The following is a 120,639-nucleotide window of genomic DNA, read 5'->3' on the forward strand; positions in this document are numbered from 1 at the left end:
TATCTAAAACCAAACACCAAAACACATAGGCCCGAATCAGGATTTCACTGACTATATTTCCTAGTCAAAGCAAGGATGTTCCAATTACTGATATTAGATATAATCCCTTCCCATCAACCATTATGTAGTGTGTTTCTGAGTTAATTGTCCGTTATGTTTGATCAGGTCAAATGGTTGTCACCTGTTCACTCGTCTGACAAGCGTGGTCTTAAATTGTAAAGAATACTTCATGATAACGTGTTGACGATCGATTTAGGGTGTGTTTTTTCGGATTCTAGAATCATGTTACCATTATAATCAAAGACAATATTCCTTCGTCTACATTGTTGTAATTTTTAGGATGCATACTAGGTATTTTGATTCGCACGTAAAGTAATATTCCTCCAATCGTCTAATACGGACATTATCAAATGTTCTAACGTGTTTCGAAATTCGTGATATATCATGGGATGGACGTCAATTCACGATCTGTCATTTCTCAGCGGTCTCGCGAGCGCAAAAATCAGACAATAGAGACTGATGCTGACTATTTTGCACATCAAATATCGTTTTCTTGAACACAATCTGTATCGAATTCGATAACTATAAATCGAAATATTGTGTGTACCGCTCTAATATTTTTATTTGTGAGGTTTGTGCCCATGATTCCTGTTATTATCCTGCTTTTTTGAGGCAAGTGGAGATTATCAAAAATATAATTCTACTTTTCCTATAACGTCCATGGTTTTGCATTGATACGATAAATTTCACTCCAATCAAGCACATGTGTTGTTCTATCACCTGCCGCTGCTGTCAGAAATGTACAGTTTCCATTTGATGAAATAAAATCTCGTCTGAACGTCACCTGTAACTCACAACAATTCCTGTAAGTTTTGGAAAATGTCCTACATACTGATTTGAACAAAAATATCTCTCTTACTAAATTTACATTTTCTTTTTATTCATTTTACATTGTTCATGTTTCTAACATCGAGATGTAGATGTCACCAGCAAACTGTGCCATTATTTAGTTATGTTATTCATCAAATGTATCTATTATTATCATGATACACCCCGAATCCCTAGACATACATTTTATGAAATACACGGAAATATATGTGTTGTGGTTAAAGCGTTTGTTTTACTTCTCGCAAACTCAGTTCAAGGAAGGTTGTAATTCAGGCCATGTTATGATGAAATGAATACAATGAACACCAGTTAATGAGTCAAACAACGCTTAAGGTTCGAAAACACCATGTGAAGTGTTTCCTGAAAGCACGCTGACATTATCACCGGAAAGTGTGTTAAGTTGTTTGGTTTTGCATTCAAGCCATTCTACGATATTATCACCATTAATTCACTCAACAAAGCGACCAGTGAAGTTGATACAATATAAATGTATTGACACAGCTAATCAGGGGGATACCTGACACCTCTTGTACGCATCACAAGGGTCTCCTCACAAGCATCCCCGTGGGCTCTGTAATAGTGTTTCCCTATTTACTGCCCAATCGGTGCGTGGTTTACATGGTAACAAATGACCCACTGGGCTGTTATGTCCTTGTGTGTTTTCTTGATGACTAAGAATACTAATGTTGTGTCAAAGATAATATTGATCTACGGTCATTGTCGTGTGTCGTGGCTAATATTAAGTTGTAATAAACACATATTAGATTATATGTCAAAGTTGTTTGTCTCAACCATTTTGTGAAGGAAAGTGTTTGTGATGACAATATATCAGGAGTGGTGGGGTAGCCTTGTGGTTAAAGTGTTTTCCTTCCCGAGTTCGATTCCCTAGTCGTGATATTGATGGACTGTAGTTAAAATCAGCTTAAAACCATTCTCACTCTTTAACAAGGAAACATTGAGCTTGCATCAGAGCCTCACAATCCTGGGGTGGTAGGGCGTAGAGTTGACTGGGGTTGGGAGAAACAGAGTGAGTGGTTTGAATATGGGTCCTACATGGTGCAGCTTTAGGAATACAAGTTATCTCTGTGCATAATCTAACTGATTACGTAACTTCTCTTTTCAAGGCAGAAATCGCGACAGCAGATTTGATGCAAACCCATGGCTGCCCAGCCTATAACCCAGGGCTGTCCAGCCTATAAAAAGCCTGCTAGTACTTAAACCTCACCGTTTGATATCAAGTAGAAACATGAACTCGATGGTCTTTAAAATCTGTACGCCATCAACATCGATTCCACATTTTTGTTTCAATTACTCGTTCGGGTTTGTGTGACATAAAGGGACTTCTAACATGAAATTTAGCAGAGCCAAGGTGGCGCCTTAAATGACGTAAACTGTTTAGAGGTAAACCATTTGTGCCCGGTAGAAAGTGCAAAGTAAACCTTCGAGGTAAACGGTAATGTCATGATCTCATTTTAAATTAAATTCTTGTCCCATTTGACTCTTAACCGCAGTGATGTTGAGATTAAATTGCTCTAAATATCAAGGCATAAATTCATTATTATTCTTTTAAATACTACTCTAGTTTAAACGCACAATTGAGGAACATGATCTCTTTGATATACATGTAATGGAAATGTTCAACTTTGTCTTAAAGAGATAAACATTTTGAAAGCACTGGTCTGTTCATCTATACTCCAATCGGAATCAAAATTTTAGATGTGGGAAAATGTGTAGTAGTATTCATAGTAGGAGAGTCCTGAATACGTTAAGAAACATCTGATCTAATATTCTGCATGTATGTGATATTTTGAAAGAGCAGAGAACAAGTTTTGTTCTACCTTTAGCAACCGTATTAAAGCAATATCACAGCTTGCAACATTAGAAACGGGCCTCATAGTGCAGTCATGCATGGAATCGAATTTGTGCCTTTGGTCCAAACTTTATCCAGTGGCCCACCCCTCTCCTTTAGTGAAAGGCATAAGCTTTAATTTCCATAGACTGCGAATTGTTCGAACATCTTAGTTATTCCTCCATGAGCGTATAACTACTAGTATATTAATCCACGATCATTGTATGTACTATTTGGTGACCACAAGCTGCTTATCTGATAACTTGGTTTATGTATCGAATCACTTTGGGTTGTTACAAAGTGGGTCCCTATACACTTCCTGATAACTATTTGGTCAGATTCCAGAATATTCCGACATCCTGTTTCTACGTAGAAGGTGGTGAGAAATAAAACCGTAACAGCTGAGCGCAGGCAGCTCTATACCCGGAAGTCATAAGGGACACCAAAGAAGTAAAACTGTACAAATGTAATTAATTTTGGTCTTACCTCACATAAATGACTGCTCGTATCTTAATAATGGACAGTGTGTGACAATATGCCTGTTTGTACTGAGTGGCTTTTGGGAAATCATATTCGGTTTTGGGAGTTGGGTTTTGTTTTTGTTCAGCTGCAGTAAGTACTATAGCAACTGTATCACGGATTTCTTTAAATATAACAGGATATCCAGTGGTTAATATTATGAACACTATTCTACGCCACAGGGGCACGATAACAACATCCCACGAGTCTGATACGCTATCGCATGAAATGAAATATAATTCTTTTCCTGGGTCAACTTTCGTAAGCTTTCTGAAATAATTCTTTTCTCATATCGTGCAGTTTTTCCCTAGGAAAATTACAATAAGTCCAGCGAATACTCGATTGTGTAAAACGGACAGATCTCAACAGATTCATCATTTGTTTGTTGCAATTCCCACATTCCGTTTGTTTCGAACATCCGATAACTTGATTTTCTTTCAAGGGCCACGTACAAACATGGGCATTTAGCTATAGTGCTGAACAGTGCTGTTTAGCGGCTGTCACAACTGATAGATACCATCGCTGCAAGTCATTTACACCAATGTCAAATGCTACCAGTTTGCATCAAACATAATGCGTCAATGTAAATCTTTTATGAACTATCAAACTGATGAACCGGATGAAGACAATTTCATATACAGATATGCGCCATAGTTGGTAGTTATTGAGTGTATGTGTATTTATGTCACTTTGTTAATATTCCAGTAACTCCACGGCAAGAAACACACTAACTTGCTGCACTTTTTGGTAAATCGAACCCAGGGCTACCTAGTTACAAAGGTAGAAAAAAACGCCCGGAAGCAACCAATGAAATACCATAAATACGATATGTCTTCGAGATGTGCCATGAGAAATCATCCAAAACATTACAGTGATTGACTGCTTACTTAAGTACAAGCTCTGTGAGGTCAGCATCTTGATTAATTTTGTTAATATGCTTACAGTTCCGGTGGTCTACTCGATGTCAGTTCTAAACCGTGACGGGAGCAGAGATTCCAGGATGCTTGTCATTAATGATTAAGTTACACAGGAAGGGTCCAACCTCAATCAAGGCCATTAATTGACACACTCTATCAATATTCTCTCCGAATAACCGGAAGTAGCAATCATTAAGCAATCAAAAACCAGAAAAAAATACCCTGGGTCAATACATGCTGATAATTTCCGAACGTTCTGATTAGGAAAACATATTTACCTTGCAAAGGAGAATATTTCTGTTTCCAGGATATGAGAGCTGATTCGTATTGATCCTGGTATTGCATCGGGCTGGTAGAAGAAGGGGAGAGACACGATGACCCTGTCATAATTATTGATACCAGGTGACGGGACGTGACAGATGATGCCCTCGGTTGCCTGATAGAAATCGGTATCAGTTTCCATCAGTTTTTAGGTCAAAGTGAAAGGACCTATCAGTGCACAGGCAACTGGGAGACATGGTCATGAAAGATGTATAAATATGTATGCGTGATAGAATGGACATTTAGTTTTGGTACGACTTTTTGTCTAAATTTCACAATAAGACAGTGCCGCAAGAAGTGTTCATAAGACAAGTGATATTAAAATCGTCCTTACCGTTTTCCTTAATTTTCAAATGCACATTCATTACAATAATCTAAATATGACAAGACAAGGAACTAAACTACTTCAACCTTGGCGACTGTCAAAATAATCACAACATCCTTTGGGTGACGGCTGGAGGCCTTGCCGTCTTGGCCGAGCAGCTGTTTTTAACCAGCTATGTCCTCTAGTGTGCCATGATGTTGGGTTCATATCCGAGATTCTCCACAAAACATGGAATTTGGATTGGTATCACGTGACGAAATCTGTATTTTTCTTCCTTCTATCAAGAGCGGACCCGTGAAGGTCTCGAGGTTGAATAGGCCTTCAGCAACCCACGCTTGCCTTAAGAGGCGACTAACGGGATCGAGTGGTCGGGCTCGCTGACTTGGTTGACGCCTGTAATCGGTTCCCAACTGCGCAGATCGATGCTCATGTTGTTGGTCACTGGATTGTCAGGTCCAGACTCGATTATTTACAGACCGCCGCCATATACCTGAAATATTGCTGAGTGCGGCGTAAAACTAAACTCACTCACTCTATCAAGAGCGTAAATTCTATTCTGGAAATCGTAAGAGGTCATACACGAAGAGATATTAAGAACACCCTACATCGCGTTCACTTTCAAAGCTGCCTAAAATGCCATAATAATGGCGCACAATAAGCTAGATAGGATGACACATTCTAGACGTGTTTAGTTAGGAAATTATTAATGTCTTGTCACAGGGCAAGCCACTTGCATGATCTGATTTAGGCTATAGAAGTTGCAGAGCAAACCGCGGATGTGAAAGGTCGTGGTAGAGGTATAACATCGACAGGTTGTGAAGATCGTCAGATAATAATGAAAACACTAGGGTGTGCCTTCAGATCATCGGGGACATTCCTCACAAGCGGTAACTTTCTCCACCTGTACGGAGTTGAATGAAGTAGTCCCACAAATGTAAACTGAAGGAGTGGGCGATGTCCCGTCTGTGAAAGAATTCCACCTTTACTGGGTTTATCTCATATCCGTTTGGGAAGTTTTGTAGGAGATAAACGTTGTCTGTATGTCTGGTTGTAATGGTTATATGATGTCCGGAAATTTTACTGTGAAACTGGGTGTGCTAGCTGGAGTTCAAATGTTTAAATCACACACACACACACACACACACACACACACACACACACACACACACATGCTCAAGTGATGATCTAGAATCGTATGAAGCTCTTGGAAATCTTGGAAAAGACCATACTCGATTATACCTCCACGAGGAAGGCGTACGTTTTCAGACTGCTGTACTCCGTCAAAGGTAATTATCGGGGGAGCCCATGCATTACAGTGTAGACTGATTTCTTCTATTCCAATGTGCATCTCTAACGTCGAGATAACAGTGCATGTTCCGTGTCAACTACAAGAAATTACATAACACCAAGAAGATATACATTTAGTTTAGGACATGTATATCCGCACTAAGGACCAGAGACTATAGATTTGTTTCCGTTTTCTTGTCAGTAAATCATTGACTCATCTGTCTGTCGTAACCTGTACTAGAAGAAGTTGAAAAACCAAACCTGTCTACATTTCGATTGCACACCTGTACAAAAACGGGGATATTTAGTGCATGTGGTAACGCAGATAGTGAAGCCCGGAACTGTGCTCTTTGCAGAGATAATGCTGTCTTTCAGTGTGTGTACTGTGTAAGTGTAAGGAATGTCTTGTTTCCACTTGTTTGTGAAACACTATGCTGTGCTCTGTTTTATGTCATGCAATTTTGCAATGAATGTCTGTATTTTCTCCAGATTTCAATCCGAAGAACATTTACATATATACATAAAATATTTATAACAATATACTAACAAGGCGGGTACAGGAACGCTCCAAGTAATATAGGTCTCTATTTGCCCCAATACCAGAGTAGTAAGATGACAAATATTGAAACACTCGGGATCGGGTGGTCACACTCGCTGACTTGGTTGACACCCGATGGTGTAGATCGATGCTCATCAGGCTGATCACTGGATTGTCTAGTCTCGACTTTTTACAGACTGCTGTCATATAGCTGGAATATCACTGCGTGCGCCGTTAGAACAAATAACATAATCGCGATCACCGCTCTCCGACCGGGATTCGAACCCGGTTATTTCTGGAGTCTCCTTAGACGTCGCTCTCCGTACATATGTTGTGGCCCTCACTAATAGTTGAAACTATCAAGACGTATCTTTTTGTCAAAATGTAATATGCGAACCTTTCATAATCATACAAAGTATTAGCTTCAAATATAATATTAAAATAAATATGGACTTTGCAGCTGAAGGTGTGAGAGCCCAAGTAATACCTCTCAGTGCATGACATTAAAATAGCAATCGCACGGATGATAGATCAATGATGTAACCTTTGGAAATTCATAAACGTGTAGAACAATATAGCAAATATCCACAATTCTGAAATGAGAAAAACATGTAATGGTCGCAGCGTCTGTCTGGAGAATAAATCGGCGCCTGGTTTCTTAGTCAACTAAAAGATGGCAGATTATCTGACACCATCAGCGGTCTTATGATACCAAGTTTCAGAACACAAGGAGTGTCTATGAATTTCCGTATTGCCTCCATTCGTGGACGTCACAAAATGCTGAACATCCTTATCCAGTGGCGCGCCATCCGTCAATTGTTCGACTTCTAGAAATATAGGAGCACTTATTTGATGCACATACTACCGGCATTACCATATCTATATTCCATCCTCCTCACCACCCAGATCTAATCGAGTTAGTTGTTTATTGAATATAGTCAGGAAGGATTATATACCAGCCCTCTGAGGTTGTCTCTGACCGTATAATTGAGACGTTATTACCGCCAAACCTTGTGGTGACCACTCTGACACTGAGCACCTAATTTCAAGGTCAAGTTTGAGAGACTGACCTTGCCATCGCACAGAATATAAGGTCTTGTTACACTGCATTCAAAAACTTGTATTGGTTTAAGGTAGCTATGCTAATGAGATCAACGGTATTCAAACAGTCATTATAATTTAACCTAAACCTGCACATAAAGGTTACAAATGTGATTTACATGGTCGTTGGGGTGGCGGGTTATAAAGGTTACAAATGTGATTTACATGGTCGTTGGGGCGGCTGGTTACCTTAGTGATTAAAACGTTCGCTCAACACGCCTAAGATCCAGGTTTTCACATATGGGTACAATGTTTGAAGCAAATTTCTGGTGTCCATCTGTGTGATCTTGTTGGAATATTGTTCATAACGGCGTCAAACCATACCGGCTCACATCGCGTCAAATAGCAGAACGCAGTGTCAAATAACAAACGAATTAAACGGTTTAAAGGAATTCATGGGTCGTTAACAAGTATAATTTTGAGATAATTGTCGGAAATGTATTATAAGCAAGATAAAATTGGTAACACCTTTCAACCGTCTGGCTATGGTGGTCTTAAACTGTATGAAAAATAACGTATTACCTTATCTAAACGGCATCATGAGACACTACGTACATCGTTGTACCCTTCACAAGGGATCCCTTATAAATATCCCAATGGACTCCAGTAACTCTTTTCCCTGTTTAGGTTTACTGATTTGGATTCTATATTCATAGGGTTTTTTATGAATTCATGGTTTTATAGTAATTTCAATTGATATTTTTCGTCAGTCACCCACTCAAACAATCAAAGACCATTTGTTGTCAACATTGTTGTAATATATAGAACGCATAGGTATTTTGACTTAAAATAACATTCCTCGACCATCGGATACAGAGTCCATCACATGTTCAAACATGTTTCAAAATGTACAAACTTCCAGACATACAATGGGATGCTGTTCATGTTGATTCATTTCTCGGCAGCCTCTCAATTTTGTGAGTGTGGATGTCGTCACTAAGAGCAGAATTCAAACAATACAGACCAATGCTGACATTAAATATTGTGGGCATCTAATATCGTTTTCTTGAACACAGTAAGAATCATCAGCTGCTATGAAGGGACATATTGTGTTTAGCCGCTCTAATTTGTGTATTTGTGAAGTTTGTGTCTATAATTGCTGTTATTATCTGCTGCGTTTTTAGGCAAGTTTTGATTATCAAAAAAAATGTATATATATATAAAACTTATAATTATACTTTTCCGATAATGAGCATGATATGACAATTTTCACTCCTCTCCAGCGCTCGTGTATCATCTGCCGCTGCTGTCAGAAATGTACATTTCAGTCAGTTGTTTGCCCAATTCTTTCTTATGGTTGTGAGGTTTGGGATTTTTTGGAAGCAGGTGCTGTTGAAAGGGTACACTGAAAATTTATGAAACGCACTCTGTATGTGAAAATGTCAACTCCGTCAGCGTTTCTATATGACGAACTGGGTACATATCCTCTGAAAGTGGATATGTACGTATTACCAAATATTGGATTAAGAATTTGAGAAGTAACCCAAATACATATATTGTTCTGAGATACAAATCATTATTGGATAGTTTGAATGTAAATTCTAGTGCTGAAAACTGGGCAAGTTTGTTGACAGATACCCTATTTAGATTCGGTTTTAGTTATGTGTGGGTTGCTCAATGACTATTTACACAGAGGGCTAGAGATAAATATTCCCAAATGTGGAAGCGTAAGTTGTCAACTTTAAGTGAAACTAGAGTATAACTTTATATTAAGGAAACTCATTTCGTTTCAAGAAATATTTATCGAATATTGACATTAAAAGTACAGAATTGCCATGACGCTTCCGCCTCAGTTCCTACATATTTATGATTGAGAAAGGAAGATGGAGTGTACCGAAAATACCATTTATAGACAGGAAATACCCCCTTTGTCCACATGACATTGAATACGAGTATCATGTATCATGTATTTATCCTATGTATCAGGAAATACGCCGACGTTATTTATCTTCCACGCTCCTCAAAAAAATGCAATAAGGCTTAAATTTGTGAGAATGCTCAAAAGTGAAAATGACGAAGTTACCTTAATGTTGCCAAATGTATTTATGATGTTATTACTGAAAGAAATATGCGTGACTACTTATAAGTGTATATTATGAATACGCTTGCGCTCAGACAGTGTCATTATTATTGTATGTTAATAATAATGTTCCATGTGCCGAAGATCGCTATATATGTCAATGCCGTGTTGGTGATTGAGAAAGGTTCACGGAGCATATTGAAAGAAAATGGAAATGTACTTTTGTCCACATGACATGGAAGATGAGTGTCATGTGTTGATTATTTGTCTTAAATATCATGATATACGTTATTATTTACCTTTTACTTTCCTCCAGAATGCAAATAGGTTTAAATTTGTCAGAATACTAAAAAAAAAACCCAAATGATAAAGTTACGTTTAATGTTGTCAAATGTATGTTATGAATGTAAGAAATAAGCATGGATACTTATAAGCTTATACTTATATACCATGTGCTCAAAGAACTACATTTCTCTATTAGTTTGATATTGTTTATTCTAATGTCCACTAGCAAATTGTGTCATTATTTACTTATGTTATTAATCAGATGTATCTATAATTATCATATAATATCTATAATTATAATATATCCCCGAATCCTTAGACATACATTTTGTGAAACAGACGGGTCATGATAATATGTATTGTGGTTAAAACGTTTATTTCTCGCACATGTGACGCAGACTCAGTTCAGGAAGGTTGTAAGTCGGGCCATGTCATGATGAAATGAACACCATATGTCCAGTTAATGAATCTAACAACGCTTAAGGTTCGAAAACACCATGTGAAGTGTTTCCTGCAAGCCCACTGAGAATATCACCCGAAAGTGTGTTAAGTTGTTTGGTTTTGCATTCAAGTCATTCTACGATATGATCACCATTAATTCACTCAACACAGCGACCAGTGAAGTTGATACAATATAAATGTATTGACACAGCTAATCAGATGGATACCAGACACCTCTTGTACGCATCACAAGGGTCTCCTCACAAGCGTCCCCGTGGGCTCTGTAATACTGTTTCCCTATTTACTGCCCAATCGGTGCGTGGTTTACATGGTAACAAATGACCCACTGGGCTGTTATGTCCTTGTGTGTTTTCTTGATGACTAAGAATACTAATGTTGTGTCAAAGATAATATTGATCTACGGTCATTGTCGTGTGTCGTGGCTAATATTAAGTTAGAAAGGACACATATTAGATTATATGTCAAAGTTGTTTGTCTAAACATTTTGTGAAGGAAATTGCTTGTGATGATAATATAAGCCTACGATGGCAATGAGGAATCAGTGGTTATTCGGGTTAATACTTTTCATTCATGATGATACCATAAAGGCGTTTCAGTATTTCTAAAAGAAATCTCCTTGCTGAATTTAATTGTTTAGTAAAGGTAATTTAATGTGCCCTCTTATGAATACAGGTAGCTTGCTATGGTGCAAAGATGTATTATGTTTGCGGATTGAATTACTTTGTTTTCATTTTTGTTTCGCACTTAACATTTGACGTAACGTGTACATAACAGGGGTGTCGGGGTAGCTTTGTAGTTAAAGTGTTGGCTTTTCCGGGTTATATTGGCGTAATATTGGTGGAATGTTGGAATGTTGCTAAGTCCGCGTAAAAACATCGAGTTTGGATCCTTTGTGTGGATCTGCGCAAAGGAAACAAAATGCATCAGCCAAAGTTTCGAGACTCATTTCTAACCTACTATCTTCACCAGAGTTGGGGGTTTGGGATCTGCTGGGGATTGGGAGATAAGTAGTAAGTGATTTGATTATAGTTCTTACTAAATGCAGCTGCAGGGAAACACATTTCCATGAATAATCAAACGAAATATGTAACGTCTCTTGTCTCAGCAGATTTGATGCAAACCCAGGACTGCCTAGCGTGTACATTGAACTTAAATTCCCCACTTTTGATATCAAGTAGAAACATGAACTCGATGGTCTTTAAAATCTGTACGCCATCAACATCGATTCCACATTTTTCCCTATTATTCGTTCGGGTTTGTGTGATTTAAATTCGCCAGGACGTCTAACATGAAATTTAGCAGAGCCAAGGTGGCGCCTTAAATGACGTAAATTGTTTAGAGGTAAACCATTTGTGTCCGGTAGAGAGTGCAAGGTAAACCTTCGAGGAAAGCGTTAATGTCATGATCTCATTTTAAATTGTATGCTTGTCCCATTGGACTCTTAACCGCAGTTATGTTGAGATTAAAATGCTCTAAATGTCTTGGCATAAATTCCTTTACATTCTGCTGAATACGTGCCGCAGATTGTTGAGTGCGCAGTGAAATACATTTGTTGGAAGTCAGTCACTTGAACGTTCGCCTTTTCGCAAAAAAGGACAAATACACTGATGGATCATTTCGTGTCGTGGAATGTATGTCCCAGTTGAATGAGGTGTCTGGATACTTGCTGATGGTATTCGATACCTTGAGGGTCAGGTGTAAATATGAAAATGGCTCTTTAAATATATGAACTCTGTAGAAAAAGAGATGCATTGTCTTGCATTCAGCACCAATCAGCAGAATCGCATCTGCATTAATTTATGACCTAATCTGATGCGCCAAGTGAAACTTGAATCATAAAAGACATTGCATGCCGTACTTCTGCGAGGTTTGTTTTACCTACTGACATAAAGTCTCGTTGAGAATGGTTTTCTACTCTAAATCTTTATGCATGTAATTACATCTAATTATGTTGCTCTTGTATTGTTCTCTCGATACCTTCTTTCATTTTGGACACATTGTCCGAAAATCCTGTAACTATATCTATGTTCAACATGTTTACAGACAAATGCACCGTAGATCATTTAGGTTGTCGTGGTGATAGTGACCTAAAACGTTTTAACACTGCCAAAAGTCAGTCCGATCCATTCAGTGGTAGATATTCGACATGACATTTTTTTAAACGAAATTTTTCATAATGTAGATATCATTCAACACATAACTCCTCAGTCGCAAGATACTCGTATAAAAAAACACAGCTCACAGTAATTAAATTGTGAACGCACATCCTCTAATCGTCATTCCATACCCCGTCTAAAACAACATCTTTTCAAGTGCAATCTGTAAAATCTCATTTAAAGTTATTCTGTCAGCCACGTTCCTCCCACACCCTTCCTAAATCCTCCCCCTACCCCTCACCGTATACACCAAGGCCCAAATCACTCCTAAACCAAACCCACAAACCCACACACATCCCAGATTTCAACGTCCGAGCAATCTTTGTGATAACACTTATTCCTTAATCATAATCACATATACGCCTACATGACAGGAACTGATAAAACTGCACGACAGAGTTGCCGCTCATATAGTCACAACTGTGTTAAACCTTTACAAAATAATAACAATTCCCGTAAGGAAAATAAAGCGAAAGTGTAGGCAAACGTTAAAATGTCCGTCTTTCCCGGGAGCTGTCATGACTTAATCACAGACGGGCTTGCAGCAAATGGTCTACTGTTTTCCACAAAGTCACGCATGTGTTCAGTCAATTACTGTGTATGTTTAACACTACTCTTTGAAAACAAACCACAAAGTCACGTGGAATATCAGGGAGTGGGAACCACAGAAAACACTCTAGTTTATGTCCCCTGCCCATGAAATTGATGTAATCCATTACCAGACGGCTCCACCATATCACAACATCGACAAACTGTATTGATGACAACAGCAACAAGCAAACTGTACACACACACACACACACACACACCCGCGCGCGCGCGCGCATAGAGACAGAGAGAGAGTGACGTGCGCGTGCCATAACGCAGCGGAGTAGGACAGGTTACACACAAAAATGCTCATTGAACCTCCTGCATTTTATGATTACTGGTATCCCCCGCGATATTGCTGGAATACTCCTAAAGCGGCGTAAAACCATACTCACTCTCTCACACTCCTACATTTTATACTTATTAATTGATGGACAAAAGAAAGTGGAAACTGGATTTTACAAAAAACATAATTTACTAAAACTTTTGCAAGTTCCAAAGCACAACTGTAATGGCATGAAATACGTCACCGTCCAATATCGGTTTCCCGTTTGTTTAAACAGTGACAGGGTTACAATCACTGGATTGTCCGGTCCAGACTAGACTGTTTACAAATAACATCGTGCAGTTACAATACTACTGGAACACTCACATGGTCACATGGTCACGTGGTCACACATGGCTTTGTCGCTTGTGTTTAATTTTAAGCTACCATCAAACGTGGATGACCAGGTACTTTTGCTTGAGAGACTTTAAGTACCGACACACGCGAAGGATAGTTTGTTAAAAGAATTATTCCAGGTGTAACACAAAAGGCTTATAACATGGTTCTAGGTATTATGCACCTCCATTTGGACATATAATGCATTTACATTATAGTGGAAATCCATGCATGTAATATTTAATGTAAACCTGAATGAATGTATTGTTGTTTGTAACATTTGTAATTGTTCATGGTATTATTATCAGAGAAACTGTCTATCGCTCCTAAACACCGTTGACTGACCGCAATCTGTTTCAACAGATGTACAGTATACATCAACACCTCCAAATCGATTAATATATTTTCTAATCTGCTCAGTTAATCATGCCCTCAAACAAAGTATTGTGACATTGTCAGTATTAATATCCGTTGTTTCATATTGATGTACTACTGACTACTGTAACCATACATGGCACTATAGTGTACTATACCATTCCTACATGAAGTGTTGACAACACTCTCACTATGGTAGAGGACACCCAATGTATTGTACACATGCACTATCAAATCCTTGTGTCTGATACATTATATATAACGAAAAGGTCGTGCACAAATAGAACTGATGGACATTTGTGTGTTTGTAAATGTAGCTGTAAACATCCACGGGCGAAGCATGATCGGTAACACGATATGAAGATATCGATATAATGAGTTACATGTGTATCAGCTGAGTTGACTACTAAAGTGGTTGTTTGGGGTTATTATTTTTTCATTTGAAAAGGGTTTTATAAATGAATGACGAGGTCTAGTGTGCATGGGTTGATAACATCATTACATTAGTCTTGAATTTGATTGTAGTTTATGCTGGATGATTTCCATTAAAGCTTTGTTCCAGTGCCATTCGGTGATTCCTGCAAATACGTTTCAGTTCTATTTTTCTTCAAAGTGGAATCGATTTGGTAACAATTTCTGACTGATTACTCTCCGGCGTTGACATATTGTACGCGGCAGTTAAAATACTGATACAGTGAAATCAGTTTAAGATTTACGCAAAATAATTGAATATTATTACAATTTCTTAATCTACTCATGACTGACACCAGTCTGTGGTTTGACGCAACACGACAGTTCTCATCTGGACACATTGCAATTGGGATCTCAAAGAGTTAACGAGCCTCGTGCCCTAAAGATCATCTTAAATACTTCTGCATCTTAAATATGTCCTATTCAAATCACATGAGCAAACATGGATGCAACCGATTCCTTGGAACTCAACTACACAACGTGTTATTATCATTGTAGTCAATTCATGGGTCACCCGGACTTCATGCATATTTCATGTAGGCAAAAACTGCATGTTTTCCTTGTATTTCATTGAAATATTATATATTACATTCACAGTGTTCTGAACATACAGAGCATAATTTATGCAAGTTTAACGACGTTTCATTTTTCATATTTTACCCTTTTTATTAGAAATTTCATGAAATTGCGTCACTACCGTGATGAAATTTGTAAAGTCATTTTGAAATGAAAAAACAAAATCAGAGATAACATTGATTTAATTTACATGTATATTAGAATACGTAGTTTTAGAATATAACATGGCTAATGAGTTTTAACATTGTATATTAAGTGCTCAAGAGGGGTCCCCAAGCCATAACATTCCTTTTATTTCTGATTTGCAAATGTAAAGTAATCTGTAGAAAAAATGCAAAATGAGAATATGAATTATATTATGTTTACTTGAAACTCTACTATTAACATAATTTCAAATCTAGACATATAAAGAATAATCAGTTTTAATTAAATAAGGAAAATTATTTTGTTACGGCATGGACGTTAGAATTAATTGTTACGGTATTGACGCAACAGCGGTAGTGACATTTTAATAATAGCCGGTTATATATATTTTCCTTAAAGAAAAAAAGAATGAAATTTGTGTGTCAGATATTTCAGAATATTTGAAGGATATGAAAAAGGGCAAATGATGTACTTAGGATTTCTCTGTCATGCAAAACCCAGGTGAAGACATCATGTTACGGTAGTGACATTGTGACGGTATATAATGTCACCACTGAAACAACCCTATCAAGGCCGTTTTCTCCTTTATCACAGCCGTTACCCTACCCTGTCCTTACGAAAATCCATGCGCATATGTTTAATATTGTTCTTTATTCATTTCATGCCAAACATTTATGTCAAATATGAATCAAAACATTAGATATCTTTTAATTTAAAATCTAGACATAAACAACATTAACACTAGAAAAATGTCACTGCCGTCGCAAAATCCGTCCTCACTGCCATTGCTTGCAAACATGAAGTAGAATCAGAAGACAGTACGGGGAGTACTCATTATGGCAATTTTTGATGTTACGGTAGTGACATCAAACCTTGTGATAAAGTTTGACCTTTTTTTCACAAAAATGTTTTTCCTTGTAAAAAAAGCCAAACCACGCCAAGAATGAAGTTGTAGCATCATTGATTATGATATGCTAAAAATTATTTTGGAGAACGTGAAAACGAAAAAACAATCATATTGCACATCGGTCAGTGGAGTTATGACACATGCAAAATGAGTAAAACTTTGTGGTTTGGGGAGTTTAAAATAAAAATAAAAATATTTTTAACTCTAATATTGTTACTGTACCGTGTAAAATAACTGAGATAAATTAATTACCATAAAACACATTATTGATTTTTACTTGAGTTTGTCGGGCAAAACATATTTATGCAACATTAAATATGCACGAATTTTGAGAGTGATTCTTACATAATGTCGAGTTCCAGCTTGGCGGTTCACAGGCTTTATTTGTCCCTAGATCACTTCGTATTATAAATCGCAACTCCCTTGGGAGAATACAACATACACGCACTAGTAGATTTTGAGTATGTGTTTGTTACATGGATCAAGTAGACGTTCAAGTCATTTCCACATTTATACTTTAAGGTCTTGGCGTCGTATCCGTAATGGTTTCATCCTATGTACAAATGACGTTAATTAGAACGTCACATACTCTGACGCACATCACGTAGAGTTGATATGCAAAGTTGATTAGAGAGAGGTGGAAATACGCATACGTGCTGTCTCGCGATCTGAGGGTGATGGACTATTGCCCTGGACACGGTCATTTCATAACCAATTATTCATCAATATCAGAGTGTGATCATATGAATATTTAACCAGGGAATATCAGGAAGAGGGAGCAAACAGCAATCCAAAAAGGAATTCTGTCAGGAAATTGATAGCTTCAGCTAAATCTCCACTTTTACTTGAACATCGCTTTTTAAAATAGGGTCGATCCTAGACTGTTGTTTCCTGGCGTCAGTACCAATATATGGAGCACATAACTGAAGTGCTGTTCTTTTCCTGATAGATACTTCATCCTGCCAGATGTAAAACCTATCTGGCACCATCGCAGAGTGGCAGTCCCTTGCAGTATGGTGAGCTTGCATCTGACAATGGTAAGTTTGTTTATACATGCTGTCTTCTTTCGTTGTACTTCATATTGTTCAACATTCATATTTCAGGCCACTACATGTAGTTTTATGGATGGCAGCCTTTATTGGAATTCAATCAAAGCAACAAAATCATATGGTAGAAACATCGTTACCACAGAGCTATGTTTGTATTTCCACATGTTCCAAACCCAGCTGCTTCATTCGCAATGAGTGAGTGAGGTAAAATCGAACGCCAGCTCAGCAATATTTCAGCCATACAGTGAAGAGAAAGACTGTAATACCCAGTAATTACAAGAAGTTAAATAACCAGTCATTGACGGACTGTAAAGTTACTAGAGTGTCACAGAAAGAGTTAAAACTAGCCAGAATCTTTAAAAGTAGAAAACTATTTTGGACAATACAATGTCAAAATCAGTCATTGATCCCCAACAACTGAAAGGGGATCACCGTATTAGGGACAATGAGGACTTGTGTATCAATACAATGAACAAAATGGGCCATTGATCCCCACCAAGTGAAAGGAGCTCACCATACTAGGGACAATGAAGACTTATGTAAACAATGCCTTTGCTACCTGCACACACCTTGTCTAGATTGACACCATCCCTTAAATTAATAAGACAATAATACTACGAGTAAACATGTAGAAGATTAAGTTTTAGTTCGAATGTTTTGAGAGGTATCCTCTCAGGAGTACAATAATTTTATGATACTTCAGCCGCCTTTGAGGATACCACCATCATTCAGTATGAACCCAAGTGGGACATGGCAATGTCAATGACATTAAAAGTGCTATCAAGAAGCGTCACAGGTGCAATATGATCAAACTGAAATATAACTGTTCAAAACTAGGTTAACCAAAACTCATTTCTCATATGGAGGAGTCGTGAAAGAGGTCCCTTCTTGTATATCATATCCAACGTTAAATATAATATCACATTATTACATAAAATAGAATGAGTGCTTCAGTGTGGTGTACTCCGGTTGGATAGTATTCAAGCAATATCCGAACAGACCGCAAAGCAGTGAGGTCTTATCGCAGAATAACAGGCCTTACTGCTAATGAGACAGAGGTTTTGTCACAAACAGAAATGTGTTATTGCAGACAATATATCATGCAGCAAATGTAGGGTATATTTCAGATCAGGAACGGCAGAAAAGAGAAATCTCATTTGAGAAAAGCGAAGCTATTTTGCAGAAAAAGGATGGCATATTGTACAACCGAGAGTCCTCATTGCAGAAAAGCGACAGCATAGTGCACAAAAGGGAATACATGCTGTAGTACCAAGATATCGTATTGTTGAAAAGAGAGGGCATACTAGAAAACAGTTGGAATCAAAGCATGGGGATATACTCATATTATATTATTCAGAACAAATTGTTTACAATGGTGTTAAAGTGAACCTAAAAATAAGAATAGAACAATATTCATTCAAAGATATATTTCAGTGCCATGATAAGTAAGATATCCATGCTTACAAATGAATCAAAACACTGATGGTCTTTCAAAATGTCCACGGCTTACAAGTATCAGATGGATTATGGGGGAAGGAAAATGGGGTCGAATAGTGTCATAAGCTGGAGTTGGTTTCTCTGGAAATACCAAAGTTGGCGACCAGTAGTTTTTGACGTTGTGCTTGTGTAACATCATAAGCTGTCACAGTTCGATTTGTCACATGGATTCGATTCATTTTAGAGCCACCCACAGAGTCTATCACTATGGGTAAGTGAAGGCGTTCAAATGTTGATGTTAAAATGGTACTGGTACATTTTCACAGAGTTCTTCCCTTTGTTTTATGCTCCTACGCCTAATGTACTTGGGTATATGAGCAGTTTTAAACGCTGTTGCTTTATTTACCTATGTAAACAGTATATTACAGAAAGAGGTAACATTATGACCACTGGAATGCTGATTTAGAGCATTAACGTCGTGCAGCTCATGTTTCAGTTCCGCGATACTCTGACATTTGACTTGCCTGACACAATTACTCTATCTTATATGTATAAGTTCACATATTGCAATAAATATCACATTGTCTGCGTTTTTCAACAACCCGTATCCCCTATCACAGGTAATGTGAATGTCTGTTCTTCACTGCTCCAAACGACATTCGATATTTTCATAATGACTCTTTTTGCTACAGGCCGGGACCGATGAATTATTCCTTAACAGACATTCTAATAATTGCAACAGAACTAAATTTTGCAAGGTCACATGACATGTAAAAAATAGCGAAAGGCGACAACAAAGTAATGATTATTGAAGGACCTTTTATTCTGAGGTCCAATATTATGAGACAAAACATCAGAACTGGTCTGTCGATTTCATGTGACAGTGTAAAATTTAGTCTGAAATGGAATCATACGTACTGTAGTGGATACTGCAACAATGAACATGAATGTTCTTTAACTTTGTTTGAGCAGTATATACTAAATCACCTTGTCTTCCATGTAGTTTGTATATGTTTAACAACACTACTGTTACTATGGACAGAGCTCACGGCAAACACCAGTACTGTTGAGTGCTAATGTAACCCAATGCTATAACATTGAGAACATTCCACAGGGAGGTCAATAACAATACATTTTATCTCTCAGCTTGTTGTCACGTGACAGAAGAGTCCCAAGAAAGTCATTTTGGGATCATCGGTCAATATAGTTTGTGATATTTGAGACACATTTGCTCATTCATGCCTACGACTGGATGCGTCGGAACAAGGACAACTGATATTAGATGGTCACGTATATTCTAAACTGGGATGTTATTGAACAAATTATCTTCTTTGTGAGGACTGATTAGGTATAGAGCACTCAGCTGGATTATGTTATTATAGGTCGTAACGGACATGATGTTTGTTTCCATAAAGGCAATTAAACAAAATTGTTACATGCTACAACGCTCTGCATTTAGAAATGAGTTTGAACCAGGGGTGGTGGTTAAAGCGTCCGCTCGTCACGCTGAAAACCCATGTTCCAATCCCCACATGGCTACAATTTGTGAAACTCATTTCTTGTGTCACCCGCCGTGTTATTGCTCGAATATTGCTGAAAACTGCGTAAAATTAAACTCACTCACTCATTCTGAACCATGACATTTTAAAGTAATGATGTGTGCCGGTGCGCAAATTAATCAGTTTTTTTGTCTCGATGTAGCATAGTAATGTTTTTTGCGTGAACGTTTTCGTAGATGTACACACAGTCTAAACATAAATCGCGAGTTTTGGGAATTGGCTCACTTGGCAAGAGGTATGACTATACCAACCCCCACACAACACAACACCTGAGTGAAACGAACGGGGAGTTTAATACCCGCATTCACAGGCTGATTTGTTACACAATCATTCGATAATAGTATGGGTACAATTATAGTTATCAATCAGCTTTCAAAGAACATAAACATAGTACACTGATTCGTTTTAGACAATATATTAATTAACGACACACATTCAAAACATATACAACGTAATGTCATCATTAAAAACTCTACACATCAAGTCAGAGGGCGTTTTTACAATCTACATAGCACATTGTTGCAAAACAGTATTCACAACGTAATACAATAGATAACATTTACTAGACAGCCACCCCATGATTTGTGACTGTCATCCGAATTATATACCTGTTCCAGCTATCGCAGATAATCACGTTTACAGATAAAACTTACGATAATGCTGTTATTGTGAACCTTTGGTTATGTCATTTAGAAGGACCAAGGCATCGATGGCCAGTCGTGAGTATACCACGAGGGTATACGTGGCACGCACGTGAGTTGACCAGCGTGAACTACAAACAGCCGTACAGACAGATACATGCATTGCACCTTAGTTCTGTTAGCTTTAGGAGATACTGGTCGCGGATTAAGTCTGATGCTTGTTGTCACGGTGACCCTTGACAGGTTTAACATTGAAGAACGTGGTCAGTTGGTCTGTATATTTCCAGTTTTCAGTAACACATACCGTTATAAGATATTGGTAAAACGCTGTCCAATTTTCCCGTTTTAATACATACACATATATCGAATAAATGAATACGAAAAAGTGTTCTCGAAATAGGCATATGATTAAAGCAAAAATTCAGCATGTTTATCATTCTGTCATCAAGCCTCATAAAATATGCATAACTGACAGGTCATCAGTCGCGTCACAGGTGGCACCGTCATCGAAGGTGTTTATTGGGACTCTCCCTCGGGCGTGCTAGAGACCTGTGATCTAGGGGCTCTAATCTTTGTTTGACCTGATTATGTTTCAAGGCTTGTCGACAACGTATAGACCGACGGACGCTTAGTCTCTGAACACACACACACATACACACACAGATACACACACACAGATACATACACACACACACACACAGAGAGACACACACACATATATATAATTTTGATTGTAACAAATAACCAATATAAACTGAAAAGGAGCCCCAGAGCCCCAGGGGGGCCATATATTCAGAAACTAATTATAACATCTGCATTAGGGCTAAACGTGCTGGGGCCATTATCAGTTAGAAGTAACATCATAAAAGTATCAGATAACTGTAAATGTTCCAGACACATTTATTGGTCCTCGTGTTAGCTCATGCTGTCATAGCTTCATGTGTCCCATCTACCAGTGCCTAGTTGTTAAAAACATGCAGCCCACAATGTCACTTGCAGACTTGCAGACTTGCAGACTGGCCAAGGTGCAAGATCTGTCAGGAACACGAATAAACTTACCTAGGAATTTGAGCTTCTCTCTAAATCCAAATGTTTCCTGTTGTGCAATGTGAGAAGAGGATATAGTTAACCCCTATTTTGAACCAAACCTTCAGTGTAACTAACATGATTAGCTTCTGCCTTGTGTTTGAACATGTTCTGGATATTTCTAGACACTAGATATATCCTCACAAGATTTCACCTTTGGCTTCACTGTTGAACAGTTCGACAAAGTGAGACACACACTGGATGACGTAGTGTCACACAATAATTATAAACCAGGAATGAAAGAATATATTGCTTGATTTAATTACAATTAAAACCTTAACCAGGTGGTTAAGTAGGGAAATTAAATGGTTAAGGGAATGTGAGACAAAGCAACGCATTGTCTGAGGTAAGTGTCTGAGGCATGCATCACTTCCTGCATCCGTTCTAGAACCTGATCATGAGTCGCGTTTACGAAGCTGAATACTTGGCGACAAAGCCAAAACACTCACTCACTTCAGCCGCCACATGCACATTACCCAATCCATTCCTGACGCACTCACTCCGTAGATAAGGTGACTTTAGGCCGTATCTCTAACACATGTATAGGGTCATGTTACCCCAACTGCATATAACAGCAACACAGCTTGAACTGGATAACTTCTAGCCTGAGTGCAAACCTAATTTCAACAACGACCTATATGCAGAAGAAAATATTGTGGAACACATATTCTTGACAGAGAGACACGCTACCAACTGCGCCTACAGATAACCATACTGTAAGTGATGAAGAAAGAACGCACCTTCAGCTCACTGATTTGAACTGATATAGCACGAACTTAAGGTAAGAGACGGAAATGGAGTATACGTTACGAGTAGGGGAATTTAATTTGGGGAAGTGTGCATATTTCGTGAATGAGTCAGCTAATGCTTCTTTTATGAATTGCCCATAAGTGGACTTATCATGAAAAACGGAAAATAACTTAATATGTCTACGTATATGGGGGATTTCAGAAAGGATTAAACTTCACCCACTTCGGGTAGATAAACGCCACTTGTCATGGTTATTTCGTAATGGTTTTGTTCAGGCGAGTGAGTGAAGGTTTATTAAATTATCAAATCGACTCAACTTCTTGCGTGTAGAGCACCGCCCTTTTCAAGCGGTCTCTTGTTCCTGAACACATTGCGTTGATGCCACTGCAGGTTAAATGTCGAACAGTCGTTCACTGTCTTACATCTTTAAGTATGTAAGACTGAATGACGCGGTAGTGCGTCAGGTTGATCACGGGTGGACCTGTATTTAGATATACTGAGGGGAAAAAAGTAAGGAATCGCATGAAAGCATAAATGTTCCTTTACTATTTGCAGGTCTATTCACAAGCTATATGATACAAAGCATTTGAAGAAACCTTGGGTAATAAATGAGATCTATGAAGAACCAATAAAAAGCAATAACACACACACAGAGAAAAAAAAGAAAAGAAAGAGAACATGAAACAGAAAACAACAAAAACAAAAGCACTATTAGACCTACACATAGGTGAAGTATTTTTAATACACCACATAAGCATAATAAAACCTTGAAGATATGCGAAAACGAAATCACGTATTTTTTTCCTACCATGGTATCGCTACTTCTAAACAACACGAAAGGATGTCCATTCACTCGAGTAATGACAGAAGTGTATCCCCTACACATTGTGTTGGGGTCAAACAACGCCTCCCGACTCCCCAGATAATTAGCGCTACAAGTATATACTGGTAGAGATAAGCCTTTGAGCCTGATAAACCAACCGATCTATCAAGGTCCCTCTGGTAGGGATGATGGTTCCTATGGGGCTGCTTATTGGCAACACACGAGCTTGTTAGCCCTTAAAGGTAGATATTGTGTAGGCCATTGACGCAGCCTGTTAAAATAAATTGTTCTTGATAACTGTGAATTGTTTCTATAGGAGTCGGCAGCGTGGACATAAATACAATAATTGCAATTTTTCTATAACAATGTGTTGAAGACGGACTGTATATGTTGTAATGCCATCCTATTTCCATATTTTACATGTGATCCCTTCGTAGTGTTAACTGTGTGAGAACGTCCATTTCCAAACGTTTATCGTTAAGCTCACTGACACAGGGAAGTCTCAAGGGTAACTTATTACCCTAGTGTTTTTAATTAAATTCACACTAATTGATTACTGAACGTAAGCCATAAGGATTTTAGAAGTTTTATAGGTGAAGAAAAAACATGTATTAATGGATAGTCAACTTCTTTATTGCAGTGTGTTTATACATTTGTTTTATAAATATAAGCGAGTTTATACATTTGTTTCATAAATATAAGCCATAAGTAACAATTTCCATGACTACAATTTTATATGAAATCTCTTAAAACAGTTCCTTGGTCTATTCCGACCATATATTGGATGTGTTTGTGAATCACTATCAGACCGTCAATACACCCGTTGTTTTTGAAACAGTATTTTGTCCCACCCTCACAAACTCATGCAAAGTAATTGGCAAGTCAGGATTTCACTGAAAAGCACGGGAACGTGTGGTACGTACACACCAGAGGAGTGATATACACATGGGAAAATGATAATTTTCAGTTCTCATTTGCTGAAAACAATGCACTTTAGTTTATCAGCACCACAACGTATCTTGTACCTTAATGTGCTCGCGTTTGATATTTGATTTCACGCCGCTTTGAGCATCGTGTCAGTTTGACGTAAACAGAAATCCTTTTGTAAACCAATAAATAATCTGTCATCAATAGCTCGCTCATGTCTTTCGTTCTGATGTCCGCACTACTCACGACTTGCACTGATGCATTTCCGAATGCATGACATCTAACCTGAACTATGGCAAGCAATAGACCTGCATCTCATGCTGCCAGTGTTGCAGCAGGTTCCTCATATTGATGGATTCCTCGATGGAATAGATTGCTAATGTATGACAATGTTAAGGATGATTTAGCGCTGTGGCCTTGTTCTCAAAACATGTTTACATGTTTGGGCACTTGTACTCTATCCTAAAATACTTGCCATAAAATATATTGGTGTTGTATGTTAATGATGTCGTAAAGAGACTAGATTTCCGTTGTGTGGCTGAATAATGATGTCAGTTGTTCTTTGATCATGCATGTAGACATCAGCGCATATGTGGTGTGCTAAAGAGTCGCGATAGCATTATACTGTGTAGTCTATAGAAGTGTGGCTGTGGTGTGTATAGGCTTTAGACTGAATGTGGGAGGTGAAAATAAACATACAGATAACACCTGTAAACATGGTTCATGTTGGCTATGACGATGGTCAACAACCCATGCTTGCCACAAAAGGCGACTGTTCTTGACGTAAGAGGCGACTAACGAGAGGCGGTGGTCAGATTCGCTGACCTGGTTGACACATGCAATTGGTTCTTAGTTGTGTAGATAGATGCTCATGCTGTTGATCACTGGATTGTCTGGTCCAGACTCGATTATTTAGAGACTTCCGCCATATAGCTGGAATATTGCTGAGTGCGGCGTAAAACTCAGGTCACTGACTCACTCAGATCGGCACTGTCCAAAGTTAGATGTAATCGTAATTTGGCAGTTAAAACTGGAACATACAATAAAGTTAATTACAGTGTAAGATTATGCTCATTTTCTAAACTAAAGGAGAAAAATGTTGCTGTGTATACTGGTTAAGTGTGAACGTTTTTCTGATCTAAGATTAAGATATATTCAGAAATATTTGACTGACTTTGATCCAAGCAACGATCTTTGGATGCAATGTGACATTCTTGTTGGTAAGTGGCGGTTGAGTTACCTCGTGGTAAACACATCATGCCTAAGATCATTTTCTTCCCATAGAGGTTACTCCAGTCATATCTTCCTACGTAACCTCTGTTCTAATACTGCCATATTTCGGTCATCAAGAAATCCCCATGCGGCAAAAAATCGCAACAAGAATTATCTCCCTTGTTACAATCCAATCAGAGCACGCGTTAAATAGACTTAGCTCCAATATGGCGGCACCCATGGAGTTGGTTCAGCAACGTGCGAAGGAAAGATTCGGTATTTCATGTTTAACTGAAAATCAGAAACTGGCAATAGAGAGTGTAGGGATCAAATGCCGGTATGTGTTTGTAGAAACACAAACTGGTAGTGGCAACTTTTCCCGATGCATTCGAAAACTACCGATATCTTGCGAATGATCACTCTTGAAACAATGTCTCTGATTGCACAACTAAGTCTGAATGCCTCCAATCGCGAGTCTTGAACTCTCGCACCATGAAAGGGCCGTATTAGAACAGAGGTTACCTTGGAAGATATGACAGGAGTAACCTCTGTGGGAAGAGAATGGCTTAAGAGATAGCTGAAGAACTATTTCGATTCTCTACGTGTGTAACAATATACGTGTAGTCTCTACGTGTAGCAATATCATTCCTCCTCCCCAAGTCCAGAAAAAATCTGCGGGACATGATCTCTACAGAAGTTTGTATAGTATGCTCTTTAAGTGAAAAAAGCGTGTTTGTATCTCGAAGCAACGACTGAAGTATATTAGTTCTTTTAGGAGGACGGGTTTTTGGGTAGGAACCCCAAAATCCAAACATGTTTAAATTGCGCTACCACCAACGCAACATTCTTCAGTCAAAAGTGAAAGGCAAGTGAATATTACATTAACACTTTTACATAGAAAGAAAGACAATACAGGCGATAAAACCAAGAACGCCAGAAATCTTCAACTGTTATCCAGTTTCATAACACGGTTTACCAGCACGTCGAAAGTAAGTCCTCCCTATTTCCAGAACACACCAAAAGCCAGCACCAAGAGGAGCCCAGGAAAACTGTACCAAATCCCCTACCCTACAAGTTGTATATGTGCATAGAGGTTTGTCCCAATTCCTTCCTTCAGACACCATGCAGGCACACACTGGCGGTCTTAGTGTTGTCAACAATCCTTCACGGAACATTATATAGTTCACATGATCTATTTTATAGAAATGTTGACACTGGACAAGATGCAAGAAGACCTATTGGATTACAGCACCCGAGTTTCAGTATCATTGATGTGTAAGCGACATGTAATCATTATGGAGCACACAGACGTCTTCTGAGTAAAGTGATTGTCAAACCGCCCTTCCGAGCCAGCTTGGTCGTCGATGTATTGCACTGCAGCGACATGTAGACTATTCATATTGAGGAAAAACTGGTGCAAACGTTTGGTGCACAGTAAGTACTGAACACATTATATAATTATAAACATTTAATCGCAAGATTCTAAAAACCTCTAATGAGTGTTATATGTGTTGAGCTGGGTGTGTTCAATGCGCTAGGCTTATTGGTTTGTGGATGTATGTTCATGTCTAATAGGTCTGAAAGCTGTAAATAGGTTGATGTAAGGCACTCCAACATTCTCGTGTTGCGGTGCAGAGTGTGTGTATAGAGCATGTCGACATACTGCCTTTAGCTGAATATATTTACATGCGGATAGTCGGCGACACAAATGTTGTGCTAACTATGCATGTGTATTCTCTTCAGTACAATTCGATGCTTTAAAATGTGGTCTCGCACGTTTACATTTTTTTTTCAATAATCCACCTTTTTAATCTTCTGTGTTGCTAAAACGTTCGTTCGTAACGTCAGAGGCCGGGTTTGATTCCATAATACTGCTAAAAGCTGCGAAAGCGATCCTCACTCATCGTCACATAAACATGTATCTGGTCAAAGAATAACATAATATCGTTGTGATTCCATACAAGTAGAGAGAGATCCCGTGTTTGTCTCTTTCTATGGTGATTCGTGAAATCCTGGGAAACAGCTTCGTAGAACGGGATGATGATAAAGATCGACTGGTTGGTTGCTTGAAACCTGGGACATTCCTGAACATAAATGTGAATGGTCTCCTGTCGACATTTTATTATTTCAAGCCACCGTGGTGATGGTGAAGTCTTGTTGCATTAGAAAGCAAACACAATTACCATTGAAATGTACACGAACCACAGACATCCAGTCGGAATTTTTGTCCCCATGCCTTGCCAGGTTTCTCTCGTGTCATATTCGAACTGTTGGATGGCTTTCACTCACAACATGATTAGAAACCATCCTCACAGTTGAAGGTGATGTTGCTTTTTACCAAGAATGCTTAGAAGCACGTATATGAAGACCCCTCCACACAAAAGCCTTCGGCAGTTCCAGGAGTGACAGAGGGGGTGGTGTTGTGGCAGCAAATCCGGTTACTCTCCCAATGCCAGTCAAGAATTTGTGGGTACCAAATCTGAGAAACCGAGAATTTGGACAAATTGGTACATGGGATGAAAGTGTGACATTTCGCGTAGTCCTCATATTTGTTTTCTTAAACAGTGTCAACCACATTTGTTACTGTAAATACGGAACAAGAAATTATATAATTTATGTAAATGATTTACTAGATTTATTTTACTGGACTAAATGTGTTGTTGACCTCGACACGCCCGGAATTTTACGATCGAATCATCAGAGAAATGCACGGAAATAAAATAAAATCAGGTCAGAAAGATGCAAACCACGTCCTCTTATGGGAATTAGTAAATATGAAAGACCGAGGGAAGAGCGAGCGTGGTGGGATCAGTTGTTGGACATGATTCTTCGTGCGACAGAGGGATTTGTCTTCTTCTACTGCTTGGTAATATCATCTTTTTATCATTTAAAACCAAGGGGCGGTGGGGTAGCCTAGTGGTTAAAGCGTTCGCTCGTCACGCCGAAGACCCGGGTTCGATTCCCCACATGGGTACAATGTGTTAGGCCCATTTTCTGGTGTCCCCCGCCGTGATATTGCTGGAATATTGCTAAAAGCGGCGTAAAACCAAACTCACTCACTCACTCACTCACTCATTTAAAACCAAACCCACTTATTTTCAACATAACGGCTGATAAAGATATTCCGTTACTGGGTGACTAAGCAGTTTCACATACAAGCGTACCTCCACGTTCATGTACATGTGGTCAACAAGCAGCACCACATGATGAAACGAAATCCATTATTAACCCCGGCTGGAAAATATCCCAGAGTCGACATTTGCTCCGTTATTTACTGCGACAAACAACGCTGACTTTGTAAATAGGGTGCAAGAAATATGAGAAAAATTACTTCATTACTAACCCAGAAACGATACGAATTGTTTCAACAAAGTCAGACTAATACTGACGTAAACTATGATCCTGGACATTTTACGACATCCATATGGATGACTTGCTAACATTATTACCAAACGCTGTATAACGGCAAAGTAGGAAACATGGCGGCTCTGTCGGAAACCGTTCTGTGATCTGGGGGTCTTTATGTCAAGCAATGGTTCCGGTATTCAGAGGAAAACCTGATTCCTACATTGTTCAGTGGATAGTTGATTATTTCAATAGAGGAAATCTATGCTGATGGTCCATTCAAGGAATTCTACCTCTCATAGGACTGGATAAACTGATTGATTGATGATCAAAATTATTGTCTACTGGAAAATATTAATGATCTTCTATTAGAAAATTGTTATCGACAATATCATCCCTCGACTACTGTGATAGAAAAAAGTGAATTGTCTCACACATTATAACGATCTAGGATTTGTTTGATTCTAAATTATGTTACAGTCGATGTGCAGTTAATAATACATTCTAACATGTCGATCCCCACCCATCAGTCATGTAAAGAATATTCATCTCTGACAGATGTATTTGATACATGTGCTCAAACTGACGTTTCCGATATCAATGGATAATCGATCGATATTAAGCTAACGATTATCGATCTCTAGTATCAACATTGATACCCAGCAAAACATGTCGGACAATGTGTAAAACATTAGCTGCCGATGTACCAAGCTGTCATATCCTCTGTTATCTTAGACATCAGTAATCTTCGTTGGTTCTGAAACGAATCGTAACATGAGTAAATTATTTAATACACCTGCAGGGGCGGTGGGGTAGCCTTGTGGTTAAAGCGTCCATTGGTCACGCCGAGGCCCCGGGTTCGATTCCCCACATGGATACAATATGTGAAGTCCATGTCTGGTGTCCCCCGCCGTGATATTGCTGCTATATTGCTGAGAGAAACCTAAAAGCATACTCACTCACTTACTCAAATAACTGCGGTTACCGTACATTATTATGTTTCCAAGAATGTGTTGCACAGGTAACCTGCACGATGTAACCCCCCAAACCAGCATAACGTCCAACCACATCAAAATCTCACATTCAACTATCCTTAAGAACTTAAACCTTTATGGGGTCACGGCCTGTTATTGTGAGGCCATATGTTTGCTGAGTCTTTGGTTTTACAACCCCCTTGATGGACGCTGGATTTGATATGTAATCTCTGAAGGGCCGTTTATATATTCGGAACGGTGCTTGAAGGTTCAGGCTACGTTTTGTATGGATCATTCTTGGTTATGGTTGTGCCCGGGAGTTCTTTGTATGTTCTGGAGTAAACACAGAACATTCTTTAAAAGGGAAGACGTGAAATTGCTGGTTTCAGGAATGTCAACTACGCCAGGTACGTTTCATCAGGTGGATGTGTTTTGTTTTATATAATGACAAAGCTATATCTTAGCTAAAGGAGACATATCATAGTAAACTGACCTTTTACTTAACAGAGATACACAGCTATTCGCAGATAGTCTGCATAAAAGTTTTTGACCAACCCATCTCTCTTTGTCGGTCTCAGACATCTTGAGTAACTTTGTTCAGTTTGTTTTGAGCAAATGACATTGGCCAAATCATCCCTAATAACCAATAAATGTTTTTAACGAAGTACATATCCCATATGCAAAATGTTTTTTTCCACGGGAAGGTAGATGTATAGTTGAATGGATATAAAAAATGGGGAAAGAAACCATTGCTGACAACTTGTACAGCCTTGAATTCTAAAGTGATCTCCATGCCCTCGTCATTAGCTGATGATTATAGACTTTAAACGCCTACTCACACAAGACCGTTAGTTTCTAATTACAGAATCATATGTCAAAATCCGTTTGAAGACTTTAAAACGCAGGAGGTGTTTAAGTCAATATTTCTGTGCCCTGAATTACAAAAATCACCTTGTTGAGTGGATGCAGATTTTACATTCAGAAACGTGCGCAGTTGGTGCAGCCGTCTAAATTTCCGCATGGTTTCGTTCAGTTTGACATTTAACCTTGGTAGCGAGGAACTGAGTTGAGTGCAGCTGCTTATATACAGTGTAGTCGCTGCATAGCAGGTAGGTAATGAAATGTATTATTATATTTGAAAGTTACAGTCTTGGGTTAAGGTTCTCTTCATGTTTACGATGTTGTATGATGCAAAGATTGTCACTTCGAACACCAACTGTTATTGTCAGTAAGAGAACCCGTCGATGAAGATGTTTGACTGATTGCTTGAATATTAGCCTGAGATGTTATCTTCGCCACCGCAGAGATGTAAAGTGTTTTCATTTTGAATATGTTGTATACCAGCCATGCACGTCTGCAGTATTACAGCTGAAGTACGAATCCTTATCTTGATCATGATTCTTGGATTGTCAACACCACATTTGTAATCGTTGATGTCGAAAACAGAGGTACAATAGGGAGCTCCTCTTTGAGCTTTCCTTCCACGTGAAAATGCCACGCCATTACTTCGCAATGTTAATGTTTAAAGCAGGGGTAAGCTGCAACTCGCTCAGTGATAGTTTCGAACTCGATTCCGTGTAAGATAAGACTGAGAGTTCCAGCAGAACTCCTTTTGATTTAGAAACACTGCCAGTATCTGATATACATGTGATATCTAGGGATACTAGAGATTACATTACTGTACAGATAGACCTACACTGTAGATAACATAGCATATGTAACATGTGTAGCATGTGTAACATTCATACTCAGCTTTGGTAAGTTACATGCAATTACAAGAGGTTGTTAATAGGGAACAAGCAGCTGTCTTGTTTGAGAAGAATGGTTAATCTATAAAAAGTGTCACTTATTCTTAACGATGTCTTGTCCGCATGTTATACATTTCAGCATACATCACAGGTTATCTAGGTGTTGATTACTAGTACTGCCGGTACTATTTTCGTACTTTTTTGACGTATGACATTGGGTATATGAAACAGTGAATATGGACAAAGCCATCTAGTGATTAGCACCACGAACTCTGACTCACGTAGTTAAAATCCTGTTTCAGATATTTATAGACCTGTTAAACCATCCCATCTGTTTCAGTTTCATATTTATGCCTAAATATTCAGGTGGCAAACTATTTCCACAGGGTGTTATAACAACAGGGACGGGGTGACCTTAGATTCACCTCTATGAAGATCAGTATTCCAACAGCGTCTACATTCGGTACTGTCTTTTCTGCAAAAAACTGAAAAGTGCCATGTGACCATTGACCAGGCTGGCAACTTTTTAAGTCTCAGTAAAGTTGTCACAACCCTTAATGGCAGACATGGGCACATTAATGATATCTCCGAACCTGATGCAACAGTGACTAGGCGGTGTCCGGTGCAGTTCCCTTTTGTACTTGTACCACATGTTCCCGTTTTCCCGTTGACCATTTGACGTGGCCATGCGTGTGGTTGTGACGAGTACCACAGATGAGTCGGGGTAGTCCGACCTAGTATTACTACTATATTATAGCGAAACACATGTAAATGATGCTAATGGAATCGTAAAATAGGGATGTGTACAGCAGAGGTTGTTATGTTTGTGGAAACTGAGTTTATCACTTCTACATGGTGCGATACAACGTCATTGCCATCTAAGGCACAAAGCCTGACCTCCGGTTAAGAGCAGTGGATACGGTTTTATGCCGCTTTTAAGACTATCCCAGTAATGTCACATCGGGCAACACCATAAATGTCCCTCACACAGTTTACTGGTATATGAAAAAGTGTGTAAGGTGACATATCACGAATAGTAATCGGCATATTTCCTGTTCACCTCAATGTAACTCAAACCAAACTCGGTCCGCTGTTTAAACTCATGTTAAATCAAACATTTCAACAAAGTCGTCCCAAGTTGTCCCCGACTAACACACTGGTGTGCGACTAACGTGGAGCATGTCGGATTGACATACCAAATGTGTTGCCACTCCGTATCTTTGAAATATTCTCAGGCAATGGTATTGCCTAAACATTAACTATCATTCTCATATCTTGTAACCTTTTTAGTTCTTTTGAATTGTTGTTTCCACGTTAATTAACTACAGCTGTTTAATAGTGTTCTGGTAACATTGCTGTTATCCCTCTCGTATTGGTACACTCAGAATCGCGCTGCCTGACCTATTTCAGAATTATCTATGTATAACATGTGTCCAACTGCATCACAATCACATAACCGAGCCTAATGCATATTGCATCTTGCTGCTCAACAATTATGTTCGTCCCGTAAAGAGGATGTTATTTCAACAGTTTCCATAATGCCACTGTAGGAATCGTATCTAGAAGCACTTAACCCTTCTCTTCATGCTCCAATACCTCGTGTGCTGATAGACGTGACCGTAAGTACAACTAACACCAACCAATGTTTTCAGACCATGAACTTAGTATACCATAAACCGTGTTACGTGGATTAAGGTGCTAATTATACGTAATAGAGGTGGTTTTAAAATCTAACAAGTCATGCTTAAATTACATAAAACGGTTCATACTGATTGAATAATGCCCATGGGGTGTTTTCAATTACAGCATAAAATTGAAACCAGATATCTGGTATTTGGGAAGTATGGAGTTTCTCCAATCACCGGAACAGCTTTTGTATGTTCAGTGGTAATGTACATGAGTCTAAGGGAGGCCTAAATTATGGAAACACACTATCAAAGCTGTCGTGGTAATAAATCCAACAAGTATCATATAAATGTTTACTGAATGGGTGTGTGGTGTGAGGGAAACCTATAGATTATTTCACTAGAGTACGTGTATTATTAAGTGATTATAATCAGTTCGAGAGCAGATCGAGATGTGTACATTTGTAGAGACGAAAACAAACACGCGCGCGGCGCGCACACACACAAGCAACGGTTTTGAAAATTAAAACCCACACAATTCCAGATCGAAACATATGGTCACTTTCGCGTTTTATTAGTTGGTGGATTTTCATTCACGTACTCAAACATTCAAGCACGCACACACACTGTCTTTTGTCTATCTCTCACACAATGTCTATCTCAGTGATACACACTCTTTTTTCCCTCGCTCCTCTCTCTCTCTCTCTCTCTCTCTATCTCTCTCTCACGCACACACACGCGCACACACACACACACACGCACACACACACAATCCATGGGCCGTGGGTACGAAGACACTTCATATTTCGTCGTGCCCAAATACATTTGACAGTATTTCTAAGATCTACCCATTAAACACGTGTATAAGGTTTACAACTGTCAGCACTTCATGAAGCCCAGAATACATTTGAGAAAAAACCCAACGAAATTGGGCGCGTTGGCTGCAAACAAGTTTTGAAGTAGAGACATTTCTACCGCTGAACCAACGCAACTTGTCTTATTATTGCATGAGAGGTCCAGAATGTTCCAGAGACAGTTCAACCGCTGTATGGTCCCGCTGTATGAGAGAGGCAGCTACTCTCCGAAAAGGAAGACGTTATAACACTCGAAACGATCTCTTACTTTTTTCCCTGTTATTTAATCTCTACATGTCAGGAAGTTCCGAATGGGAAGAATTTGCACACGCCAAAGTTGATCATCGTTTTGTATGTATTTACCAGATAGAGCGTTCTGCCTCGTGATTAGAATATGACTTCTGTATTAAAATATAAGCTCGTAAACAAAGTCAAATGCACAATGTTTTAGCCTAAGCATCAAAGGCATGCTCTCACGGTAGGTCTGTGGGTTATTTAGTTTCAGTATCTGCATTATTGTGTGGTGTGTATACCCCCTGATAGCTATGTACGTCCATCAGTATATATTTGCAGAATCAGCTGGGATGGGGTTCGAATCCAAGAACTGCCACGATTATGCGATATTGTTGTCCTGGTTAACCTCTTTTTGAGAAGTTGGTATGATGAACAACGGGGAGAGTTCTATAGGTATTCAGCTTCTTTATCATTAAAGTAAGCGACCTTTCGCCGGATGTAGTATGCACTACATACTGTATCCACGGTATAGCATCTACGCCGAAACGTCGCTTACATTAATAATAATGAATTTGTATATCCAAAGAACTGTCTCCGTTGTTTTCCTGATGTTCGACAAAATGGAAAACAACTATGAAATGCAAGACCTCTTTGGGCTCTCATATAATACCTTATACGCCGCGATGTTAAAGGAATACATGGGAAAGTTGTGGTTAAACAGTTCTGCTGACATGCATATCTTTATATCTGTATTATACATTTACCTACTGAATGTAAAATGTCAGTGAATGTGTAAACACCGTCATTGACATTACATGTAACTTGATTCTGAACTCACATTTCCATTGTAAATCATGTTTCAGGTTCATAGACATGTTTCTGAACTGCTGCTATGTGTGGCTTTTCAGCCTTGACGAACCATTCAGACTCCAGACAACCAATAGCCAGCTCTTATTTTCCATAAACGTCACGGAACTAACCGATATGTTTATTCTTTTACGGCCTATCATCCAACAAGCCATGTTCTTGTCGTAAGTGATAACAAACACAAACACTAAACAAATAAACCCAACAAAGACCGCATCAAGTTCATGCAACCCACGATGACATGGATACACTCCTTGTCAACCACCAACACGGATTCGCAATCAGGTTAACCATTCGCATGTAATTTCCTGATTTCCTAGAATCGAAACATTTGAAAACAAGAGGTATCGGTTTCAGCATATTCAACTTGTCCCTATAAACACATATCGTGTGATTCTGACATACAACCGTGACACCATATATACAGCGTCGACTCGATCACTTTTGTCCATCAGTCATTGTCGTCCGACACGAGATTGTCTTCTGGTAGTTCTAGCTATTATATGTGATGAATTTGTTGTTATCAGATGGAACCTGATATCTGTTTGGATCAGTTGCTGTTTGAAACTTTTGGCTTGGAATCCCAAATGGGATTAGTTTGCGACCCCAACCAGGGGAGAATTTTAATCAGTGAGGAGATATGGGTCACACGTGAGTAAAGGTTTGTCGCCCCACACGTCCTTTATTATTCAAACCCGGATTATTGTGAATTCGACTTGTTGTCTAAAACTGCGACAATCGGTTTGTAATGCAATCTGGTTTTTCATAACAGTGAAATTCCACTTTAAGTATTAGTTGCAATGTGTGTGTATTGTTTGTACAAATGTAGACCCGGAATCGTGATAATATATGGTCAGTGGATTTGCTGGCAATACTATAGAGTCCAAATTTAAGACTTAAATGTGGCCAGTTTTGTATAATGTTCGTAAGCGTTGTGGTATTATATGTTTTACGTCCCTGTCGCGATTATTGCACGGACATAGTACCTGCATGCTTTATTTTGGAGACTGTGGGTTAGCCAAATAGTTAAAGCTCCCGCTATTCACACCGAGCATCCGGGTTCGATTCATCTCATGGGAACCGAGAGGATGTGAAAACCATCCACTGCCGTGATGTGATATTGCTGGAATATTGCGCCAGAGCTCCTAATCATATTTAAGGTGTCCAGTAACTCGTATTTGCTTGAGACTAAGCAGTGCAAAAGATGGACAAAGCGAGTGTTTGAGGTGAGTTTACACCGTTTAGCTTATCATCCGTATACCCAGAAACTAATGGTACAATCCAGGGTGAAATGGTGATAGAAATAGCAAACCTTCTACCCTCTAATGGGTTAATTGTTAGAGATGTATTCTCCATAGGGAGATCAGAATGCACTTTGCGCCCTTATCCCTTGAGCAAAGTACTAATCGCATCCGCATATTAATTTGTGGCCCTAAGTCTCAATAGTCATACAGTTATATTATACAGATTATGAATTCAATATTGATAACCGTGACGTTTGCCTTAAATTATATGGTTTGAAATATGTACAACCAGGTATGGATTAATTTATTATTCATTAGCAACGTTAAGCCATCCCGTATAAAACGAATGGAAGTTGAATATGTATCTACAGTATATATAATTTTGACAAATTCTTAGAAATTGATGTGGTTAGGTACTGACTGAAGTCTTCTCTTGTCATTATGTTGCCGACAGAAATACATAACGTATCATTCAGGGTCGCCTAACATCATATCTACAAACGTCAGCACGGAACATTATCCAAACCAATGCCATTAACATAAATATTATTTCATGTAATTGCAACATTAATTTATAACAATTCAATCAAGAAGGTAGGGTAAAATAGTTTGTGTTAGCTGAAGAAACAAACAGACCGGCTTAGCCTAAAAGCTGTAGCTCTCAGATTTCGATGACGTGATTGTGTAGACACATGCTCATGGCGTCGATCCCTGGATTGTCTGTTCCAGATTTACTTATTGAGAGACCGCCGTGGTACAGCTGGGATATTACTGTGTATGGCGTTCTTTACGAGGACACATTGATATCAATGACTATAGGAGCTTAGCTATATGATTATTCTGTTCCACACTGTATCGTGAATTGGTAATGGATCATCGGCGTTCTGCAGACAGAAATCTGGCTTCTGTCCCTGACCCGAGATCCTAAAGGTCACTGGGTCATGTTCTGAACACGCCCCCTACCGATGAGCGTTATCATCAGCTATTTGATACTAGTCTCGTGGCTATTAGAACAATTACACAACTATTGGCGAGAATAATCTTATAATAATTCACCACCGTTGAGTCAATATTTGACGTTATCCGGTATCGAGGTCCATGGACCGGAGTCATGACGGAAACTCTCTTGGCTATTCTTTGGCACGTCACGTGGTTGCTGGGTAATTCAATTTGCGGAATTGTCAGGAATCGGAATGATATCATTATCAGTAAACGCAGAAGTTATAAAAGTGTGGTTTGCTGGGTTGTCGGTTTCATTCTTGACACGTTTGTGACACATCTGACACATCTGAGTCCCTCATCAACAGATGTGTCATTGCTGACAGAAGTCCTGATTACTCACAGGTATGTCGATTACTTTCTCTATAGGAGACCAGCCAGCGTGTGTGGGGAGATGGTAGGGGAATAGGGTGAAGTGTCGGGATGGGTAGGTGGAGCTTTTGTCAAAGTTGATGGCTGGGGTTTTGTACGGAGCTTCAAAACCCATATATTTACAACTTTAACTGCAAAACAGTGTTTTATTTAGTACTTCAAACATATTTTAAGCAGCATCTTACTGCATGTTTTGTTGTGAAGCATCCTGTAGGACAGTTCGGTCTCTACAAAAAATCATTCCCCTCACCTCACGTCCTGTTTCATCGAACAGACAAAGATGATGTGCTACCTATCATGGCACACCCATCATCTGTCTACCCTCTTGTGACATTGCTGGATTGTTGCTGAAAATTAAACAAAAACAGATCGTTTAGAATTCGACAACGCGAATGGTATAGGTTAACTGACTGGTTGGTATAGGTTTTCCTAACATTCTGAAAATCTTTCTGGTTTAAAACCATCGTTTTTGTGAAGTGAAGTAATTCGGCATGGAACGGTTTTAATTAGATTATCTAAGAATGTACTTTTAAGCAAATTATCTACATATGTGCTTTTAGCGAATCAGTTTACATGGAACTTAACAGCCGCTTTGGTAATTATGTCTGTGATGACTACCAGCAATTATTGTTCATGTGCTCCCACGAGATCACACCGCGACCTTATCATACAGCCCATTTCACAGGATGCCACAAAAACAGCTCTTTACGCTGTTATCAAAATGCTCGCCCTGATATGTGCGTTGACACATATCCGCCAATATAATGGATACATCACTTACGAACCAGGCACTAACAGAGACATACCTACATTATAGTGTGTGTTGGTAATGGGGCGTTCTCATAATATTATTTTTATACAGAGCGTGTCAAAATGTCAAACGTGCGTGCTGATAAAAGTCAGAATGAAATACATTGTACTTACGATAGTGGAAACGGACCATTGGTCTCGGAGTTTTCACGGTAGGTTGATATACTGCATGTAGTACATGAAGCTTCATTTCAAGGTTCCTGCACTCTGATATCCAGGGTGATAACACAACCCAACTGTGAGAATCAGACTATTTTATCAACTATTTTCCATATGCTTGTTGAACGAAATTGCAAACCGCTAATGTTTCAGGTTTGGTGGACGAAATACTCTACTTTTCATGCATCGTTTTAATGATATTAGATGACCATTATGTAGGGAGAACTATTCTGTCAGCATTTGCATCGACGTTGGACTTAATTTTGATCCTTGATCAATCACAGTGAGTACTGTTTGATATGCTGCATTTAATAAATTAAGTTATGGCACACATACTCAACGCATCACCAGTTCAACTTTGATCAAGTACTGGTTTAAATGAACCTTCATACATTTCGGATCTCATTAAGTGCATTTTTAATTTGGGTACGGTAGGATTAAGTTGATTTTCGGTGATAATCCAACATAAAAGTTTAGACTTAATTTTCGAATAGAAATGTAACATCGTTTTCGTTATTGTTAGAATCAAATGACTGATCAGAGGGATGCTTGGCAACCAGACATGTCACCGAACCCCATCGTCCGATCAATTTATGGCACATCGACGTCACTATTATAGGATAATAAACGAGTAACAAATAATGAACCGCAATAAAATATCAAGTCACCGAGCCTGATCACCACATACATTCCTCCGTCTCTTATCAGTTCATGTTTGGAAGTAGCCTTGCTGCTAGGCTGAACTGAATGCTAAGCGTATGAATGGATACTGTTAGGAATTCTATCCTTTAAAGAGCAAGTCTAGTTTATTTAATAGTCAGAGAGAAAGATACGCCATTGCCATGATATTTTCCGAAAAGCACATTATTTTATGATATTTTAGAAACGTCGAAGTGAAGCTAACGTCAAACACAGCTAGATATAAATGGGGTCGACGGTTTGAGGATTCACGCTATGAAAACGAAGCTCCAAAGTTTCCTGACAAAGTCACCCAGGTAACTGTCCATGACCATCCGATGTCAGTTTAGCATTTACTGCTGTAACCTACTCTACCTAACGGGGCGGTGGGGTAGCCACAGAAGTAAAAGTGTTCGCTGGTCTCGCCGAAGACCCGGGTTCGATTCTACACATGGGTAAAAAGTGTGAAGCCCATTTCTGGTGTCCTCCGCAGTGATATGCATGGTACATCGCTAAGAACGTCGTAAAGCTCTTTCACTCACCCACTACAAAGAACCTACTCGCGGTGTGGAACAATCCCTTGTATCACATGCCACGCGCGGTTATCATAACCCTGTATGGCCATCTCTTCTCAATATGTCGTCGTCAGCATATGTCTATATCACAGCCCGTCATCCTTATCAGTGAGGTTTTCTGAAATAAACAACTCTTATAACGCGACTTAATGAAATCCGCTGTCAAACTCGTAACTAATCTTGTCAATTACGCCTTGGTTATGTAAGGCAGTTTCCCAGGGGTAATACAAAATGATTTACTGTGAATGGCAATTGCGATATTGCAATCCAATAAAGCCACCAGGGTTTGTTTGTCTGGTTGGTTGTTGTTTAACGTGGCACTCAGCAATTTTCCAGCTACATGGCGGCTGTCCGTACAATCAGACAATCCAGTGGTCAACAGCATGAGCATCGACCTATGCATATAGTACACGATGACATGTGAGACAGTGGGGTAGCCCGGTGGTCAAAGTGTTCCCTCGTCACAGTGTAGACCCGGGTTCAGTTCCTCAAATGGGAATAATATGTGTGCCGCCGTGATATTGCTAGAATATTCAAAAACCGCCTCAATACGATACCCATTCATTACACGATTGTGTAAACCATTTTCATAAAGTTTCTCCCTCACCATCCTCGCTCATGTTAAACAAAGCAGCACTATCGCTACCCCATCTCTATCAGTATTCCAGTACAAGGTGCGATCGCTGCATCGCATGCATTGCTCCGTCGCTTCCTATATATAACAGTATGGGTTTAACATCGCGTCGTAAAGCCCTACTGCATACATGAGCAGCACTCGAAGCGGCGTAATTAATATTACATCACCCATATTACAGCGTCTACTGAAGATCCACGTACATGTGCATGACTTTCGCAGGAATCAGAGTCTACACTTTCGAAGCTCTCTTAGCGACAAGATAGTCGTAGGCTAATGTTAATGTATGACACTTACGACTGTCTTATAATGTATGACACTTACGACTGTCTTATAATGTATGACACTTACGACTGTCTTGACGCCGAGAGAGCTTCGAAAATCTAGAACCTGATATGGAAGCTAATTCATTTGGACTGAAGTATTCATAATACCCGAGAACTATGTGGTTGAAAAATGTGGGTGTTGGAAACTGGAGTCTATTCTAAAATATTCGAAAGAGTTTTCTCACTTTCGAGATGATTTTGACGTTCGCAATAAACAATAAATCGTAAACCACAAAAAAACACTCATCTGACTTCTGGCTTCGAATATGAAACAAATCGCTGATTTGGTTGACACATGTAAGCGGTTCCAAATTGTGCAGATCGATGCTCATGCTGTTGATCGCGTGATTGTCTGGTCCAGACTCGATTAGTTACAGACCGCAGCCATATAACTTTAATATTGCGGCGTAAGACTAAACTGTATCACTCCCATGCGATATGAAGCCTTACCACCTAATGTTATACATTTCCAGATATCACCACTCAACGTCATACAGCATAACTTCTGATACTTACCTTCATCTTTATTTAGCATAACAAATGTGGCGGTGAATGCTGGAAGACTCACTGATCCACTCTATCATCATGCACCACCATGAACTGTATGTGTTTCTATTTTCATTGTGTTACTGATGTTTTTTTACGTTGATATCAGCGTTCCAACAACTTACTTATCGTATTAAGTAATATGACAATAGCCAATTTATTACATTTGTGTAAAGAAATCATTGTTTGAAAAATCGATTATTACAGGTAATTACAGGTGATTTCTTGCCTGTCGTGATTTTTTGGTGTGTTTTCCAGTTATCGATACGTCCTATTACCTACTAGAATAATCGATTTTTTTCATGACACGATTTGATACGAAGGAATTGAAAATAACATCCGTCAAGCTGTTCTTCGCATAGGAATGATTTGTATAAACATCTATTAAAATAGTTATACTATAATATATAAAGCATGTGTAATGTTTATGGATAAATATATGAAATATTCGTCCAGTTTGCTTTGTAATCAGCGGACTGACTAATTATAATGAATGGACAAAAACAGTTTAGTTAAAGGTTTATCAATGTACCACTGAAAATCAGTGATGACTCCACGAAATTAGAGCAGTTAGGGATAACTCACAGTTTGAACGCATTCGTTATTTGCCAAACTTACAACTAAAACAGTCAAAGTTTTCCGTTCCAAGTTCTGAGTTTGAAACAGCGAAAGACTAAGATGTTTAATTCAAAACAAAAGAAAGTGATGTTTGTTTTACAACTGATATACATGTAATACATTTAAGACAGCTAGAATATTGCTGAGTGAGGCGTAAGTAGTACATATGTAAACCTAAACTCACTGACAAATACGACTCAGCAATAATGGTAATTGTAAACCAAAAGTTCCTTTGTTCTGTAATCTGATTGGTTGAAAAACATGTCTTTTGATCAAATGGTATTAGATTCCCGGAAACTGCAAGACTATTCACTGCGTATTGACACGTAAACAATTGTTGTGTCATCAACAGTGGTGACGACATTCAAATCATATTGTGACGTAAAGTTAGAATGACGTCACAAATGAGCAACACCAGATGCAACCATGGGAACCAGCTGAAACGGCCAGCTGATGACACTTCACTGCTGTATCCATACTCGATGTAAACGAGTGCAGACAGGAAAACCCATTTGGTTTACTTTTCTGTTTACAATGTCGATAAACGCCGTCGATTCCAAATGAAATAGTCCCGTGCTTCAAATACTCAATAACACCCGGTAATTGGCCAACACAGGATGTCTATCTCCTAAGTAGAACGGCGCAAAGTGACAATTTGCATATGTTCCAGATATACTACCCGTGAAAACCATCATTATGACCACAGGTTGTTAACAATACTGACTGCTCATAAAGTTCACATTATTTGCCTTGTCGTGATCTACCTGTTTATCGATGAACAAAATTCATGCTCGAGTGACTGAACATCTACAGGCCCTAGAACATCCGAACATCATTATTGATTGCCCCTGGCTATTTATTGGGTGCTGCTACATGAATAGAACATAAATAAAGGTGCTTCTTGTTAGTTATTGTCAGAGTTGACATGGTAGCGCGCTGTCGTGGTTTGTCCATGGACCTAGCGGCATGGGTGTAAACGGTAAGTTGTGCTCTACCGTAGCACCTGAACATTTTGTTTATGCTACATTGTTTCTGTCAATGTTGTAAAACGAATATCGTTGATTGATTTCTATATACAATGATAGAGTGATCAAACTTGAAGGTGTAGTTACACTGTGAAGGTTAGCACAGCTATCTGTAGTTAGTACTGCGTGGGGGCTTTGGGATAGCCCGTGGTTAGGGCATTCGCTCGTCACACCGAAGTCCCATCTTCGATTCCACAAATGGATACAATGTGAAGCCAATGTCTGGTGTCCCCGCAGTGATGTTGATGGATATTGCGAAAACCATAATCACTAAGTCACTGCCAGTGATGCATGCTCTCGTATTTCACTGATCGTTGCTTATGTTTAATCACTTGCGACCCCGTGATGATCAGCTTTAGAAATAGACTTGATAACCCATGTCTGCTGAATGAGGATACTGTGCTTGTTGTAAGAGTCTCCTAACGGGATCTGTTGTCCGGCTGGCTAACTTGGCATAATGCATGTCATCGTATGCCTTAAGTCATGAGATCACTTATTCAGTTATTTACAATACAACTGGGATATTACTGAGAGAACCGTTATCCAACTAACAGTCAGTGATAAATATGCAAAGAAGTTACGCGAAATTAGATATTACCCACTTAAAACATGCTGAAATGTATGCTACCAATATTTAGCAAAATATATTTTTCACTATTTAGTTTGCTAGGTCACTTAGAATCTATTGGTATAATTTCCTTTATGCGGAGAACCAATTCTATAAACACTGCATTAATGAAGACCCTGCAAATAGATGGGAGGAAAAGAAAGAAAGGAAAATTTACTCATGGAATTTAGATATAACGAAACACTCATCAGCTATGATCAAATTAGTCCCGACCGAATGACTATGACTTGTTTGGTTTATTTTGGGGCCCAACAGGATATAGGTGCGTATTTTCTTTCACCCGGTATATGAGTATCTAAAAGCACAACTCCTGTGAACATCTGTGTACTATAGAGCCGTCTGCCGCCATTGTTCATTGTATACTGTGCGATGAAATGTAAAGCTTTCCAACAGACACATTACGTTTCCGTCATGCGTAAAAGTAGTATTTCACTGTGTTAAAAATTCCTACTCTCGCTGCCAAACTGACAAAGACGTTGAAAGCTCTTCTCTCCATGGTCCCACTCAGCTACAAGAACCTGTTTCTGACGACTGCAGCAAACACAACTGCTCCAATGCACTGCAATGCTTGTATTGTATCACTACACTTCTGTATCTGAGCACCGGGAACTGGAATGCTAAGCCTCGAGGTCCTGGACTGCCTTCACAGAAAGAACCTGCTTCATGTAACAAGGGATTTAGAGAATAACCACAGTTTCGGTCCTATTAATACGCCGACGTTTGCATGTAAATCCACATTTTCAATTACAAACCACGTTCGGCTAGTTAAGAATGTAATACTGCCTACTAAACTAAGTCTCTACACGCTGGAACTTCCAGATTCCTGCATGAATTGAGGTCAATATTTGCCGAAGACGAATCTCTGTTTATCATAAAACACCCTGGTACACTCCAGTGGTATAACAGTGTGACCTTTTGTTTAGACACAGGGGACCGGCGTGACCTCGCAGTTGTCGGACAGGCAGTTGTTAGACAGTAGGGGATTAATTAATGAAGACAAATTTAACTTGAACCTGACATTCCCGATTAACGGGCTCTACACAAGAAGTAATGCAATCGTAAGTAGCTAGATATAACGTCATTCCTGTTTTCTCCGAGCATAAAGATATCCTTATGACTGTCTGTAGAAACGCCGATTAATAGGCACCAGTGCTGTACATCCTGCTGTTAAATCTGATTAGTTGATTCGCACTCTTCGGTAATCTAATGTCGTTTTGATTACGTTTAGCATCTTCAAAATGTATCTTCCTTGCACCAACTAGGTATTTACTGCTACTAAACGTAATAGCTGTATTCTTACCCAGAATGTGTCTGGCGTTCTCTTAGCTGGCACGCCATCGCCTTTAAGGATCTGTTCCTTGCCATTTGCTCCACAGAAATTTCACATCATATCTAGATTTAGATTAATTAGAAACTTATTTCCCATTTCCATTGCAGTCAGAATTCCTGAATGGATGAAGTGAATTATATTCTGAAATAATATTTATATTCCTAACTGCATAAAAGATGCATTTCATGTCCACCTAAACGTTATTTGTGGTAACGTTACATAAATGTTTCTATTACCCACTTGAGGTGTCAGGCAAAACTTTCGGAGTGGACTCTAGCTCTTATAGGTTTCCAGCAAAACGGGGGATTACCGTCTCATGTCATCGAATACGATGTAAGAGTTGCACCCCTTGGGTATGCCAGACGCCTATGGCCGTATGTTCGAGTCTCGGTGCCTTCTGACGTATGAGGCTTGCATCATTTTGCATTTAAGCGGTCACTCCTTGATAAACCCTAATTAATGCTCAACGACAACTTCATCCAAATTGTACACAATTGCCAGCAACCCGAGACAACCTTCTGAAGGTTATATATAAGGTGTAACTGCAAGACTGTAAAACAAACGTTGCAGCTGTTGAAAACACGACTTGCAGTGTTCACTTGGATGTGGAAGCTGTCAGGGGAATCAGCTGCTCCAACTCGCCAGCAGCTCATCGAGGTGGCCTTGACGAGGACTTCAAGATAAAATATCTTTAAAAGTGTGTACTATGTAAATATGAAGAACTATCAATTCGTCAAGTTAAACGTTTTGATTCAATATGAAGTTATAAACAACTTATCTGTGTGTTTTATATCTAGCATGAAGATTTCCATTATGAAATTTTGAGAAAGATTTTGTTATAAAAAACTACAGTTAGTAAATGTTCCCGTCTCTGTGAATGTTAGACTTTGGATATGTGATTAATGATACATTTCTGTAATTAAAACACTTAAAACCATTTCTTTTGCAATGTATTTGAGGTTGGCCCATTCCAGCCTTACACTCACTGGACTAAATGTGGTGCTAGTGTTATGCTTGGTTGGGAAGTCAGTTTCTGTGCCGGGGGATTTAACTCCATGCATTATTTTCATACACACTTCTTTATCTCTACCACGATACCATTTCACGACCCCCAGTAATGGCATTTTAATACGTTTGCCTCAAACTACCAGAAACTCGATATCCTACTACGAGACAGTGAGGTTCACCGTTACAGTGAAAAACGGTTAAGTTGCAAAGTCTATGTGTTATTTGATTGAATATGCCAAGAACAAGTGCCAGAATTCCATTTTGTTGGATGAGCTCCTTCCTTAGCAACGGTCGCTGTGATTTTCGCACGTGCTTGAAGAAATGTGATGCTGATGGTTGTCATCGATGCGGTTGTTGACGCAATATGGTACTTCAATTTTGAAGTACGTCTTCGATGTTGTCTAATTATTGATGGTTATGAAATACTCGAGATTGAATCGCACGAAACATACACACGCAAAGCTGAATATTTATACTCAACAAAAAATGTTAAGGAGCAGCCCGGTATTCAATATTTAACTAGTATTCAATAGGTCATAATATGAAAAGGTGAAGGTGAAATGGGGGTTAAGCGTTGCGTGGATACACGTCACACTGCAGCTGAGTGTACTCGTCGGGACCATCCACATGCCAGTTGTTTTAGTGCTAGATCACATGGATATCATCCTTACTTATATTTTAAAGATTTTCCAAGATGTTGCAATAATGTCGAGGTAAGTAGATCTTGTCTTGTTACCTTTCTGTCCAACGCAGTCACGCTGTGTTGTAATGGGGCATGCATATAACGTTCCAGACTGTTGGACTTCCTCGATAACATGAACCAATATTTTGAAGTGATTTTGAGTGCTCTTTACATTGTCAGCTTGCGCACGGCTCCCTCTTGACCTTGTCAAGACGGCAGATTCTTGCCTAGTGACCTAATTCGGAAATTCCATTAGAGTTGTCCCCCCTTGCATCAAACACACTATTCGCCCAAGCCCGGTTCACTCCGAGTAAGATCTTAGTTTGTTAGTAGTACATCCCCGCACAATGACCTCACTACTGCTGCGCGTGACCTCTTACTTGCTGGAAATATCAAGTCAAATCCGGAACACTCAATCCTTCGTATGTGGTTCCAAAGTGTTCAAAGTTTCTGCTAGATATTTGCTACATGATCTATTTTTTCTTGGACGTGTTCAAGTAGAGATTTGATGGAAGGTCATATCTTTTCAAACCATTAAGAACGTGGACACAGGATACGAAAACGTCAATATTTGATGTATCGGAGACCCAGGACACGAAAGAGAGAGGACCTATATGCTAATCCACCCTAGCTAAACATTGCTTTTCCTTTAGTCTATCCGGTACTTTGTTCTATTTACACACTCACCGTGGTCGCCACTTGTGCTGAGAATGCAATGTCAACGAGGAGACAATATTTAATGTACTTCCCGAGTATTCCTCGTCCAATTAGAAATCTTTCAACAGAGAAGATCAGCCAAAACACCAGACGTGTACTTTCTTTTGTGAATCATCATCATTATTTTTGACAACGGTTAAGGGCAACGAATTATAGGTGTACACATGTAGCAGAATTGCTTGCACGTTCAATCCGGTGTTGAGTGAATGTTACTTAACACCTATGTCATCTCTAGTTGACCATTACAGTATACTGCAAAACCATCAGTAGCATCGCAACTTGGACCAAATATTTGGCCCTGAGGTCTGGGTTATCTCAGTGTGAAAATGTGCGTCCAGGTTCTGTTGGTTCTTGGTTCGAATGTCAGAATGATTTCTGTTACATCGTTGGCCAATATATCAGTCCTATAGTTCCATCTGTAACTTTCCAGGCACGGTTTATACCCTTATACTTACAGCAACTGTGCGTCACGCTTCGATCCGCTTCGATTCTGCACATTGATACAATGTGTGGAGCTCATGTCTAGTGTTCCTCGTCATGATATTGCTAGAATATTGCTAAAATATGCGTAAAACAATCCTCATTCATTAGCTGCATAACTTCAAATTCAAGTAGTTGAAATAATGAAGACATATCTGCTTACACATATATAGGGATCGGTATTCACAACAAGATGGTCAGTCTGACAGCTGACCTATAGCGCATGATGCCCTATTGCAATTAAAGATCTCCAACAGACGACCACGCCGCTACAAAGCCACTGATTTCTACGTATTTCTCTTCCCAAATCGCATGTTTTATAATAAAGCCTTGTAAATTAAACAATGCCCACACGCAATACCCTTGTCAATACATGGAGTCGTGCTGCCAACTCTGCTATTGACAAGCAGTGCTCGTTAAACGTGAATAAATCTTCATTATCTTAAGCACGTATGGCAGCCTCAGCAATCTGTGGAGTGGTGAAATACACATCGCATTTCGACCTGCCCTTTTCAATCCAATTGCAAGACCACCAGCCACAAACACTTCAATCTGTCATCCCGCATTGCCTTTCATTCCCGATAGAACCCAGGCCTGTAATACACGAGAATGGTGATGTGGTACAATTAGACTCTCTGCCTATTCCCCAGGTGAGTGTCAGTCTATATATTCCCGTCAGTAAATGTTGCCTCGCACGATATTTGATATCACCAGATGTTCTAAGAACTGCAACCTGTTTTCATCGAAAGCAGTACCGCCGGTAGCTTGTAGTCTTTAACCACCTCCACCGAGGGTACCCACACAACCATCCCAGGACCAGTAAGCAAACAAATTACTTCTGTTCCATATGTTGAAAACTGCTGAAACATAACAGCGCCATGTATGTAACGCCCAGTGTTGCTTAATGTCTTGATTCACACATACAAACCGCCATCACGTGACAATAAAATCTTATAATAATAATCTTCCCGACGACTTACGTCAAACGGCTGATTATGTTTCCAAATCGTTCTTCACCTTGGAAATCGTTTTCTGTGATCATAGCAAAAGAAATGTCTATGTCGATTAAGGTCGCCGAAACGCATTAAAACTACTGACGTTACGTCATTTATGTTGGACGTTTAGCGTAACTTGTGTCAGTGACCTCAATCGTCATGTTATGCGTCACACATCTAGCATACCAGTCTCCAGTGCTATGTACACGGCTCATAGGGCCCACGATATGATACACGGATTAGAGGGTACTTAAAGCTAGGGCTCTAAATCATCGATCACTGGTAGGGGAGTGCAGTCGTGGTCCGATCGGCGTTGATCAGGGTGTACGTTAAGTAAGAGTCTGAACCGAATTTTCTGCTCGTTTTCAAATTGGAATTTACAGTATGGGGACATTTCTGGATTTTTCGGTAAGTTTATCTTTTTTATTTGTGTTGTGAACATGAATTATATGACATTTATCAAAACTTCAGATACAAATGGTCGTGGTTATTGTAACTGGCCTTCCTGTTTCGTGTGTTGTATCTTCATGATTAGAGGTTAATACAACTGAACATTGTATTCGTCAGTCCGGTCAGTTTTGTGGGTAACTAAACAGTGTTATTAAAGCACATTCAGTTTACTTGAAGTAATATTGACAACGTAAACGCAGCATAATGATTTCATTCACTGGGAATAAAAAAACGATAATGATGTTCAATAATCAACAGTTTCCCAATATTCCTGTACCTTCACAAATCTTTCATTCAACGGAACTCGAAATTGAGCCAAAGCTATCTATTTGTTTTGTTATTGATTTAGTCAGGCTTTCCGACAGTGTACATCATTATTTTGTGTTATTGTAGTGCTGTATTTCATTGTCTGCAGTTTTGGAGACAATTGCCAGCAAAGAGAGTGGTTTGTGTTGCAGAGAGTCAATTAAAGAGTAACAGTCTTTAAAGCCCAGCTTACCGAACAATAAAATGATGGTATGCTGTTTTCATTATTGTACATATGCGACCTCTATTATTTCCTCTAGAACTCATGGCATTTACGGGCAAATATTTGTTTGGTCACAATGCCTAGTAGTAGCTGGAACCGACCATTCACACACTTCTTAAGGTATTGACAAAACCCGGTTTTTCAAACTTCATATAAGGGGTTCTTGAACTGGAATTACAGATATTTGGGGCTCAGCCTCCAGTTCCTGGTTACGGGCATTGTACAGTGCGAAATCGTATCCTCATTCCTCAGGAATGTCAAACAAGCATTTTTCATCTGAAGATCATGCTAACAACTATAGGCGTTGAATAAAAGGCGCTGTTCACAACAAGCGTCAAGGCGGAAGTATCAACAACTGAATATATCTAAATACATAGCGAGTCTAGGAGTGTCCCCTCAATTGAGCCTGCTTGTAGGACCCGACTTAGAATGCATGTTAGCCGAAAAACATAGAGGTGATCATAAGTTGGTGGTTGTACTCATTTATGATGGAAAAGAGTCTGGGTACCCTTGAAATCATGACTTTGAATAATTTCAATGCTTTGAAAGTTTTTAATTGAAATTAGTTTACAAGAAATCCCTGTTTGAGCGTAAAATCCACATGCAATTCCAATAATGTACAACAGAGCGGAATGCTACAATCCTTCCAGAGAGGATGGTTGAGCCAGGGAGCTAAGGTCCACAATGCACAGTTTCATATGCTATTCATTAGATCTCATTAGATCTCATAAGATCTCGTTGGTTGGTTTTCGAATCCCATAATACCCATGCTCAAGTAGTACGGTATTGTACCTGCATCATACCAACGCCCCACTGATCCATCTGGTAGTCACTTGCTCTCTTTAGTCTTTTGCTTTATCTTACTGACGTTTTTGTCGTTACCGGTAAAGGGCTTTGTCGTTTCTTATCGCAGAACATTTAAAATTCTTTATTAATTGTGTACGCGCATGTATCTTGGCAAGACGATTCTACTTTGGACCTCTATGTCGTAACTAAATGCAAGCAACGAGTGCATGGACTGTAGACATGATTAGTATGAATACTGTCTGACCTGAAGTAGGATCGGTGAATGTCTTGACTGACGGAACGACACTGGTATGCATTGCGGGAGTAGTACCGTGGTCAGGCGTTTGTTTGATGCTAGCCTCTGTAGTGTAATTTACTGCCAGGGTTTATGCAGAGTCTGTGTTATTTTGTGGGAGAAGGTTGTTTGTAACAGACAAGCTCCATATGGTATTAGTTTCTGATGGTAGCACACGAGGCTTTTCATATCATCAATACTTTAATGAACCTGGCACATAGATGACAGTTGGTAATTAAAGGAGCCTTTTAATGAATAAATCGCGATAAAGCTGCAAGACCGAGGTTTTAATACTAAAGAGAAATAACTACGTTGACGAAATACATCGTGGTTTAATCAAATTCAAAGAACACTGTAGGATGCATATCTGATTAATTTTGTATATTTATTACAGGCTGATATATAGTTTATAACCTAAATGTTGTCAACAACATTATATCAAGCGGTATATATAAACACGTCAGTTTCCATACTCATAAAAGGGGTTTAACACGCTTTTGACTTTATCACAAGTACATGTAATTAGTGACATATAAACTTAGTGTATTTCTGGAAAAAAGTAACCATGATAATTATGGAACAGCTAACTTTTTCTGTTTTTGACTAAATGTTCATTAATATACCAAACAAGCAATTAGGGACATATGTAACAGATAAACTACAGCCAGGACGTCTGACTACTATAGGCAAAAACACATAATACTATTCCAGATAAAATGTACACGGGAAACAAGATAACAGATAACCTTGTGTCAGATAACTGTGGCCCGAAATCCATACAGCAAAATAGTTTGTGAGTTAGTGAGTGTGAATTTACACCAGTTTTAGCAGGCAGCAAGATGTCAGATCACGTATGTAGCAAATCACACAGAACTATACTGTAACGCAGAATGTCATTAAACATGCTAACCATAGAACTATACCGGACATCAGAATCTCCAGATTGCCATTAAATATCATAACCACATAGAACTATACCGAACAGCAGTACAGACTGATACTGACATATGATAGCCTCTTAGACTTAACTATACCCGTGAAATCGGTGTACCTTACATCCTGATAACAGGGATATGTGAGAGAGCAAGACGTCAACGTCAGATAACCCAGTGTCCACAGATCGTGATATCATGATAACAAGGAACACAAAAGGACACACAAAAAAAACAAAGCAAAAAAAAAAAAATAAGAAACAAACAAACAAACACAAAAACGAGAAAAAGAGAAACACACTAGGAATGAACCTTTCAAATCAATACCGAATCTACGTAAGATACATTTCATGAATGATTAGACCATAACAACTAGTCTCTGAAATGGCCATATTTAACCTTCAAAGTAGAAAGAAAAAATACAAAATACTGAAAAGGAGCCCTGAGACTTCTTCATTTTCAAAAGTTGTGGGAGTCTACACTTGCCATGTTTTCTCGACTTGCATGTTTCTTTTTTAATATATTTGTTTCAGAGTCTGAATGACAGACTATTGAATGAATAACATACGCACATAGTATGTACGTGCTCGTGTGTGCGTGATGACAGTCATGTATACACAGCGTTATCCATGTGTAGGCCGCTTATCCATGGGTCATATTATGCCCTTGAAGCTTAACATATAACACTTAATCTTCTCGTTACTTCTAGATGTAAACAGCTCGTCTGCATCAGACATACGCCACAAGTGAGATGTGGTGATGGATTGTTTACCATTATCTATTATAAAATCAGAGTTATCAAGTTGTTTCCTTCCTTAACGAGGAAGCATGTCGGGAGACGCTAGACGGTGCTGTAAAGTGGCTAATCCTTTCAACGAACAAAGGTCTGTCTTTGTTTCTATCATCATGTTTTCATTCTGCAGCAGGTAGATAAGTTAGCTTTTTGTACAGTTATTCAACTCATATTGCCCTGCTGGTTTATAATCACCCCATAATGTTACAGAGTTAGAAAAAATCTCCCGACTATAGCGCCACAATTTTCAAAGTGGTAATTTATGTTTTGTTGGCGTACCGTGATCCTAAGAACCACATTCATGTAGGTCGTAATCTTTGGATTTTCATATTTTCTTAATCTGCTTATGGGTTTCTTTAAAATGACAGGCATACGGGATCTGTCTCACGTGGAAATTTCAGCTTCTTACACCTGTTTGTAGGTTTTATTCAAATGATACATATGACAAATCTGCTTCAGTGTGGATTTTCCTCCAACTACAATTGTATCGTTCAGGGCGGCGTCAACCCACTCACTGTGTACCAGTCCAACCGGTGTGATGGACAATCAAGATATTATTCATGATAATGCACAACTTCCCTGACTACGTTAGGCGTATGTTTCATGAATCTCGACTACAAAGATTTTTCTAGATGTTCTTGTTTCGTCAAGCGCTTACTTGTACCATGCTTTGTAAATGTTTCTGGATGAAAAAAAACAGGGATGATTTATATAGTTTTAGAACCAAGATCATCAAACCCCCGGGATTGTATTAATGATCTGAAAGCTCCTGAATCAATACCTATTCAAACATTCAGTTGATACGACGTGTCCGGATACCATCAGTATGAGACCATGTTATGTGCTACGTCAGGAACCTCCATCGGAACGTTACCAGATCTGTGATGCATATCTTAATGAATAACCAATGCAAATCTATAACCGTAAATACAAAATATCGACGCTTGAAAATACTTTGTTTGGATTTTATGCAGATTCTTCTTGTCGTTAATAGCAAACTTGTGTCGGAAATTGTACAAAAGGATCACTGCAAATCAGTGATGACATCAGGTGTTCGCGAAGAGTCATGGTGCGAGAATTCTACAAGCACGCTCATAATTTCCGCTTTGCTTTAATTTCGTTGGGTAACAGGAATCGATACATCGATGAGATGTAAGAATCGGCGAGCTACTGCACCTCTTATTCCGGGTCATCTGGTTGAGTAACGTCCATACGAAACTCTTCAGGCTTAGCCTGAGATGTTAGCAGGTGGTTTATGTGTTTACAACGGCAATCCTCTACAATGGTGACAGACGTTATTGAGTTTATTGCAATACCGCAGGGTACCGGTCGACATTTTCTATGCATACCACATACTGAAACAGTGAAAGAGTTTCATCTGCTCAGAATGTGCTTCCCTACTTGATGTCATTTTAGCATCATGACATTTGTAGTTTGATGCTGAAAGGATGTTAATATCAGTCTTGTGTAAGTGAACGCGTTACTAAAGAGTGTTCCAGTAATGAAATTAAGGGGCTGATGGAGAGTCTGTTGACAAGGTTAATTACCGCAAATATGTAAGAATGTATTTTTGCACAAAGTTCCTATTTCGCGACGACGAAACACACTAAGAGCTTGACTTCACAGTAAATGATTGAAATGGACAACCTGAGCTTTGTCTTGAGTCTAAGATGAAGGAATTATTTCAGAGACAATATCCATGCTTGAAAAGAACATCCTGAGCCTTGTCTTGAGTCTATAATGAAGATTTTTTTAAGAGACCAAACTGCTACACATGTGCATACAGCAAAATTCCTTGAATGCTTACTACAGTGAATTTTCTTCAAAACATATTGTTTTGACTGGGTTTTATTAACATTCCTGTCCTTGTACAAAACAAGATCTGTTTTATAATAATCCTTTAAAGGACGGTGTTGTTTGTTGAACACTCTAGGTATTTGCACTCGGTGACACCTGCACCTGAGCTACCCTTGTACATTTGGCACAGGTCCTTATCATCTGTACATACACCGGTAAACAGGGACCTTGATCTCACTCTACTTTACTGATGACTGGGTCAGTGTCAACATATCCTTACGTCAATGCAATGCGACTATAAACTAAGCACAGCGCGTTGTTGAAGTACTACTGATATGTTGATACAGCAGGTGATTTATGTCAAGTGATGCGAACAGCCTGAACCCTGCCTGTATGTACATACATTTTTGTTGTAAATGTTTCCAAAGCTTTTGATACCGTCCCTCTTCATCACACGGATGGTGATAGAGCCAGAACATTTACATGTGTCTGGGATTTTTTTTATCCCGCATCATGTGGAGAATGAGATTTGTTATTAAAATTGTAAGTGGGCCATGCACATATTCACTGTTGGTGTGCAGTTTGATGGCCTGCTTGTGTCGAGATATTCTTTAGACTTTCCGGGCATGCTGGAGTTAGCGATTGTCCTGATCTTCACATTTGTACTATTTCCATACACCCGATGCTGGACATAATATGATATAAATATATTGCAACTAATGACGATACTTGATAAATTAGCTCATGTGGCCTTGACAACGCGGAAGTTCACGGTACATGCTGTGGTGAAAAAGACACTGCCCCGGAGCTGATGATGAGTTCGTCCATCCAGACGGTTTCAGAACCAGGGGTGGTCGGGTAGCCTTTAGTTAAAGCGTCCGATCCTCACGCCGAGGACCCGGGTTCGATTCCTCATATGGTTACAATGCGTGAAGCCCATTTCTGGCGTCCCCCGCCACGATATTGCTGTAATATTGCTAAACGTTGCGTAAACCTAAACTCACGCGCTCACTACAAAATTTTATTTAAATCTTTAAGCAGCAACGACGATGACGCAATCATCTACAGCAGTAACCAAAGTGTGTCAGTAGGCTCTCAAAACGTAATGGCAATCTATAATGTAATGACACAAAATAAACCTTGATATCCTAAGCTCTGTATTGTCATAGGATGTCAAAATGTCAGTATCAGTGACTGATTCTATTTCTTGGTCTTTCGGTACAGTCCCCTGGGTGGGTAACATGATGACAACCCTCATCAACTGCTGTCAATAACCAATTTCAGCTGCCCATTGCCCTTTCTAACATCCTGGGAAGTCCGTTACTGTATCCAGACTCTTTCATGACACATACTCACTTGTAGCTGTTCACAATTTCCGGGAGTTCAAAAAGCAATTGAAACAGCTGCTGTTACACATCTGATCTGTTGTTTTCAATAACGATACGTGTGTATATCATTGTAACGTGTTTGTTTAATATGCCTAACGTTCCGACAGCTGTAGATTTCAAGTGTTGGTATGGAAATAGAGATTATTGACCTCGTGTGTTTCCGTATTATTAATTAGGTTAAAGCCTTAACAAACGCCTAAGAACCGGGTTTGATTTCACAACTGGGTACCATGTGTGAAGCCCATTTCTGGTGTCCCCACTCGTGATATTTACGGAATATTGCTAAAAGCTAAAGCAACTTGAATAACATACCTCTAAGTTATAAAATGGAGAGACGGACTTCAGCAATCGCTTATTTTGGATATAGGACTATCTCTGGCTTTATATGTTAATATTTCACGTCTACGTATATTCAGCTGACGTTAATTGACTGTATATCAGCCATAATCATAATCTATTAACCAAAGCAAGCTGCTACAAACTGGCACGTTTCTCTCTGTAATTTGAAATGACAGAACGCAATCATGCAACCTGATGTCATGTTAAGATTGCTCACTTGTGTCATTTCTTTCATTATAAAAGATGCGTATTCCGCCCCAATCCCCACTCACTACGGCTCTTGTATACAATGTATATGTGTGTTAAATATGTGATATCAAATTGATTACAATCTGTCCAAACAACCTCAATGATAGCTTGTATGGCTAGTATTTCATATTACTAATACACCTACTCTCTCATACTCTATACACGTCAATATCATAAACACTACGTGTTTCTGCGGTTGTTGCCTGCGTAACGATTTCAACCCTAGGACAACTGTGTAGATATAGCAACATGGCTGCCTCTGATGCCGAATGGCGCCGATGCACGCCATTACCTCTCTAAAAACAACACCCGACGTGCTATCTCTGAAGTACTGTAAAACAAATGATTATTTATCACCAGCTGACTGATAAACAGTAGCAATGTTGTTTATCATTTCACTCTCCTGAATTGACACATCGCTTTCAGTGATTCCTTTTTTCTAGAAAATCAGTTCAGAAAAATGCCGATGTAGTTTTTAAACTTTCATTCACTTCGTCGGTCGAACGAGGATATAGGTGCATCATGATTCATATTCGGCCTTGCTTAACAAGATTTGTTCCGGTGCATCCATGTTAGGATATTAGTCAGTTGCCTCGACTAGAGGTAAATAAAGACTGCATAACTTGCATAGCGCCTATTAATCAAATTAGTCATCGTTCGGGAGATTAGCATCCAGAAATTTTAGTCAGCCTTTGCGAACCAAGCCTTAGAGTTTCTTCTCTGTGGTGATATTACAAGTCATGTTATCGACTGACCCTGATACCATGCCGTTATATTTAGTGCAGCTTCACTCACTAACTCTGATTACAGCTATATCATTCATCGGTTTCAAATGAGAATTCATTTCAAATATTATCATTTTATTTCAAAAACAAAAGTTACATTGTCGTAGATTACGTCATTGATGTCAATGTACCTGTAACTGATACATTATTTGGTGACTATACTGGTAACTGCTGCAACCCACTTACTCACACATTGGTCACACAATTCGCTCACGGGCATTTGTCACCGCCCACAATAAGTGTTCATTGCACGGATGCGATGAGGTATTGTACTTCTTTTTCCTACACATCCATTTTATTGGTCTGTCGTACAGAGCCTGAAGTATATATATCCAAGAAAGCCCACGCAAGTCTAGAAAATGTGGCAAGTCTAGATTTCCATAATGAAGAAAGTCTCAGGGCTCCATTTCATTATATTATTTTCTTTTCACTATGAACGTTTTTTCAGTAAAAAATGTTCATTTCAGAGACTAGCTGTTTGTCTATCATTTTATATTCTCGATCAGGTTTCAGTAATCTGCTTGAAGAGATCGCGATTTACATGACCGTGTTGAATATTTGAAAGAACAAAGAACCACGCCAGCACTGTTGCTATGCTAGTGCTTGATGAAGGTAATTACGGAGTCCTAAAAAGCTATACATGTTCTAGGAAACTACATAATGGTAACTTTTTACGAGTATGTGACTGAGAACTTCACTCAGCTTTCTTAATTGAAAACTGCTTTGAAAACGATACCGCCATACGTTTATATATGCTCATATCTTACCCAGACTTGAATAGCGATAGCAGCAATCTTTATCTCTCGGTGCTTGTTGATGGTGGCCAAATATTCAGAAGTTTAGGATCCTAGAGAACGCTGGCTCTGGATAAAAACCGGAATCCATCATTTTGTGGCAGACTTGATGATGATTATGGGGCAATCGAGCATCGTTTGGAAGATACCCTAGACCTGGAACTCCGTTATGCCACAGAGTCTGGCGTTACAGATGAAGTAAACCTGCTTCTGTACAATGGGAACATTGTGGGAACTTCAAGGTTTTTATCCAAGAGAGCATTTTAGATGTCAGTGTAGATATCTATGACTATTTGTCAAGGATCAAATTATCCAGTCACTGTCTATAATTTATGTTCCACTTCTTCCGATAATTGTCAATAAAATATGGACTACACGAACAAATGGCATGCAGGTTGCTCTGTATTTCTTGGACACAATGCATTCGATGATGGAAAGAAACATACATATTATCATTTAGATAGTTTGTATTTACTGGCATGGGTAGACAGTGGTATGAAGCAGCATCGATGCCTTGTCTGGTTTTGAAAACATGCACTCGGTCTGTTGTTGGTGATTTAACAACATTATGTTTTTACGCCGCATTTATCAATACTCCACCAATATCATGAATTTGTACATCAAGAATGGTCTTCACTCATTGTACACATGTGGGATCTTCTCAGCAACCCTATCGCAAATGATTATTCCAGCGCGAGGTGATACAGTTGGCCTGTGATGTCTGACAGCTACATGTTTCTGACGCGTCCAAGAAAGAGCAATCACATCAAGCTGTTTCCCTATCCATGATACGCCTTACGGTTACGTTTGCCCGACCTGTTTCAACACGTATCCACCCAATAGGCAGATGAAGAAAATAGAAAAGATATGTAACAGGTTCCCACTTCGTACGGATATGAAGATTCCCCAGCATATTTTTATTTAATGGCGACTTTTACGGATACAAATACGGAATATGAAACCAGTACGGATTGGCGTAAATGACCATTTAGCTGGCGAATGGGATGTCCCGAACTATACAACGAAACAAAATATGTGTGATTCATTTTAGTTCATTGGTCACTCTTTATTGTGCCATTATCAAATTGAATGGATATTGCTCTTATTCATTTCATGATAGACAGACAGATATAGACGGACAGGCAGACAAAGGCAGGCAGATAGACACACTGTCCTAACACACCGATTCATTCCCTGTTAGACTTTACAATGAAGTATGAAATTATTATGACAAACTAGTGATATGAGGAACTGATTGTTGTGGCCGTTAAATTTCAGAGACCGTTATTTTTGGAATGTTCGCTATGGTGTCAGTTTACAAAGTATTTTATACTCAGTATTAGTATAATGAGTATATCAGGACAACGTCGAAGGTCCTATGCAACAAACGCATCTCTAGGACAGTCGTTGGTCAATGTCCCATGAGAGGAACTTAGTCATCGTGGCGCCGTGTTCGCATGTTGAACGTAACCTAGGCGTCAAAACGCTTTGTCGCCAGAATAAGATTACATTATATCATTGGTTTGTTTCCCACATACGTGTTACTCCAGCTACTTGTTTTGATAGCTAACAGCTGTTTAACATGTGAAGTCAAAAGAGCATATATCAATTCATTTAGAATAAATACTAATTATCGTTGACGTACTGGCTATTTGGCTTCTTTCATGGAGTGCCCGACTCCAGTATAGAAGCTATCTCAAGGCAGTTCGAAAACACCTGCTCCGTGACGCAAGCAGCGCGATTGAAGTACAGACTCAAGGAGGGGACCTACTCTGCTTTAAAGCAGTAAATTTTATTAACTCACACACTGACTCAAATCTTGCCGTTTGCCTTCTTGAAGTTAAAGGGGTTTGTTGTTACGGCTACACAAATGAGCTGATACAAAAGAAAGTCAAAGTTGATGAATATGGCATTTCTTCATTTAGTCGCAGCTTGTCAACATTGGGTCGAAGAAAACAAACAACACTTTCACTAAGGTTTCAGTATTACCTGAACATTGAATACATTGTCTTGTATTTTCAAGCTAAACACTGACTTGACGAAGTGAAATCTATATGTCTCTATGCATCGTAGTGGTTACGATATAATGGATCGTGAGGCTTTATTCCGCTTTTGGCAGTATTCTAGGAAAAACATGGCGGGGGACACCAGAAATAGCTTCACACATGTGTAGAATCGAATTCGAGTCGTCAGGGCGATGATCGAATACTGTATCCACTAGGCTATGCCGCCACTGAACCTGAGGGCATGAGGACGCATGGATAATGCATTGTCAAATATCAACTCGAGATGGATCGATGCTTTTTGGCTGTATTGTAACATCATTTCTGTTAGATCATGGTTGTTAGGTTACGTGCGTCAGAGAAACCTACATGGGATGTAGAAATATACTCGCCAACGGGAACTGACAAATAAAGATGCGAATCTCGCATTCGAACCCACAAAGGGCGGATCCTGGCTCACGAAAGGGATACAACTCTACACCGAGATGTTAATCTTTGGCCTCAGATCAGTGTATTCCATGGACATTTAGCGTGGTATATATTAAAGTATTTACTGTTCACGATAAAATCCATAAAGCACTCGGTAAACCTAAAGGCAAAAAAAATATACATTACTAAGTTTGTTAAAATGTGTATTGATGTGTGAATAGTGCAATTTGTATTCAACCAAATTTCCTCTCTTCAAAATGTACATTCACAATCTCTATATTCACAGTATCCAATAAATCATACGCAAAATTAAAGCTCATTAAGGACTATACAGTACACAGGTTGGAATCACTGCAAGCAAACCAATTATAATTTCCCGGCAAACTGTTCCCAGATGTAGTCCTATTCCTCAACCCTGTAATTGTAAGGTGTCGAACAGTTACCTTAATAGGCTACGGTCATTTACGCACAGCTGAAACAAATCATGCGGCTATAAGCTATTTACATCTGACGTACTAGGTGCGATCACTCTACATGATTGACGGCAATCCGCTCCCGTGAACAGGTATTGCCAAGCTGTCAGTGACGTGTTCGATTGGACCACCCGATGTATGACTCCTGTGTACTACTATGCTATGTTGAAAGGCTATTGAGGCAAGTTGCACAGTTTGTTTTTACATGCTGAGGATAAAACGTGTTTATTTGAACTGGCATGATCCAGGTTTACTTACAACTGTTACACCGAACAGTGAGTGTTTGAAGCGCTGTTGTGAGAAAAAGTGGGTCTTTGATGTTTTTTAAACACACTTGTTTTCAAGGTATGGTAATGTCAGAAATACCTTGATTTAGAAACCAACGCCAACGGGTCGATTTATCCGTAGTTCGAAACAAGCGGTGTTTATCATATAAACGAATCCAGCAAGACAGTAAAGTTATTTTATCTTATCAAGTCTATGAACTTCACATATCAAGTTAATGATGGCACAGTTATATCTTATCAAGTCTATGAACTTCAGATATCAAGTTAATGATGGCACAGTTATATCTTATCAAGTCTATGAACGTCAGATATCAAGTTAATGATGGCACAGTTATATCTTATCAAGTCTATGAACGTCAGATATCAAGTTAATGATGGCACAGTTATATCTTATCAAGTCTATGAACTTCAGGTATCAAGTTAATGATGGCACAGTTATATCTTATCAAGTGTATGAACTTCACATATCAAGTTAATGATGGCACAGTTATATCTTATCAAGTCTATGAACTTCACATATCAAGTTAATGTTCTCTCAGTTATATCTTATCAAGTCTATGAACTTCACATATCAAGTTAATGATGGCACAGTTATATCTTATCAAGTTTATGAACGTCAGATATCAAGTTAATGATGACACAGTTATATCTTATCAAGTCTATGAACTTCACATATCAAGTTAATGATGGCACAGTTATATCTTATCAAGTTTATGAACGTCAGATATCAAGTTAATGATGACACAGTTATATCTTATCAAGTCTATGAACTTCACATATCAAGTTAATGATGGCACAGTTATATCTTATCAAGTTTATGAACGTCAGATATCAAGTTAATGATGACACAGTTATATCTTATCAAGTCTATGAACTTCACATATCAAGTTAATGATGGCACAGTTATATCTTATCAAGTTTATGAACGTCAGATATCAAGTTAATGATGACACAGTTATATCTTATCAAGTCTATGAACTTCACATATCAAGTTAATGATGACACAGTTATATCTTATCAAGTCTATGAACGTCAGATATCAAGTTAATGATGGCACAGTTATATCTTATCAAGTCTATGAACTTCACATATCAAGTTAATGATGACACAGTTATATCTTATCAAGTCTATGAACTTCACATATCAAGTTAATGATGGCACAGTTATATCTTATCAAGTCTATGAACTTCACATATCAAGTTAATGATGGCACAGTTATATCTTATCAAGTCTATGAACTTCACATATCAAGTTAATGATGGCACAGTTATATCTTATCAAGTCTATGAACTTCACATATCAAGTTAATGTTCTCTCAGTTATATCTTATCAAGTCTATGAACTTCACATATCAAGTTAATGATGGCACAGTTATATCTTATCAAGTCTATGAACTTCAGATATCAAGTTAATGATGGCACAGTTATATCTTATCAAGTCTATGAACGTCACATATCAAGTTAATGTTCTCTCAGTTATATCTTATCAAGTCTATGAACTTCACATATCAAGTTAATGATGGCACAGTTATATCTTATCAAGTCTATGAACTTCACATATCAAGTTAATGATGGCACAGTTATATCTTATCAAGTCTATGAACTTCACATATCAAGTTAATGTTCTCTCAGTTATATCTTATCAAGTCTATGAACTTCACATATCAAGTTAATGATGGCACAGTTATATCTTATCAAGTCTATGAACTTCACATATCAAGTTAATGTTCTCTCAGTTATATCTTATCAAGTCTATGAACTTCACATATCAAGTTAATGATGGCACAGTTATATCTTATCAAGTCTATGAACTTCACATATCAAGTTAATGATGACACAGTTATATCTTATCAAGTCTATGAACGTCAGATATCAAGTTAATGATGGCACAGTTATATCTTATCAAGTCTATGAACTTCACATATCAAGTTAATGATGACACAGTTATATCTTATCAAGTCTATGAACTTCACATATCAAGTTAATGATGGCACAGTTATATCTTATCAAGTCTATGAACTTCACATATCAAGTTAATGATGGCACAGTTATATCTTATCAAGTCTATGAACTTCACATATCAAGTTAATGATGGCACAGTTATATCTTATCAAGTCTATGAACTTCACATATCAAGTTAATGTTCTCTCAGTTATATCTTATCAAGTCTATGAACTTCACATATCAAGTTAATGATGGCACAGTTATATCTTATCAAGTCTATGAACTTCACATATCAAGTTAATGATGGCACAGTTATATCTTATCAAGTCTATGAACGTCACATATCAAGTTAATGTTCTCTCAGTTATATCTTATCAAGTCTATGAACTTCACATATCAAGTTAATGATGGCACAGTTATATCTTATCAAGTCTATGAACTTCACATATCAAGTTAATGATGGCACAGTTATATCTTATCAAGTCTATGAACTTCACATATCAAGTTAATGTTCTCTCAGTTATATCTTATCAAGTCTATGAACTTCACATATCAAGTTAATGATGGCACAGTTATATCTTATCAAGTCTATGAACTTCACATATCAAGTTAATGTTCTCTCAGTTATATCTTATCAAGTCTATGAACTTCACATATCAAGTTAATGATGGCACAGTTATATCTTATCAAGTCTATGAACTTCACATATCAAGTTAATGATGGCACAGTTATATCTTATCAAGTCTATGAACGTCACATATCAAGTTAATGTTCTCTCAGTTATATCTTATCAAGTCTATGAACTTCACATATCAAGTTAATGATGGCACAGTTATATCTTATCAAGTCTATGAACTTCACATATCAAGTTAATGATGGCACAGTTATATCTTATCAAGTCTATGAACTTCACATATCAAGTTAATGATGGCACAGTTATATCTTATCAAGTCTATGAACGTCAGATATCAAGTTAATGATGGCACAGTTATATCTTATCAAGTCTATGAACTTCACATATCAAGTTAATGATGGCACAGTTATATCTTATCAAGTCTATGAACTTCACATATCAAGTTAATGATGGCACAGTTATATCTTATCAAGTCTATGAACTTCACATATCAAGTTAATGATGGCACAGTTATATCTTATCAAGTCTATGAACTTCACATATCAAGTTAATGATGGCACAGTTATATCTTATCAAGTCTATGAACTTCAGATATCAAGTTAATGATGGCACAGTTATATCTTATCAAGTGTATGAACTTCACATATCAAGTTAATGATGGCACAGTTATATCTTATCAAGTCTATGAACTTCACATATCAAGTTAATGATGGCACAGTTATATCTTATCAAGTCTATGAACTTCACATATCAAGTTAATGATGGCACAGTTATATCTTATCAAGTCTATGAACTTCACATATCAAGTTAATGATGGCACAGTTATATCTTATCAAGTCTATGAACTTCACATATCAAGTTAATGTTCTCACAGTTATATCTTATCAAGTCTATGAACTTCACATATCAAGTTAATGATGGCACAGTTATATCCCACTGTATAACACAAATGAAGTCCATGTAATAATTGTTAATATATTGTTTAAATTTCATAAAAATCGGAAACAGTGTATGTTGATTTCTTTGAGGAATTTTCCAGGTACAAATTGGTTTGGGTGGGTCGTTACGAAGAGACTTATGCCAAACATCTGATCCTTGATTAAGATTGATGATTGCAGCACATTTCGTTGAAATACTCGGTGGTATCACTTGTATAACCGGTTTAAGCCCACAGGTTTGTTAGATATATACCCACTGAAAATGTTTGTTGTAGACTCTTCATTATTCGTTTCCTTTTTCAGTTTCAGATTTTACATTCAATAACACTATATTCCTTTTTCTGTTCAATATCTGTTAATTTGTTCATTCGTTCTCTGATGAACCTACATCTTTATATCACGTTTTTGTTGACGTATCATTGCCCTCGTTATTTCATTCACTGTTCATTTCGTGCATCAGCTGACTCATCGAATGAACCTGTCATTGGTCCACCCACAGTATGATACTGACGTCTGAAGGACTGGCTCACTGATAGCATCGTTGACCAACTCACGAAATTCCTCACCATCAGACTATCTTACTATCCTCGCATGCAGTTAGTTCGTTCAGTCGTTCACTGAATTAGATTTCGCCTTACTAAGGAGCATTTACTTGCAGGGATTATAGGTTTGAATTGGTCTTCACTACCCTTAGTTAGCTGACCACATGATCTGACTTGGTAGATTGTATATAATTGTAATCCGGCGTCGTGGATTACAAAATTGATCTCTGGATTCACTGGTCTAAACTGGATTGTCAACACTCCGCCGTCAACGAGAAGGGCTATTTCTATTATGTAACTAAACAAAACCCATCAATGCAGTTAGTTTTTCGTACATTTAGAAGAGAATTGTTGCAATTAAATACATTTACGTGAAGATCCGGGGTGGAACTGAACTCCAGTAATACATGCTTGTTGTAAGTGGGGCTAACGGGATCGGGTGGCCTATCTCTCTGACTTTGTAGACACATGTCATTGCATCTAAGTTGCGTAGATCGATGCTCATGATGCGTGATCATTGGATTGTCTGGTTCGATAATTACGGACCGCCTCCATAAAGCTGGAATACTGTTTGATTGTCATTCGAGTATTCGTTAACACCCTTCCTGGCCTTTTGCTACCTTTACATAATATTATACAAAATTAACTTCATTATACTAACAACTGTCAGAGTTTCCTAACAATATAACAATTCGTATATCTCAATGTCTGTTCACATACTGTCGTTAAACATAGTAGGGGGGTTGGATTTTCAACATCGATAAATCGCAAATGATGAAGCTAAGGGGGGGGGGGAGGGGGGGAGGACAGATGATGAAGAGAAATGAAGGGTAAATGTGACAATTTATTCCATTCCTTTGGAAATGTAATCTATATGGATTTTATATTACGTTTTCTCATATGAATGGGCATCTGGTTAGCGGTATGCTCACAAAATGGAATATCCCCTACTTTTTTGAATGGTGTATAACACTGAAAACAACTAACCTGAGATGACTTCAATGTATACTATACTGTGCCCCCTGAAGATCACAACCCTCCCCACTAAGAGTAACCACAACGTAATCTCTACAAACCTCATGTTCGAGCGACCACGAAGCTTTCACCCTAACACTCAAGCTCTGCAATGGCTTGTGTCACACTTGCATGTGTATTCCAGTCTGTCTGTCGTGCATCCTGACCAAAGTGGGCAGTATTACCAGTCAAAGACCCGTGTACGTACCTTAAGAACGGAAAGTACAGGTACAAACTTGATGCTTAAAGGATCACCTCGATGTCGATAGAAGCAAACAGCCCTGAAACGGATGTACACAGACACACATATAGCAGTCTCGATCAGTCCATGCTCATTAACTACAGGCTCTACACCGACACCGTATCCAGCATTTTTTGTAATGGGTCAGTTTGCTCAGTTCCTGAGTGGCTTCAAGTAGGTGGGATAGTGTGTGTCAGATGACACTAGAAGTGCTTCCTGCACATGACTAGACATCACTTATACAGATTTTGTAATTAAGCCATACGGACTTATTACTTGTTTAGAGAAGAAGGTGATTCATCTTGTATAGCTCTTGTTAACGGATAGTTAGAGTATTGCTTTAGATATTTTGAAACTGTTAAATTATATGACTGAATTAATTGAGTGTGATAATTCTGATTTGAAAAGTATGCATTTAACTGCAAGTTAAATTGACGACTTTGTTTCTGAAACTTCAGCTCTTCAGACAGTTATTGCAAAATCGGCCGTTTACACGTTTTCGTAAGGTGTCAGATTCATAACTACATTGTTACGAACGGGTTTTAAGTGGTAATTCTGTAATATTGAAATACTGCCTGATACAATAGTCTATACTGATACCTTATAGAGTACACAATTAACTTTAAAACCTCATTTGCGTTTAACTGAAATAAGAAATCCGCCGTGTTAACACATCTAGATCTTAGTGAGCGTTGGGGTAGTGTCGTGGTAATAGATTTTATTTGTCACGCCGAATTCTTGGTTCTATTCTCCTCATTGAAACAGTGTCTGGCGTCCATTTTGCTGACACTAGAATCGGGCTCCTGACATTGTGGCATGTGAGGAATCGAACCCGGATTTTAGGCGTGGTGAGCAAACGCTTCAACCAATAATCAACCCACGACCCTAGTGTCTCTGGAATATTTCTAAAGGCGCTGTAAAATATCACTCACTTATTATAGATACTTAGAAATATACATAATGAAACCTGCAACAAATATCCTATCATGCGTTCATGCGGAATATCGATGTTTGTACCCACTGACTTGACAGATACCGGGTGATGACTTGCCGCGACAATGACCATTGTGCATACACAATATATACACCTGTGTACTCTATATATATATTCACAATGCAGCGAGTTCCGTTAGAGTGTGGTGCAGTGCAAACCGTACCTATCCGCAACACTTCCTTCAGTCAGCTTTAGTAGTGTTATATGTTTAACGGACCTCGCTGCATTGTGAATATTATAATATCATATAGGACAATGGATCATTACTGAAGGCCCTAACGAAGGGCATTTTTGGAGGAGACGCAGCTCCTAGATCAACCGTGCTTAGATGTAGAATTGTTACCAAGTTGATTGGAAATGTAAACAACCGATCGATAGGTACACACACTCAGGAGTCATGTGAGTCATGTTTTCTTCAGTGTTATAATAACACAGCTGTTTCACCGGAGGATACCCAAAGGGAGGTAACCGCTACGGGGTTACATCCAATGGCGGCTCGCTTTGTTGTTAACTGTATATACTCAGGAGGGTTTAGAGCAAGATAGTGGACTCGCAGCTTCGCGTGAGAAAGGATGACTTGTGGAATTACTTTCCGAGATTTGGAAATAATGCGAAAGGTAAAGTAATACATTCCTGTCATACTTTACGTGACATTGTGATAATCCTGGTCCCTCCCGCCTGTGTGACGCTTGTTCCTGTCCCGTTTCTCCATCCCGCGTTAGCTGGTAACGTAGCAATACAAACCACATTTTCAACTGGTGAACTTGAAAGAAAATCACACATTTGTGCCGGGCAAGGGCAAGTGATTGAGCATGTTATGTTCGCGGAAACAGTTCAGTTTTCTCAGCTGTTGATCAGAGACAGACAAACCATTGTTAGTAGATTCCACGGACTTATTATCTTCACTTGACGCTAAGTACAGGCCAGTTTTTTGCACTTGTGTAGAACCAGGACGCGCGCATAATGTAAGGACATGCGGACGTTTTTCGTCATTTTATGTGAACTTTGTCCGAGTTGGTTTACACGGTGAGGTCACAGCCAAGGTGAGTGTTGTGTCATGTTCAGAGTCTTTTAGTGCAATTCGTTTTGCCCAAGTAGATCTTCTGTAGCGTTAATTGTGCAGGGTGAATTGTGTCTGATAGTCATAGAAATCTTCGTTACTCATGATTCACACATATATAGTTATTTTTTCGCGAGCGGAAATGCATATTTACAACACGCGGCTTTTGAAAAGATTGGCAGTGTCCTTGCGTATATAGCTTGTGTTTACGTTTACTTTTTCTTGCATGTCAGATCTGGAGCGTTTTACAGTGCATATCCGGTTCATATAACCCTATGAGGCTCTGTCACTCTTATCTGCTGCAGCTGTGTAGATATCTCACACTCGGAGACACAGAAACAGACCCCCCACCCCGCACACTCACACATGCGCACACGCACACGCACACGCATACACACACACGCACACACACACACACACACACACACACATCAGTAACTGTTGTTATGCAAAAGTACATCGTCCGTTTTTTTTTTCGTTTTTGCCATGGAGGTGGATAGCATGCGGAAAGGAGATAGGAGGTAGAGGTATGGGGTGGGGTTGGTGATGCCTGGGACAAGGTGCGTTAATATTGTATGTATGTATGTATGTATGTATGTATGTATGTATGTATGTATGTATGTATGTATGTATGTATGTATGTATGTATGTATGTATGTATGTGCGTGTGCGTGTGCGTGTGCCTGTGTGTTCATGCGTATGAAACTGATTCTGACGTCGACGAACTGGGTTCGACTTCTATCAAGGATGCACTGTCTTAAGCACATGCCATGTGACCCAGCCGAAGGTCACCTTTAACAACAATGCATGTACACGGGCAAACAGCACTAACAGAAACACTCCACCACTGCTGACATTTCCTGTATCATGTCACGCGCCACGGTATTTTCCGACTGTGTGACCGAGCCTTTGGTTCCTTGTGACAACCGCTTCAATGCCTTTAAAAATGTTCAACCGACATTCGCCACGATTTCAAGAGTGTAGGGAGAGCGCATGTATCAACACTATAGTTTAAGGAGTCGATGTTTGTAATGGATGCAACTGCAGTTGCACAATACACCCTCAAATCTGAGGGCTCTCGTTAACCTGTACTATGTAAGCGAGGATGAAATAAATGACAGCACGGTAGATGTCGATGTCACATTACTTCCGTAATGAGTGAAATTAAGACAGGTATATTTTACAAATTGTGATATATTACACTATCGCAAGCATGTAAAATTGTCTAACAAGACCACTGTCTTTGGCGCCACGACGTCAGGTTTGATTAAAGATTAACTGAAAAATTCAAATACGAATGCGGAAACCTTTCATCCTGTTCTGCTGTGAGTCTATTGCGAGTGTCGAACACGTCAAGCGTGTACATCATATCAGCTAACACAACCACACCACAAACGTCTTGAAAGGTAAAAGGCAAACGCACTTAGATCTAGGTGATCCTAAAAGGTATTGTTGAATTCAGCCGACAATGAAACGTCATGAGCACAGGACATCCATTATAATACATTCCCGAGGCTGTTAACGTTGAAGCACAGCTACTCGAAAACACTTTTGTATCTGTCCTCTTGTGTGAGAGAGCACGGAATTTCATATTTTTCATCATTCATTAAATACTGATTGTTAAAGCCTCAGTTACTTTGCATTGTTTTTGTACTGAATGTCTTTAGATGACATAAGTTCACATCACAGAACAAGTGGTATTAATGTTGAATGTTTCTTATCGTTGGGGCAGTCCAGTTGTCCAAGGCGCAAACAGCTTGCTCTTGAGGATTTGCTAGACTTCCGCTTAGTCCCTAAATTTATATAATGTTGATAGCAACAAATAAACCCATTTAAACTGAAAAGGAGCCCGACTTAATTTGGAGATTCAGGGGAAATCTAAGCTTTAGCATCGCAGGGAGGGCTGTTCAGTTTGGAATATAATTTGGTTCAGGGACCGTGGGACAGACTAGAGGATTGCGTCCCTAGGCGTTCCACGAACCTGCTTTTCATGGTTTCCAAACCTTTTTGGGGTTGGTTATGTTTCTGGCTTAGTCATAGAAACATTCACCAGACCGTTATTTCTTCAATCCCCCATAATCAAGCTTACACGTCGTTCTATAACTGGATTACTGTACAAAGGTGTGGTCTCCCACTTGCTTTTTCTCTTCACTCGCTCCCTCCAGCCAGTGCAAAGCTGGTGAATTTATCAGTCATTTCCTAACTGAAAAACAAACTATATATCAATGCTTTATCCATGAAAATACGCGTCAGGTTTATTTAGACAAGTTGCCTCCCTCAAACCCGTATCTGGAGGTTGATGACATACTGCCTAGCTATCTGCCGCTGATGAAAGAATGTTCTACTCTCCACAGTCTTCATCAGTTCAAATTCCCGTGCCCATTCATATGTTTTCTTGCAGTAAAGCTCATTAGAAGTACAGATGTTGTTGTGCGCGTGTGTCTAACGTCAACTCCAGTGGGAATGCTGCTGACCGTTATATAGGCTCCAAGTGGAATCCATCCACTTCGAGATTTGGGAGCAATGTAATTTAAGCTGCTGTATCTGAATGAATTGCGTGGTGTTATTAGAAAGCAAACATGTTCTGTTTGCCTTTGATGTATGTGTACCATGCTTCACCAGGATCATGCATGCGACCTCCTACTCATCATCCAAATACATACCCCTTCTCCGGACTGCTACAGGGAAATCATCTTGAATCAAGCATGGAGTTCATCCACACTAGCCATTTAGTTAATGTAGAATGTTCTAGGTTGAATTCCCTTGAATTCTTGATTTTGTGACCACGTTGGTTGGAATGTATCGAAGATACATGATTGTATTTATTTAGTCCGATTTACCCGTTCAGCATTGACAATCCAGTGTGTTACATATAGGGTGTTTAATGTAAGGAAAAGGAAAAAGAAAATCACCACATGAGGTATTCGTGTTGTTGTAAAAAGGCTTTATCAAGTATTCATGCACGCTCGTATGTATCAAGGCTGTGGTTCGGAAGTTTCATTTCCCCTTTGTTCAAGTGTTGACCGGTACTGCCCAAAACAATATAAAAACATGAGACTATTTGTTAGCTTTCGCAGGAACCTGTGGTAATACATGAGATATGTATCTGTATCCTGCTAATGCTGACCAGAGTATGGACATCAGCTTTGGAAGTCATCATATGCGCTCCCTATATGTGCCTAGACAAATATTCCTCTGGAAGTAGCGGTTAGGAAGTGACAAACGGAGAAATACCGTCTTGTATAATAATTTGTCATGTGCCAGTGAACTTGTATTAGTGAGTTCATGAGTTAGACTGAAGCTCTGTACGTTCGATAATCGAGATACGTGTGTACAACAGTGTATACAATGCACGAGATGTAGCCGGTATCAACGAATTGCCTGAGCCTGATTTCGACTGATAACTTTAGATCAAACTTTCAAATTATTTTTGTGTGAACCAGTGATTTATGGCGACAGTTGTCTCCGTGTTGTAATGTTAGGAGTTGTATTCCCACAAAACCTTCCCCGTTGTTTATCACACTTATTTCCACTTAAAGATGTTTTCTATGGCTGCAACATCTAGGTAAGAACTACTACACAAAGCTGGAAAGCTCAGAACTTTTAACATTTGGACAATACAGTGAACACTCACTCACTCACTCACTCACTCACACATGCACGCAGCACGCACGCAAACGAGCAACCAACGTATGATCTATGTGATTTAGTTGTAAGTTCTGTGGAGTTTACCTGTATTGTCAGTATCACAAGTTTAGCAATGGGCCTTCGTATACAACGTGTTTGTATTTATTAGTCTTAGTGTACTCTGTAAGCAGAACCTTAAATTTCCTATCTCACAAAGTCAGTTCAATGCGAGTGTACTGTAAAGGAAATAAATACATCTCTTGCAAATCCTTAATGTGTTAATGTCTATATGTGTGATATCCATCTGTCATCTGTGTCGAACAAATTTGTAATCAAAGTAATACAAGTCATCTAGTTGATATATGATAATATTAATATTAAATGTATTAACATAAGTATTTTCTTGTCTTTTGATAAAATGCTAACTGATGCAAAATATACTGGACAAAATAATTTAGTGATATTGGTATTTTTATGATTGATATTTCATCAGATTTTTAATGAATAAATAGATAATTATTCTTAATTTAAAAATTTACATATATCCCTAACTATTTTTGACCAGTATACTAGACTATTATACAACGAAAACTATTAAACTCCTGCTTGGAATATGTATGCCCGGATGTGTTCAAGTCACAAGTCGTGAAAATTGATATTGACAAGAAATATGTGACAATAAATAACAGGACTATCACGAGGACACATAGCATTGATGATGTTTCATACCTAATGAATCTACCACATGTTGCAAATTTCCAAGGCCTTTGACTGCTATGCGTTAGTGCCTAAGGGGAAATAGGTAACCATTTCATTTGTCGATAACAGCTGTCAGTATGTTCGTTTTGTGAGCCAGAGGCCATGCCTGATAAAGTGATCACCTGTTTTTGTTGTTTATGGTCAGTTTCTATTTGTAAATTCGAAGTGACAGTTATGTAATATTTAGGGATGAACCAGTGCGATAGATGCTGCAATATAACGTAATGTTTCGCAAGTTTTCTCAGATCAGTCAAACTGTAAGTCAGAGATCAACATGTTTGTGGAGAAAGTAAATATTGATCATACCTATTTCGTTGCCTTTAGGGCGTTCAGGTCTTTAGTATTATTTAGTATGTTATTATTAGTTACAGCATCAACACTTACAACATCGACACTTACCCCATCGACACTTTCCTCATCAACACTTACCGCATCAACACTTACAACATCGACACTTACAACATCGACACTTGCAACATCGACACTTACGACATCGACACTTACAACATCGACACTAACAACATCGACACTTACAGCATCAACACTTACAACATCGACACTTACAACATCGACACTTACAACATCGACACTAACAACATCGACACTTACAGCATCAACACTTACAACATCGACACTTACAACATCGACACTAACAACATCGACACTTACAACATCGACACTAACAACATCGACACTTACGACATCGACACTTACAACATCGACACTTACCTCATCGACACTTACAGCATCAACACTTACAACATCGACACTTTCCTCATCAACACTTACAACATCGACACTTACAACATCGACACTTACAACATCGACACTTACATCATCGACACTTACCTCATCGACACTTACAGCATCAACACTAACAACATCGACTCTTACGACATCGACACTTACATCATCGACACTTACCTCATCGACACTTACAGCATCAACACTAACAACATCGACACTTACGACATCGACACTTACAACATCGACACTTACCTCATCGACACGTCATCAACACTAATAGTATAAACACTAACAGCATCGACACTTACAACATCGATACTAACAGCATCAGTACTAACAGCATCGACACTTACAACATCAACACTTACAACATCGACACTTACTTCATCAACACTTACTACATCAATACTTACCGCATCGACACTTACTTCATCAACACTTACAGCATCACCACTTACTACATCAACACTTACTTCATCAAAACTAACAGTATAAACACTAACAGCATCAACACTTGCAGCATCAACACTTACAGCATTAACACTTACAGCATTAACACCTTCCGTTTATGAAATCACTTTACTCGTATCTAACTTTATGCTCATGTGCTGCCAACACCCCATCCATGCAGCATTAACACATTTTGATAATGTCGATTCATTTTTCAACACAACATGCTTTCTGCAACATGATAGGCACCGTTGTTTTCTTATTTCACGTTGGTGGCTAGTCTTGCTCCCCTGCTTCTGAAATTTGATGTTACATGCGCTATCGTAGATCCTGGCCCCATGAGATTTGTTCGGAAGTATTAATTTCATTATGAGGTATGATACTGAAACCAATGTATTTGTTTGGCAACAGCATGTAATCATTCCATCTGAAACTTATCAAATTTCCACCCTGCATTTGTCAGGTGTACAAACAGTCATTACCCAATAAAACAATATGGTCCTTATATGGTTTCTGCGTCAACACGAAACAGGAAGTATCGATCGTGACATTCTCTTACTCTGCTTCCTTGACGTGCATTCAGCGTTATTATCTTCCTCAGCTGCCGTGGCGAAAAACGTCGACATAATTTGACCCTGACCCCGTCAGAAGGATAATGTCACAGATATAAAGCTTTATAACTGTTAACGTCATTTGAATTCCCTGCAGCAATTTGAATCTGTCATAATCATGTCAAAGAAAAGGCTGGGCTATTTATGGTTTACCTTTTATGATCCATAAGTGTTAACGTTGCCAACTGTGAAGGCGTAATATGGTACCATATGAACAAGTCTAACGAATTAGATACATATGGATCTATTTTTACACTTGTTCGTGTATTCATTAATCGAACTAGCAAGGTATTAGATTCGTGTTTTTAACTTTGAGAGCATTGTACCATGGACTGCTCTGTATCAGCAGACAATGCAAGATATAATCTCACTTCATGCGTAGAGAGATGTCTCAGTGTCTCCGATGTGACATAAATGCGATTAAACTCTCATTATGTCTTCAGTCAGCCTGTATTGATGGGCTGGACATCATGTAACGTTTCCGTTTCTTACCGGTTATTGTATGATGTGTTTCTGCGTCGCTCGATCGTATAATGGACAAAACTAGTTAGGGACTTTTGTAAATTTTGAATAATTGTGTATTTATTCATTGACATACTGATGAAATATCTGTCACAAAATACCAATATCTCTAACATATTTTGCCCAGTATATATTTCGGTGATCAATATCTCATTCAGATGAAACCATTATGACAAAAGTTTAACATTCATACTTTATTCATCATTGGCCTACGGTTCACTGGTGCCTGTGTAGGTTTCAGACTCATGTGGCAGTTACTCAGACCACTAACATTATATTCCTGTTTACTAAATACTAATGAGAGAAAAACGAACTATGAGTAAGCAACCATTGCACACTGAACACGAAACACATTTCTATAACAAAGCTGATTGTAACTAGTTACAATGACAATCAATGATAATCAGCGTGATACTGGGTTATTTTCGATGACTGTCTGTAATATTCAATTACATTCTGGACTGTTCAGTTGTAGTCTTCATTTGCTATCTGTGAATGTTAGTTGCATATTATGATATACAGATATGTTCAATTCATTCTGTGATATTTAGAGTTACTCTGTGATGTTCAGTGCTATTCAGTTCAGTCTATGATACTCAGTTTTATGCTGGATAATAAATTGAGTCTGGGACAGACAGTTATATTGTGTAATATTCAGTTCGTTTTGTGATATCAGATGTTTTATCCAGTGATATTTAGTGACATTTTGTGATATTCAGCTCAGTCTATGATATCCATTTATTTTCTGTGATATTCAGCTCATTTTGGGATATTCAGATTTATTCTGTTATATTTAGTGCTATTCTGTGATATTTTGTTCAGTTACGTAATATTCATTCTGTTATTTTCAGTTCAGTGTGTGATATTCATTTTATGCTTTCTATTCAGTTATATTTTGTGATATTCAGTTCAGTCTATGATATTCGGTTTTATGCCGTATATTCAGTTCAGTCTGTGATATTCAGTTTTATGCTGTGTAGTCGGTTGAGTTTGTGATATTCATATATTATCTGTGGGATTCAGTCATAGTCAGTGATATGCGGCTCAGTCTGTGATGTTCCTTTTTATTCTGTGATATTTAGTTGCCTTTTGTGCTATTCAGTTCAGTCTGTGATAACCAGTTATAATCTGTGTTGCTATCTGTTCACTTCAGTCTATGATATTCAGTTTTATGATTGATATTCAGTTCAGACTTTGAATTCAGTTATAATCTGTGATACACAGCATATGTTTCATTGCTGTAAACCCAGCATGACGTCTCTTCATCCTCTGGCAGCTCTTAGATAAAGTGCACCTGTTGCGGAGCTTTGTTGCCCCGACATGGAACATACACCGATCTTGTGTATGTGTATGCTCAGATTCTAAATGCTCAGATCGGTGACACATGCTTTAGATGTCATTCGCTGAATGTGTGTTAACTAAATCATGTACGTATTCTACCTTGGTATGTGGTAAACGTATCAGTACACGTGTGAAGATAATTCTATAAGGTTACTACTGTTGACCCGCCCGTGGTATATTCGTAGTCTGTTGTACAAACCCTGAAGCAAATATATCCAAGAAAGCCCACGCAAGTCTAAAACATGTCGCAAGTCTGAAAATAACGAAAGTCTCAAGGCTCCATTTCATTATATTATTTTTTCACTATGAACTTTTTTCAGTAAAATGTGTTCATTTCAGAGACTAGGTGTAAGTCTTTCATATTTGATTACGTAGAATGTGTAACATACTCTATTAAAACAAAATGCATATATTCCATATTATGTTCAAAACCTGCAACAAATCATGAGGACAGTTAGTTGAACAGGTGTTCAAATGTATCAGTGTTCATTGCTGCGAACACTGCCTCATAAAAGGTAGGAGTGGTTCAAACCCAGTGGAAGGTGTTAGGTTATGCGTTGAACACATGATAGTCTGCCATACAGACCCTGAAGCAAATGTATGCAAGGAAGCCCTCTTAAGTCTAGAAAATGTGGCAAGTCAAGAAAATGAAGAAAGTCTCGGGTTTTTTTTATAATATTATATTTTTTTATCATGACCATTTTCTGTAAACTATGTTCATTTCAGAGACTAATTGTTAATGTAAAGACATGGGGTCGATTTTCGATAGCGATAAGTCGTGGGGTGTCCTCTGTGGTATTGCTGGATCAATTCTAAAGCGGTGTAAAACTTCACTCAACCACTAAGTTAATAAATTCATTAGTCAGTTTCGCTTATACCGGTACTGTGTCAATAAAGAGTTTCCCTGTCATGCGAGAAACAGGCATATTGTTGGGGTGTTCTTCTGCAGATTACATAAATAAGCAAATCCACGTGTTGTAAAACACAAAGTCTCACGTTCTTGTGTCAACATGACCTCTGATGCTGATTGATCTTTTACATCCGGTTCATGGTGGAGATTCGCACACGCGTGCCCGCAAGACTGACGCAAACCAGTTAGCAAATATTGCTGTGAGCTGAATGAGCAATGTTCTGTCAACAAGCACCTGGCTGTCACGTGTAAATACATTTGGGCCTGGTTTCGGGGTGACATAATTATTTCCTCTCGGCAACCGTGACGTGCTGTCTGCAATGAATAACACTTGCTTATGCACATCGCCGTAAAATCGCCCACTTACATGCTTGTTCCTTGTCATCTGTTCATAAACACAGGAATCTGGCCTTAGGATGTTATCTGATATAATATTCGCTAAGAATATGCATTCATGATTGAAAAAGAAAAGATAGAAAACCCGTTTTCGCTATATTATTCATTCTATGGTATATATGGTTTAAGATATGTACGTCGTATCTCACTGTGTGGTAAGGTTACCTTGACATTGTCCGTCTCTTTGCTATTCCTGTTTGTAGCATTGAATTATGGAGTGTTTTCGTGTTGTTATTATGTCTACAGAAGTTCTGAATGTGAACTCAGTATAGTTATTATCGTTTTATTCCTTGATAATTGCATCCCGGATCTAGGGTATTTAAGTGACCTCTATCAGTACCAGACGCGTAATAATTTATGGACTGGCTTTTATCTCTGTCAACACAGACGCATTTTGATGACAGCACATTAGATGAAGATTTGGTTCTTAAGACTTCAGCGTAAATACTTCCAGTGTCTCATTCTTTGGACTTAAATTGTGCTGTGCTTTGATGAACTAATAAAGAATGGAGATGAAATATTGCCATAAACTAAATGACTTTCTAATAAAAGCGGGGTCTGCTGTACGGTTTCCTACAGTTTATGAATCACTAAATAATAATACATATATTACATGTGTTGGCAAATGTGTGAATCAAAACGTGAGTCTGTGCGGTCCCATTGGTGGCACGAGCCACAAACACATGCAAAGCCAAGTTGGTTGTTCACATGGTTAGCACGTGTAACAGGTCTTGCCTCTCGGATATTACGGATGCAAAAGAAGCGAATTGTATCTCGAATATCATATATGTCGTTCTGTTTGCCTGACATCTCTGTCTGTCTGCCTATTTATCACTCTCTCTGTCTCTCCCTCTGTCTGTCTGTCTCCCCCCACTACCACACAAACGCACACCCCACCCTCCCTCTCTATCCAACACAACTTGTATGTTTTGCCTGTATGTGGATGAAACCGTCAAAAGCGTTGTAATTAGGCACACCATATCACCTACCACAATAAAAATCGAAGGTCTTTTATAAGAAAGCACAAGCGACAAACACTATAAACCATGCAGCGGGCCACCAGAGGGTAGCAATATCTGCGGCCTGTATATCAAACATACATTTGCAGCTTATCTAACGTATATGTGAGGCCAGGAAGGAGGTCAAGACTTTCTGAAACTCTGCACGATTTATAAGGTCCACAAAGACTTGAAGTGTTTATCAGCGGCCTAGGTGATCACCAGCTGCAGTCAGCATACACTACACAAGAGGTAGTTAAATTATTTCCCATGGCCCCGAGGAACCTATAAAGGAAGACATAATTATGAAATCTGCTTTGCACAAACGTAATGTAGGTGTTGATACACACGTTCTCTCTGATGCTGATATGAGACTAGCAAATCGGAAATTACATATATTTAAAGAATCCTATGACATATAAATAAAACTTTGATAGTGAGGTGAATTTTCATTAACCGTTGATTTAAGCTCACGGGGTACAGCCTTAATGGAACTGCGGCACGACCTTTCGCTATTTTAATGTCGAGTTGCCTCCCTTAGGTGTACCAGAATCGTATCATGTTCGAATGGTATCCCATTTTTTCCCGATGATGATTTGCATGGGGTATCATAATTTCGACACATGTTTGCACATATAACAGTTCAAATCTGCTAAACAAACTCACCGGAATTAACGATTGCTTTGTCATGCCGAATATGTTTCCACGGGTTAGATTTCCACTTGGTAAATACTTGGAGTCAGTTATTCGTGTCCCCTGGGCAACTGTTAATATTGATAAATGTGGGTTACAGAATCTCTCATTCAATTCCCGGACAGGCTAGTTCCATTATTGTGTCATACGTGGGTATTAGGCGACCAGTATGAAGGCTGGGTACATAAGAAATGGGCCTCACACCCTGCATCCATGTGAGAATAGAACCCGGGTCTTCGGCGCTACGTGCAAACACTATAACCACTTGGCTACCCCAAGGATCATATTAGTGTAAGTGTGGTAGTTAAAAAGCAACATGGGTGTTATAGACAGCTCTACCAGCTGTCAAACTTGGTGCTACATGATTCAAAGATCTACTTTGTAGTAGAAGAACACATATGCTCTCACCAGCCCTGTGATAACAACATTGACCAGTGTGAGTGCTTTAGTCCACTGGGACCTATGATGAAAATTGGAAATTTCTGGAGTTCCCCTTTCCGATTTCTCTCAATTCAGACGAGGGTTGTTGCAAGGCAGATGAAATGTTGAATATTTTTCAGTTGTATTTTGGGAACAACAAAGTTTAACAAAACAAAAACAAACAACACAATTGGTGACAACCCGGATGCAGGGCTCATGATTCCGGATAATGGAAAGGATGCTTCAGCCCAAGGTGTCCGGAGTTGTGTTGGTGGTTGTCGGGAGTTGTTCATTTCCTTGTTATATATAGGTAGGTGCAGATAGCTTGTCACAGAGTTATGAAGTACATGCATGGTCAAAGCATGGTACTGTAATGTGTGTTCAGCTGGACACATGTAATTCATACACTCTGTAGTCAGACATTCCGAATAACGATGCAGTTGTCATAGCCGAAATGGATTTCTTACATCCAGTTTAACGATTATTTTAATAATCTGGAACTGGTATTGGCCTTGATTCACACATGCCATCGTATCCCCAATTGTGTAGATCAATGTTCTCATGTTGTTGATCACAGGATTGTCAGGTTCAGACTCAGTTATTTACAGACCGCTGCCTTATAGCTGGAATTATTGCTGCTGCGCGTAAAACTAAACTCACTCATTATTGTATTTCTCATATATTGTATCAACAGAATTTGCTTGTCTTGGGTGAGTGAGTGAGTTGGGTTTTACGCAGTAATAAGGCAATAACATGACACCAGAAATATGCTTCGTATACATTCATGTGTTGAATCGAACCCATTCCTTTGGTGACATGAGCGAACGCATTAAACACTGGGCAACCTACCGTTCCGCTGTGTATGGGGATTCACAATGGCTGTGATTTGAATTATGTCAAGTACGTCTTTAGTAAATATTAGACGCTAAATGAAAATACATGACAGCAATTTCTGCTTAGTCATTTCAAATTTTCCCTGCCAAGGACACACACACATGGTATACACGTCAGTGTTGACAAAGTTTGTACTTTTTCATTGCTCGATCCGAAAATGACGCGTGCACTTGTATATGTATGTAAATCGACTGCAGATTGTTTGCCAGGAAACAGACTGGGCGTGTTAATATGTTAGCAGTGACTGCCGTGAGATCAAGGGACGCAGTTAATGACATATATATTAGAAACACTCATCAACTGCAGCACCTAAGTGTATAAGGAACTATACCCCAGGCGTGTCGCGTCGCTGAGGAAGGTCGAGTGTTTGTCAGGATAATCTCCCACTTAACTAAACCTCTGTATCATGTACTGTTTTCAATGTTACCTGTTTGGAACCTGGAGAGAGCAGATTGCTAGAGTCAACATAAGGAGACTAGGCTTCCAGACTATAATACATGGCTGAGAACGGTTGAACCCAAGTGGTTGAGGCGTTCACGCGGCACGCTGAAGACCCGGGTTCGATTCGCCACATGGGAACATCGTGTGAAGCCCATGTCTGGTTTCCCCCGTAGTGACTGCTGGGATATTGCGAAACCATCCTCACTCACTCATTCACTACACAACCAACTAGGTGTTACGTCCAGATGGTGCTCAGGCTGTCAAACACCGCTGTTACTCGCTGGCATATTGCGGCCAGCAAACACACTAGCTGGAACAAATAGTCGAGTACGTCTAATACGCACACATGTATATATGTCAATGAAACCAGCCATTGTTCGATCAACTTAAAGAAAGAAACGAATTTTGAAAAAAAAACTAATGTCGTTCATGACTGTTTTCATAGACACGGGATCAGGTGGTCAAACTCGCTGATTGGTTGACACATGTCATCGTATCCAGTTGTGTAGATCGATGCTCATGCTGTTGATCACAGGATTATCTGACCCAAACTCCATTATTTACCTACTGCTGTCATGTAGGTGATATATGGCCGAGTGCGGCGTTGAATCAACTAAACAACCAAAGAAATGAGCATTGAAAAGTACTTTTATGGTGCATGAATGTATTCATATTCATATTCATATTCAAGAATCTTCCCTTAATGACTCTAAATTAGAGCTCAATTGTACACCTATTACACAAATTCGGTGAACTCTTCTCCCACGGATGTATACTGGGGACAGTTGTTATGCCACTACAGGTTGTTTGTCTCTGCAGATGTTCAGCTGTAAGAAAAAAAATACATTCCAATTACGCAGTTGCCATTACAACAATGAAATTTGATTTCCAAAGGCAGCTGTATGTTGTTGTACACCCATCATGTGTTTTATTTGACGCCAACTGGGTTATTGTTCCCAGACCTTATTTAATTCAGTTGGCACCGATTTGATTTCTTCAAAGGGCAAGTTGCTCAACTTCAAGGCACACACACAACTATCAAGTCAACAGGATTTTAAGAAGTGTGATCTTCAGAAACAGATCATAAACCCCGAATGACGTTCAGACTCTGATTGAGGTTTCATGGATCAAATTGTAAGGTTTATTAGATGTCCTTATTTGCAATATCACAGCGGGGGAACCCTAGAAATGGGCTTCGTGTGGGGAATTGGACTGGCTCTCCAGCGTGACGAACGAACGCTCTAATCGCTAGGATAACCCACAGTCCTCATTACACAGGACATATATCAACCTATATTAATCTATGAAGATCCGGGTTGGAATTGGCCCCCAGCAACCCATGTTTGTCGTAAGAGGCGACTAACCTGATGGCGTAAGACTACAGGTGCACGATCCTGCGATCATGTCATGGTAACTGAACATCCATGATAGAGACGTCCCCAAGCATGTTCTTACTTCCCATGTGCACGGACATGGCTGCTGTGATATATATACATATATATAGGATATTTATACACCGCACATATCCAGCAACTAGCACATGCTCAAGACGCTGGTGTGTTCACTCGATCAACGGATGTCTTTTTATCTGGCATTATTTTAAACATTTCTACTCCCTGGGGAGTATTCAGACCATGATGCCTGTTAGGCACAGAGAGTTATCACACAGTCACTTCCTCACAAGGTACCTATTTTCAGCTGGGTCAACTGGAACACGTGGTCACAGTAGTTTGTCCAGTGATACCCTTTACACCCGCAACGAGCTGTCTGCACGTGTTCGTGTGTCCACCATCTGGTCACCTATCATCTAATGAGTGGGTTCTGTTAAGTTACAACTTTGTGTACTGCATGCTAGGGTTTGTGACAACATTGAAAGAGTCTGCAAGTGAGTGAGTGAGTTTACTTTTATGTCGCACTCAGCAATATTCCAGCTACGTGGCGGCAGTATGGGCCAGACATCCTAGTGATCAACAGCACGATCAAGTGCAGTTTGTTGTTGTGCTTAAACAATATTAAGTAACGTCTGAAGTCGGTTTTGTTGGCAGTATAGAGAAGTAAGCCAAACACATTCAGCATACCAGTAACTAAAGTTTTTATCTTCCAGATTTACATAGGAGTCCACTACGGGCCAACATTATCTAAGTCCCACGATGGAGGTCGTCAATTCGTCGTTTGTTAACTCCACAATGTTAAGGGATGTGGACGCTTTGTGCAAAGACAGTGGGGGTGGAAATGCAACATGCAACAAACAGGCACTGGGCATCAATTTGTCAACACCCATCCTTATGCTGTCAACAGGCGTCCTTGGAAACGTCCTTGCCCTTGTGGTTTTGTACACGTCCAAAAAAGAGGTCAGAAAGACGGTGTTCTTCACGATGTTGGCTGGGCTAGCTTGGACTGACGTCATTGGTCAGATGTGTGCTGGGCCAATCGCAATTATCACATATGCTAACAATCTCCAGTGGCAAGGCGGAGACCCCGTGTGCAAATACCATGGTTTCACGATGGTGTGTTTTGGAATTCTAACCCCACTGTTGGTTTTGATAATGTCCCTGGAGCGTGTTCTAGCTTTGCGTTTCACGTACTTCTACGCACGAGTCGTAACGGTCAGAAAAGCCCAGTTTATGATCATCGGTTGCTGGATATTTACGCTTTCATTCTGTACGCTTCCTTTCATGGGTGTGGGGACATATGCACTTCAGTTTCCCAAGTCCTGGTGCTTCTTGAATTTTCACCGACAGAGCACCACTGACGCGGCCTTCGCCTATTTATTCTCCATCATGAACATCCTTGTCATCTCTTTCATCTTTGTGTCCAACTGTACCGTTGTCGTGACATTACTGCAGATGCGGCGGACACGGAGGATCAACAACTCGCCATCCATAGATCGGAGATTGCGCGTTAGCGGACATCGACACCGGAACATACTTGAGATGGAAATGGAAACGCAGATGGTGTGGTTTCTAGGAGCAATCACCATTGTTTTCTGTACCTGCTATGCACCCCTGAACGTGAGTATCTTCCCATGGAAAAATATATACTACAAGCAAATACACTCTAAACTTTGATAGTCATGTATAAGCATCAACCTGGAGAGGTCATTTATATTCCAAGGCAAATGCAACCTCTTGTGTGTTTTGTGGGCACTTTTGACAACATGTTAGAACACGCAGTGAGGCAAATGATTAAATATTCGTTGAGTTTGACTGAAATGAAACATTGTCATAGACAGCGAAAACAACGGTGCTGAAACACGACCACCACGATGTTTGATTCAAACTCCCAAACATCCTAGTGGACGTGGAAGACGTATTTTTGTTTGTAGTATTTATTATTTCATTCCCTTTACCAAGATTTCTAAAGATTCTGCCGTTCAGTTTCACTGTGATTAGGTACCAGGAACCATGTGCAACATTCAGACTTCCTTTTCTGAATATTTGTAGAAATTCTATGACTACAATTACGGATCAAGACAACATTTAAAACGTAATCAATGTGTCTATTTAATGCGCATCTGCAACTTTCAATCCAGTGAATGAAAATGCGGCGACTTTTATATGAAAGGATATTCAAATAGCTGGGAAATGGTAAAAATTGAAGTCAATGAGATCATTCACACGATTTAGTCCCGGAGTGGCCCTTCACACAGTGTCCCTTCCCACAATGGTCCTCATTCAAACGCCTCATTCACAGCCTTGACAACCTTTGAAGTCCGTGACGCTCTGTCTATTTGCGCCATAATTTAGCTTTTGAAAATCTGTGTGTACATTTTTTTGTGTGCAATTATATTCACAAATAATTGTCCTGATGTTAAACATTATTTAACACAGTTCTTTATGCAAAGCGAAACCAATGTCTTTAAAGTACGCGTGTATGTAGAGTGTCTCACAGTCCCCAAACCGCATAATTATCATTTATTCCCATCCCTTTCTGCAATTCTAAAAGTCGTAAATGAAGCAAGTGCGTATATCTTCAGGTTCAGGATCTCCTATCTCACTGGTGCTCCTTTTCAATTTGAAAGGAATTATCTGATTCTAAATTTAGTCTAAATTTCGCGTTGTTACAGTGAAATTCCTCCTACCTGATATACCATAAACATAATCGTGTTATCCGTAGCTAGAGACAATTGGGATATGCTAGCAGACGGGAGTGCAGGGGTGCGCATCCACCCACCCCACCCCCATCCCACCATGTCCTGAAATTTATTGAATTGTCAATTGAAACCCGATCCGTCCCGGTTCAAGAGGGATAATTCATTGTTCTGCTCCATACCCAGTTAACGTGTTTATTAGAAACGTTCCTCCAGTGTTTCATGTCAGTGGGTGTGTTAACTTTCCATGATTTCATATGATTTCAGGTTCACATTCTCACAAATCAGATCACTGGACAAATCGATGTGAAAAAGGACTTAATTAGCATTCGTCTGGCAAGTATCAACCAAATTCTAGACCCATGGCTCTATATCCTTTTGAGGAAAGCAATGTTTTTCAAATTCCTCAGAAGGGTCAAGCAGTTTGTGGCTCAACGGAAGCGACCAAGTTCATCACGAAGACATTTTGCAGCACACATGGAAGGGTCTCAGAACGGCTCTTTTCCTGCGTATCAACTACATTCTGTGTCGGGAGCACATGAAAACAGTCATCATTCTCTAAACGAATGTGTATATCCCGAAAAAAATCACATCGGAAGTACTACAGAGCCCACAACGAGGCCAGAACTAAGGGACATAACTCTTAACGGAAGTAGTGACAGTGAAATGGATGTGTTTGTTGAGCCTCAAATTAGGACTAAGGCGAGTTTTATCAGTATTGACGAGTACATTGCGGCACACAGGCTGAAGAGAAGGGATTCAAGTGGAGGTGGGGACATCAATGGGAACAAGAAGTTACAAAGACTTTATAGCTTACCAGCATATCTGAAAGGAACTGAAAACGATGGCACTGACTCATAGTTGTCATGATTTGTATTGATCACTAACATTAATATATCCCTCCAAAATAGATAGTTCGTAGCCAGAATGGGTAACAGCTGTTCAAGATTCTATAATGTGAAACATCAGTCAGTGACTGATCTGTCTCAATTGTCCGATGAAATAGATTCCATTGAGCTAGAAATTTAGAATGGAGGTGAACATTAATTAAAAAACTGAAAATAAGTGATGACACGAAGTATTCGCTAACAAGCGATGCATATACTGCCCGAGTGCTAGCTATAGCAGTTACACAATGTGGTTGATAACTGTTTTACTTGACACTGCATACCGATACTCGTCTCATAAGCCGACGACATGTGACCAAACCAGACAATCAAGTTATGGACCAGATATAAAGTCACACGATAGCAAATTGAATAGCAACAGACATGTGGTATTGCTAGGATGTTGCTGTCAGCCATCATACAGTGCAGGGCAAAAGAAAGTGTACCCATATTTGATGTGTGCTAGAAACCTGACAGACAAGAAACTGTTAGTAATGATGATGTATTCCATAACGGTATCAAGTCTATGTTTTGGGCCCTAAGTATGTTTCGGCACCTATTTGCAGCCACGTAACGTTTTCATGATGTTTCTGATATTTGTTCAAATCCTTTTTGTCAGGCTTTGTGTAAGCTTTCGTTTGCCCGACTGTTTGTTAGGAATTAAAATGAGTATGTATTCGTTTAACTCACGTCACACTTACAACATAGAAGATCACCATAAGAATGTGATTGTTTTTATTTCCACGATCTCCATGCATGTCGTTAGGACGATACATTTCATTGTTATCATTACAGTTATGTTGACACTAGATGTTCAAATAAATACTCTGATGCTGTGTCTGTCTGTTTCATGCGTTTCCGTTGTGATATTTGGAGTACAAAATGTATGTACATATTAATAATTCAAAGGGAAATTATGCGCATACGCAGTCTCTATTGTTGTTGTGTTGACCACGTTTAAAATTCAAAATGGCCCAATGATACATAAATGGCACGTAGCTGAGTTAAAAAGGACGTTGTGTTTGACGGTCATTAAACTCCGATGTATGTTATAGTCAAAGCGTATTTTTATGTACATAATTAGTGTTTGTTCGTGTGCATAATTATTTTTGTTATTTGAATTTAAGAGGACAACATACTATTTTCTTTTATACATCAAATTTAAATATGATGTAAATATGCCATGATACAGGACGCTTCGTTTATCGTTTGAATTGGTCCACGTTCACTTCCCAAACATATTTCATATATGAAAAGGTCATTATGATAATACTTAAATATATACTCTCTTAAAACGTGTGGTAGAACTGCAGTATATAAGATCACATGTGTCATACGGAGATGCACTGGATGAAGAATAGAAGAAAGTAAAATCTATTATAAGTCTAAGTACTCATTTCATGACAGCAGTTTCATTTTAGTCTATTTCGTAATTCCAAATTTACATAAGACGCACAATGGATGATGTATGTACGTGTACTTTTCACTGGAAACAGCAATGATTAGTTAAATCTGATAAATTGGAAAACGGATATGTCAAATCTGCATGTCAGTAGACTTGGAGTATCTTAGTGTTGTAATTATTATGAAATGTTATCTGTGGTTTCCATGCCTGTAAGTAATTAGGATTTATCTATTTCAGTTCTCAGTTACCTTCAGTATTAACTTTCATGATGATGTATGATTTGGTGACTTGTCCGTGTCCCTGCCAGAAGTAACCTCATGAGGACGTTGATTGGGAAACCCCAGCAAAGGATGAACAGGTGTATTCCCTTTGATGGATTCGATGACGTCAAGCCTGCCTCTCATTTGCTATGTTCATGTAGGGATGTCAGTAATGTATTGCCGTGCAAGTAGAGAGTTCAGAATATGTCGGGCAAGTAGAGATTTCAGCCATATACCACCGTGCAAGTAGGTATTTCATAAATATATTCCCATGCAAGTAGACATTTCAGTTAAATAATGCCGTGCAAATAGGTATTTCATAAATATAATGTCGTGCAAGTGGACATTTCAGTTATACAATGCCGTGCAAGTAGACATTTCAATTATATTCTGCCGTGCATGTGTTTTTGAAATGTACCCACGTGAAAATCTAGAGTTTAGTAATGTACGGTCTCTCAAAAAGAAATTTTAGTATTACTAATGAACTGCTGTAGAAATGCATAGTTCATGGCGGATATTCTTACACTTCACATTCCGGTACTGCAATAGCAATGACCCAAACCGCTTCGACATCACGCAACGTTATACACAACAGGCCGTCAGTGGAATAATGAAAGTCTGAATTCTGTGTAAATACTGACAGACGAAGGCACACAGAAACATTGCTTATCAATCACCTATTCTGCGTCGTCTACCTTCCTTACTGTATATCTTGAAGTTGAATACTAACGTGCTTTCCAAATGAAACCCCTTTTCTGTTCCATCCACTTCGTTATGTCCGGAGTTAAACTTTAGCATTATTCGGGTACCAAAGCCGTGCATATGTCTTCAGTATATTCGGAATTTAATATTCACGTTCTGTTAACCATTTCTCGGCTATCAATCCTCTATTCTATATCAACCTTCGTTTTGTATATCCGAAGATAATATGTAGCTTTCATTTATCACAATGTTCAGCGTTATTCTGTTACATCCTTCTTTGTCATTTTCTGCGTTAATTGTACTTATATCATGCACACAAATCCGCTTAAAACAGAGGACAACTGTAAGCTTAAACCTACCAAGTAGTCACACCCCAAGACAATTGACTGCACTGTAACAATGTCAGACGAGGTCGTGTGAACAACGTCCCAAGCTCTGCTGGAACTCCCACATATGGCATTCTGAAATTCCTGCCTCATTCATCTTGTGAAAAAGGGATGCTTTATCTTTTCCGAACGTTAAAGAGCCTGGAATAGCCGACAGGGGGTTGTTTCCGAACGTTAAAGAGCCTGGAATAACCGACAGGGGGTTGTTTCCGAACGTTAAAGAGCCTGGAATAACCGACAGGGGGTTGTTTCCGAACGTTAAAGAGCCTGGAATAACCGACAGGGGGTTGAGACACTGATATCATACTGGTTCACTCCAGTATGTAAACAGACAAATCCAAAACTTCATGTTGAAAGTGAGTGGAAAATCTGACATATTTGCCATGTATCATAGATGCGGAGGATTTTGTATGTCTCACACTCATTTTGTTCTAAACAAATCTCAAATCTTCGCGGTGCCTTTATCAAATGACTGTTCTCAAATGAAAAACATTCAATACTTACTTCTGTTTAAGACGACTGGAGGGTATTGTTTCTTTTAATGCATTTTGCTTCCAAACAAATGTCTGTGGACCCACTTTCAAATCACTTTTCTAAACTGAATCGGATTCAGTCTTTCATTAGGTTATAAATGACTGGACATGTGATCTGGGTTCATTTTCTAGTGAGTATTAACATTAATTTTTACATTGTACATTATAGAGATATACGGTGTAGATGTAATGAGAATATTTGTCAAACCTTGTAAAATCATACGTTTATTTCATATCACGAATCAAGGCTGTTTTACATATATGTATCACATAATTTGTCAATTTTGTCACTGTGGCAAATAAATCTTTCTTCGGTATTTTCATTGAATCTAACAACACTGTTTCTTGGAAATGATGACGGACACAGTCTGCTATGTAGATGTAGTGCAATATACCCATTTAACCCTACGCATAATGTAAAGCCATGAGTCATGTTAGTCCCTGCAATATACATGTGTTGTGTGATGTGTACATAGTATGTATAGTAGGTATGTTGCATAATTGTGAAGAACTGTCATCTCCTACGTGAACTGCGCCTGTGATATGTCTCATTAAATATTTGATGCATTCATTTCTGTGTCTTTCTTGTTTGCTTCAATGTTTGTGTGTGTGTACATTTTCGAGGACTCTCCTGTCAAGAGGCTGTCACCGGTACCCGAAGTTGGATCTCGCTTGTCCGGTCCGGCGCCAGGATTGACTGCATGTCATTGCATTGCTCATAATACCAGTCACACGTTCGAATACGGACATTCATGGTTTACCTGAAAATATTGCATAGTGTTGAGTAAACCAAATAATAGGAACGAAGGAAAATATCCATAAGAGAGTTGAAATCGGTTTCATCCAGTACAACGTATGTCGTACCAGCCAAGATTATCGTGGCCTAGGGGGCTGGACACACATTTAAAGTCTACCGCTATCCTGCCCAAAGCCCTACCACCGGTATTGTTACAAGACGCGCACAGACGCACACACCCACGCATTAACGCACGCACGCACACACACACGAGCATGTACGGCTATAGAGGCTATGTAACAAGGGGCAAACGAACATAAGCGGTTGGAGGGTAGACCAGCGAAGCATGAAAGGTCGCAAACTTGACGCACCCCTTCAGGATGTGACACAGCTGTATTTCACATATATAGTCTGTTTTCTGCGAAAACGTACCGATGAATTTCACTTCAGACAAAAAAGTAAACCAAAGAAAGTGAAATGCGAATCCTCACAATTTTACTTTGCCAATTGAAAATTTAAGTCTCAGAATTTCATTCAGTTGGTTAACAGATGATCATAGATTCAAAGATTCAAAGGTAAAATTGTGAGGATTCGCAATTTCACTTTATTCTATTCAGTGTTTTTGCTTAAGGTGAAATTCATTGGTACGTTTTCGCTTCAAACAGTCCATAGTAGGCATTTAAAAGTGAACGGAAGATGTGTATAATGTTTGCGTCGCTATACTTTGAAGCAGTCGTAAAATCTGTACAATTTTGTTGTCAGTTTCCGTGCTAAGCAAACAACAGGTTGTTCTTGACTCCAACCTTTGAATGGGATGGTTGGTCTGCTGACACCATATCCGCACTTGTGGATTATACTATGGTTTCAAATATTGATTAGCCGCGTTACTGTCTATTTTCGAACCGTGAGGATCCAGGTTAGAATTGATCTTCATTCCCCCATGCATGTCATGAGAGGCGACTAACAGAATCGGGTTATCAGGCTCGCTGATTTGTTTGACACATGTCATTGTATCCCAGTTCCGTTGATCGAGGCTCATGTTGTTGATCACTGGATTATCTGGTCCCAGATTCGATTGCGCCTCTTACGACATGCATGGGTTGCTCTATTCTAGTCGAATCTTCACTGGTTGTTTTAATCGGAGTGAGCATGGTTTTCTCAAGGTGATTTAAAAATGGGAATGAATGTTAAAGTTACGTACTTGATGAACTAGATGTTATAAAGGGGTCTAAGTGAATTTTGTAATGTCAGCGTGTGGATGCAGACAAATTAATAACCGACTGAAGCCTGCATTTCATCTGACATTTTTCTCCACATCACTGAAATACAGGGCCACTACTCCTATCCGTGTACACGTACATTGTCACTCACTCACTCACTCACTCACTCACTCACTCACGAAATCATGTTCTTAAATTGCAAAAACAGAAAGTGTTTGCGGAAAGGTGAACGTATTTCGTCCCATCACGAACACCCATCACAAATTCACTCAAAGCCAAGTCAACTGCTCAAACATGGGATTTGTATCGTACATCTGACTGTGACATCACCCGTATGTACTGTCTGAGAAGGGTGAGGTTAGTTTTAGCAGCATTCCAGCAATAATACGGCATGGGTGTGTCAGAAATGATCTTCATGATCTTCTTGATCTTCATGATCTTCACTCATTGTACCCATGTGGGGAATCGAACCAGGGTCTTTGGCGTGACGAGCGAAAGATTTAACCACAAGGCTATGCCACCGTTCCACATCTGACAAGGCCAGTCCGTTAATAGTACAGATCCTTTAAAATCGATAGATGTATTAAATTGTTGCTAATTATTCGTATATTGCTTAAATCAGTAAAATGCATTGGCATCTGAGTTACTAGCAGGTCGACAGAAAGTGGTGCGCCTGTCAACACAAGGGCGATAACTCTGTGACTCATCTCGATTCCGATGTCCATGGATGACACCTTACATGACTTTTGCGAGATGATGCACAAAGTAACACCAGTCTTATAGCACTGCATCACTAATACAGTATATGCCCTTACTAAAACAATCCAGTCAAAAAGGACGGTGTTATGACGCGTGTGGTAGGACGCGGCCGTGGTTCCAGACTTCGACCTGGATAGCTAAGGTCACCCCCCACGACACTGAAATATTGCTAAAAACGACGTAAAATCATAATCACTTTTTTCTCAAATGAGTCACTTGGTTCTACCACCTCAAATTCACCAGCATGATCCAAGTGTACGTGTTGTGGTATATGTGTGTGAGAATGACCTGGAATATCCGTGCTGGGACATCTGTGAGTGTGCTGTAGTACATGAAATGTCAAAATGACCTATACATTATCCGTGCGGGGATCCAAGTGTATATGTCGTGGCATATGGTGTATGTGAGAATGATCAGGTATATCCGTGCGGAAACATCTGCGTGTGTTTGTTGTGTACGTGCGTGCGTACTTGCGCGCGCGTGTATGTTGTAGTATGCGGGAAGTCAGAATGATCTATTGTATCCGTACTGGGACCCATGTATATGTTGCGTGGTATGTAGGATGTGAGAATGATCAGGCATATCCGTGCTGGGACCTCTGTGCGTGTGCGTGTTCGTGTGTGTGCATGTGTATGTTGTGTGCGGGAATGACCTACTATATCCGTGCTAGGACACGTGTATGACACGTGGTATGTAAGATGTGAGCATGATCAGGTGTATCGGGGACCTGCGTGTGTGTTTGTGTGCGAGTGTGTGCGTGCGCGTGTGTGAAAAATGGTTGGCTGGAAGTCAAAATGACCTATCGTATCCGTGCTGGGACCCACCCGTATGATGGGTGGCATGTAGGATGTAAGAGTGATGTTGATAGCTGTGGGCTGCATGTTGTACCAACAACGTATGGTATAGAATGATCATTAATAAACCCTTAATTACTGACATCCGATTCCGTTATGTGGCTTCATTCCTTGTAATCTTGTCGTACTGGACATGAAAATAGCTGCCGTATAATCACCCCGATGGTGACCTAACGACAACAACCTCTGCGCAGATCTCGGCAAGGAGAGTTGATGTGTTAATGTTTAATAACGTACACACTTGGAGTGGACAGAATCACGAAATTGATGCTTTCCTAGCACGCACCAAAGGCATATTGCCAGACACAGAACCGGTGTTTTAACGCCAGGTTGTGATTTACTTTCTATAAAATTATACTTTAGATCAGTAATGCCAACTGTATCCAACACGACTCGGTGATATATTGAACCTACGACCAATAAACCATCAAATGCAAGTGGTAGAGCCAACAACCTATGTGATAAATTTGTAAATGCCAGGAGTTAGACAGACCCATCAGAGCATAATACTTGTAGCACAAAAAGAAAAAAGAAAAACAAAATACGTTTTTTGTCGTTAAGGAACGCAGAGTTGAAAAGAGTTATGCCTTTAGATGACAGCCTTGGATACACCCACCACGTATCGAGTGAGAACCTTTTCATTAACAGCGATTTCACATCTATTTGCATCATCATACAAAGACGATGTGTCTGCTGTTGCGGATACTGTTTCACAGAAAAAAGTTACTATACATTATGGAAAGCAGCTGGAATGGAAATAAATGTATATAGTTTCCAGAATTATTCTGTTTCGATGAGGCGGAATATTGAAAAGCTGGGGGTACTTGAAGTGAGGGAATTGAAAGGTTTGGTTTTCAAGCCCATGTTGGCGTGGAACATTATATTAAGCAAGATACCACAAGCAAACAAATAAATCAGAATTATTCACTACTATCAAAAGAATAATGGATACCCATTGTTTCAGGACACCTTGAAAATATTTGACATAGTCTTCGTTACGATATTGTGTAACGCAGAACATTTGTGACGACCTCGTACAACAAATATCTGGAAATGTCCAGATTTCCTTCGGTTAACAGTTAGCTGGTTGATTTGTTAACTAACACAAATATTCTAGCTGTATGACGGCAGTCTGTAAATGACCAAGTCTGGACCTGACAATCCAGTGACCAACAGCATAAGCATCGATCTACGCAATAGGGAACAGATGACATGCGTCAACCAAGTCAGTGAGCCTGACCACCCGATCTCGTTAGTCGCCTCTCGCAACAAGCACAGTCGCCTTTTATGGCAAGCATGGGTTGATTAAGGCCTGTTCTACCCTGGACCATCAAGGGTCAATATGCCTGATGAAGGACACACGCACACACACACACACACACAGAGCGAGAGAGAGAGAGAGAGAGACACACACACAGAAACACACACATAGACACACAGATACACTCAAACACATACACAAACACACACGCACGCACGCACGCACGCACACACACACGCGCGCTCACTCAGTTTAAATGTGATAATATCTTTCTCTCTCCTTTCTTGGATAACCTCAAAAACAACAAATTGTTTATGGTTAACCTCGGTCTTGGAATTCCATTCTTCACTGAATATTCATTCTTTGTTGTGAAACAGAAGAAACGTATTTTAAATGATTATTTAAAACTAAAGGTTTCTTCAGTGTTTTAGGTAGTAGTTGAGGAAAGACATATAATATTTTGAAAAACGATTTAAGATAATTATGCCTAGTACTTCTCGAAACAACGCGTACCTGGCCATTATACTTCAACTGAACACACCTCTTTTCATTTGAACATCAATTCACGCTTTAAATTGATGTGAACCCCAGTTATATGGATTCATCAACACATCAAATTCACATTCCATGAATAACTAATTCAATCTCGACATATAGAAACTGAGAGAGGACATCAAATTTATCTTGTTATCTTTAAAAACAGGAGTGGATGCATTTCAAAATGATTTTTCGTGAATACTGAGAAAGCATAAAGAAATGTTTCTTTGGCACATTTGCTCAAGACAAGGGACGGAGGTACTTTGTGTGCCAGCATTATTACCAATGCATGTTGGTATACTCTTTTATTGCACGATTAAAATAGTAGGTTCATCAAACAGAAAGATGTCAGAACCATTGATATTATGCATTGTAAATGAGATGAACAGTTCAACAGGTTACCAGGAATATCTGATTGAGTTTTGTCGCTGAACGCCAGATACCCAGAGGCATAGTCTTCATCCAATATCATTCTGGTTCATTCTGTCATACTCGTCCTGAGGGTAGCAAAGTATCTGCGAATGTTCGAAGGTTGCTGACAGTGAATTCCAACGATGTCCCAGAATTTCAAAGGTTACCATAATAATGAACTATGATTACAATGGCCATATTCACGTACAAATAACTGAAATCGCTTTCACAAAATTTCAGTCTTTGCATATAACACACGAATGAAAGAATGGAATAATCATTTTATAAATGGTTCATGCCACTTGGTTACCAATTGATACACAATCCCCAGATTGAATAGCCACTACTTTTGTCATAGAATATTTCCCCCAAACATTTCAAAAAACGCATTTCAGCACACAGCAAATCCGCCTTATTTGGTGATGACAATTTAAGAATATCTAGCTATTGAAATACACAGCTGTCATTTTGACAAAACAATAGATTTAAGACCAGCTTTTAAAGAGACATTACTATTTATATACTTATCAATTAATAGATAAGCAAACGAAGAAAGGAGTGACAAGTGCACAAAAGAAGCTTCTGAATTTTGTCATTTTCAAAATGTTTAAAGGACACACGGGCCTCATAACGGTGTCATTTACTTGCCATCCTATGCTAAATGCGAGCTGAAATTTCAGATTCACACGAATGGTACTGTTGGTAGCACTGTATCAAAGTGGCCGAACGCTGTTTGCTTTGGCTTTCGGCAACATTCCAAGTATATCAAGTCGGCCCCTAAATAATAGCAGACAAACTAGTGATTAATGATAAGCGATGAAGACACAGTGCCCGAATACCTGATCTACTTAAGTCGGTATTTACAAGAATGGATACTGACGAACTCTACAGCTACAAGTAAGCGCGCGGACACACATTCAAACAGTCACATAAATTCCAACTAACAAATATGTTCAGATCTACGCAATATTTTGGATACAATATATGACGTAATTTTAAATATTACGAACTGATCATGTCCCGGAGAAATACATAAGAACACAGGCAATTAGTGTGTGTGTTTGTTTGCGTGCGTGCGTGCGTGCGTGCGTGCGTGCGTGCGTGCGTGCGTGCGTGTGTGTTAAGGGGGTTTAGGAAGGAGGGTTGAGGACACCGAATCTCGTTCTATTTCAATGAGGTAAAATTACAGCTGACACATTTGGAGTTTCTCAGGCAGTGCTGATTTGAGTCAACAGCGAAATTCAAATTCAATGTCATTTGTGTGACTGAAGATTTAATACTAATCCAAAGAAAGGAGCGATATTTGTATTCGTCAAACGAATTCAATTTTGTTACTATGACAATAAATCAACTCCTGAGTGGTTCCCTCATCATTTGTATTCAGTGTTATCGTTTGCGGAAATATCTTCTTTGAAACTGCATAATTCGGAAATTCAATTTATTGATGAAACTGAAGAGGATAGTTTTCTTCGCCATTTGTTCAGACAAAAGTACATTCCCACATTCGGTATATTTCTTGCTGTGAAACAGTGGTAAAATAAACACACCAAGTAGTTTGCGCAAGAGTCCTCTTTTCTTTGTTTAGAATCTTTAAGCATATTGATTCAGTTATGCACATGTAATATTTAACAAACTCAAACTTGTGAAAATCAAAAAATAAGGAACACAAGATATCCAATTCTAAGCACATTGTTACTGGTATTGACGAATACTACAGAACATAGCACAGTATACACACTCCACTGTACACACCTTATCGATGAACGTGATAATACTATATACATTCACCGCCCTGCTACAGGCATATAAATCTTACAGCAAGTACTCCTCACTGGAACCCTGATTGACTATATTTGTAGTTCCACATTGTACACAGACATGAAGATTTTCTTTATTCTGAAAAGAATACACAACAGAAGAAACAATTGGTTTGGTAATATTTACTGCTAGGTGGACCCAGAAGGGAGCTGCACGGTGTTATTGCTAAACATTTCAGCAATACGCCATCACATTAGATTATAGACTCTGTTTACATAATGAAGACGGGTCCACACAAACTGTTAGTTTATACCACGACCAAAGGTAGTCAAGAATGATTTGAAGTCAACTTGTACAGGCATTTAGTCGCTCGACTCCCGCCTAACGACGGGAATGATGTATTGGAAACCTACTTTGCTTGGAAACCCCACAGGGTTTAATCTATGCTGACAAGTAATCAAGTCCTCATATTTCTTCCTGATGTGAAAACGAATGATTCACCTTAAGATTAGAGGTGATGTGTCCCCGTGACCATCTAGGGCGGTAATTATTTTGTCCCTTGAACTAAGTGACCATCTAGGATGGTAATGGTGATGTCTTTTGAACTAGGTGACCATCTTGGATGGTAACACTGACGTTTCTTGAAATCTTAACTAAGTGAGCATCTAGGACGGAAATGGTAGTTCATATAACTATTTGACATCTACACTGTGAAGGGTGACAGTGTAATGTCGATTGAACTATTGATGTTTGTGGCCACTTACGTACCATGTTATCGGTGATAAATAATCCCATGCCAAAACAAGTCAAGTGTTCATGTAATGAAACACCGAAATATTTGTTAAATTCAAATGCCTTCCATAATGAGAGCGATCGCGAAGCTTCGCTACTTCGCTGAAATGCTCAAGAATCAGTGACTGTGTATATGTAAGGCTGGTTGTTATGTTGACGTCACACACACGGACACAACTATTACTCTATCTCCATCTGCCTGCCTCTTCGCCAACGTTGATCTACATTCAAGAAGGCTCGCTGTGAAAGATTTAGTAGAACTGTTTATCACTGAAAAGCAAGACTTTGGGAGGTTGATATCATATTTGTGCTCTATAACTTTAGATTTGATTCAGTTGCATTCTACTAGAAATGTCTATTGTGAATCATTGTATCTTGCTCTTTGGTCAATACATAATACAGAATATTTTAGGCCTGTCAGTATTATTTTTTGCTGGTTCTGAGGGGGTTTCTTGTACTGTCAAAATAAAAACCTTAACAACTATCAGAGGGTGCTTTTACTAGATGTTCGCGGAGAGGTGAGTGTATGGTGCCATCAGCTAAGGCAGCCATCAGAGCCGCATGCAAACACATGTCCAGTGTTCATGTAAGGAAACACCGAAATATTTGGTACAATTCAAATGCCTTCCAAAATGCTGCCTAATGCTTTAGCAAGGCCTTTAGCACTGTAACCCTAATCAAGTAACGTTTCTCATTTATGGCCCCTTACACTTATTGTTGTGAAATGATATTTTGCTAATAGATATGAACTTACAAAGATGAAAACATATCCATATTACCAAAAAATAACAGTGTTATAAAAATCAAGGACATTTCGTAAAATATTTCAATTTATTTTTGTATATGATAGTTTTTGGAATATTTTGGTGCATGTGAAACAAAGCTAAACCCATTGCATAAAGGACACAATATTCTATTACAGATGGTGTCAAGGCTTATGCCTTCCCAAGGGATGCATTACGAGTTTCATCCTATTTTTCTATTGCTTACTTCACCAGGTGATGTTTGGATGAAGAAGATCAACCCTGATAGGTCACTTAAAGAATCATTGCGACCTGCTGATGAAAGTCTCTTTGTACTGATCCTTGGCTTTGAAAATGCGAAACCTCCCATTCATCTTCTCCATCTGCTGCCCGACCCGCCTCCATGGCAAAATTAGAATCGATGAAGCTTTCAAAGGTCTCCCTGAAGTTAAGAAATTAAATGAGTGTAGTTTACAGTGGGATACACTTTCAAAGCCCGTTGACGTGTTCTGGGTGGCATTTTCAGGAACTCTTTGAGATTATCCTCAATAGCACCTTGTAATGGAATCTCTTTATCGAAATAGATTGTATGACCACAATACATACCTTCTATAGATGACAAGGAAATTTCGTTGAGTCCTTCTACATTGTCTTGATGTATCTTCGATGTGATAGATGGCTCCCCGTTGAACACTCACGACCCTGGAAAAGTTGTGTTGCGCTTGTCTAGGAAACAAAGAAACACTATTTATGCGAATTTTGCAAGTCTCGGTGTTGTGGGTACTTAATTCACGAAATCTGTTATTTTACCTTTTAGCCCAGTGGAATCTATTTGGACAGAAAGTATATGCTGGTTGTTCTATTTATATTTACACTCCCAAAACCTTTTATTGCAAACCTTCGTCACCAGTTCATTTATCAGTTATGATTCCTGAGAAATTGACCTACATGTTCTTATACTCAAAGGGCCTGTGGATCAACATACCTTTAGAGTTCAGCATTCTCGGGAAGTTGCCACTTCAGATCAGCATAATTATTATTATTTTGCCATTTCTAGAGGTAACTGCCTCTTTGATTCCTATGGAAGCTTACCACATCTCAGCCATCATGCACCTCGTCAGCTTTAACAACACTGGAAACATCTGGCATAATGGCTGTTTGACGTTCTCCCGCCAGGTATAGATATTTCCTGACAGAGCACAAGCCCATTTCGTTTGCTTTCAGCACAACGGAATACTTAATCGCTATGATGTCATCATAAATATACCACCTGGCAGGTACATGATTCACATGTAGCATTTAGGAAGTAATGCACAAAATACCAGTAAGGCTGTAGGATACATTCTTCTCTCTGCACACATTCTTGTATTCGCAGAAATCTTAAAACTCATCGGACATATCTCATTCATCTTGTAAATTACAACAAAGCCCTTTGGGGAATATATTGTAAAAATTCACGATTACTAAACGCAAAAGTGAATAAAAACTGGAGACTTTTCTTTTTCAACATGGAATTGGCTTTACACGTTGTGCTCCTATGAGAAATCGAACTTCTTCCACGGTGTGGAGAAGATACACAAAAAGCACCATGTTACTCGACGCGCCAATACCTGATGGAAAGATATATAATCTCACGGAAGTGAGAGTATCACTCTCTTCTGCTGTGTCTAGACAAGCTCCAGACTGCTCGATAAGTGTCTATCTGGGAATCCGTAAAGGTGTCGCCTTTTAATCGAAGTAAACATGACCAGCTATTGCCAGTTCAAATTACATATATTATGATGGGTGGTTTACAGATCGAAAATCAATGAAATAATCCCTCAGACCTGTGGATCCAAGATCGCGTGTCCTGCTTGATTAACACACTTTCTTGCAGCAGGATATTTGGGTACATGTTATTCCATGCATAATCCATTTCATGAAAAAGTAAAGTTTTTCGGTTCCATATACGTAATGACATGTAGCACACTGTTTTCACTGTTATCGTGTAGTATTTCTGTTGTTACAAAAACTTACATCGATATCAATATTTCTGTGCAGGAATTTATTATCTCGATTTTGTGTAGAAGCATTATTTTTGTGATCAGAATTGTCTTTAACATTATCAATGCAGCCAAGAAAGTTTGCAATTCTTGACGTGACAAGATATATTATGACTCCGTTCATAGAAGACTCTCTGCATCGTGTAATTAATTGCGAAAAATCTCGACAATAGTGGTGACAACTGTTTTGTATATTTGTGTTAAGAGTGAGTGAGTGTCTGAGCACTCACCAATGCTCCAGTTATATGACGAGTAATATAACTGGAGCATTGGTGAGTGCTCAGACAGTTGTCACCACTATTGTCGAGATTTTTCGAAATTAATTACAGTAATCAGCAGCATGAGCATCGACGTACGTAATTGGGAAACGATGAAATGTATGAACCAAATCAGCGAACCTGACCGTCACACCCCGTTAGTCACCTCTCACGACAGGCATGGGATACATAAGATCATATCTGACCGGATCTTTGCGGGTCTCTTAAGGCATCTCTTCAAGTTATACAGAGACACATATGACAACGTAACGAGTGCATTCCTTATTCCCGTCCTGCTGTCATGGAGAATGGAGAACGCTATGCTAACCGCCAGCGACTCGTGAAGGTCCGGGGTAGGATAGGCCTTCAGCAACCCATGTTTGTAAAAAGGATCGCTGACTTGGTTGACACATGTCATCGGTTCTCATTTGCGCAGATCGATGCCCATGCTGTTGATAAGCGGATTGTCTTGTCCAGACTCGATTATTTAAAGACCGCCTCCACACAGCTGGAATACTAGTAGTAATGAGTGCGGCGTAAAACTGAACTCACTCACTAACCGCTACCAGTGGACCCACCATGTCCTCTCTTTTAATTACCTTGACCATAGAGATATAGCAGCATTAATTAATTAGGTTGAGGTAGCGAATACATCAATAAATGTGGAACCTACTTACGCTTATTCGATCTAATGGCGTCTACAGTAATTATTTGTGCTATAAGAGTCACTAACTTTATAAGTCTTCATGACAAAATTTAAGTTAAGCAAACGTGATTGTATTATCTCTCCCTGATGAATTCAGCATTAATCAATTTGACCATGCGGAAGAGAACATTATTTGGCACAAGTACTCACGTGTGCTTTTGAATCATTTCAAAAGAGAGCAGTCCACTGAATCACCAAATGCATGCTTACACTTAACGTATGTGAACCGATATTTACTATAACTTTGCACTAAATTTGGGCGATTAATTAAAGCATTGTTTTAAAGTCTGATCTTTTCGTGTGTGTTAGTTTAGCACAGCTTTGAGTAAGATGTCAGGTCCATAATGTTGTTGATGGGTACGGTTAGGTGTGGTGGGTTGGTGGGGCTGGAGTTTGAGGTGGTGGTGTCCAGCCTCACATCATGCGTTGTGTCAGGATGTGAACTGTTCAACGTCTTGTGATCCAACGTCACGTCTGAATTTATATATCATTTTGTCATATCGTTTCACAGAATGGTTTATTTTGTCTCTGTCTGCTTTGGGACTTACAGTAATATCTGAGGCAGCACACAGTTATCAGCCGCAATTCCAACGGTGATATATGGACCTATCAGTGTTCTTATGACTTCTGGTCACTCATTTGCAAGAGCATCTCGTCTGCTGTTTGCATGGCGTGTCAGCAAGGTAATGGAATATGTCGGTCTGGAGTTGGGTGTTCCACTCTCAGGTGCAACTGATAGGCGCAGTCAAGTTCACGGGTGCAATCCCGTGAGACAGTATATACAATTTGTTTTCGGTTACAAGGGTCTCCGACTATGTTTGTTTATGTGAATAGACAGCTCACAACGCTTGAACACTTATGCCAGATTGTATTTGTCTTTCCGACAGCCATTAGGGAGTGGATATATATTTCTGACCCTGACTTCTCCGTCGGACTTAACAGTGAGAGGTATGACCAGGCGTTTGATAGCTCCTGGGATGCACACTGCAAAGTAAGGCATATCCATGACGTCGAAACGGCGGATTGTGGGCCACATTCACAGCGGGATCACAGACGCTTTATGTCATAATTCGGCTAGCCTTTTACCAGTCATGTCAGAAAATTCAAATAGTCACCACAATACTCTAAACTATGATTGCAGTGAACCAAGCGTTGTAACTGTGGTTTCCCATGCGCATTTCATTGTTGTTTTTAACTTCGTTTCATCAGTGTAGATGTGGCATCCAGGAAATAAGTATTTTTGCTGTGGAAGAAACTAGTCAACATAAGGCTGATGAGAAACAAAAATCGAACACTTCGGTGTGGTTGAATAAAAATGCAGTCGACGTCCGTTTTGGCGACTGCAAATATCTGGACGGAAACTTATACATGATAAAACGAATCAAACAACGCTGGCGGGTTGCCAGACTCACTAACATGGCTCATGCATGTCATCGTATCTCTATTGTGTGGATCGATACGTGCATTCACTGGATTGTCTGGTCTAAAATTGATTAATAGAGACAGTGGTATTGCCATATAACAGAACAAAATAACTTTCCTTGATGCAAATGATTGTTCGTGCTGTATTTGGATACTGACACTGGCATTCTCAGAGGGATCACAGACCCGTTATGTCTTAATTCGGCCTATCTTCACCAGTCATGTCAGAAAAATCAAATAGTCACCACAATACTCTAAACTATTATGACGAACTCAAAGGGTCACCACTTCTTGTTCGCTGTAACTGTGGTTTCTTATGCGCACTTGAATGTTGTTGTTCATTTCGTTGTGTGATCAGTATAGATGCAGCATCCAGGAAAGAAGTATTTGTGTTGTCAAAGTGACCAGTCAACATAAGATTTATGAGAAACAAAGAACGAACTCTTCGGTGCGGTTGAATAGAAATGCAGTTAACATGTGTTTTCATGACTTCAAATGTGAAGACTGAAACAGCCAACTTATGCATGATTTCTGGAATCAACTGATGCTTGCGGGTCGCCAGACTCGCCATCGTGCCTCATTCGTCTCATCGTAACCCTATTTGCGGTGATCGATACGTGCAATCACTGGATTGTCTGATTCACACTGTATTATTCACAGACTGTCTTATAGCAAAATACTTTCCTTCATGCGGATGGTTCATCGTGATGTATAATATGGATCTTCACATACATGTATAAATATTTACTTCTTGCAGTGCAGTTGATCGTAGAGGAATATATACCTTGATTATTTTGCGCATGTATTGGAAGAGGCATACCATATCAATTAATCCCTGTGGACACTTTGATCGGAAACTGTTGAAGACCACGTGCAGCCCCTGCCTCATAATTGTCATATACCAGAAAGTCCATAATAATGAAAAGACAACACAAGGATAGGTCCTAAGGCAACCATTACAACCCCGTGCTAAAACAAGTCCCATGTTCACGTAATACATGAATCCTGTGACCAGTTTGTCTGGTGGGGCTCCATCATCACCGAGATACACATGACAGAACATGAAGACAAGGCCCTCCTCACCTCACCAGTCACACTAATATGCTGGTTCCGGAAAAATAAACGCCATCTGCCTTCTCGATTACCTTAATGCCCAACAACAACGCTGAAATTCACAATGGAACAAAAAAAACCGACAACATGCTACCATTCCTCGACGTCCAAGTCGTGTTTGACCCCGCCCCCCCCCCCCCCCCCCCCCCGCCCCGATATGTCTTCATAAATCTTAACCAGCACCCAGCTAACCTAGTCAACAGAACCATCAAGACCACCCTCAACCCAAACCACCACATCAACTATTAGTCCCGTTCACCTTCAGCATACCACATGTCGAAACAATCTGCAGACTACTTAGCAAGCAAGCCAACATAGATGTTGTGTTCCAGAGAGGCACATCAATTCAGGATATCCTACAAGCCAACGGTACACCAACTACAAGTAACAAAGAGGATTCTTAAGGCTTACCTCTTACCTACCACATTCAATGCGAATGTACATAACAGAAACGTCCTGCCACATGAACCTGCGAATCAAGGAACATCAGACATTAGTAGAGCAAAATCCAAATCAGTTATTTCCGACCACACTCAAACCCACCCGAACTATACCATCCTTTGAACAACATCAACATCTTAGAAACCAACTAGTCAGAAATGAAGACAAGAAAACTCTTAGAGGCAATCAACATTAAACGACTCTGACTGACAATCAACAGGGATCAAGGTTATTACATCCCTACGGCTTTCAATCAATTAATTAAGCTTAATCAAGAATAACCCACCCTTGTCCACTGGCTGCTATCATTTTTTCTTTCACAGCAAGTATCATGTCAACACACTGTAGATCAACCTCCTCTATTGTATGAACTCAAATAACCGCCATGTATATTTGTCTCCCTGAGCATATATTGCGCATCATTTGCATGATAACAGTGTTTGGATCTTCAACGAAACACTTCACTGCAATAAAGAAGTTGTATGTTGTATACCCATAAAAAGTGTTCCTCTTCATGATCAACCCTCACAGGTCATTTATAAAAGTGACCTGCTCATGAAAGTCTCTTTGTACTGATCATCAGCTTTGAAAATACGAAAGCTTCCATTCATCTTCTCCATCTGTTGCGCGGCCCGCCTCCACGGCAAAATCGGGATCGATGAAGCTTTCAACTTTCAAAGGTTTTCCCTAAAGTTAAGAAATTAACCGAGTGTAGTTTACAGTGGGATACACTTTCAAAGCCTGTCGATGTGTTCTGGGTGGCATTTTCGTTAACTCTTTGAGATTATCCCCAATAGCACCTTGTAATGGAATCTCTTTAGCGAAATAGATTGTATGACCACAATACATACCTTCTAGATATGACAAGGAAATTTCATTCAGTCTTTTTATATTATCTTGATGTATCTTGGACACAAAGAGACATATTTTATGAAATTTTTGAGAGTCTCGGTGCTCTGGATACTTTATTCACAAAATCTGCAATTTGACCTTTTTCCAGTGTGGAATCTGTCTGCACAGATAACAGATACTGATTATTCTATTCATATTTACACTATCTCCAAAAACTCTTTATTGCAAACCTTTGACACCGGCTGTTCATTCATCAGATAGGATTTCTCAGAAAATTTTTAACTTCGTTTCATCAGTGTAGATGTGGCATCCAGGAAATAAGTATTTTTGCTGTGGAAGAAACTAGTCAACATAAGGCTGATGAGAAACAAAAATCGAACACTTCGGTGTGGTTGAATAAAAATGCAGTCGACGTCCGTTTTGGCGACTGCAAATATCTGGACGGAAACTTATACATGATAAAACGAATCAAACAACGCTGGCGGGTTGCCAGACTCACTAACATGGCTCATGCATGTCATCGTATCTCTATTGTGTGGATCGATACGTGCATTCACTGGATTGTCTGGTCTAAAATTGATTAATAGAGACAGTGGTATTGCCATATAACAGAACAAAATAACTTTCCTTGATGCAAATGATTGTTCGTGCTGTATTTGGATACTGACACTGGCATTCTCAGAGGGATCACAGACCCGTTATGTCTTAATTCGGCCTATCTTCACCAGTCATGTCAGAAAAATCAAATAGTCACCACAATACTCTAAACTATTATGACGAACTCAAAGGGTCACCACTTCTTGTTCGCTGTAACTGTGGTTTCTTATGCGCACTTGAATGTTGTTGTTCATTTCGTTGTGTGATCAGTATAGATGCAGCATCCAGGAAAGAAGTATTTGTGTTGTCAAAGTGACCAGTCAACATAAGATTTATGAGAAACAAAGAACGAACTCTTCGGTGCGGTTGAATAGAAATGCAGTTAACATGTGTTTTCATGACTTCAAATGTGAAGACTGAAACAGCCAACTTATGCATGATTTCTGGAATCAACTGATGCTTGCGGGTCGCCAGACTCGCCATCGTGCCTCATTCGTCTCATCGTAACCCTATTTGCGGTGATCGATACGTGCAATCACTGGATTGTCTGATTCACACTGTATTATTCACAGACTGTCTTATAGCAAAATACTTTCCTTCATGCGGATGGTTCATCGTGATGTATAATATGGATCTTCACATACATGTATAAATATTTACTTCTTGCAGTGCAGTTGATCGTAGAGGAATATATACCTTGATTATTTTGCGCATGTATTGGAAGAGGCATACCATATCAATTAATCCCTGTGGACACTTTGATCGGAAACTGTTGAAGACCACGTGCAGCCCCTGCCTCATAATTGTCATATACCAGAAAGTCCATAATAATGAAAAGACAACACAAGGATAGGTCCTAAGGCAACCATTACAACCCCGTGCTAAAACAAGTCCCATGTTCACGTAATACATGAATCCTGTGACCAGTTTGTCTGGTGGGGCTCCATCATCACCGAGATACACATGACAGAACATGAAGACAAGGCCCTCCTCACCTCACCAGTCACACTAATATGCTGGTTCCGGAAAAATAAACGCCATCTGCCTTCTCGATTACCTTAATGCCCAACAACAACGCTGAAATTCACAATGGAACAAAAAAAACCGACAACATGCTACCATTCCTCGACGTCCAAGTCGTGTTTGACCCCGCCCCCCCCCCCCCCCCGCCCCGATATGTCTTCATAAATCTTAACCAGCACCCAGCTAACCTAGTCAACAGAACCATCAAGACCACCCTCAACCCAAACCACCACATCAACTATTAGTCCCGTTCACCTTCAGCATACCACATGTCGAAACAATCTGCAGACTACTTAGCAAGCAAGCCAACATAGATGTTGTGTTCCAGAGAGGCACATCAATTCAGGATATCCTACAAGCCAACGGTACACCAGCTACAAGTAACAAAGAGGATTCTTAAGGCTTACCTCTTACCTACCACATTCAATGCGAATGTACATAACAGAAACGTCCTGCCACATGAACCTGCGAATCAAGGAACATCAGACATTAGTAGAGCAAAATCCAAATCAGTTATTTCCGACCACACTCAAACCCACCCGAACTATACCATCCTTTGAACAACATCAACATCTTAGAAACCAACTAGTCAGAAATGAAGACAAGAAAACTCTTAGAGGCAATCAACATTAAACGACTCTGACTGACAATCAACAGGGATCAAGGTTATTACATCCCTACGGCTTTCAATCAATTAATTAAGCTTAATCAAGAATAACCCACCCTTGTCCACTGGCTGCTATCATTTTTTCTTTCACAGCAAGTATCATGTCAACACACTGTAGATCAACCTCCTCTATTGTATGAACTCAAATAACCGCCATGTATATTTGTCTCCCTGAGCATATATTGCGCATCATTTGCATGATAACAGTGTTTGGATCTTCAACGAAACACTTCACTGCAATAAAGAAGTTGTATGTTGTATACCCATAAAAAGTGTTCCTCTTCATGATCAACCCTCACAGGTCATTTATAAAAGTGACCTGCTCATGAAAGTCTCTTTGTACTGATCATCAGCTTTGAAAATACGAAAGCTTCCATTCATCTTCTCCATCTGTTGCGCGGCCCGCCTCCACGGCAAAATCGGGATCGATGAAGCTTTCAACTTTCAAAGGTTTTCCCTAAAGTTAAGAAATTAACCGAGTGTAGTTTACAGTGGGATACACTTTCAAAGCCTGTCGATGTGTTCTGGGTGGCATTTTCGTTAACTCTTTGAGATTATCCCCAATAGCACCTTGTAATGGAATCTCTTTAGCGAAATAGATTGTATGACCACAATACATACCTTCTAGATATGACAAGGAAATTTCATTCAGTCTTTTTATATTATCTTGATGTATCTTGGACACAAAGAGACATATTTTATGAAATTTTTGAGAGTCTCGGTGCTCTGGATACTTTATTCACAAAATCTGCAATTTGACCTTTTTCCAGTGTGGAATCTGTCTGCACAGATAACAGATACTGATTATTCTATTCATATTTACACTATCTCCAAAAACTCTTTATTGCAAACCTTTGACACCGGCTGTTCATTCATCAGATAGGATTTCTCAGAAAATTTTTAACTTCGTTTCATCAGTGTAGATGTGGCATCCAGGAAATAAGTATTTTTGCTGTGGAAGAAACTAGTCAACATAAGGCTGATGAGAAACAAAAATCGAACACTTCGGTGTGGTTGAATAAAAATGCAGTCGACGTCCGTTTTGGCGACTGCAAATATCTGGACGGAAACTTATACATGATAAAACGAATCAAACAACGCTGGCGGGTTGCCAGACTCACTAACATGGCTCATGCATGTCATCGTATCTCTATTGTGTGGATCGATACGTGCATTCACTGGATTGTCTGGTCTAAAATTGATTAATAGAGACAGTGGTATTGCCATATAACAGAACAAAATAACTTTCCTTGATGCAAATGATTGTTCGTGCTGTATTTGGATACTGACACTGGCATTCTCAGAGGGATCACAGACCCGTTATGTCTTAATTCGGCCTATCTTCACCAGTCATGTCAGAAAAATCAAATAGTCACCACAATACTCTAAACTATTATGACGAACTCAAAGGGTCACCACTTCTTGTTCGCTGTAACTGTGGTTTCTTATGCGCACTTGAATGTTGTTGTTCATTTCGTTGTGTGATCAGTATAGATGCAGCATCCAGGAAAGAAGTATTTGTGTTGTCAAAGTGACCAGTCAACATAAGATTTATGAGAAACAAAGAACGAACTCTTCGGTGCGGTTGAATAGAAATGCAGTTAACATGTGTTTTCATGACTTCAAATGTGAAGACTGAAACAGCCAACTTATGCATGATTTCTGGAATCAACTGATGCTTGCGGGTCGCCAGACTCGCCATCGTGCCTCATTCGTCTCATCGTAACCCTATTTGCGGTGATCGATACGTGCAATCACTGGATTGTCTGATTCACACTGTATTATTCACAGACTGTCTTATAGCAAAATACTTTCCTTCATGCGGATGGTTCATCGTGATGTATAATATGGATCTTCACATACATGTATAAATATTTACTTCTTGCAGTGCAGTTGATCGTAGAGGAATATATACCTTGATTATTTTGCGCATGTATTGGAAGAGGCATACCATATCAATTAATCCCTGTGGACACTTTGATCGGAAACTGTTGAAGACCACGTGCAGCCCCTGCCTCATAATTGTCATATACCAGAAAGTCCATAATAATGAAAAGACAACACAAGGATAGGTCCTAAGGCAACCATTACAACCCCGTGCTAAAACAAGTCCCATGTTCACGTAATACATGAATCCTGTGACCAGTTTGTCTGGTGGGGCTCCATCATCACCGAGATACACATGACAGAACATGAAGACAAGGCCCTCCTCACCTCACCAGTCACACTAATATGCTGGTTCCGGAAAAATAAACGCCATCTGCCTTCTCGATTACCTTAATGCCCAACATCAACGCTGAAATTCACAATGGAACAAAAAAACCCGACAACATGCTACCATTCCTCGACGTCCAAGTCGTGTTTGACCCCGCCCCCCCCCCCCCCCCCCCCGCCCCGATATGTCTTCATAAATCTTAACCAGCACCCAGCTAACCTAGTCAACAGAACCATCAAGACCACCCTCAACCCAAACCACCACATCAACTATTAGTCCCGTTCACCTTCAGCATACCACATGTCGAAACAATCTGCAGACTACTTAGCAAGCAAGCCAACATAGATGTTGTGTTCCAGAGAGGCACATCAATTCAGGATATCCTACAAGCCAACGGTACACCAGCTACAAGTAACAAAGAGGATTCTTAAGACTTACCTCTTACCTACCACATTCAATGCGAATGTACATAACAGAAACGTCCTGCCACATGAACCTGCGAATCAAGGAACATCAGACATTAGTAGAGCAAAATCCAAATCAGTTATTTCCGACCACACTCAAACCCACCCGAACTATACCATCCTTTGAACAACATCAACATCTTAGAAACCAACTAGTCAGAAATGAAGACAAGAAAACTCTTAGAGGCAATCAACATTAAACGACTCTGACTGACAATCAACAGGGATCAAGGTTATTACATCCCTACGGCTTTCAATCAATTAATTAAGCTTAATCAAGAATAACCCACCCTTGTCCACTGGCTGCTATCATTTTTTCTTTCACAGCAAGTATCATGTCAACACACTGTAGATCAACCTCCTCTATTGTATGAACTCAAATAACCGCCATGTATATTTGTCTCCCTGAGCATATATTGCGCATCATTTGCATGATAACAGTGTTTGGATCTTCAACGAAACACTTCACTGCAATAAAGAAGTTGTATGTTGTATACCCATAAAAAGTGTTCCTCTTCATGATCAACCCTCACAGGTCATTTATAAAAGTGACCTGCTCATGAAAGTCTCTTTGTACTGATCATCAGCTTTGAAAATACGAAAGCTTCCATTCATCTTCTCCATCTGTTGCGCGGCCCGCCTCCACGGCAAAATCGGGATCGATGAAGCTTTCAACTTTCAAAGGTTTTCCCTAAAGTTAAGAAATTAACCGAGTGTAGTTTACAGTGGGATACACTTTCAAAGCCTGTCGATGTGTTCTGGGTGGCATTTTCGTTAACTCTTTGAGATTATCCCCAATAGCACCTTGTAATGGAATCTCTTTAGCGAAATAGATTGTATGACCACAATACATACCTTCTAGATATGACAAGGAAATTTCATTCAGTCTTTTTATATTATCTTGATGTATCTTGGACACAAAGAGACATATTTTATGAAATTTTTGAGAGTCTCGGTGCTCTGGATACTTTATTCACAAAATCTGCAATTTGACCTTTTTCCAGTGTGGAATCTGTCTGCACAGAAAACAGATACTGATTATTCTATTCATATTTACACTATCTCCAAAAACTCTTTATTGCAAACCTTTGACACCGGCTGTTCATTCATCAGATAGGATTTCTCAGAAAATTTTTAACTTCGTTTCATCAGTGTAGATGTGGCATCCAGGAAATAAGTATTTTTGCTGTGGAAGAAACTAGTCAACATAAGGCTGATGAGAAACAAAAATCGAACACTTCGGTGTGGTTGAATAAAAATGCAGTCGACGTCCGTTTTGGCGACTGCAAATATCTGGACGGAAACTTATACATGATAAAACGAATCAAACAACGCTGGCGGGTTGCCAGACTCACTAACATGGCTCATGCATGTCATCGTATCTCTATTGTGTGGATCGATACGTGCATTCACTGGATTGTCTGGTCTAAAATTGATTAATAGAGACAGTGGTATTGCCATATAACAGAACAAAATAACTTTCCTTGATGCAAATGATTGTTCGTGCTGTATTTGGATACTGACACTGGCATTCTCAGAGGGATCACAGACCCGTTATGTCTTAATTCGGCCTATCTTCACCAGTCATGTCAGAAAAATCAAATAGTCACCACAATACTCTAAACTATTATGACGAACTCAAAGGGTCACCACTTCTTGTTCGCTGTAACTGTGGTTTCTTATGCGCACTTGAATGTTGTTGTTCATTTCGTTGTGTGATCAGTATAGATGCAGCATCCAGGAAAGAAGTATTTGTGTTGTCAAAGTGACCAGTCAACATAAGATTTATGAGAAACAAAGAACGAACTCTTCGGTGCGGTTGAATAGAAATGCAGTTAACATGTGTTTTCATGACTTCAAATGTGAAGACTGAAACAGCCAACTTATGCATGATTTCTGGAATCAACTGATGCTTGCGGGTCGCCAGACTCGCCATCGTGCCTCATTCGTCTCATCGTAACCCTATTTGCGGTGATCGATACGTGCAATCACTGGATTGTCTGATTCACACTGTATTATTCACAGACTGTCTTATAGCAAAATACTTTCCTTCATGCGGATGGTTCATCGTGATGTATAATATGGATCTTCACATACATGTATAAATATTTACTTCTTGCAGTGCAGTTGATCGTAGAGGAATATATACCTTGATTATTTTGCGCATGTATTGGAAGAGGCATACCATATCAATTAATCCCTGTGGACACTTTGATCGGAAACTGTTGAAGACCACGTGCAGCCCCTGCCTCATAATTGTCATATACCAGAAAGTCCATAATAATGAAAAGACAACACAAGGATAGGTCCTAAGGCAACCATTACAACCCCGTGCTAAAACAAGTCCCATGTTCACGTAATACATGAATCCTGTGACCAGTTTGTCTGGTGGGGCTCCATCATCACCGAGATACACATGACAGAACATGAAGACAAGGCCCTCCTCACCTCACCAGTCACACTAATATGCTGGTTCCGGAAAAATAAACGCCATCTGCCTTCTCGATTACCTTAATGCCCAACATCAACGCTGAAATTCACAATGGAACAAAAAAACCCGACAACATGCTACCATTCCTCGACGTCCAAGTCGTGTTTGACCCCGCCCCCCCCCCCCCCCCCCGCCCCGATATGTCTTCATAAATCTTAACCAGCACCCAGCTAACCTAGTCAACAGAACCATCAAGACCACCCTCAACCCAAACCACCACATCAACTATTAGTCCCGTTCACCTTCAGCATACCACATGTCGAAACAATCTGCAGACTACTTAGCAAGCAAGCCAACATAGATGTTGTGTTCCAGAGAGGCACATCAATTCAGGATATCCTACAAGCCAACGGTACACCAGCTACAAGTAACAAAGAGGATTCTTAAGACTTACCTCTTACCTACCACATTCAATGCGAATGTACATAACAGAAACGTCCTGCCACATGAACCTGCGAATCAAGGAACATCAGACATTAGTAGAGCAAAATCCAAATCAGTTATTTCCGACCACACTCAAACCCACCCGAACTATACCATCCTTTGAACAACATCAACATCTTAGAAACCAACTAGTCAGAAATGAAGACAAGAAAACTCTTAGAGGCAATCAACATTAAACGACTCTGACTGACAATCAACAGGGATCAAGGTTATTACATCCCTACGGCTTTCAATCAATTAATTAAGCTTAATCAAGAATAACCCACCCTTGTCCACTGGCTGCTATCATTTTTTCTTTCACAGCAAGTATCATGTCAACACACTGTAGATCAACCTCCTCTATTGTATGAACTCAAATAACCGCCATGTATATTTGTCTCCCTGAGCATATATTGCGCATCATTTGCATGATAACAGTGTTTGGATCTTCAACGAAACACTTCACTGCAATAAAGAAGTTGTATGTTGTATACCCATAAAAAGTGTTCCTCTTCATGATCAACCCTCACAGGTCATTTATAAAAGTGACCTGCTCATGAAAGTCTCTTTGTACTGATCATCAGCTTTGAAAATACGAAAGCTTCCATTCATCTTCTCCATCTGTTGCGCGGCCCGCCTCCACGGCAAAATCGGGATCGATGAAGCTTTCAACTTTCAAAGGTTTTCCCTAAAGTTAAGAAATTAACCGAGTGTAGTTTACAGTGGGATACACTTTCAAAGCCTGTCGATGTGTTCTGGGTGGCATTTTCGTTAACTCTTTGAGATTATCCCCAATAGCACCTTGTAATGGAATCTCTTTAGCGAAATAGATTGTATGACCACAATACATACCTTCTAGATATGACAAGGAAATTTCATTCAGTCTTTTTATATTATCTTGGTGTATCTTGGACACAAAGAGACATATTTTATGAAATTTTTGAGAGTCTCGGTGCTCTGGATACTTTATTCACAAAATCTGCAATTTGACCTTTTTCCAGTGTGGAATCTGTCTGCACAGAAAACAGATACTGATTATTCTATTCATATTTACACTATCTCCAAAAACTCTTTATTGCAAACCTTTGACACCGGCTGTTCATTCATCAGATAGGATTTCTCAGAAAATTATGTTCCTGAATCTATATGATTTAATACTCAGCAGTTCTGGTGGATCAACATACCTTTTGTCTTTAGCCTCCTCAGGCAGTTGCCACATCAGATTAACTTATCATTTGCCATTTCTAGTGATAACTCAACATAAGATCCCGATGGAATCCTGCAATATCTCAGCCATCATTTCGCCAGCTTGAACAACTGGAAACATCGATCTGACGTAATGGCTGGTTGACGTCCCCCTTCCAGTTATAGGTAGGTATTTAGTGACAGTGTCGAACATTTTCAATAATCGCTGTGATGCCGCCTGGTGTGTAGAGGATTCAAATGTAACATTTTGGAAGTAATGCACTAACAGTAAGGTTGTATTATACGTCCTTCTGTCTTCAGAAATTTATGTAAGCAAAACTCTTAAAGCTCATTGAGCCTGTCGAATAAATTTGGTAAAATAGAATTCTTGTTTGGAGTATTTTTTGTCAAAAACACAATAAACGATTACTGAAAGCAAATGACAAAACATAAAAAAAAACTGTACAGTGCTAACACTATGGAATTGACTTCGCACATTGTGCTCCTGTGAGAAATAGGAATCCTTCCTTGCTGTGGAGAACTTACGCAAAGAGCACCATACCAAGATGGAAAAATACGTACACACATCTCACGGAAGTGAAAGTATCACTCTCTTCTGCTGTGTCTAGACAACCTGCAGACTGCCCGACAAGTGTCAATCTGGGAATCCGAGTAGGTATCGCCTTTTAATCGGAGTAAACATGACAAGCTATTGCAAATTCAAATTACATATACTATGATGAGTGGTTTCGGAAATCAATGAGATAATGCCAGAGTCTTGCAGACGCTAGACTTTGTCAACTGCTTGATTAACACACTCTCTTGGAGGCCGATATTTGGGTACGTAATGTTCCATGCATACCTCTTCCATAAGCTTGCAGTTGAACTTTCTACTTTAACTCCTTTTTTCACATATACACAGAGAGATCTAAACACTATTTTCACCAGGCAACGTTTATATTACCTCTTCCAGACAAGGTGTGGTGATAACGTCATATTGATTAAATAATGTCGCATAGACCCCAATTATCATACTTTTCGGTTGAGTATGATTTTTACACCGGTTTTAGCAATATGCCAGCACCATCACGGCGCATGGTACCAGAAATGTGCTTAACATACTTACCCATTTAGGGAATCGAACCCGGGGCTCTGGCGTTACGAACGAACACTTTAGTGAACAGAAAGTATATAGCTGCGGTGAACATCATATATCTTACCACATTTTTTAACTTCATGTGAAACGCATACTGGATTCGAACCCACCCTGAACGAGTCCGGAAAAGGCTCAGGAAAAGTTTTAACCCCCATTGCAACTTGAAATTACATGGATATCAATAGTTAAATGCGGGAATTTGTTTAGTATAGCGCCAAACTCCACACCACATATGCACTTAGTGCTAACAATGAACACCACAACACATCCTTACCCCGGCTAACCCAAGCTGCCTATGAGGTGCTAGGGAGATAATAGTCATATGACAAACCCACCAGGTACCCATGTTCTGGTGAGAGGCAATTATGAACGAATTCAGTTGCCTAAGGTGAGACCACATGTATCAAACGGACTTCTTTGTGAGACAAGATTGAAGTCCTGGAAACTCTCAAGAGTCAAACTGCCAAACACTGTCATGTATCCAAGGACTCTCCGTGTCCAACTTTGTTACCTTCAACTTCTTTGTGACCAGAGATATATGCACAGGACCACATTCCACCAGTTTAGTGGGCCAAAGCAGGAACTCAACTATATGACGTTCATATGGCGTTCAGATGTTAGTGAGTGAATTTAGTTTTAACAATATTTCAGCTATATGACGGTGATCTGTAAATATTCGAGTCTGGGCAATAAAATCCAATGATCAACAGCATGAGCATCTATCAATTGGGAAACGATGACATGTGTCAACAAGTCAGCAAACCTGTCGCATCTTACGACAAGCAAGGGTTACTGGAAGATTCTAATTATATGAGTCTCTAGTGTTAGGGCATCCGTTCACGTTATACCAAGATACATATGACAACGTAATTCCTTACTACCGCCCGGCTGTCATGGTGAACGCTATATACTAACCGCATCCAATTAACCCACTGTCTCCTCTGCCTTTATTACTTTCACCACATAGAGATAATTAATTAGGTCGAAGTAGCACATATATCAGTGAATATGGAAACTACTTACGCTCGCTCGATCTAATGGCGTCTGCAGTAATTATTTGTGCTATAAGAATCGCTAACTTAATTATTCTATCTTCATGATAAAATTAATACGTTTGGTAAGGGTGATTATATTAGCTCTGTCCCTGATGAACACAGCATTAATCACTTTCACCATACGGGACAGAACATGAATATACAGTAGTGCTCACGCGTTCTTTTTGATCATTTCAAAAGAGAGCAGTAAACTGTATCATCACATACATTATTCATTGCAGCGGGATTTTGGACATCTGCTTACCCTTACCATACAAAATAAGCGTGGATGATTAAGTAAAGCATTTATCTCTTTGTCTACCCGTGTCGAATGTTTAAGGCCGCTTTGGGTATTGCAGGTCTATAATGTTCTAGATGGGGATGGTTTGCGGTAGTGGATGGGTGGAGCTATGGGGTGCTGGTGTGCTCTTTCACATCACACGTTGTGTCAGAATGAGAACCGTAATCATTCAGAAAATCAACGTCACGTCCGAATTTATATATCATTTTGTCATATCGTTTCACAGAATGGTTTATTTTGTCTCTGTCTGCTTTGGGACTTACAGTAATATCTGAGGCAGCACACAGTTATCAGCCGCAATTCCAACGGTGATATGTGGACCTATCAGTGTTCTTATGACTTCTGGTCACTCATTTGCAAGAGCATCTGGTCTGCCATTTGCATGGCGTGTCAGCTAGGTAATGGAATATGTCGGTCTGGAGTGGATGTTCCTACTGGTAAACACATATAAAATGATCCACGACCTGACGAATGACCCAAATTTGCATACTTGGGAACGCCCCACAGAACGATCCACCTGAAACAAGAGGGAGACAGGTTGTCTCATAAATATCGAGAAGTTCATTTTAGCCGTGCGTTTCACGCATGAATTGTTATAGCACACTCGATTTGGGAACAGGTACAATCCCAACGAATTGCCATATAAACTTTGTACAAATTGATGGATTGCACAGCGGTCGAAATCATCAAGTTTGTAACTGCAAGTTTTGGGTTTGCGCAACTTGGTGGGACTGATAAATGTAGGTCCACTCGCACTCCTACCACCTTCTGCCTTAATGCGCTTTAAAGTTGCCGTTGAGAGTCCAGTAGCAAGGCTACTTTGTAAAAGAGAATCTGCTTTGGTTGCACAATTTGTGTCCATATACATGATAACATTGTATGCTATCTCCCTTGCCTAAAAATGAACTATTTGCCCATGTTTTCCTAACTTGGACATTTTTACTACAACTGAAATCTGTTTAACAGTATTGAGACAGGTGTAAAACAGTAGCGAGACAGGTGTTACACAGTAGCGAGACAGGTGTTAATCAGTAGCGGTGTTGATTTCATGTCGCGGTTAGCATGTATTGCACGTGCATAATCGTCAAGCTACCTGTAGCAGCCAAGTGTACTCGCCCAATTCTTTGTACCGCCTCTCTTGTCACAAATGCGTTTAGTGCGCAGGATCACGTAATATGTGTCTAGCAGCTCTCAAGTGCAACTGATAGGCGCAGTCAAGTACACCGGCACAATCCCGTGAGACATTATATACAATTTGTTTTCGGTTACAAGGGTCTCCGACTATGTTTGTTTGTGTGAATAGACAGCTCACAACGCTTGAACACTTATGCCAGATTGTATTTGTCTTTCCGACAGCCATTAGGGAGTGGATATATATTTCTGACCCTGACTTCTCCGTCGGACTTAACAGTGAGAGGTATGACCAGGCGTTTGATAGCTCCTGTAAGGGATGCACACTGCAAAGTAGGGCATATCCATGACGTCGGAACGGCGGATTGTGGGCCACATTCACAGAGGAATCACAGACGCTTTATATCTTAATTCGGCTAGCCTTTTACCAGTCATGTCAGAAAATTCAAATAGTCACCACAATACTCTAAACTATGATTGCAGTGAACCAAGCGCTGTAACTGTGGTTTCCTATGCGCATTTCATTGTTGTTTTTCACTTCGTTTCATCAGTGTAGATGTGGCATCCAGGAAATAAGTATTTTTGCTGTGGAAGAAACTAGTCAACATAAGGCTGATGAGAAACAAAAATCGAACACTTCGGTGTGGTTGAATAAAAATGCAGTCGACATCCGTTTTGGCGACTGCAAATATCTGGACGGAAACTTATACATGATAAAATGAATCAACCAACGCTGGCGGGTTGCCAGACTCACTGACATGGCTCATGCATGTCATCGTATCTCTATTGCCTGGATCGATACGCGCATTCACTGGATTGTCTGGTCTAAAATTGATTAATAGAGACAGTGGTATTGCCATATAACAGAACAAAATAACTTTTCTTGATGCAAATGATTGTTCGTGCTGTATTTGGATATTAACACTGACATGTATACATGTTTATTTCTTGCAGTACAGGAATCAACAGATCCTTGCGGGTCGCCAGACTCGCCATCTTGCCGCATGCGTCTCATCGTAACTCTTTTGCGTAGATCGATACGTGCAATCACTGTTTTGTCTGGTTCACATTGAATTATTCACAGACTGTCTTATACCAAAATAAAATCACTTTCCTTCATGCGGATGGTTCATCGTAATGTATAATATGGATCTTAACATACACATATAATTGTTTACTTCTTGCAGTGCAGTTGATCGCAGAAGAATATATGCATTGACTTTTGCGCATGCATTGGGAGTGGCATAGCATATCATATCAATTAATCCCTGCGGACACTTTGATCGGAAACTGTTGGAGATTGCATGCAGCCCCTGCCTCATAATTGTCATATACCAGCACGTCGAAAGTAATGAAAAGACAACACAATGAAATCAACACTTTTAACGAATCTTCATAGCAAAAAATGTCGGACATGCACGTGATCTATTCTCTATCTGATAAAGACAACATGCGATTTTGGCGACCTTATTCACGCGGCTGTCATCAGCATTACCGGCCGTGGTGTTTCACTTCTATCAGCTGCATTTAACTACATTAAACGTGGCAATGGCCTCGTGTTTCTGAACACCCAAAATAGTTTATCCACTCTCTTGGAATTTAATTCACTGTACATTGTTCAACAGCTTGTCGATGTCAGCGTTGACATTCTGCACACATCATGCACAATTGCATTACCTTGAGGCTGTAATATTACCACAGCTTTAACACACTGACATGCATATTTACCAAGCGCCAGTCATCATTTTATAAAGGCTCACAATAATAATCCAAAGATGCATTGATGCCATTTTCAATAATGAATATGTTTCATCAGGCACAATACTAGACGCAATTATGCGTTTTCATGATGTGCAACATTTAATTAAATGCATGTCACTAAAATGTATATATTTGTTTGAGCGAGTGAGTGTCTTAGTAAAACTTTGAACAGT

The 120,639-nt window shown here is 39.3% G+C and overlaps 2 protein-coding genes across 11 annotated transcripts; both read left to right on the forward strand.

The window, feature by feature from the left end:
• Positions 1-5,941: 5,941 nt before the first annotated feature.
• LOC137291023 (prostaglandin E2 receptor EP3 subtype-like) lies at positions 5,942-87,664 on the forward strand. 10 transcript variants are annotated; one of them, XM_067822277.1, is made up of 5 exons: positions 5,942-6,105; positions 17,340-17,427; positions 83,956-84,358; positions 84,698-84,862; positions 86,209-87,664. In XM_067822277.1, the coding sequence occupies exons 3-5, from the start codon at positions 84,002-84,004 to the stop codon at positions 86,800-86,802; spliced, it is 1,116 nt and encodes a 371-aa protein (XP_067678378.1). In that variant the 5' UTR covers positions 5,942-6,105; positions 17,340-17,427; positions 83,956-84,001; the 3' UTR covers positions 86,803-87,664. The 10 variants fall into 10 exon arrangements, with proteins under 10 accessions (XP_067678378.1, XP_067678373.1, XP_067678374.1 ...); XM_067822272.1 differs by having other exon boundaries at positions 6,063-6,105; positions 83,956-84,862; XM_067822276.1 differs by lacking the exons at positions 5,942-6,105; positions 17,340-17,427 and adding an exon at positions 43,399-43,461.
• LOC137292038 (rhoptry surface protein CERLI2-like) lies at positions 72,582-74,460 on the forward strand. Its single transcript, XM_067823590.1, has 2 exons — positions 72,582-72,607; positions 73,794-74,460. The coding sequence occupies exons 1-2, from the start codon at positions 72,582-72,584 to the stop codon at positions 74,458-74,460; spliced, it is 693 nt and encodes a 230-aa protein (XP_067679691.1).
• Positions 87,665-120,639: the final 32,975 nt, after the last annotated feature.

Source organism: Haliotis asinina, chromosome 7 (assembly GCF_037392515.1).
Source record: "Haliotis asinina isolate JCU_RB_2024 chromosome 7, JCU_Hal_asi_v2, whole genome shotgun sequence".
Lineage (NCBI taxonomy): Eukaryota > Metazoa > Mollusca > Gastropoda > Lepetellida > Haliotidae > Haliotis > Haliotis asinina.

Excerpts from the sequence above, each read along its gene's own strand:
- LOC137292038 (XM_067823590.1), top strand. The coding sequence starts at position 72,582 with ATGTTTTCTATGGCTGCAACATCTAG. Across the intron at positions 72,608-73,793 it reads TCTATGGCTGCAACATCTAG|TTACAGCATCAACACTTACA; the intron begins GTAAGAACTACT and ends TGTTATTATTAG.
- LOC137291023 (XM_067822272.1), top strand. The coding sequence starts at position 84,002 with ATGGAGGTCGTCAATTCGTCGTTTGTTAACTCCACAATGTTAAGGGAT. Across the intron at positions 84,863-86,208 it reads CCTGCTATGCACCCCTGAAC|GTTCACATTCTCACAAATCA; the intron begins GTGAGTATCTTC and ends ATATGATTTCAG.